Here is a 140446-nt window from a genome sequence, read left to right as displayed (position 1 = left end):
GCTGACGGTCCGCCGCTCGTGCGCTGCTTGCCATGCTGCCCGTCCGCCACCGTGTGAAGACAGGAGGGATTGGGAGAGAGGCGAGAGGGAGATTGGAGGGCCGGAGGGACGGAGGGTAGAGCGCGAGATGGAGAGGCGCACTGGCGTGCTGGCCACGGTGGCTAAGGAGTGAGGAGGGTGAGTCTGAACTTGGGGGAGTGGGGGTGGGGTGTATTAGGGTTAGGGTTTTCACCAAGTTGAGTTGGGCTTAATGGGCTATATTTAGAGTTGGCACTATATTTAGAAGTCTAATATACCTCCTCTGGCCCAATTGCGGCCCTGGCCCTCACTCCCGCCAGGGTGGAAACTACACCCGACCCCGACCCTACGGGGGAAATTGCCATCCCTGGACCCAAGAGTCCAAGTTATCAGCAAAGTCAGCGCTCGGCAACCTTGTGTGGCCGCCCAAGCTCGACACGTTAGAGGTATTCAGCAACCTACAAAGAGTCCAAGTTAAAAATCTAGCTGAAATACATATGAGTTCAACTGACCCAAGCCTACAAAACATAGGCAAATCTAGGGATGGTCCTGGGAAAAAAAATCCTAGCCCGATTCATATATATACATATGTGAAAAGAAGCTTTTGAAAACAAAAAAGCTTGTTTTTAATATATTATGATGCACATTTGATCCGTTCATACTTTTAACTTGAAGATAAGAGATAAGCATAAGCATACCCAATCTGAAGCCACAGAGATCAACAAGATGGATCTATCGCCATATCTGATCTCGCCGCGTTCATATTCGAGGAAGAAGACTACCCTGTCGTTGACTATGTGGGGTGTTCCATGCCTCCAAGTCGATGATAACTAGACAGATTATCCTAAATATTGTATTTGTGTGATTCTGATGAATAAGAACAACACCGGCTTCGGCTAATAGGAGCAGGGCTATTACAAATAAAGGGCCTGAACCAGCATAAAAATCTTTGTCTCCGTATCGATTACCTCAATCTCGCGTAGACCCTGGCACCAACAATCCTTATATACTCTACAAATATTGTAGCCATGATCTACTTCGTCGACAACGCCTTTTACCATAATAAAGGACTAGAGTTTTCTCTCCGTTGGTGCACTTGAGGAGTTGAGGAATTTAGTCCACTCACTGTCATCCCGCCAATCTGGCATCCGCTTAAGCGTTGGGCCAAGCGGACATTCGACGTCCAGATTAAGCCCCACATGTGAGATCAACTGATCCATCCGTCCATGTGAGGTAGGACATGCGTGTCATTTTTAAAGTAAGAGAAAAGGCTATCTTGTGCAATTTGGCTAATGTGGCATGTGAGATTCTTAGCAAGCTTGTAGGGTTCAATATATACTTGGAAGTTGGGACACACTCCCTTAAACTACACACATAACAACATCGAAATCTTTTATCCTTTCAACTATTAAAAAAAGTACTTATGTACTCCACACAGTTTAAATAAAACAACATGATATCAATATAGCAATTTTTTTGCCTGCCTTAATACAACGAAATGATAATAGTGAAAACAATATAGGGCCTCACCGGTTGCCCAAAAACTTATTATAAGCCGTAGCAGCTTATTAGAAAAAAATATAATTTGTGTGTAAAACTAAAATTTATGTGTTTCCAGTGACTTAAAAGTCAATGCTGAAAAAAATACGTTAAAAATATTTTCAAATCAACTTTAAAATTAAAATTTTAAATTTAACTTTGGCTCAATCTTTTTGGGGACATCCGAGGCTAATTGTAATTTGCAATATCTGAATCATCCGGCCCAAATCTAGTACACACAACACAACACACAACGAGCGGCAGCAGCGTTGGGACGGCCGGCCGATTGTTAGGGTTAGGGTTTTAGAAAAACCCCCCGCGCGTGGACAGGCCCACGGGGGGATCATCCGACGGCCCACCCCACCTCCAAATCGGCTCAAACCCTGCGCCGGCGCGAATCTCAGCGCCGCCCGCTATATAAGCCCCCCGCTTCTCCCCCCCCTCTCCGCTCTCCTCCAGCTCCGCCTCCGACGCGCGCACGCCTCTCCCTCCCCTCCTCCTCCGCCTCGCCTCGCAGTGTGGAAGAAAGGAAGGAAGGCTAAAACCCTAGCGAGCGCGCGAGCGAGCGAGGGCTCTCTGCTTCCTTGCGATGACGGCGCCGGCGGACAAGGGGAAGAAGGCCAAGACCGACGCCGACGGCGGCGCCGCCGAGGAGAACGAGCAGATCGACGGCGCCCTCGTCCTCTCCATCGAGAAGCTCCAGGAGATCCAGGACGAGCTCGAGAAGGTGAGCCACCGCCCCCTCCTTCGCGTTTAGGAGCTAATCTTTTTTTTTTTTTGGGTGACATGGATGTGTCCTGTGGATTAGGCTGCGGGCGGGATGCGAGGGGGGGGGGGGGGGTTGGGAACCTGGGGCCGTGTCGAATTCGGGTGGAATTTAGCCTTTGGGGGTCTGTGATTGTGGTTGGGTGGAATTCTTCGCTCTCGCTACCGACCGTGTTGCGGAGGGTGCGGAACATTGGGGTATTAGGGCTGACAGAAAAAGGTTTGGGTGTTTGGCGAAAGGCGAATTCTGCTAGGAAGTTACAGGGATTGGGGTCGAAATTTAAGTGGTAGCATTAGAACACGATTGTGTGTTAATAGTGTTATTTTAGAGATATGCATGAAAGCTCTGCACGCAATCAATTTTACTAAGTAATGTAGAGTATCATGAGAACTTTGCATTGGTAAGTACACTGTGCTGTAGTATACTTGTAGAAGGTGTTATCATCAATACATGGGAGCAAATATTTCTAGATGGTCTCATACCGAATAAGATAGTGTGGTGCTATCATCAATACATGGGAGCAAATATTTTTAGATGGTCTCATACCGGATAAGATAGTGTTTTATATGTTGGTAACATGCTCCTAAGAGACAATATGCATATATATTTTTTTTTGTCGAATAGCGCCCGTCTTGTTTGACATCATAAAAACCCAACTTTTGGTTCCTTGTCCTACTTGTCGATTGCCATACCCTCGGATAGCACCGAGCTTGTTGATTAGTTCACAATCTGAATTGTTGGACAGCTCAATAGTATCAAGTTTGTAGTCATGTAGCTCACTACAGCTTCACCATTGAATCAGAATTATTTTGAATCCTGAGGGGTTTTATAGTTAGCACTGTATAATGTCCCAAACTGACCTTTTTTTTTTTTTGGTTACCGCCACCTAATATGGAGCTTCCGTGTATTTGTGTCTATTTGCCGTATCCTTTTCTCCTTTGTATTGTTGTCTAAGTTTAGTGACTGTCCATTCATTCTTGTGGCGTGTTGGCTGTCTAGAATATAGGAAGAGAAGATAGCGCGGTATGCTTATGTTAGTTTTATGTATTGTTTACAGGTCAATGAGGAAGCTAGTGACAAGGTTTTGGAGGTCGAGCAGAAATACAGTGAGATTCGCAGACCTGTCTATCTCCGAAGGAGTGACGTTATCCAAACAATCCCCGACTTCTGGCTGACAGCGGTTTGTGAACACCTCATTCCATAATAACGGGCCCCCCTGTTTTTTTGAAACCTAACATTCTTATAATCTTACCTATTTTTGTTATGTGCTGATTACAGTTTCTGAGTCATCCTCTACTTAGTGAGCTTTTGACCGAAGAGGATCAAAAGGTACCTTTGTTCTTTGTTGTTAATAAAATTAACTTTAGTATACTTGTACGTTTGTATGACCACAGAATGCAATTGGACAATACTTGCACATTTTTTAGATGCATTTAACTTATAAGTTTTTCTTTTGCCTTAATCGCAGATGTTCAAGTACCTGGAGTCTGTCGACGTGGATGATTCTAAAGATGTCAAGTCAGGCTACTCCATAACTCTTGTAAGTATCATTGCACACATGTATAGTTTTATGTTTCATGTTTTAGTTGTGCTTATGAACGTAATATGAACTGGCAGACCTTCTCCGAGAACCCGTACTTTGAAGACAAAGAGCTCACGAAGACATATGCCTTCGCTGATGACGGAACAACCACAATAAATGCTACTAGCATTAAGTGGAAAGAAGGAATGGTATTGTGCTCTTTTAAAAGCTGCTTCTAAGTGCTTGTATAGAAATGGCAAATCTAATATCTTTAATAATAATATACAGGAAATTGCAAATGGGAATGCCAAGAAGAAAGGGAGCAAGCGACCATTGGTTGAGGAAAGGTGAGTTTCTTCTGCCCATCTCTTGCCTCCAGCAGTATCATGTCTAATTGTTCCTCCAGTAATTCAAAACAATTTCTTGTCTTCACTTTACTTATTTCCAACTACATGCTGATGTTGAAGTATTTGATGCTTGTTTCCTATTTTGTAGTTAGTAGCTCTGCCATTATTCTGTTGGGTGGTTGTTTCAGGGTTAAAATAACTGTAAACGATTAGTGCTTTTACTTCCATATAGCTATTACTATATAAACAATTAAACACACAGTTATATTGTGTGCATCCTCTAGTAATTTGTGAAAAGATAAAGGGACTCTTTGAGCAGCGTTCTCTGCTACTGAACTCTTTCGCATTTGCTCAAGATTTGCACCAACCTTTCCATAGGTGTCATATCACTTAAGCGGGTGTTGATGCTTCAATTATACATGGTTACAAAATTGGGTTGGCATGATAACTATTAGAAGACTCTGCACTTCTGGATTTTGTATTCTGTTCTTCAAACTGTTTATTACTGCATGCTTATATTTATCTTTTAGTTAGTACAATTTTTCTTGTTGATTCACACTTAGTGCCCTGTTTCTGCGATTCTGTTATGATCCAAAATAATGTCGTGTAGATTACTTGTCACAGCATCACTATTGCTATAGGGATCAGAATTTAGTTTCTCTTTACATATTTCCTCTTAAGTTAATTGCTGTTCTTTGGATTTCCTTTAATTATTAGTTTTTATCCTTTGGGATCTACCGCTTCTATATATGGAGGCCATTGTTACCATTATTGTTAAGAAAGATCAATCTAGCTGCCCGCCTGACCATCTTCCTGGCTGTGTTTTCACCCTATTATCTAGGTTGATAACAATTCACTTGAAACATTGCTTATTCCTAGTACGAGCAAACTTCATTGTGGGCAATGATACCTTTCAAGTTATCACATTATTATTCATTCAGCTTTGTTAATGATGGATTGCAGAGACTATGTTCTCGACAAGTACTTTCTGATATTCTTATTTTTCCTATGTAATATATGACTTTTTTGGCATTAATTTTAAATCTTGTCCTGTGGTCATGGGTGGTGCCCTGCCAAAACAACGTTTTCTGTTGGACTCCTTGTTGCATGCTTGATGTATTTTTTTATATATACAAAATCGTAAATCAGAAAAAATATGTGAAAATCTTCTGTTCTGCCTTTCTTGCAGTTTCTTCACCTGGTTTACTGATACAGAGCACAAGAGTCTTGCTGATGGTGTGCAAGATGAGGTAACCAATTTGTGTCTAACCTGTCCTTCTGTTAAGAAAAAGCTTTCTTGATGTTCTTTTATTCCTCGAGCATGTTTTCTTAGCTTTTAATCTTGCAGGTGGCTGAGATCATCAAGGAAGACCTGTGGCCCAATCCATTGAAGTATTTCAATAATGTTGGTGACTATTTTTTATGAATCATTTTATTTCATATCCTGTGTTTGGGGCTTTGGACCTTATAGATCTGTCATTGCAGGAGGCTGAAGAGTTAGGAGAGGATGACGACGAAGAGGTAATAATTTCTTAATGCAACATGATGGTGTTCTTATGATTCTAGGAAAGAGAGAATCATATGCTTGGCTTAATTTGGGTACACATGTTGTAGCACTACATTTCCATGCAAAAATCTAAATACTGGCTACTAGAGTAGCAATTAACTAGTCACATGCAAGACCATTTTGTACTTTGAATTGAAAGCAGGAATGCAAGTGCTTTTTTTTTTTGTTCTTTTTATCTGCTTCACCTTCGATGTTGACTTATTTCTACCTTTTTACCTGGTTGTTTGCAGGGGTCTGATGCTGATGAGGGTGAAGAGGATGAGGAGGAGGAGAACTGAGTCTAGGATGTCAGATTGCGATGGTGCCGATCGTCTGCATTTTGTGGATGCTGTCACTCTGAAGGGCGAAGTTGCGTGACCCTCGGTTGCTTCTTTCTTTTTTCTTTTTGATGACTTAGCTGGAACCCTTAGGAACTGTTTAATGCCTTATGGAGTCCGTCGTATTTTCGACTCAAAGGAGACACCTCTATATCATAATCTGCGTATAACCATGGAAGACATTTTAACCTGCTGATGTGTGGTTCATTGCGCTGCCTCTGGTGCTGTAGGGTGTTCGTTCCTTTGTGCTCTCTGTCTTTTTTTTTTTTTTTTGTGTGTGTGTGGTCGCGCTGGCATTGTTGCCAGTCTGATGGGCTGTTATTTCTCCCCCTAGAAAGAGTGAAAAACCTGGCTTGTGATCATTGTTTACGAAACCGTGCGGGTATCTCATGGTTATCTCGGTTATTACATACTGTAATTTTCTCAATTTTTGAAACCATGATATATCTCGCGATAACCGCGTGGTTTTCGTGGTAACCGTCAAACCACACGGTGGTAACCACCCCAAACAGTTTGGTAAAACCTGACTTGTGATTGACTTCCTGCATGTGAACTGATGAACCTTTGTAGGGTTCAGAGTTGGGATTTTCAGTCGCCGATCGTAGTAGGGTTGGTGAATGTTCCATCCAAAGGTGGAGGTCCCGATCGCTTATCTTCCGGCACTGTAGCATAGCTTTAACTCATCACTCTTGTGTCACTCTCATACAGATCACTCATCCCGCTTTTGCCAATGCCATACAGGGAAGGTAACGTGCCTATTTTTTTATTTATTTTTACACTGGAGAGACGTTAATGGGGGCATGTAATTTGGTACTACTACCATACGTAGAAAATAGGACGAGGATGATCCGCTGGAGAGCCTGGATGGTGATGAAGGCCTAACGTTCCAGTAATAAATGCTATTGTGTGCTAACCTACTCTTTAGCTCCAAGCCTCCAACCGATAGTTTTGGCACGATATTTGTGGTTTCTAAAGTTAACTAATACTACAATGTAAGTAATTTTTTTTAGATAAAAAGATATTGTCAAACTAATTTTGGAAAGCATGAAGCACAAAATTAGAATGTGAGCTTAAAAAGGTACTCCTATAATGAGAAATATAGATGGTAAACCTGCCACTCAATAGCAAATACAACAAAAAAAAAGTGGAGAAATATCCAGTTTTACATCTTCACCGTAATATGCGCAAATCTCGCTTGCTAGTTGATATGAATACGTATGTGAAAAACCTCACTCGTGTAAATACGTCTATACCAACATGAATACATCCGTACAGATATCATATAATCAATACTACTTGATATGAACAAATCCGTATATATATATATATATATATATATATATATATATATATATATATATATATATGTACACCACCAATTAATACCAGTACATCTAATAGCCGAGTAGTAAATGCCACATTCAACCCCATCCAAAAATTCACCCCATGCTTACCTGGCAGCAAAATAAAGGGATAGGATCAAGCCAAACTTCAAGCCACAATTCCCCAAACCGATAAAACCATCTCCCACTGTCATACGAATTGATTAAAAAAAAAAAACCATCTCCCGCTGTCTTACGAACAGATTAAAAACAAAAAAAAAACATCTCCCGCTGTCATACGAACAGATTAAAAACAAAAAAGGATTAAAAAAAACATCTCCCGCTGTCATACGAACAGATTAAAAACAAAAAAGGATTAAAAAAAACATCCCTGTGCCTCTGCCGGTGGGCCAGCCACACGCCTTCAACCTCTGAACCACCACCATCACCCCTCCTCGCCCTCTTTAAAACCCCACAACTTTCCCTCTCCAAAATCTTCATCTCCTCCTCCTCTGCAAATCCGCGCGCGTGCTCGTCTTCTTCCTCTTCCTTCTCTCGCTCTCTCTCTCCCTCCTCGAGGCCGCGACGCGTACGACGGCAATGGAGGAAGGCCGCCGTGGCGACCGCGAGGGGAAGAGCGCGGCCGGGTGGACCGCCCTGTCGACGACGAAGACGACGCTGGAGGAGAAGCGGCGGCTGCAGGCCAACGGGAGCGTCGGCGGCGACGCCGGGACGAGTGGCTTCCGGAGGATCGTGCGGCTGTTCTTCGCCTGCATGGTGGCCGGCGGCATCCAGTACGGCTGGGCGCTGCAGCTGTCCCTCCTCTCGCCCTACTCTCAGGTTAGCTACTCTCCCACATGCCTCTCTCTCTTCCTCTTCGTTTACCTTGGCTTTGCTCTCCATTGGAGCGTCCATGTTTTGTAACATTTAGCTCGTGTTCTTGGCGGTTAATAATTTCTTGGTGCTGTGTTCCTATCTTGTTTTTGCTTATTATTAATCTTTGTTTGACTGCAGACTCTCGGGATTTCCCACTCGTACGTTTCCCTGACATGGATCTGCGGACCAATCGCTGGATTTGTGGTGCGTGATTTCCACACGAGTTCATCATGCAAAAACAAAACAAAAGAAAAACAAATCCTGTTTTTAAGGGAATTGTCATAAAAGGGTCAAACGAAGAACCGTTTCATATCGAGTATATATGTTATTTCTTCAATATCCAAATCTACAATAAATGCATGGGATTCACTGCGTATTTTTTTCCACTCCAAGTCATAAAATAAATGCAAAATTTGATGAAAAATAGGTAAGTAGTATATGAGATAAATGTGCTCATTTATTTCTACCGTCAGGTGCAACCCATCGTCGGTTACTACAGTGACAGATGCACCATGAAGATGGGCCGCAGGAGGCCTTTCATCCTTGTTGGCTGCCTCATCATCTGCATCTCCGTAAGCTCATACCAAACACAACGAACTCACTTCATGCTATTGTTTTTCTCTTCCATCTAGATCTTACCTATATGATTATATCAGACAAAGATATCATGTTTCATCATGGTTTTTTTTTTCTCTTTGTTGATTGATCAGGTCATGATCATCGGTTTCTCGGCGGACATTGGACGTCACCTCGGTGACACCAAAGAGCACTGCAGGTCTGATCTTATCTCCCTTGTGTAGCGATGTTTGTATTTGAGCATGTTTATTTGTGATACGAAATGTTCCATGTTTTGTTGCACACAGCACGTACACGGGTCCTCGCTGGTCGGCCGCCATGGTGTACATTGTTGGCTTCTGGTTCCTTGACTTCGCTAACAACACTGTCCAGGTAGTAGCATACAATATCTATCATCCATCACGCACTCAGATTGATCAATGTTTCTGAAATTTTAAGCAAACACGAATGCGCACGAACTTCTGAATTCTGATCATAATTTTGCTGATTCTCAGGGGCCGGCTCGTGCCATGATGGCTGATCTGTCAGGTGAGCTATTTATCCATCCATGTACCATGTTACGGTCTTGCGATATTCATCAAACTTGTAATGGTACAACTAATTTGATCCATTGATCGATTGTATGATTGCTTAATTTGCAGCTGGACACCATGGCCCCAACGTCGGCCAGTCGATCTTCTCCCTGTGGATGGCTATCGGCAGCGTCCTCGGCTACTTGTCCGGCGCCAACGGGAAATGGCACGAGTGAGTCATCTACAAAAATCATCTTTCATTTTTTGTCCTCTTTACTTCTCAAGCATTTGTGCCGTGTTGGCTAACTATGGTGTTCGTTCGATCGCGCCATTCGTCAGATGGTTCCCATGGCTGAAAACCGCGGCGTGCTGCGACGCCTGCGCGAACCTCAAGGGCGCCTTCTTCACCGCCGTGGTGAGCACTAAACTACTACTCCGTACTCCCTCCATCCCATAAAAACCAACTACTGAATGTGACAGTTTCGTAGTCCGATTTATTTTTTGTGGGATGGGGAAGTATACGATATATTTTGTGATACTGAATTGTTCTATGGTTGGTTTAATGATGCTTAACGTTGCTTTCTTTTGCTTAATCACTAGCTACTCATCGTCGTCAGCATGACGGTGACGATGTACCTCGCCGACGAGATGCCGCTGGACAAGCAGGACGTCGACACCTCCGGCGGCGGCGGGTGCGCCGTGTTCGTCGACCTCTTCAAGAGCCTCAGGAACCTGCCCCCCGCCATGTTCAAAGTGCTCGCCGTCACGGCCGTCACCTGGGTACGTACCGTACCGTTGCACAAATATCGTGCCTCCGTGTCGTCATCAAGTTAATTTAGATCTCTCCTATATACGTCGTTCTTCCGCGTTTGGTTACCGATGCACTCGCTCACCGATTCGATCATACGAAAAAGTCGCTGATCTGCACGTAAAATTTTCTCTTTTTTTTTTTTTTTTTTTTTGCAGCTGTCGTGGTTCCCCTTCATCCAGTACAACACCGACTGGATGGGACGGGAGATCTACCACGGCGAGCCGCAGGGCACGGCGGCCAAGGCCGACGTGTACGACGCCGGCGTCAGGGAGGGCGCCATGGGCCTGCTCTTCTGCTCCGTCGCGCTCGGCGTCACCTCCTTCGTGATCCCCAAGCTCTGCCGCAGGCTGACGTCCAAGGTGGTCTGGTCCATCAGCAACTTCCTCGTGTTCGCGCTCATGGCGGTGATGGTCGCCGTCGGCATGGTGTCCATGAGAGGGTACCGGCCGTCGCTCGCCGCCGGACTCACCGGGCCGGACCCGACGCTCAAGGCCGTCGCGCTCGTCGTCTTCGCGCTCATCGGCATCCCCCAGGCCGTATGTGTTGTGTTTTTCATGTCCATTTCTTTCTCTGAATTTTAGTTGCTCCTTGTGGTTGCTTGCATTGCTTATTACTGTTTGCTGCAATGATCTTTGCAGGTGTTGTTCAGTGTTCCATGGGCCGTCGCTTCTGAGGTTACTGCTGAGGAGGGTGGCGGCCAAGGTATATCTCTTCATCTAATTCCTTTGAAATTTTTTACACTTTTGCCTCCATATTTGCTGGAGTGATAAAATCCTGGTTTCTTGGATTGATTGCTCAGGTCTTGCCATTGGTGTCCTCAACATTGCCATTGTTGTCCCACAGGTAAGATTAAGAGCTGTGTCATCATCTAGAAATTTGTTTTTCAAATATGACTTTTTTTTCTTTCAGGCACTAATTCTCATTTCGTTGTTGCTCTTGTCATCAGCTGGTGATCGCGCTCACCGCCGGCCCGATCGACGGCGCCTTCAACAAGGGGAACACGCCGGCGTTCGGCATCGGCGGCGCCTTCGCCTTCATCTGTGGAGTCCTTGCGCTCATCTGGCTACCAAAGACAAGGGGTGTGTCCAACGCCGCCGTCGTCGCCGGCGGTCACTAGTGCGAAACTCCATCAAAGGCACCACCCGGCCGGCCTATCGCCGATCGATGTGCCATGAATTGGGAGTGCATGAGACTCTGAAAATTTTCGCTACAAACTCAATGTTGATTCGTTCGCTGTGTTGTCCTTAGTTTTTTTTTTCCCTACTCGTTCATGTCCATGTGAGAGTGTTAAGCCGTAGAGGACAAACAGGAATTTTCCTGGCTGCCTTGTTTATTGGCAGATCTCAGGAAACCCAAATATTTTAAGATGAAGAATTGTTCTCTCTGCTTTAGAGTGGTAGCAGCTTCTGAACAACGAGAAAAAAAAAAGAAGACATTTGCATGACAGTTTGTTACTTTGTCTGGTCCACTGATTTGGATATTATTATTGACATCTTATAATAATTTCCTCTACTAATAGGATATACTATATAGCAGAGCAATAAGTAGTTTCAACTTTCAACTGAAACAAACAGTTATGATCTTTAGTGAATTTAGGTAAGTTTTATCCATGTTGGAATTTGAGTGTTTGGCCATGCTAGCCATCTGCATCTACACATGGATATGCCAACTAATGGTCGGCAGTGCATTGGTAATTCAGGCCCATCAGGCTCACATGTGAATCTTTATCTGTGCAACTGACGAACTTCTAAAACCACACGTTTAATTTTTAGCCTTACTACATTCAGAACAACGGGCAGGTCGAAATCAAAAGTAGAAGCCCCTTCTGACATTGATCACGTGATGGCACCCGTCTATCTTGCAAGGCTTTGCATGCTTCATATATTGATTCACTGTAAATTTTACTGTCCTTTGAGGGACCTGGAGATACCATTTTTTAGTATAAATTTTGGGAAGCTCTAAATTCATATTTCAAATGATTTTAAATGGATGCTAGACGGAAGAGATCGGCTACTTGGATACATATTAAGTCTTCCTTTAGCTAGAACAGTCAACATTCGTTTTGCTAGAGCTTTTATCAGGTTCATTATGGTAGGACCTGCCCTGGTTCAACACAATATGGATGCTCGTGTATATAGCTAATTATTATTTTAGTGATATACACGCAATTTAAAGAATTCATTGATAACAAGATGACTATGATAAACTTCGTTAATTTCAAGATATACTTGCCCAGTTTTTCAAAGGCTCTTGTAGGGGTATGTGTATATGCATTTATAGGGAACGTTTATGTTTATACCGTGTTTTTTTTTAAAAAAAGCACTTTCTGAAAATTGGCTTGAAGAAGGTAGTATAGATTTTGTTATTCATGCATGCGTAATACACATATGGACTTGGAAGGGGCAACAATTGGGGATATTTTTTTTTGAAAGGAAGACGGCAAGAGAATTGCCGGCTATATTAGAAGGAAAGAGTAGAGTCTTACAACAGAGTTACAGATGGTAAAGAAAAGTACAACAAACAGCTAGAATAATACAAGAAAAGAGAATTAGGGCGGTTTAAATGCAAATTCTCTGCCCAAACAATTGGGGATATATCACAACTATTAACTCCCTGATAAAATGCTTGATCTATCCTGCTGCAAAATTTACCCTTTTTAATTATGTGCCATCCTGGTTTACTTCATTCTTAGCACACTTTAATACGTTCTGTTTCATTGACAAATGAGTAACCTCCGATTTTGGTTAGTTGACATATTTGAAATCTCTGCTTTGATATGAAAACGTACGGGGGCCTATATAAAGTTGTATACCATGAGCGTGATCGATCGACAGTTCATCAACACCTACAAAAGCAAAGCAAGCAGAAAAGTCATGGCGCCGATGACTTCCAAGATCGCTGGTGCCCTCACGTTGGTGCTGCTCCTGGTGCTCACCGCCGTGACGGAAGGCCAAGTCCTGCCGACTCCCTGCTGCCGCATCGACTGCTGCGACGGCAAGCCCGAGTGCTGCGATCCCGGCTTCGCCGCCACCGTCGTCGCCATGGCTGTCACCACGCCTGCGGCGGCTGTGACGACCTCCAAAGCACGACCAGCGGCAACGACTGCCGGCACCACCATGGCTCGTAAGGTTTCTGCCGGAAATTAGCTAGTGAGGTGCAAATGAGAGCCTTATTAGCTCACTCTTTGGAATATGTGTGTTGTGTGGATGTTTATCTTGGGACTTGCGCAGGTTTGCTGAAGTGCTAATAACAACAAACTTTGCTCTTGCAATTGTTGGCGATTCATTCAGCGATGCAAACTGAATCCCAATCTTTGCTCTTGCACCATTGCTCAAACTCGTGCCATGTTTTTTTTTTTACTAAAAGGAGTTTCAATCGGTGGTGGTTGGTTGACACCAAATTGTGCTGTATGTGTTTGTCAGTCACTTGTGATTTTTTTTTTTTACAGATTACCTTTGTTGCACTTTTATGAAAAACTGCTGAAGATTAAGGTATCTGTTACTGCTTGCTGGTTCTCGTGCTACTGTTCTCTACTGTTTTTTCTAAATTCTACAGCTGGTGCTGCTGCTGATGTGCTGTATTGTCGAGGCCACAATCAGGAGTCTGCGAGCGTGATCTCGCAGAGGGATAGGCGGAAACAAATTTCAGTTGGTGATTTTGTAGAGGGCCCACCTTTTAGTTTTAGCAAGTCAATTTTAGGCAATCTTTTGGAGGGATCTATATTTTAGCACCTCAAATTTTATTTAGGATTCACATAAGAATAATTTTGGGAATGAAATTTTGAGATACTCTTAGTGATGCTCTGAATCCAAGTGTACTTAGGGCATCTTCAATGTATCTTACCGAAGTCAGCAATAGCGTGGGCCATAGTAACAGGGTAGTAGTAGTTATTCACAACATCCACAATGTTTATGTAGGGGATGGGGAAGTAAGGTGGGGCCCGCTTTAGAAAAATTTGCAAGCTTTCTGCAGACATTGGCTTGATGTGTCAGAAGGAAACATTGTTTATTTGCTTATACCTGGTAGTAGCGCTACGATCCGGTATTAGTTCTTCACCACCTCCACAGTGTTTATTACCATGTAATAAGGTAATATTTAATGCTTACTACCTGCTATTTTGCTACATTGTGGATGCCCTTACGACGCAGACTTGCAGCTATGGGCAACGTTAGCTGGCCTAACAAACTACCGGGGTTTCTGGCTCGGTCCGTGGTGACAAGTCCATAACCCCAACAGGTGGGGTTGAGCTTGGAGCTGCACTTCATACTTGATATTCTACCTTGGCAGCATGATGGAGGCCTACCAGACTAATTAAAGTACTCATGATGCATTTGTGTGATGAGTGATTTTAAGGCCCTCGAGGAGGTAGCAGGTATTATATCGTGATCTCTCTCGGTACCTTAGTATCAGTAACAAATTTATATCAAAAAATTTCAGCCATCAAAAAATTTCCCTACTCTATATATATGACACCATAAACCATGTTCGATGCATCAACAAGAAGAATGTGGAATTAATTTTGTATATCATTGCAAGTAAAACAATAAAAAAGCAACTAATTCATCCATGAGGAAAACATATATTCATTAATTTCTAGTTGAAAATTATAAATGTACATAAACTAACGCTATTCAACCGTGATAATAAAATGACAAAAAAAGGACAGTTGTTAAAAATCTTTGGCGAATAATATCACTAAACAAAATCGACAAAATAAGCATAATCCTAGCTATATGCTATCCTTCAAAGAAAAACAACCACGTATGTATCATTTGTGGTTTTTTTCTCTTCAACAAATCAGATGCTTCTGTTGCCACTAGGATAGTGAGATAACAATAGCTAATGTATGTTTTTTTTGCGTGGAAAATCGACCAACGGTTCCCTCTTAAAGAAGCTGATAATTAATGTGCAATCTAATGTTGTGTCGTATTATAAATGGTTACAAAATCTCTTGTAGGGGATACGACTATACGAACCAATACACGGTTTCCTTTGTAAAGAAACGACAATATAGATATTTATGCAAACTTCGACGCAAACGACAACATATATCTTTCTGGGACAAACGACAAAAATACGATCTAAAATGGATATGATTCTTCAAAGGAAAATAACAAGGCATGTAACGGTGTTTACCATATCTTCTTGAGCGCCACATCATAAACCATGCGATTTATATATATAGTGTGAGAGTAATCTTATATATTCACCGCAGGTAGTATATTCTCAGTTGAAAAAAAAAATCCACGGAAGCATTATAATTTGCTCTCACATTTCGTGCACTACATCTTCTCGGTGGTCCCCCACTTCTCTCCAAAACAGAAATCCAAACGAACCGCACGGCAGTGATCAGCTATAGCTTTAACAGAAGTTGCCGCTGGGGTTCAGCATCGAGAGAAGAGAGATCGAACAAAATAAAAGCATGCCATGCCAACGCACTATGCCTGGTATCCTTAGCCATCCAGGTAGGAGAGAATGTCACACACACTGACACATACACACCAGCCGATGGATGGAGAGCTAGGCAACCGTTGTGGCTGTGTACTCTTTTGCTGCATCATCGATCGATCGCTCATCCATCGTCCATCCCGGCCCGGCACTGCACACACGCGCGTAGTACCATGCACCGTCCACTACGCTGGACCCCACACACTACCCCTCCCTAGTTCGCCTTCCACGTACGCACTTGGCGTCGTATCTGCAGATCGATCCTAGCTGCTAACACTAGCGGGCGCGGGGCGGGGTTAGCAGTGCACGTCACGCTACGGGGGTGCCGGGGCGCGTGAGCTAGCACGGGGCCTCCCTCCTCTCTGTGGTCACGTCTCCTGCTGCTCGGGCCGCTTACAAAAGGGGCCCCCCACCCCGTCTCCTCGCTACAGCTACACCACCACAAGCCTAGCGAGCTTGGTTGATTTTTCGTGTGCGTGCGGTTGTGTAGGCGAAATCCTCCGGTTTTTTCTCGTAGTTTGGGATCGATCGATGGCGTCGTTGGGTGGTGGTGGTGGTGGGCAGGGGCCGCCCAACGGCAGCGGCGTCCCAACCAACCGGCCGGTGTTCACCATCGAGGGCCGTGTCGTGGAGCCGCCCACCCTTACCGCGGCGCAGCTGGACATGATTAGGGTATATATACCGCAACTTTAGTTAACTGATCGTTCTAGCTATATGTATAGCTATAGTTCATTAGTCCCGTAGTACGTGCGTGATGATGTTGATTAATTTCTACTCAGTATAGTATATGCTTATCAGTGTTTTTATGATAGAATATTTCTCATTTAGTTATTTCATCATACTCCTTGTTAAATGAAAAAAAAATAATTTTGTATATATGTATCCATTTATTTTGTTTTGGGTCGTGAAAAAGTCGATGAATTAGTCCATCAATCGATCTGACTCTTATTTCGGTCATCTGCATGCAGTCAATGTATCTCTCGTCGCTTGGTGTGCCACCTGTCAACGGATTCTATCCGGTATATATACTACTGCTCCTCGCCATGAAAATGATGTACTATCCGTCAAGTTAATTAGCTTTGATTTATTTTTGGTAAACAAACATTAATTCCTATATATATAATATACATCGACTGGGTTATTCATGAACAATCATTTCTATCTGATATACTATATGTTTTTCTGATTGGCATGCATGCAAAAAAAATTTCCCACATGCAGGGCGCAGTACAGTACCCGAGAGGAGTGTTCGTCCCTTCAAACGAGTACGAGGCGGCAGGGGCAACTCGGGCTGCCAAAAGGGCCAAGCAGACTGACATTTCCGCTGAGAACGAGCTGGCCGCGAAGACCACCGGCACCACCCCACCACCAGCCGCGCCGAAGAAGTGATGCCCGCGAGATGGATACATGGCGCGCGCGGCCGGCCGGCGTCGAGCTCCATCGATTCCTCCGGCGACCGGCCGGCGTGCGTGCAGGCGACCGACCCAGCGAGCGAACGAATAAAATCAGGGGCGCCTCCAGCCGGGCGGCCTCTGAGCGTTACTATCTACTACTATTAGCTGTAGTTTTGCTATTTTCAGCGTGAAGACTGCGTGATAATTAAATAAGTGAGACCCGGCAGAAACCATGCGTTTGTGTGTGGTGTGTGGCATGGTGGACAACTCATATGCCGGTTGATTTACCTGTATGTACTCTGTGTGAATGTGTGATCGATAGATATGCTCGCCTGCAGTGTGTTGTGGTTTTTAATAATTTGGTGTGTTCGCGTGTGTGATCTTGTTTGTTTCCGCTCACTTGTTTCTTGAAATGTTTCATCTCGCCATGCATGCGTTTCTCTGTTGTTATTTTTGTTTTAACTGTTGGAAACAGGTGGTGCAACGTGCAGAGCGAGGAGCTAGCTAGGTTGCAACACAAGCATTGGGTTGCGCCAAATCAGACAATGATCGGCTGTTGTGAAGTTTTGCAGGTGGTGATTCTAGGCGCATCGACCTGAAGATCCTCGGAAGCTCGATCGCTTGAGGTTAGGCCTCAATTCCTCATCGATCGGGCTCATCGCGCCATCGAAGCCCGAAGTTCTTTCTTTGTGTATATCTTCGCATGTGTAGCCTGCAGGAACGTTAATTAATTTGTATATATCGTTCGTACTGCAATATCATCTCTTTGTAGTTCAGGTTTGTCTCATGAAAATTGTTAATATATTTTTACCAGCCATATTGGATCAAGATGTACATCATGTACTACCCATCTATATACAATACACGTGATTACTCACGAAGATGAGAGGCCTAACCTTGAACTGTTGACCAAAGTCAAGGAGTAATATTACACCCTCAGCCGAGAAACCAAAATATGTCGACGTATAGCAAAGTCGCAAGGAGGAAAAAGCGTTCGACGGCACGTCATAGCAATAAATTAATTCACTCAAATTCATCATTTATTTTTCTAGCTTGTTCTCATTGGTCTGAGCTAAAATCTGCAGAATATGCTAGCTTGATGTTATTTTACTCTATGTACTATAAATTAAAATTTGATTTTATTGCATCAACCATTATGGAAAACTGAAAAAAAGTTATAAATTAATTGGATGTGCATTCATGCATGTATATCTGGACTTGATAGACACAAATTAGAGAGAGATTGCAACTAGTACTACCTCCTTGAGTAAATGCAAGCTTTGTTTATATCTGAGTAAAGTCTATCACCGGTCCCTAAACTTGTACTGCTGTGTCATACCGGTCCCTAAACTCGCAAATCGACCGTTCAGGTTCTCAAACTTGTTTGACTGTGTCATCTCGATTCCTAAACTTGCAGATCACTCGTTTAGGTCCTCCAATTTGTTCAGTTGTGTCACCCCGGTCCCTAAAAACTTTATATCAAAAAATAATTCATATTTTTTTCATGTGAACTCTAATAAAGACAAACTTTATATCAAAATTATAGCCCTCGACACGACCTACAACTTTGTAGTTGAAAAGTTTTTGAATTAGAACTGTTTAGGGTCCCAAAATATTGTTGCATGTTTATAGATTTTGAAATTTTAATTTTAAAATTACATTTTGAGACAAAAAAAATGACTTAAAATAAAAAAATCAACTACAAAGTTGTAGGTCGCGTCGAGGGCTACAAGTTTGATATAAAGTTTGTCTTCATTAGAGTTCACATGAAAAAGTTATGAATTATTTTTAAATATAAAGTCTTTAGACCGTCCTATTTGACCCAGATGATATTCAAATCCAAGCTTAGGGGCCGGGGTAACACAACTGAACAAGTTGGAGGACCTAAACGAGTGATCTGCAAGTTTAGGGACCGGGATGACACAGTCGAACAAGTTTGAGGACCTGAACGGTCAATTTGCGAGTTTAAGGACCGGGATGACACAGCGGTACAAGTTTAGAGACCGATGATGGACTTTACTCTTTATATCTTCTATATCCTGCAACGTGTGGTTGAAATTCTGTCTAGTGGCATTCGATCACAGAAGCCGTTGACAACAGCATAAATCACAACAATTTGTTTTTCAATTGGAAGTGGTTCATATTGTAGTTGTTTGGGCACTTCTGTAAGCCTTGCACCTCTATTGAGTAATGTCTGAGTCGCAGCATCAAAGTCTGACCCAAATTGAGCGAAGGCGGTCACTTCGCATATCCAACTGTTGCTAGCTTTAATCTATAGTGTCATTTTCTTATTATTATGTGCTATCCCGATTTGGTTCATTCTTGCCACATTAATTTTAATACATTTTGATTTGCTACTAACTAAGTAATCTAAAAGAGATACAGTAATTTGACTATGTGGGTGTATTTATGGTCCAAAAGGTTGCCACATGCATGAGAAATTTTGCCACATCAGCATTATACATGAGAGATGCTCTCCAATATCAGCCACCAATCATGACGGCAACCAAAGAGGGTATGGCAACAATTAGAAAGAGGGTGATAGCCGAAGAATATATATGCACAACCCAATGAATAATCGACACCAAATAATGAATGTAGAACCGAGTAAAAGAAAGGAGACAAAGAAAATATGAAAACAATTAGTAATGTGTCCATAAACTGCAACGAGAAGATATTATTTGTTTGAAAAAACCACTGAGGTATATATAAAATTAATAAATGTCAATAAACCGTGATAAGGAAGATACAAAGTAACAATGGTCAAATAATCTTCGACCATAAATACCCTCTTGAGGAAATCGACAAATTAAGTATGAATGTACGGAAGCGCCCTCTTTCACGAAGACGAAAAAGTAAAATCCGATACCTTGTTCTTTTTGAAGGAAAGCGACAAAGCATGAATAGTTTGTGGAGTTTACTCTTGAACGAACAATTCTTATCGCCATAAGGATTGCAACACGACAATAACTGCTAACACGTACTCTTTCCTATGCAAAAAATTAATCAACGGTTTCCTCCTAAAGGAGCTGACAAAAAAAACTAATACAACACATATCGGAGTAAAAGACGTTATCGCGTAAGAAAATCAATGCATGGTTTCTACATAAGGAAACGATATTATAGGCCTTTCTACAAACTTTGGCGTAAACAACAAAATATGACCTGTAATGTATATGATTCTTTGTGGAAAATAATAAAGCATGTAATGCCGATTGCTATGTCTTATAAAATGGCCACAACAATATATGCCATGCATCCTGCAAATTATCTATCGTGCAAGAGTCATCTTATTCACTATGCCCAATGTTTTTCTAAAACAAATCACGGTAGTTAACATTACATTCTCATATTTTTCATGCACTGCATCGTTTTCCCCAACGCCAGTGATTATCCACTTCCCTCTATAGAACAAATGCACATGAATCATACATCACCGCTAGCTTTTAGGGGGGGGGGGGGGGGGGGGGGGAGCTAGAAAGGGAGATTGGCCGGCCGTCCGGGTTCAGGATTGAGAAAAACCGCACGCTGGTAGGAACGGAAACCAAAAGTAAGCACGCGATATAGCTAGTGTCACGTACGTACGCCAGCCGAAAGGTTAACCTGCCGTTATGGCCGGATGCCTGCAATACATATCCCTGCATGCTGCAGCGTGCATTGCATCCGGCGCCGCTCCTACGCACACGCGCACCACACTCCTCTACCATTAGTACGCGTAGTATATATACCACAGGAGACCACACCGTTCACCCTCCACGTATACGCACTCCCTAACAATCTCCACACGAGCAACCGCAGTTGGTGGCGTACGTATGTGTCGCACGTCACGCAGCTGTACGTGCGTGCGTTACGCCGATTTTACAGCTTGGCTGCAGGCTGATGCTGATGCTGCGTGCGTGGGTGGATTGGTACGTTTTTGCTCCTGCTCTCTCGCGCTTACAAAAGGGCCGGGGTCCCCACCGCACCACACTCAGTCCAGCACCAACACCACGACAAGTAGTCCACACTCCACATTCCACAAGCCTATCAAACTAGAGCGCGGTGTAGGTGAATTTTGGAGTCGAGCTGAACTGATCGTGAGATATATGGCGTTCTCCGGTGGTGGTAGGCAGCAGGGCGACGGCCCGTCCGACGGCGACGACGGCGTCCCCCGGTCGTTGATCGGAGGCCGCCCCCGCCCCATCCTGGAGCAGATCAAACTTAATGCCACACAGATGCACAATCTTAGGGTACGACGGCATATTTATGTGTGCAAATTTCTGTTTATGGAGTGAATTCTAAACTCAAATGATTGTGATCTTTTTTAAAAAAAAAATAAGATAGATTAATATATATGATAAATCGCTCCATATAAACATGTAAGTTAAAATTTAACTCCTACAGATTGCAACGAAAAAAAATCAAACTATAGCTAATGTATATATTCGCAGTCTAATTTGTTTCTTCGTTGTAACTTATACTCCCTCCATCCCATAATATAAGGGCATCCACAATGTTAGGAAAAAGCAGGTATTAGGCAATATAGTATTCCTATGACGTAGTAATAAGCATTGTAGAAGTGGGTAATAACAATGATAGGTAGTAAGCTTATGACTAGTTATAAGAATAAAAAAAACATTAAAATCTCTCTCACTCTCCTTCCAACACAAGAATGTACTACTACTGCATGCTGAGTTAGACAAAAAGCAATATTTTTTTCTCATGGGACCCACTTTACAAAGGCCTTCTTAGCTTAGCCTTACTAATTATTATCTAGATAGGCAAAATACATTGCTGTTGACTTAAAGGATTTTGAAGGGATGTGACATTTTCTAGGACTACGAATCTAGATGGGCTAAGCTAGATTCGTAGTCCTAGCAAGTGTCACTTCCCTCCAAAATCCCTTTATATTATTGGACGGAGGGAGTAGAAGTTAAATTTTATACAAATATATATTTGATCATTTGCCTCGTACAAAACTTTTATATAAATAAAAAAAAATAAATCTCATTTAAAGTATATTTAATAATAAAATAAATAAAAATTTTACTTATATAACATTTTAAATAAAATCAATGATCAAACATAATCTAAAAGTTAACAATTAAATAGAGCGAGTACCAATTAAATAACTCAACAGAATCAGTCGATCTGACTCTTATTCGATCGGCCACTGCAAGCAGATGCAGGTAGAGTACCTCGTGGCAGTCACCAAGACGCGGCAGCGTGCCAACGGAAGCGAGGTATAATTCGCGCTGCCACGCAATCCAAACATTCCATCCCCTTTAATTACTGTGTTCAATTTGTTGATTTTCATGCCCTTTTTTTTTTTCACAGGGCACAAATTCCCCTGCAGTTGGCACGCCTGGAATGTCGTTGGCCGCGGCGGCGGAGGTGGCAGTGGCCGCAGTGTTGGCAGCAGCGGCAGCGAGAGCGGCATCAGCAGCAGCAGATAATGCGAACGAAGCTGAAGGTTCCGGTGGAAACAAGCAGGAGGCGGCGGTGACCACCGCGCCTACTTCACCGGAGAACTGATGCATGTAAAGCAACAGCGTCTCCGTCCGTCTCGAGCTTTCCTCCTAGCTAGCCTACTGCTCAGCGTTAAGACTGGGCGCTAAATAAAGGCATGTTTAGTTCACAATAAACTTTTCTCCAACTCCCAATTTTCCATCAAATCCAAAACTTTCCTATATACATCAACTCTTAACTTTTTTTTTTCAAATTACCAACTTTCATTAAACTTCTCCCCAATTTCAGATACTATAAACACGGCCTAAGTGAGCTCCGGTAGAAGAACCATGCATGCATGATTGCCTCTGAGTGTGATCGATGATCTCGCGTGCCGGTCGACCTGTGTGCTGTGGTTTTCAGTAATTTGGTGTGTTTTCGCGTGGCATACACACCATGCATGCTAGACTGTGGGTGGTCTTGTTTGCTTTAGCCTTTAGGACATATGTTTGCGATTGTCTTTCGCTAATTTCGCGTGTTTCTCATAATTAATATTGCATCGCATTGGAGGTTTTTCGAAACCGACGCACCCAATCCACTCCAATATATCCAAAACTCATGTTTGGATGCTTTTTGACCTTTTCGTTCCGATAAAAAATATGGCACCCACGTGTACTAATATCAGCAAAATGACAAAAGTTCGCCGCATGAGTAACGAGAGATCTTTCGAAACGAACGCACCTATTCCACACCATTATGTTCAAAACTCATGTTTCGGTGTTTTTTTTTTTTGAACGTTTTCGACTCGGTGTAAAACATCACACCTACCTGTGTCAATATACGACATTAATTGACAAAAGTTCGTCGCGCGAGTCATTGGGAGAGTTTTCAAAAACGACGCGCCCAATCCACTCCAATATATCTAAAACTCATGTTTTTGTGCTTTTTGAAATTTTTCGTTCCGGTGAAAAACATCGCATCCACCTGTACTAATATATGACAATATTGACATTAATTTATAAAAGTTTACCGCACAAGTCACGGGGAGATTTTTCGAAACCGACACCAAATAAAAATTTACCAAGGTGTTTGACACGACTCAAAGTGATTTGGAGGGGGAGAGAGTTGATTCGCTTGGCCTGCACGGCACACGGAAGGAACACAAGGAAACAACCTATCTAATCGATTCAATCTACTATTTCTTTCCAAAACCAAATTTCACTACTTCCAAATAAAATAGATCTGATAATCTTCTTCCCCTGTCTGCACGACACCAATGCACGGGCAAAAACAGAACCACGGCTAGGTCTACATAAACCCTAATGCAACTCAACAACCTGATCCACAAAAACTTCTAAAAATTATAAAAATCAAACCCTGACGGCGAGACAATTCCGTTTCCAAAGTTCCCAACGACAACAAAGACATGGCAACGACAACGATAGTAGTACTTAACGTGACCAGAACTCAAAACTCTAAACAGACAAACGCTAAGACCAGCAACTCAGCACGACGATGTAACGCAAAACTCAACAAGGTAAAAACTGAAAAGAACAAAGAAGTGGCACAAAGATGGCAAGGTGATGGATGCAATATTTTTTATGGCTATTTTCTGGTTATAGGTAGAAAGAAAACTCACTGAGCAACAAAAGTTCTAATACCACTTGATAAACCCTGAGCTCCACTCGAGACACCGAAGGCTGTTGTTGGCCTGATCTTTCGGTGAGTTGATGATAACTACGATTTGGGAGAAGCATTGACAACCCAACTACAACCGTGCGAGATGTTGTTGTGTTACACCTTAGCAATCGATACACCTCTCCGTGGGTTGTTGATATTGCCAATGCATATCAACCTTATTCCTGTAAGCAAATCGAAGAAACAAGCAAGAACAAGATAAAAGCAATCTGAATTGTAGATAGGAATTGAATACAAATGATAAGTTGGGATTCCGTAACGAGCAAACCGGCGATCTAACCGATCACGGGATTACACAGCAAAGTAGCGAAGCTAAACTTTACTCTAAACAAAACCCAAGAAACCCTGAAGGGGAACCTAGCTATTTATAAAGGTGGGAGGACAACCTAGGGGTCCTTAGGGTCATGCTCCACCTGGTTGGGACGCACCCCACATGGGCTCCACTTGGGTTGATGTCTCAAATGAAGTTACAAGCCTATATGCCTATTACAGGTGACGCATCTCCTTGTTTATGTGATTGCGGCCAAACGAGATGGAATTTGGAGATAAGGCTGGATCCATTGGAAAGATGACTCTGAGAGCTTTCCATCAAATACTCATGGACCCAAAACGGAGCCCGTATGCATATTTGGCGGCCGTTCGAAGTCAACAATATAGCAGGTGGCCGAATAGGATTCTAGCACTTGGGCATTTTGATCTTGATGTGAACAACAGTTGTATCAATGGTAGCCTTGGTGTTGACAGAAAACACGAGGCCTGGGAGATCTGCTTAACTCCAGTGCAGGTCCAAAGCTCGCCTTCGGGTGTGCTAGCGTGCCAGTTGATTTGATCCTGTATCCAACAAGAAGTAGAAGCAAAGAAATCGAGGTTAAATCTATAAATGATAGCCGATCGGCTAGGTGCCGATGACATATCATTTATCTTTGAGCCGATGTCATATATGCATCGATCGATAGCCATTAATAAATAAGAAGGGACTAAATCTACTCGATCGGCTGCAGATATTACCAATATATAATCTTTATATTGATATATACTTAAATCAAGTGATTGGGATAGATCGGTCGCTATGCCGAGACAGTATAAATCACTTAGATTGAAACATATATTAATAATGAGACTATGTACGTTCATAGCATAGCCGATCAGATAGATCTAGCATGTATCGGCTAATACTCCGATACCACCTTATATTAAGATATTAAAGCAAGTAGAATATACTAAACAATAGCCTAATATACTTAAATGCAGCAAGATCTTAACGTAAAGGGCAGATTTAACATGTCAATCAAGCATATAGGATAAAAAGTAGTCAAATCAGGTAAGATCGGCTGAAACTCCGATGCTACCCTAATCAGCAACCGAGAAGCAAGCTAGAGATTGAGATTCTAATCACGACTCATAAGATCAAACTTAACTGATGCAGCTATAAGTATGAAAAGAAGGAAAATATCTAGACAATCAAGCCATTGGATGTGTCATAGAGTGGTAGATATCCTATATAATCTAAGTTAACATCGGTATTTAACTTAATCGGCTGCCTTCTATTGACGGATGTTTAGCCGATTGTAGGTTAGATATCAATATTGCCAGGGATTATGTAGGATATATGATAACTCGACGAATTACATAAACAAGATTAGAGTGTCATAAAGATGGAAGCACTAATCCCGAGAACGCAAGCCGTCATAACAAGTTTTACCTCTTGTTAAAGATCGAAACCGATGCAGCTCAACCCGAAAGCAAGAACTCGTCGAAATAAAACTAAAGCAAAAAAAGGGTGGCGATGCGCTGAGATTGTATTGAACGTGTGTTCTTTTTTGTTACATAGGGCTTGGGGTCTATTTATACCCGATAATTATAAGATATGTCCATACCGGACACGACTATTATCTCTAACAAACTCTAAGATATCATAATTTTTTGCGACAGACTTTTGCACTAAGCATATCTCTAAGGAAATTACGTAAAACATCCTAATTAATATATACAATTGCCTTCTCAGGACTCTATCCATGTGTGGCAATCATTTTGAAGCATATCGACTCAACTCGATGTTGTACACCAAGTCGTATTGTCGGAATCGACTGTATCACCAAACCCAGTCTGATTTAGATTTAGCCGATTCTAGTCGTAGCCGATCTGGACTCTAGCCGATTCTTACTCTGTTCCCGCAACAATCCTTATCTCTGACTCCGCTTCGATCCCATCCTCACCTCCGATGCTGATATTACCAAATTCGGTTGTTAACACATGCCCCCCAAGTCCGGGATATTTGGTAATGTTCCGGATTTGCCGTGTACCGACTCTGAGCAAATTTCGCACTTCGCCGTTTTCCGACCGTTATTGCCGTGCTTGAAATACTAACCGTCACCCTCGAGAAATCTCACAACGTGACTTCCGTTTTCACCACTCAAGCAAACTTTATCCTCTCTCTCTCTCCGGCGATTCCTCCGATGCAAAAGCGACTCCCGGGCGACTTCATCTCCGGCGAGACCTCCGCCTGCAGCGATGTCGTCTTCCACCAATCCATCTGATGCGTCATCAGCCGAGTATGCTGAGGTAAGTCCCCACCGGCTAGATCCCCTTTTCTTAGCAGCAGATCGATTTTCTCCTATCTTACATCGCTCTCTTTCTCTCGGTTGTCTTGGATTTGTAGCATCTCTCCAACCGAATCGCGATTCCAGGCTTATCACACGAAAACTACTACTTTCTCGGCCTAGTCGGCAATCCTGATCCCACTGAGTTTATCATTGGTGAAACCAATAGGATTCCCTTCAGATTAACCAACCCAGATCTAGGTCATTGGAAGAACACCTTTAAATCTTGGCCATCTCTAGAGAAAGTTCCACCCGAGAAAAGTTGGACCACATGGTTCAAACGTGTGTCAACAAGCAAAAGGATTCACTGGGACGAAATTGGAATCGGCTAAGCACTTGACCTCACTATAGCAAATTCGGCCAAAGATGAACCCCTGATGGCAACTGCTTCTTACTTCTGGTTAAACACCATCAATGCCTTTTTGTTTAATCAAGGACCGATGACCCCAACTCTCATAGATATCAGCATGATCACGGGTCTGGATGTCACCTCATCGGCCAACCCTATGAGTTTAAATACAAAGAATCAATATGACTTCAAGACCAAGAGCATAGGCGGCTGGTCAGGCTATGTAGCAGCATATATGGGCCAGGGTCCAGTTACCCCTCGAGAACATGTGGCTTTCCTGTTAATGTGGTTAGAAAAGTTTCTCTTTTGTGGGTCTAGCTGCGGTCTTACAAATAAATTGGCAGTTCGTAGCCGAAGCCTTGGAGACAAAAAGACAATTTCCTTTAGGCAAAATCCTCCTCGGCTACTTGTACCAAATGCTAAATAATGCATCGGCTAAGCTAATTGTCGGCTCAGTAGTCGGAGCGGGTGGACCATGGTGGCTGCTGCAATCCTGGCTAAACTTGGTAGTCATGAGGTTTGTCAATCGGCCATCTGTAACAGAAACTGAATTCCCAAGATTAGAGCCGACTGTTAACGATGATGGAGAGGAACTCACTCATCGGAGATGCACATCATATGGAGAGTACGCCTCTACACCAACTGATGCAAGAGCAAAACTATCGGCCGAGCTACTCAAAGATTGGTTTTGTAGCTTTTATGAGGGGTTCCAAAAGGATGCTCGAGTTTGGTTTCTCTATGGAGACTCAACACTTCTGGAAAATCCATGGGACTTCAGATTCGAAGACATCAACAATGACATATATCAAAAGCCCAGAGAAATCTTCTTATCTGCAATCACCCCATGCATCCTTCCAGTCGGCATTCATCAAGGGAGAAACACCCAAGTTTCCTATGAGTTTTATCATCCAATGAGTTCTGCTAGACAATTTGGAATGGGCCAACTCTCAATCGGCTTATTCTTTGCCGATAAGATCCAATGCCGAGGAGAAATCTCATCATCTTTAATGATGGATCGGCTGCTCAATCTCCAAGGACCTCCTCTAGGCAGCATTGACACCATAAAGCTGGCAACCTTTAGGAGCAAAGTATTTGACAGATGGTGGGGTGAATGGAAGCTACACTTATTCCATCAATCGGCTTCCATGTATATGACAGATCTCTTTCTAGATATTGTCCCTCAAGTAAGTTCTAACTCACTTGATTTTATCTGAATAATTACTTGGTTGATTAGTCCTTAGCTAACTTTCCTCCTGATTTGCAGACAACAGAATCTTCTCCCCCTCACCAAAGCAATAGCGGCAGGGATATCGAGTATGCCCCAGGACTGATCCCCAACGGAGGTGGGCCATCTCCCCCCGTCATCGGCTATAATGCCCCCAAGTCTTCAGCTCTTCTCCAAGGGCTTATCAGAGAACCAGCCGATGCCGACAAGAAAAGAAAGACCAGATCATCGGCTGTAAATATTTCTGCCCCAGCTCCAAAGAAGAAGACTAAGACAAAGAAGACCACACCAGCTGATGATCTGCCTGCTCTAGATCCATCCATTGAACAAGCTCTGGATGAATAAATAATTGAAGATGACATTGACGAGGCCGCAGCCGAAGTAAGCGATACAGAACGAACACCATCGGCTTCACCCAAACAAACCCCTCCAACTCCTTCTGCTCCAGTCCACTTTTCAAGAGTAAATAGCTCCCTTTAATCCCTTTTATAATCATTTTATCTTATGGCCGATTACTTAAAGATTTAATGATTGCAGAAAAAGAAGACTGCTGTGAAAAAGAAATCGGCTGCGACAACATCTAAACCAGCTCCACCAGTAAGATAATCTCAATTTTTCATTAATTAACTCTCAGCCGATTTTGCCTAACACTTGTTTCTTTTTAAGCCTCCTCCTCCTCCTTCTCCTTCTGTACAGCAATCAACAAGTGACCAGACTCCATCAGCTGTAGGAAGTCACCATATAGAAGAAGAAATTCAACCAACTGTTCCTACTATCCCAGTAGGTTTTCTTTTGGCAAAAAACATTCAGATCGGCTATGCCTATTTGACCCCTAACTCTCTTTAAATCGTCGCTGCAGGTCTTAGCCGATCTTTTTCCTTTTGACATCAAAGATTATCTTGATGAGGGAGAAGAAGACACCACAAGCAAAGCCTTAGCCCCTTTATCCGATGACGTGAAGAAAACTCTGGAAAATATTTCTCATTGGCTAGAGGCATCATCACTAGATAGCTTGGTAGTTGATTGCGGCTCAATTAGGACTCAGCTACATGAAATTCAAGCTCTGATCCCAGATGAGTTAGCCGATATCCTTACTCCAGCCGTTTATCCTGAGCAACATCAATTCAAATTGGAGAAAGCCAAGTTAAGACTGGCCGAACGGCGAGAACGTAAAGACATTGAAGCTACAATCCAAGCTAATCGACAACTTGTGCATGAGGAAAAATCCAAACATGATCAGCTTTCAGAAGGTCCGATCAATCCAACATTGATCGGCTCGAGGCTCGCAAGATTGAGCTCCTGGCACAACTTCAGGAATGCAATGCCGAATTAGATCTGGAGCACAAGAAACTAGCCGATCTTCCGCGGTCTGTAGAAGAACAAAAAGCAAGACTTAAATCGGCTATCAAGAATGTTGCTGATCTGACTAAGTCTTTGAAGATCATTCCTGGAACTGACGCTCAAGATGCCCAAGCTATTTCTGCTATCCAGCAATACTTGTCTCAATAACTGTTATGTAATAGGACTTAGAAATCTTTGTAATCGGCTAAGATGATCTAGTACTTTACTGTCTTGACAATCCTTTGTGCCGATTAATATGACTTCGAAATTCGCTCAAAAAATTTCATTTTGATATATATGTGCCCCCTAATTTTACAATGTCAAAAACATTGATAAAATTATAGAAACCACAACCGATTACACCATGAAAAAAACAACTAAGGGCGATATAACCATATCGGCCATTGTACATCGGCAAACCACAACCGATTACACCATGAAAAAACAACTAAGGGCGATATAACCATATCGGCCATCTCAAGGCGATGTAAACACATCGGCTGTCATGCATCGGCAATACTAGCCGATCATGCATTAACCCAAACACTTGGGTAATATTTCTTCAAATACTTGCCATTGAGCGCTCGCCCATAGACTTAACCATCAAGCCCTTGCAACATATACGCTCCTTTAGACACAACCTTATAAATTTGGAACGGTCCTTCCCAATTCGGCGACCACTTGCCAAATTTACCATCACGAGTACCAACCGGCAAAATCAACTTCCATACAAGTTCTCCTTCCGAAAAATCTTTAGGTACCACTTTCTTATTATAGTGCCGAGCAACACGTTCCTTATCCTTGGTAACCTTTGCAAGGGCACGCAATCGTGACTGAACCAGATCCTCCCTCTCATCGGCCATAAGGTTGTAATACTCATCGGCCGTTAAATTGTTTTGTAATTCCGTTCTTCGAGAGCCGATTCTAACCTCCCACGGCAAAACAGCCTCATGTCCATAAACAAGTTTGTAAGGAGGGACTTGGATCGATCCATGACAAGCCATCCTATAAGACCACAACGCTTGGCCAACCGAGTGTGCCATTTCCGCGGATAATTAGAAATTTTCCGCTTAATCAATTTTATCAAACTTTTATTAGATGCCTCGGCTTGCCCGTTAGCTTGTGCATAATAAGGTGAAGAATGCAACAACTTGATACCCATGCTATCGGCAAACTGAACAAACTCATCAGACACGAAGATTGAACCCTGGTCGGTAATAATAGTTTGAGGAATACCAAATCGGTAGATTATATATGCCTGAACGAATTGAATGGCATCCCCAGAATCAACTTTCTTCAAAGGAATCGTCTCCACCCACTTAGTGAAATAATCAGTTGCCACCAATATAAACTTATGTCCTTTACTCGATGGTGGGTTTATCATACCGATCATATCAATGCCCCATCCTCTAAACGGCCATGGCTTAATAATAGGATTCATAGCCGACGCCGGTGCTCGCTGAATTGCTCCAAACTTCTGACAATCTTGACACCCCTTATAATATCTGAAACAATCTTCCAGCATTGTCGGCCAAAAGTACCCTGCACGCCGAAGCAACCACTTCATCTTATGAGCCTATTGATGAGTACAACAAATTCTTTCATGAACCTCGCCGATTGCAACCTTAGCCTGATCGGCACTCAAGCACTTAAGTAATACTCCATCAATCATCCGATAATAAAGCTCATCATCCAACAGAGTATACTTTAATGCCTTATATCTTAATTTCCTAGAAGCCGATTGAGACGGATTACTCAAATATCGATGTACATCATACCTCCAATCATTGGTTGTCATTGCTGCAATTTCAACTTTAACATCTTTGATCATCGGCTTATATCCCGATGCCCCTTGAGCTAAATCATTAGCTTCAATATTTTGCTCTCGAGAAACATGCTTTAAAGTAACCAGCCGAAACTCTTTCATTAGTTCTTGGCACTTCTCATTATAAACCATCAATGTATCATTCTTGCATTCATATTCTCCTGCCAATTGACTGATTACTAACAGAGAATCCCCCATGATTTCAATGGTATCGGCTTCAACTTCCTTGAATAGTTGCAACCCTTTGAGCACTGCCTCATACTCAACTTGATTATTAGTCGCATACGGCTTAATAGTATTAAGCATAAGCAAACTCGAAACATGCCCCCCTAGGGGAGATTATGACTAAGCCGATACCACAGCCATGAGTACACACCGATCCATCAAAGAATAAAGTCCACGGTACTATTTCAACCGAGCCGATTGAATCATCACGATGTTCCACAATAAAATCGGCTGTAGCTTATCCCTTAATCGCCTTCGGCGACTCATACCAAAGATCAAACTCGGTTAAGGAAAATATCCACTTTCCAACCCTTCCTTTCAATATTGGAGCCGATAGCATGTATTTGACTACGTCAGCTTTACATATAACAGTACACTCGTTATATAGTAGATAATGCCTCAACCTTGTACACGAAAAATACAGACACAAGCATAACTTCTCCACAGGGGAGTACCGAGTTTCAGCATCCAAGAGCCGACGACTAAGATAAAATACGACTCGTTCTTTTCCTTCCAACTCCTGAATCAAAACTGAGCCGATTGACTTCTCACCGGCCGATAAATATAACCTAAACGGTATTCCTTTCTGTGGAGGAATCAAAACAGGAGGAGGGCTAAGATACTCCTTAATATCATCCAAAGCCTTTTGCTGCTCTGCCCCCCAAGTAATCTGCTAGTCGGCTTTCAATCTCAACAATGGTGTAAAAGGTTCTAATCTTCCAGACAAATTAGAAATAAACCTCCTAACAAAATTTATCTTGCCGATCATCTCCTGTAATTCTGTCTTATTCTCCGGAGGCTGAATCTTCTTGATCGCATTAACACTCCTTTGAGTTACCTCAATCCCCCTTTCATGCACAAGAAATCTCAAAAACTGGCCAGCCGATACACCAAAAGCACATTTTGTCGGATTCATCTTTAGGCCATATTTTCTGGTTCTCTTAAAAACCTTCCTCAAATCGGCTATGTGGTCCTCTATTTCTTTAGACTTAACAACCACATCATCGATGTAGACTTCAACCAACCAGCCGATTAGATCATGATATATGTAATTCATGGCTCTTTGATATGTAGCTCCAGCACTCTTCAAGCCGAAAGTCATGACAACCCATTCAAATAAGCCGATTGCACTAGGACACCTAAAAGCTGTCTTATGAATGTCTTCTTCAGCCATAAAGATTTGATTATATCCTGCGTTCCCATCCATAAAACTCAAAATTTTGTTCCCTGATGCAGCATCAACCAGCTGATCGGCTACTGGCATTGGGTCTTCATCCTTCGGTGTAGCTTTATTCAGATCTCGGAAATCAATGCACACCCTGACCTTGCCATTCTTCTTGATAACTAGAACTATGCTAGAACCCATTCAGCGTATCGGCAAGGACGAATAAAACCAGCATCATACAATCGTTTAATCTCAGCTTTGACAGGTTCAAGCATATCGGCTTTACATCTCCTCGGAGGTTGCTGGCGTGGCCTAACCCCTGGTTTGATAGGTAACCGATGTTCAACAATCGATCGGCTGAGTCCAGGCATCTCATAATACTTCCAGGCGAAGCAATCTCTAAACACTTTTAAGAGCTCTATCAACTTGGTTCTAAACTCCGGAGATAAGTTCTTACTAATAAATGTCGGCCTTGGCCGATCGCCTGGACCTATGTCTATTTCTTCCAAATCATCGGCCGACATGAAACCTTGACCTTGCTTGTCAACGAGATCATCTACTGCATCCTTAGGGTAGACACTTGAACCCTCCACGACGCCCTCAAAATAATAGCTTGGGTTCTCCATCTTCAATGGGCTGTATATTAGAATCGGATACTTTTAGAAAATCCCCATCCCAGACTTTTCCAGATAAACAATCAAGGTCATCCATCTCCCAAAGAGCTAAATCGGCACTGGCAATATTAACTGACCTGTCGGCTGGCACGATCTCTATCTTGTCGCCTTGCCATTGAATCAAACATTGATGCATAGTTGAAGGAATGCAACAATTAGCATGAATCCAATCCCTTCCAAGCAACAAGTTGTAAGAACCCTTCCCATCGATGACAAAAAACGTAGTAGGAATAGTTTTAGTGCCGACTGTCAGCTCCACATTCAGAACATCTTTGGTTTCTGATGGATTACCACTGAAGTCTTTGAGCACCATGTTTGTCTTGATGAGATCCTCGGCATTTCTACCCAACTTCCTGAACGTAGCATAAAGCATCAAATTTACCGCAGCCCCACCATCAACCATCATTTTAAACATCGGCTTCCCATTGACGTAGCCATTTATATACAATGGTTTAAGATGCCGATTCTCTGTCCCCTCGGGTTTCTCAAACACTGCCTGTTCTGGTGACAGAACCAACTTAGCCGATTCCTCTTCCACCTCGTCGACATCGGCTTGATCAATCCCGAATTCGGCTGGCAAGGTAAAGACCATATTAATCAGTGCCGTCACAATACTCTTCCCTTTTGCCAACCTCTTTGCCTCATTGACTGCAACATCATCGGCTACATGAACCTGATTCTTAACACGCCACTCCTGCCTTGGCTTTGCTTTCCTTAGCCGATGATTAATCTCTTGTTCAACCTCCTGAAGGCGTTCTCTGTTCCTCAATCTTTGAACCCTTCTCTTCTGATTCTTTGTGAAAATACCAGAAGGACACCATTGATTCTTCCTGACCACACTGTCTTCTTGGCCATGATCTTCATTCACAGGACCCAATCTTTGATGAACAGAAACTCTTGTCTGCCTCAGCCGATTACCCCTATTATATGATCGGCTTGAGCTCTCGACAATATCACTGCACCTAGGGCAGTTTTCGGTAGATGGCAACCTCATACCTTCATTCCAGCAGAATCTAAAGAACTCACAACCCCAATGAGGATCAAAACCATCATCGTATTCTTCATAATGCTTCTCCTGCTGCTTGTCATACTTCCTCTGATATTTGTTGATAATCTTAGCCGAATTCACCTGAAAACCCCTTGCGCGGGCCCTATCGGTTGTTTGGCCAGCTGTATGCACCATATTAACAGGAAAAGGATTATCATCGACCTTCATCAGCTTTTTGGAATCATCAAACCTAATCTTGCCCCCCTCAATGGCCACCTGAATCTGCTGTCTAAAAACCTTGCAATCATTAGTAGAATGAGACCCAGAATTATGCCATTTGCAATACCTCTTTTTGCCTAACTCCTCAGCCGATGGGATTGTATGACCAGCAGGAAGTTGAATTTGCTTCTCTCGAAGTAGCAGATCGAAGATCTTGTTAGCTTTAGTAATATCAAAATCATACTTCTCCTCTTTTCCAGAACTTTTCACCCATTAGCATGGTATGACTTTTTTACTCCTTACCTATTCGGCTGCAGCTATTTCAGGATCATCCTCATCATCATCCGATCCATATATGTATGGACAAACATGATTAACTCTCTTAGAGCTCTTCCTAACTTCCGCAGACCTATGCTCATGCAGGGTTACTTTCTGTATCAGATGTGACAAGCTATCAAAGTCTTCAGACGAGAACTTCTCCCTAATCGGAGCAATCATACCCTGAAAGGCCAAATCGGCTAACTGGGCATCAGTTAAACTCAAGCTGAAGCATTTGTTCCTCATCTCCCTGAATCTCTGAATATACTCGTGCACAGGTTCATCATGCCGCTGCTTAATCGCTGTCAAGTCAGATAATTTCATTTCATGAACCCCACTGTAGAAATAGCTGTGGAATTGCTTCTCCAAATCGGCCCAACTGTTGATCGAACCATATGGCAAGGAGGAAAACCAAGTAAAAGCCGATCCAGACAGAGATAACCGGAATAACCTAACTTTCAGAGCGTCTACCGCCGATGCATGACCTGTTGCTGGATTGGTTGTGCTGGTTGCATGACCTGTTGCTGGATTGGTTGCACAACCTGCTGAATTTGGGGTGTCTGCTGAATCGGCTGTTGCTGAATCGGCCGCTGCTGTATTAGATCAACTGCATGTTGAGGCGGCAAAAACATAGCAGCAACCTGATCTTAGGTTGGCCGATTCGCAACCTGCCCACTATGCTGTGGATGCTCTCTCATTAACAGCCGAGGGTTCATTGGCTGGCCTAGCGCCATAGCTGATGTAGCAGGTACGGGAGTTGCTGCCGGTGCCATCGGCTGAGTTGTGGGTGTAACGGAGGGAACTGCCTGAGTAGATGACTGAACGTCGGTAATCAAAGAACGATAATTTGGAAAACACCTCCTTGCAAATAGACCGGGTATTGACTAACACCCCAGACTGATTGATCAAAGCATGATGTACAACGTAATCAACCCGATCTTGGAAGTTATTGAAAAAGTCTTCTGCCACATCACTATTAAGATTTCCTCCCTGCAGCCCCTGAGCACCGTCACCTTGAACTCCATGCACCCCGTCACCTTGTCCTCCATGGACCCCTTGAGAATTGTCTCCTTGATTTCCTAGAGAGCCACCGGTAGCACCTTTGATACTCGGCTGAGCCGAGCCGTCTGGAGCTTGTTTCCCATCTCCATCCTTAGAAGAACTGGTCGCAGGATCATCAGCAACAACTTTTATTTTGTACTTCTAAACAAGTGTCCCCTTGCTGGTCTGCATGAATGAGTTCAAGAACTGATCCCGTGCTTGCTGCAACATTGCTTCAAACTCTTTCTTCTGCTCAGGTGTGAATTTTTCTGGATTAACCGGCACGACGTTTCCTTCATTGACATCAGTCAATCCCAACTTCAGCATCTTTTCCTTAACAGAGCCTGGGCTAGATGGTGGTGGTGGTTTTTCGGCCATGAGGGAGGATTGTTGGCTGATTTCTTAGTGGTCCCACCAGGCGTGCCAAAAGCGTGTTGATAGAAAACACGAGGCCTGGGAGATCTGCTTAACTCTAGTGTAGGTCCAAAGCTCGCCTTCGGGTGTGCTAGCGTGCCAGTTGATTTGATCCTGTAACCAACAAGAAGTAGAAGCAAAGAAATCGCGGTTAAATCTATAAATGATAGCCGATCGGCTAGGTGCCGATGACATATCATTTATCTTTGAGTCGATGTCATACATACATCGATCGGCAGCCATTAATAAATAAGAAGGGACTAAATCTACTCGATCGACTGCAGATATTAACAATATATAATCTTTATATTGATATATACTTAAATCAAGTGATTGGGATAGATCGGTCGCTATGCCGAGACAGTATAAATCACTTAGATCGAAATATATATTAATAATGAGACTATATACGTTCATAGCATAGCCGATCAGATAGATCTAGCATGTATCGGCTAATACTTCGATACCACCTTATATTAAGATATTAAAGCAAGTAGAATATACTAAACAACAGCCTAATATACTTAAATGCAGCAAGATCTTAACGTAAAGGGCAGATTTAACATGTCAATCAAGCATATAGGATAAAAAGTAGTTAAATCATGTAAGATCGGCTGAAACTCCCATGCTACCCTAATCAGCAACCTAGAAGCAGGCTAGAGATTGAGATTCTAATCATGACTCATAAGATCAAACTTAACTGATGCAGCTATAAGTATGAAAAGAAGGACAATATCTAGACAATCAAGCCGTTGGATGTGTCATAGAGTGGTAGATATCCTATAAAATCTAAGTCAACATCGGTATTTAACTTAATCGGCTGCCTTCTATTGACGGATGTTTAGCCGATTGTAGGTTAGATATCAATATTGCCAGGGATTATGTAGGATATATGATAACTCAACGAATTACATAAACAAGATTAGAGTGTCATAAAGATGGAAGCACTAATCCCGAGAATGCAAGCCATCATAACAAGTTTTACCTCCTGTTGAAGATCGAAACCGATGCAGCTCAACCCGAAAGTAAGAACTCGTCGAAATAAGACTAAAGCAAAAAAAAGGGTGGCGATGCGCCGAGATTGTATTGAACGTGTGTTCTTTTTTGTTACATAGGGCTCGGCGTCTATTTATACCCCGAGAATTACAAGATATGTCCATACCGGACACGACTATTATCTGTAACAAACTCTAAGATACCATAAGTCTTTGCGGCGGACTTTTGCCCTAAGCATATCTCTAAGGAAATTACGTAAAACATCCTAATTAATAGATACAATTGCCTTCTCAGGACTCTATCCATGTGCGGCAATCATCTTGAAGCATATCGACTCAACCCGATGTTGTACACCAAGTCGTTTTGTCGGAATCGGCTGTATCACCTAACCCAGTCTGATTTAGATTTAGCCGATTCTGGTCTTAGCCGATCTGGACTCCAACCGATTCTTACTCTGTTCCCGCAACAATCCTTATCTCCGACTCCGCTTCGATCCCATCCTCACCTCCGATGCTGATATTACCAAATTCGGTTGTTAACACTTGGTCACATCAGCAGAATAAAACCGAACCAAAAAGTCCAAGACCGAGACCTAGAAATTCGGTCTCAACTAACGAAAGAACAAAATTTATTCGGTTAATTTGGTTAGTGGCTTTGATTAAGCGAATTGACCGATATAACTGAATTGTGATTTGTGATGTACTGCATGTTATATGAAGTTGAGAACTGAGTATATGATTCTCGTGATTTATTCTTGCTAGTTGATCCTAACTTGTGATATATTGTTTGGTTTTTTATGTTGCCTATTATCTTGTATTTTTGTGGTATATAACTATCAAATGTTGTCTAAAAATAGGTTAAGTGCTCCCAAAATTTATCATTGTAAAATTTATCTCCTGAAATTGACACAGTTAGGTCAGGACAGATACCGAGAACCGAATTCGTTGGTCGTGACACAATTTTGCGTTTTTATTTAGTCTGCACTTTTCAATCAATGACTGAACTGACCGAAGGACGAAAGACCGACATGACTTTTTCAGTTTAACCGAATGCCCACCCATAGCAAGCTTAGCGTGCGCGGTTGGCTCAGCCCACACTTGTCCATAAACATGATGGGCCAACATGACTATTGGAGCATTAGGCCGATCGCGTGGAAATTTCACGATGGGAATTTTTAGAATGTGGATTGAGTGAGTCTGTTGATCCATGATTCAACGGGATCGATCCATTATGAGTCCATTATATTAATCGTTAATCCATAGATATCCAAATGGATAAGCTATATTAGTAGTAGACCAAGAAACTCCTATAACATCAGTGTAAAACTCGGGCTCAAAAATTTTTTAAACTCATGTTCACACTATAAAAACTTGTCAAATTCATTCAAATTTTGTTGGAATGATTTATTGCACAAAGAAGCAACTTCGTGTAAATTTTGTGCCATTTATACATGTGGGGCCCACAATGCACGACTAATAGAATAAGAAATTTCCATTATATGTGTGAAACTTGGACCCAAAAATTTTAAACTCATGTTCACGTTATAAAAACTTGTTAAATTCACTTGAATTTTGTAGGAATGTATACAGAGAAGCAACTTTGTATATTTAGACATGCGAGACCCACGATGCATTACTGAGACCAAAAATTATAGTTACATAAGTGTACCACTTGGACCCAAAAATTTTAAACTCATGTTCACACTACGAAAATTTGTTAAATTCAATTGAAATTTGTAGGATAATTTATTATATAGAAAAGCAACTTTGTATAAATTTTCGAGACCTTCATACATGTGAAGTTATTTTGGGTTGAACCCTAGAACTTAGGTTCTAATGGTTTGATTCGTTTGATCCACTTATCTTTTAAGCAATTCTAAAGGTCAGCTGGAGCAAATCTACGGATAGATTTAGGCCCTATTTAGTTCCCAAAACAAAAATTTTCACGCTATCATATCGAATGTTTGGACGCATGCATGGAGTATTAAATGTAGGGGAAAAAATCAATTACACGGATTGTGTGTAAATTGCGAGACGAATCTTTTAAGCCTAATTGCGCTATGATTTGACAATGTGATGCTACAGTAAATATTTGCTAATGACAGATTAATTAGGCTTAATAAATTCGTCTCGCAGTTTCCTAGCGGAATCTATAATTTATTTTGTTATTTTACTACGTTTGATACTTTAAATATGTGTCCGTATATTCGATGTGACAACTAAACCCAAAAATTTTTCCCAGCTAAACAAAGCCTTAGGGGAGAAATGGATTGACCCTGACTATTTCCATCTTGACGTGGAATGATATTTGTCACAGGTAGTTATGCGCGTTCACGAGAGATCCAGAAGGTCCCAGTTTCCCGCACTAGAAAAACTATCGCTGCGGCACCATTCTCCACGCGTCATTAAACTATATGGCAATTTGGACCAATCGGCTGACGGCAAAACCGCCAGCTTTAGGGTCATACGGGATCTTCATTTTTTAAAAAGAGTGTCAAATGAGTAAGTTAAGGGAATATGATCTAACATTAAGAATGAGGTCAAACGTGCAATTGTCCTAAAAGACACCAACACCAAAAAAAAACTATGACCGCTCGATCAATGGTTTTTCTTATTTTGGGGCTATTCACTTTGATGCCATTTCAAACCATACCATTTTTTTGGATAAAGTTGTGAAAAATATACATATGTTTGGTTTCTTACCAAACTTTGGTAAATATACCAGAAATTTGGCAACTGCACAGTAATGACCAAAATTGGGTAGCATGTATGTTGGCAACAAAGTGAACACATCCAAAATAGCTATCTTGCTAAAATAACTATCTTGCTAAAATAGCTATCTTACTAAGCTTTGTACAAGGTTTATTTTGGCATCAAAATGAACAACCCCTTTATTTCAAACTATAAACAATTAAATTGACTCCATAATTAAAGACACTTATATTTGTTCTGTACCTCCATACAACTTGAAATTCAAAATTAAATAGAACTAAAGGATCCAGCCTAAGTAAGAAGCCATATTGACATCACAGACAACGGTGGACCAGATAACACAGGTAGCAACGAACATCTGATTGCTGAGCCAAGCAGTGAAAAGGAAAGCTGAATTTTAGATTGCGCAAGCAAACTCGTCGATATTGTTGATCACTGAAATCTGCTTCATCCACGATATCGGACAAATGTGTATTACTGTATTATGTGATCTTTATGCCTTCAGGCTTCAGCCCTCAAACATTTCTAGAAGTTGTGACTCCAGCTGCTCCACACTGTACCTCGCTGACATTTGTTTCTTCTCTGATTGGTTTCCCATCTGCATTTGATAAACTGGGATAAGTTTCTGGATGATTGCCTCACGCAACTTCAGGCGGACATTAGGATTAGTCACCTTCCAAGTCTTTTGTACACTGTAGATCCTCTCGAAAGAAGAATTAAACTTGTCAAACAATTGATGTGGCCACAAAATTATCGCGACTTGAGTTCGCTTTTCGAACGATGAAATAACTGGATCCCAAGAAGCTTCTATATAAGCTGTGATTAATTGATCAAGCTGGTCCTCGCGTTGAACAAGACAACTTTCTCCAAGAATGAGTCCCGAATCTATACATCTCTTTACTTGCTCAATCATGAAATGAAGATTGTTCAGAAGGAATACCTGTTTCTGCCCTTGAAGTACCAAACTTCTAGAGTTCATCTCCAACATAGACTCCAAAGACGAGACCAATCCCATAACTAGTTCACCAAATGCATTTGGCTTACTATCCAACATTTGATAGATTGTGCTCTTCTTTTCAAATAGCACCCGCATATATTCTGTGATATGCCGAGTAATATGATGAACACCAATATCAACCATGACCAGTCGTTGAGATTTTATCAAGTTGTTTAGCTCCATGAACAACTGGAGCACCGTAGATGATGATCGATCGATTAGACCACGAAACTCTGCAAGAACGATCTGCTCAGTTCGCCCCGAGAACAATGCCAAGAGTTCTGGCATGGCGTAATTCAGTGCTCTGTACATCATGACTAAATTCAGTATCATCTGTGTAGTATGTTTTGTTGATTCACGGGCAGCACAGCTTTGCGTGGAGGGATCGTCTTGTGAGTTTTGCTGCCAACTGCACATTGAACTACCACAAGCAACCAATTTTTTTATGGATTGCGTTGCAATCACCATAAAGTAGTCATGCTTGAATGAATTGAATGCGCCGAAGTTTTGTTTGTGTAACTGCCGTCGCATCTCAGTAAGAACATTGAGAGTGATTCTCATCGCCCGTACCCATGCGTTCACTAAGATTTCCACCGAGTCCTTCATATGACTCCCCAAAATATTTTCTATGTCAAGAATTTCAAAATATCTGCTTGGTATTGGAGTATTGGACATGTATAAAAATGAAAAAAAAAAGTCTGGTCATTAGTAGACGCCGAGAAACTTTCATCTCTGATAAACCAACTAAAATTAAAGCTGCAAATTAAGTGCACAAGTGAGAAATTAAGGGATGCTAGCCAGGCCATGTGCAGTTCTATTATATAGACATATATAAAGTTCAAGGAGATATCCGCATTATTGCAAATAATCCAATCCTCCAAACCTTCATATTTGAATAAATATCAAGTCTACTTTCCAAGAATACAAACGATATGATATGAAGCTTTGTACATGAAGTTATGGCAATTTGAATGCATCTTCAGACAAACTGACTCAAATAATATTAGTAGCCTACTCCCTCTGGTTCCATAACCGGAGGGAGTAAATGAACAGTCCTAACCAAAAATTTTCCATGCAAGGAGTTTTTTTTTTACTGAAATTTTCCATGCAAGGAGTTGAAGCATAATTTGAAAAAAATCCATAATTAGCCCAACATAAGGCCATAATCTATGTGGATGTGCTGCATAATGCATAAATATTCAGGTAACATGATTCATCAACAAGAGTCCAAGTTAATTTATTTGTTGTTAGAGTAATAATATTTAGGTAACAAGATTCATCAAGCGCATCAGTGTCGGTTTATGCGACGAATCGACAATAATATATTCTTGGGACAAACTGATTGTGATACTCAATAGTTCATCGGCTGAATTGACAGTTTTGTATACGTGCACTACATATATTGGACCTATGGCTTGATTTTCTGGGTATCGAGATGGACCGGACCGCCAGGACCATTTCAATGAACAAAGGAAAGAGGCCCCCGCATCGTCCTCCCTCACGGGTGACACGGGAGGCGGACACCGCCGCCGCCGTCCTCCGCTCCCCCTCCTACCTCTGCCGCCTCGCCGCCGCCCGAGCGGCCGCCGGCAAAGCCACGCAGCCACAAGGACGGCGGCGGCGGGGCTTCGTCTCTCCCTCCCGTCGGCGGTGGGGGCACCGACGTGGCCTGGGGCGCGAAGACGGCGGCGCCGGCCTGCCCGGCCGGCTGGCGAGGTGAAGAAGGCGGCAGGGTGGAGGAGGTGGCAGCAGGGTGAAGGAGGTGGCAGCGGGGTGAAGGAGGCGGCGGGGTGGCAGAGGATGCAGTGGCGGCGAGGGCGTTGGAGGCAAAGTTGGCGGCGGGGTAGAGGCCGCGACGGCGGGCTCGCCGGCGTGCGGCGACGCCGGATCTGGATCCCCTAGCGCCGGATCCGGCGCTCCCCCACCTGGATCTGGTCTCCCCTACGCTCCCCGCGCGGCGGAGGCGTCCGGCGACGGGGAAGGAGGAGCGGCCGGCTTCAGTGGCGACGGCGTAGGCGGCGCCCGGTGGTGCGGCGGCGGGCGAGGCCGACTACGCAGCCGACGGAGACGCGCAGAACCCGTTCGACGGCGGCGGCTTCGGCTGGCGCAGCACTGGCGGAGCGGCTCGGCCAGCGACGGCACAACCCGGCACGGCACGGTGGCAGCGGTGCGTGGCCGGCAGAGGCTGGCATGGTGGCGGCGGTGCACGGCAGGCGGAGGCCGGCACAGTGGCGCTGGTGGCGGCGGGGTTTGCTGGCTACTTGTGGCGGAGGGCGACGGCGCAGCGGCTTCTTTAGCGATGGCGGCGGTTTGCGGAGACGGCGGTTGGTGTCGGCGGCTGGTGACAGCGGCAGCGGTGACGGCGGCCGGCTTGCGGCGGTCGTGTCTGTGAGGTGGTGGCGAGGTCGCCGGATGCGGCAGCGGCTGGCGACGTCGTGCAGACGATCGCCGGCGACAGCTAGTGGAGGCGGGGAAGGAGTCGGGTGCGAGGTGTGGATGGCGACGGGCGTTCGGCAGCAGCGGCTGCGGTGGTGGTGACCGTGTCTGCGGTCACCGGAGGCATGATGGCTTCGGTTGGCTAGCCGAGGGCGTGGCAGACGGCTACTTCTGGCTGGCGCGGCATTGTTTGGAGGAGGGGTCGGAGACCGGCTTGGCACAGAGAGGCGCAGCCGATGGAAGCGGAGGCCGGCTCGGCGCGAGAGGTGCGGGCGGCGGAGAGGGAGGCCGGCGTGGCGCAAGAGGCGCGGCCGATGGAGGGAGGCCGGACTGGCGCGAGAGGCGCGTCTGGTGGACGAGGCCGGCTTGGCGCGAGAGGCGCGGCCGGCGGTGAAGGAGGCGACCTCGGTGTGAGGGAGAGCTACCGGTGGGTGTGGCGCGGTCTTCGGCACACGAAGGCTGGCCGACGGGGGGCGCCGGTGCTGGGGTCCCACATGTCGGCAGAGCTTGAATGGTGGTGGAGCATCGGGGCACCAGCCGTGGATTCGCAAGAGGGTGGTTGCCGGGCGAAAGCCCAGTCTTGGCTCCTATGAGCCCCGACGGACGGTGGCGGCGGTCTTTCCGTCGCTTCTCTTCTTGAAGACGTCGTTTTGGCATCCCCTAGGGGGCGATCTCGTCTGGGTTCTTTGTTGGTCTAGCGGCGGTCGGTCACGCTTAGTGGCGGCCGGTCTGGTGCTTGCCCTCTCCTGGGCTTGTGTGTTAGCGCTGTCGATGTGTGGGTGGTGGTATATTTTTTTCCTTTTTCCTGGTTATGACCCTCCAGGGTTGTAATCTTGTAATTTTTTTCTGCTCTATCAATAGAACTTCGCACCGTCTCGTGCGAGTCGTTCAAAAAAAAATTTCAATGACCAAACGGTCCAACTAGCATTCTGGACTATGACTTATCTTTGTTGCCCGAAGAAGTGATCACTTCAGTTCACGTATTGAACCGGCAGTGGTAATCCGAATGACGGTTAGAGTATGTATGATACACTACTTTTTTAACACAGCAGGTCTTTGTTGGTTCAAAGACCGGCAGTGATGCAGGTTATGAACCATCAATGATAGCCTTCTCTGCACTAGTGTCAACCCAATATCCCGGTTGTGCTACTGTTAAGAAATATCACTAAAGTGATTATTTTGACGGATGTATACAGTAAATGTGTTACCTTGCAAGTTCGGAGTAGTGTCGATCGAAAGCTCCTCGGAGGAGTTGCTGATATCCGCCCTCAGTGATGATGCTTGCAATGTCATCTAAGACAGAAACGGATTGGATGTTAATAAAACCAGTGCATGCCAATCTTTTGTCTGGTCCATCTTCAAGAGATGCTTGATTATTATCACTGCTACCGTTGGTGCTACCACTGCAGGTGAAGGAACTAGAGGAGCTCGACGACACCGTTGCTGAGATTGACTCATTAAAGGTAGATCTGACGGAGGACTCCCAGATGGGTCCTGGCAAGTAGCCCAGACGCCTTAGTGGACTAACCCTCCAGACTTTGAGGTAGCAAAACTCCGTGATAATGGAAGAGATGGTGGTGCCGTGGAGTGATCTTGCACGGTCACGGAGATGTCCAGTTTCGGTTAGGACAGGGTGCTCCAAGTTCAGTATTCGTGTAAGGTTCTTGGCGGCGACGAGGTATTTGTCCACCTTGTCTGGGTTACCAGAGGTGTCCATCTCTTGGCATCTTGGAATGACAATAGATTTCTCTATGTCATCAAGATTTAAGTCTAGCTTAACCTCCATATTGTGCTTCAATTCCAGCCAAGACACCGGTGGAGGGCATATGGAGGCGAAATGAACGTTCCCGTGGACGCGGTCTTCCTGGTCCTCGTACCGTTGCCTCCTGCGAGCTTGATGACTTCTTTTGATCCGGGCACTAATCTTTCGGTCATTTTCTGTCCTCTGTCTTGGTATCTCTGATTCCTTTGTATCCACCTCCATCCTTCATGTACGTACGCCGCAGTGTGCAGTTCATTTCAAGTGAGGAAAAAAATAGGTATATGGTTAGAAAACTGTATCGATATACGGCAGCGTTTGAAAATTTAACTTAAGCTATTTAAACCCACAATTTTTTTAAGAAAAACAAAACAGCTTCAAATTCATCTTCCTTTTTTGGATCTTGCTATTAGGGACAGAATTTGTAGAGAGGCTGGGGTATGGCTGCGTGGAGGCGGCAGAGAGGCCGGCTCCCGAGTCACCGATGGCGACTACGTGGAGGTGGCAGCGCGGAGGGCCGGAGTGGGCTGCATCGGCAGCTATGGATGGCCATCGCGACGGCATTGGGAGGTTGATGCGGGCAACGGCAAGTAGACGGCTCGGTCGACAGCGCAGGAGGCCAATGCGGCGACGACATGGCCAGGCCAACGCGGCGGTGGTTGGGAGGCTGGTGACGGCGGAGTGTGCCTCATTGCATGCCGAGGCTGACTAGGGGGGTGGGGGGTGGGTGGGGGCGTTGGTACAGCAGTGGCCGCGTGCCGACGGAGGTTGGCCGGTGGTGGAGGTTTGGAACTATGTCCACGGATCGGCAGGGGGTGGGCAACAGGTGTAAAAACTAGCTCGGTCTAGCCGAGCCGGCAGCGGTGGCGTCTTTGGACGTCGTTTTCCCTACTGTGGGCGCTGTCAAGCCGCCCCTCTCCATCGGGTGGATTTCCGGTGAAAGCCTTGTCTTGGTCCTTCGTGACATCGATGGATGACGGCGCTAGTGTTCATCGTCTCTTCTCTTCCTGGAGACATCGTCTTGGAGACCCCGCCAAAATCTCTCTCAGGCAGTTTGTGTGTGCTCGCTCTAGACATTTGTCCACTTGTGGTGACGCCCTAGTCTATGCATGTTGACCATGTTGGTGGGCCTTGTCGGGAAGAGTGGTTCCATCTTCTCTCTCACTCTCTCCTCTCCAATCCCATGGGCATGGATAGAGTCGAGTGTGATGCTCGATGTTAGGTTTGGTTTTGGGCGATTTGGCGGTAGCTCCTTTGTTGGTCTAGCGGCGGTTGGTCCAGTGCTAATCTTTTTCTGGGTTATGTAAAGGCGCTATCGGTGAGTGGTGTGTGGTGGTTGTGGTTTTTTTCTTTCCTGACTAGTGCCTTTTAGATACTAATCTTGTAATTTTTTTCTGGCTCTATTCAATAAAGTACTATCTGGTGTTGGTCCTTAAAATGAAAACAATATGCAGAGAGGATAATGATTTTTTTTTCTTGGAGAGAGGATAACGAATTTGAAGGTACCACTTCTGAATATTGATACTCCCTCCATCCTAAAATAAGTGTAGTTTTGCAATATTCATGGCCAACATTTGATCGTTCGTCTTATTTGATTTTTTAAAAGATTGGTATTTTTATTGTTATTAGATGATAAAACATGAATAGTACGTTATGTGTGACTATTTTTTTATTTTTTTCATAAATTTTTTAAATAAGACGAATGGTCAAATGTTGGACATGGATACCCACGGCTGTACTTATTTTGGGATGGATGTAGTACTGTTTACCACTTAGTACTTTGAATCCATGACTGTTTTGGGAAAAAAATTAAATAGTCTCCTTGCTTAAGAGCAGGTATAATAGCAGACTATTAGCCCGCTATAAACATATTTTAATGAGATAAACGATAAGAGAGAAGAGCAGCGGGCTACAGATCTTTGTAGCACGGACTCCAAAACGCAAGGTGTGTATGACAGGTTTAACCAGATATTAATAGTATAGTAAGCAACTATTATATAAATTGGCTATAGATGAAATGGAGCTAGTAGTGGGCTATACTATTAAACTTGCTCTAATAATTTGAAGAGTTGAAGACGTTGGTTCAACTCCCCCCTAATTAAGCATACGAAGACTCTAGTTGCAACTCTATAATGGTAGCAGGTAAAATTTACAAAGGGGAATACGTACCTATCGTGCAGCGGGCGATTGGGGGAAGAGGAAGAAGAACCATGCGTGAAGGACGAAGGAGTAGTTTCGTAAAACAGGCAGCCGCCGTGAGCGCGATCCGAACCTCCGTCCCCGAGCCACCTTTTGCGGCTGGGAAGAAGCATGTCCGCCGGGGTATCCACCGGCTTCTTCCCTCGGTCCCCTCCCATCGTCGTCGCGATGAGAGGGAAGGCGGCCTCGGTGATCCACCGCGCGAGATCAACAGATCGCTTCAACGCGGCGCCGCGCAAACGAGCCAACAGGTAGACATAGTCCTGATCAGTAAACCACCCCCAAAGTTTGATTGGTCGCTCGTTGAGCTAATTGCCAACCTCAACGTCATGCATGTCTGCCATTGGTCGCCTATCGAGAGTTGTCAACCGTACAGGCCTCACAAGTCTTTGTTGCTTGCAACTTTGACAGTAGAATTCTTCACTCTCGGAGTCACGGTCGACACCAGTGGCATCGACGATATATATCTTACTTTTCACAAACAGACAAACCAGCCTCAGGCCTCAGCGTAGCGTAACAATGGGCCCGTACAGGCGTCAGGCTAAACAATGGAGTGTTCAGTTCGTGCAAGTAAACAAGACGAATATTAGCTACAGGCGGGAACACCCGGCGGGACTTCGCCGCGGCGACCAGCAGGCGTCCCTGTGCCGTGGGCTCGTTCCTCTTCCTCGACGACCTCGACAGATCCCAGCCGGAAAGCCGACGCCAGGTAGTTCAGTTCTTCCCGGACCACACGCGGCGCCGGCTCGATGACAATACATTTTTTATTCACCAGAAAAAATACCTGTTGCAACCACGGCTAAATGTTATTTTAATCTTATTATAGAATAAAATTCACTTTGAAAATTCGCTTAGATTTTTTTTAAGAAAATCATGAGCTTCAATTAGAAGTCTGACTTTCATCTCAAGTTAACATTCGAGTTTTTTAAAGAGATTTTTATACGACTCCTTCTGTATTTCCAAAAGCGAACAAACTTAAAAATCGACTCAAATAAGGATATGCATTTTCAAAAGCTAACGAACTTAAAACCAACTTATACATAGATGACGTACCAAAATACTGGCAAAAACATCTTCAATTTCAAAAGCGAACGAACTTAAAAATAACTCAAATACGAATGACGTACCAAAATACCGACAAAAACATCTTTAATTTTTATAATAATAGAGATATGATCAGATTAGGAAAAGTAAATCTATCTATCTATCTATTATCTATCTTCTATTATTATATACTAAAAGTCCATTAAACTTCCTACAAACGCTCCTAATCCGCCACGTGGCACTCCTACAAACGCTCATATGCTGCCATGTGGCGCTCTAACAAAATAAAAAAATTGTTAGAAATTCTAAAAAAAAGATTTAGTTAGATCTATCTTCGAAAAAAGTAGTCCGAAACCTTCCTCTCTGTTCGGTGTGCGCACGCATGTTAGCCATCCCTCCCTCCCTTCTGTTGTTTTTTTCTCTCTCCTATGGTAGTTAAGTTAGTTAAGGTAAAAGACATCCAATGTTTTTATGGCCATGCATGCATATTAATTTATTGGTTTCGGTAGTTCTATAAATAGATAAACAATCTTTTAAATAGTTGTAACTTTTAAATTATATTTCAATTTATGACCTATTTGTACCATTGTATTTTTTAATTAAATCAATAATTAAGATCCAAATAGACTATGATGTAACGCTACAAAATTATTACTGCTGAACTCACATTCATCTTGAGGCCTCTAAGAAAATAAAATCAAAATATGCCACCCTAATTTTTTACTCATACACTGTTAGATATCTAACAACTTTGTGTAGACTTAAGTAACTTCTGTCAACATCTACATGAATTGGTCGATAAATAAGATGATCGATCATAGCATCTAACTTATAGATATGATCTAATAAATTAAGAAATTCGACCATCAAATTTCATTAAATCAGTGGACCCATTGTTTTAGCCTGTTAGACCTATTTTATCAAAACAAAAAGAACACATTCAGATCAATTTTTATCTAAGTCGGTGGACCCATTAATTGCTTTATATCATTAGATCTCTGTAAAATAACCACATCCGGAACCTCCACGTCCAGTGCGAACATACGTACGTAAATCAAAATTATCTTTACAGGTTAAAAGAACACACAATAGACCTCCACGTACTAGGTCTAGCGGCTCTCAAACTGTCACTTAGAATATCCTACGGTGCTATTAAATTAGAGAAAATACTATTAAATTAGGGAAAATAATAGAAAAACAGACAAAGAAAAGAAAGCATCTGAATATAGGTTTCTATTTAAATTAATGGGTACATTGTTTCTGGTTGCAGAATTTTTTCATAAAAAACATCTCAAACCTCTCTCCTCCCTACCCTCCCTGTGCAGTGTTAATGCCCATTAACATCGCATAAACGCTTCTAAGCCATTAAACGACATTCTTAAATTAGAGAAAATCATAGAAATTTTGAAAAAAGGACACATCTAACCATTGGTTTTGACTTAAATCGTTGGACACATTATTTTGAATCGATTGACACACTATTTTTGGTCATTGGATCTATTTTTATAAAAGAAACACCCCAAACATCCTTCCCTCCCTCCCGCTCCTTTGCGGCATGCGGTGCTAAAAGTCCATTATACATCTTATAAACACTCTTTAAGCTGTTACATTGCTCTTTTAAGTGAGACAGTATCCTCCAAATTCTGACAAGAAAAGAAAACTTCCAACCATCGATTTCGACTTAAACATATGACAAATCATTTAGGTCGTTAGATTAATCATTTAGAAAAACATGCCAAACCTTCCTCCCTCCCTGCCCGTGTGTGGCATGCACCATTCCTTTACTCTCTGTTTTTTTATCTCCCTGACAATTAAAATTGAAATTATCTATATGTCAAAGAAAAACCACAAATGGATCTCCACCTATTACTTATATCCTGTTAGACATCTAACGACTTTCTACCAACTTAATTAATTTCTCTTAACATTGTCCATGTTTTTCTTTTTGGTAAAACTTGCTATAGTACATTGTAAATTCTTGACATTTAACGTAGAACAATCTAGAAATTTCTATTTGTTATAAGAGACTTCAGTTTAGTGAGAATTCACTAAAAATACTATGAATCTATGATCATTACTTCAATACACGAGAGAAAATTTAAACATATGCCTTTACCCTGTGCAAGGTTATATGCACTTCTATTTTCATCCCAATTTGCAAGATCAAAGCTTGATGATTCATAAAACATAAATCTCAAAAAAAAATGGACATGAAATAAATTGAAAAAATGTTGTTGGATTTAAAACTCATTCTAAATAGAAAAATTCAAACATTTTAGGAGGATTGTTAGAATGAAAATAGATATAAAAATTAACTACAGTAATAAATGACATTATTGGACTATTTTGGAGGGTGTGGGCGGGAGGGGGTGCAAGATATCTTTCAGGGCAGTCAAAATATATAAAAAAATTTCTCATGGGAACCACATACATTGTTTCGACACAACTGCACGATCTCAAGTAATTTTATTTTAGAATTTATATGTAGCGATGGTGCCAACGTTCAAAGCAAAATAAGTAAATTTAATTTAGTTTAGAATATAATAAAAGCATTATTATTAAAAGTCACCCATACATAAATATTCATAAGAAAATTTCACCACATTAAGTAAGGTGCCCGCGCATGTGCGCGGGCTACCTTCCTAGTTTGACTAAAGGCTAAAGGGAAAAATATGGTCCATAATTAATGGATGCGACTACACAGCGCGTGGTCGCGCGATAGTCTAAATGAGCGACCCATTTCTTTCCGTAATTAGTATCGTTCGGCCGCGCATCTCTTTCTAAAAATAACACACCGCTGTCTAGCGCGTCTTTCGGATAAGAAACAACATGTGTTTACGTTCTTCCCATTGAGTCAACTTGCGGCCCAAAACAAATCCAACGACTCCTTTGCTTGGGCCCGCCTGTAGGTCTAAAATAATCCCCAATCTATCAATCTCGGTGGATATGGTGCCCCCAATCTATCCATCCCGCGCGCTTCGCATCGCCGTCGTGACCGGAGAGGCGCCAGGCCGTCGGGCTCGCCGCGAGTGGGGAGGGCACCGGGCGGCCACCGCACAAGGCGCCCGCGCTTGCCTCGCCCGCGTCCAGCCATCGCCGCGGGCCAGCTAGGAGGCTCGCCGCCGCCGTGACCGGAGGGGACTGGGCGACCGCCGCGCGAGGCCGGGGCCGAGGCCCTGCCATGCGTCGACGTCGTTGTCATACATGGTCATCAACCGAGTGAGGCATCTCTGGCCATCGACGGGGAGGTTGAAGTCGAAGCCGCTGATGAGAATGCTAGGTCCCGATCTTCCGATAGATATTGATAACTCTTGATTTGATGGAAACTTGACACACACGATCCGGCTTCCGATCAACATGATCCGAACCCAGCAATCGTAGCAGCACGTCTCCTCTGGTTATCAACCGTGCACTGCCCGGTTGACCTCGCCGAGAAGGCTAATCCCTGCATGCGAATCGAAGAACACAAGCAAGAACAAGATATATTGCAACACAGTTGCATATGAATGATTAAACACTCGAATTTGGGGTTCTACAAACCGATCTAGCGGCGAAATTGCAATGGCAAAAATAATATAAGCAAAACCCGACTCAAAACAATGACGACTATTGAATAAATATGACTAGGGTCTAGGGACGTCATAGGGTTTCCCTAGGATGTACACCCCCTTGGTTGACCTTGGAAGATTAGATAGAGAGGCCATTGTTGTTGCGAAGAAGATGATTGTGATCCGATAATAATGTGCCATATGTAAAGCTTAATCTATTTTCTGTGGTTTGGCGCCTTAATTTTTATTTGGTGCCTTCTATTTAGCGCTTTTGTTTCCTTGGAGGTCCACGCTAATTAGAGTAATCGCTAACTATGTAATTTGGTGACAGACGGAGAGAATAATCTTGTAAGTTGTAATCTCCGTTTATAGTGGGGCCCCACAAAAAAGAATCGACAAACCGATGGTCTCTACGTAACACGGAAGGAAACACAACAACGAAACAGTGAAGCCGCAGCCTTGGAGACAAGCTGAGATTCTTTTGAGACTTTTTTTTTTGGAACTTTCGAGACAACTAATTGTACTGTAATTATTGTATCGTATAATTTTAGTGAAACAATATGTTGGTGAATATAAGATTTTTGAGGAATCTTAAGATTCTAAGAAGCAATTGGTTGATAACCAGCTTATAAAAATTTAAAGATATTTTTTAGTTTTTAGTCTAACTACATTTTCTCAGTTGTCACGATGTGAACGAAAATCTGGGTTATTTGGAAGAGGTTGTGATTAAAGAACTGCAACAAACTCCCCACACAGCTAGCAGTTCCGACTTCCGATACTGAAGTCACCGTCGACCCTTCACTGGTTGACCAAAGTCATGGATGGAGCAAAGCAACAAGCGCACGCCATTATTCCTTTTCAGTACAGGACTACAGGTCTCAACGTGACAGTACACATCCGACCAGCCGCACGCATGCACGGATCGGATGCTGCTACGTACGGTCCGCCCAAGTGCGCACTAGAAGGTGAACTTGAACACCATGTTGTGCTCGTACACCTGCCCCGGCCGGACGATCTGCGACGGGAAGCTCGGGTGGTTCACGGCGTCGGGGAACCCCTGCGTCTCCAAGCACAGCGCGCCGTACCGGCCGTACACCCTCCCGCCCTTGCCGCGCACGCCGGCGAGCCCGTTGCTCGTGTAGAACTGCACCCCCGGCTGGTCCGCCCACACCTCCATCGCCCGCCCCGTCGCGCCGTCGCGGACCTCCGCCACCGGCCGGAGCCGCCGCCGCTCGCCGTCGGCTGCGGCGCCGTCCACGGCGTAATTGGTGTCGTACCCGGAGACGGCGCCGCCGGGAACGGCGGCGCCGACGATGCGCGCGCCCACCGGGGCGCCGGCGAGGAAGTCGTAGGGCGTGCCGGCCACGGGCGCGACCCGCCCCGTCGGGATGAGCGTCGCGGCGTCCACGGGCGTGTACCGCGACGCGTGGATCCGCACCGTCTCGGCGAGGACGCTGGCGGCGCCGCTGCCCTCGCCGGCGAGGTTCCAGTAGGCGTGGTGGGCGAGGTTCACCGGCGTGGCCTTGCCCCGCGCCGTCGCGTTCATGCGCACGGCCAGCACGTAGGGGCGGGGCAGCTCGTACGTCACGAACACGTCCAGGTCGCCCGGAAAACCTGGTTAACCAAAAAAGATACTAAAAAAGGGAGACGATGTTGGATAACATTTCATAGCAGCAGTTCATCGCAATCTTGGACAAATTTCAGCATATGCTTTTGGGTTTATAGATTAATTCTCTCGCATTCGTACTGCTATGGTTCGAGTTAAAATGTGCAGAATGTTTGATGACATTGTGCTCTACACTGCTAGTACTAATATTTCAAGATTTTTGTCGATAGAGCACTTGATAGGTTCTCTCAATAAAAATGAGTTGCATGCATATGCACTATATGCAAATTGCAGTAGTGCTCTGCTGCTTTTTTGCCTTCCCTTTTCTTTTTTATCCTCCTGAAATGTTTGCCATAATGTCTTTAGTAGTATAGTGTGCGCATGAGGCTCGCTGTGCTGCAACACATCGTGGAAGTACAGCAAGCTTTTCCATGATGAGAAAGGATGAGAAGAGCACATTGCATATGCAGGAAAAACGCCCACTTCCCCCTCAAAATGTGAATATATATGTGATAGAAGTGGACCGCAGGATGCCGTTGGAAGTGCTTGCTACTTTGCTAGTGCCAAAGTTAAATATGCATCCAGTTTGCTCAGGTGTTTCTTAAAGCAAAAAATGTTATCGCAGGAAGAAACAGAACATAATATATGCAATTCATCATTAGCCAATTAGGCTAGCACGAGATCATCGATCAGTTACTACCTTGCTCCCCGTCGAAGCTGTGGTAGTACAGCGTGATGCGCGGCGAGTCGCCGCCGGCGACGTGCTCCTTCACCGTCCATATGACCTTGCTGAATCCACGGTGACCACCTAAGCAAAGCAAGAGCAAGAGCAAAGACGATGAAGCATGAACAATGAGTTAGTGACAGCTAGACTGACAGATCACTGAAAGAGTTTAGCCAGCCGGCGATCCGGCACAGGGGATGAGATCACACTGTACACATGCGGCCTGTGTTACCGTGGAGCGAGTTGTTGCCGTCGTTGCGGAACAGCCGGTAGGTCTTCCCGTCCAGCGTGAACCGCGCGTTGGCGATCCTGTTGGCTACGCGGCCGATCAGTCCTCCGAAGTAGGCCGTCCCGTTCTGAATTAATGTGCACGCCACATTCATTCACAAGCCAACTTTGATTCAGAAAAGAAAATTTATTTGGGCCACTTAATTTGAGAGTGAACAATTTGTTTGAGATCTGTTTATCTATATATACTGTAGTAATACATCACTGATCAGCAAGAAGGGAAGAGGATGAAGAAACAGAGGGGATTATGTATGATCTTACAACGTATTCAGCAACTGTATCGTAGCCAAGGACTACATCAGCCAAATTCCCTACAGGGAAAAGAAAACCAAAACGTATGAATTCACAAATGCTCTGAAGGTACAAAAAACAAGGATTATGCACCACAAAACGTATGAAGTCGCAATGTGCTAAATAAAAGCACCTATAAAAACAAAGAGGATATGCACCACAATTCCACAAACTCAACTGCAAAATTCAGAAGAACCATATACCTTTGGAGTCGGGAAGAATCACAGACATGATAGTAGCTCCCCAGTTGGTGACCCTGATGGAGAAATCCCCCTTCTTCAGCTCATACACCCCAACCATCTTCCTCCCCGCCGTTGCATTGGCATTGGCTCTGCCGGACAAGCCGAGGGCCACAAGGCACAAGAAGGCAAGAACAGTCAGTGTAAGCACAGCTCTTGCCATGTTGACAACAAAGCCTAGCTTCTTCTCGCTATGCAGCCTGCACAGTGGCCACCTGCTGCTTTATATGCAGATGCAAAGGCAATGGTGATGTCTAGTGGATTTAAAGCGATCTCCATCTTGGTTTGTGTGAGACCTTCCGTTCTCGAGGTTTTCAGTGAGAGGATACGGTGGTCCAGCGCCTCATGCTGTGCCGCATTTTCGCCGTCTGCTTTGCTTCCATCTCCTGTGCATAATCAGCTAAAATGGCTGCACTTTTGCCTGATCTGCTGTAGTGCTTTGCGCTGTTGCGCATCTGTGTAGTTGTGTCGTGAAGATTTCTGGCTACGGCTTGTGCACTTATTGCTACCAACCAACACCTGTTGCTAGTTGCTACTACTACGTGCAACAGAGTTGGATGCTGCATTGCTGCAATTGCAATGTATGGGCGTAGTTGTTTCAACATTACAACGCAATTCGGCTGTGCAAAAATAGTGATTCGACGAACATTATATTGCAACTCTGATCAGCGACAAAGCCACCGTCGTAGAGAAGCATAGGGAAAGCTATTTAAGCTCTCAAGGGCATGCAAACTACCCTACGTCCCACTCATTTATTACGGGTGTGTTTGGTTACCGGCCATACTGTACTACAACTAACGTTAGGTAAGTTGTGACAGCCACAAAAGTGTGGTGGACAAATTGCTAGCCACAAAGTGTGGTAAAGTTGACAAAAAAAATTGAGCCTATAACATATAGAACATGCTATTAAAAAAGTGTGGCAAGCCACAACTGTGGCAGTGAACCAAACACATGTCTAACAAACTGTGGCAGCCAAAAGTGTGGTGTGACAAAGTGTGGCCATGAACCAAACACCCCCTACATGTCAATCAAATTATTATATTTAAAATAACTGATAAAAAAGATTAATATGTAATAGATCACTCTACAAACATACGAGTTCAAATTTAACTTCTACAAATTATAACAAAATTAACAAATTAAACTTTTACTTGTATGCTTATATTCACAACCAAATTTGTAGTTGTAACAAAAATAGCAAATTAAACTCTATATATTCACAGATAAATTTGTTTTTTACAACTTGTAAAATTCGTATGTTTGCAGAGTGATATATTATGTATTAATCTATCTTATTATTATTTTGAAAAAAAATCATAATCATTTAGTTAATATGTGGTAATAAACGAGTGGACATATATCCACACGAGTGATTAAAAGAGTTTCTCATTTTCACCGTGCGGTTAGATCAAATGTAGCTTTGTATGTTTATATAAGGATATGTAATACAACAACATGTGTTGTCTAATTGTTTAAGAATTTTTCACAACTATTCAGGCAGCGTTTAAGAAACGATAACACATTTAGGGCTTGTTTGGTCCGTGACAAATTTACCCAAGCCAAAAAATGGTAATGTCAATATATTTGTCATGCATTTGGCGTTTGTAGCTTAAAAAAAAGCATGCTAAATTATTTGGTTTAGTTGAATTGGGCCAAAATAAAACTTTGGTAGCAAACCGAACAAAATGCCAGCCAATTTTTGCCAAAATATTTGGCAGTGATCAATTTTTGTCATTGGCAAAATGGTGGCAAGGTTGGCAAGGTCAGAAATGTCAAAGAACCAAATATTCGTCTTGAATTTCTGAGAATCATCGACTAGATGATTCTGCATATTGTAGCAGAAAGAAATGTCTGATTATTACATATACATTTCATTCACAAGAACCGCAGCTTAATGCCTTTTCCACCCGAAAAACCCCCTGACAAGTTCATGTCGACGTCGAAACTTATGAAATCCCCTGACAAGTTCATGTCTACTACATTTTATTCACAACGAACTCAAAACATTTGAAATCCCCTGACAAGTTCATGCCCTGAGACTTGAATCTTGACACGATAATAACATCAAAACAATCTATGAAGTTTCGTACCAACCTAACATCTATATGAGCTATAGAATCTCTTTCTTTTTTTCTCTTCGTTTTTTTTCCTCCGTTTTTTGAGATGCAGAAACTGACACTGATTTTCTCACACGAGCGCTGCTGCTTCAGAGCTCGTCGACGTCGACGTTCCTGAAGCTCCCGCCGAGCAACGACAGGAGGCCGCCACCGTGCACCCTCCCCTCGGGGACGACGAACCCTCCTCCCTCTCTGCCCCTGCCCATCGACGGCGGCGGCGCCGACGAGCACGACGACTTCATGGAGTTCGGGACCAGCACCTGAGGAGGTATCAGCTCTTGCCTCCTCGCCGCGCCGTCGCAGGCGTCGGAGTACTCCGACGCCGTGCTGACGCCGGAGGACGAGTAGCCGTTGTTCATGGCGCCGACGAGGCCGTGGAAGAGCCCTGGACCGATCATGCTCCCGCCGCCGCCGGCGCGACGCTGCTGTGAGGCCATGAGCGTGCCGTGCGCGGCGCAGAGGCCGCTCCGCCCGCGGGCGAACTTCTCGCAGCCGGTGGCCCAGGTGCAGCGCTTGCCGCCGCCGTGGGCCTTGCAGAACTCCGTGCTCCCCTGCGCGCTCTTGGCGCAGCCGTCGACCCTGCACCGCTTGCCGCCGCCGTGCTTGACGCAGCAGTCCGTGCGGCCGCGGGCGCTCTTGCCGCACCCGGGCACCGTGCACCGCTTCCCGCCGCCGTGCGCCACGCAGAAGCTGGTGCCGCCGTGGACGCTCTTGGGGCAGAGCCCGCCGCCCTCGAACATGCACCGCTTCCCGCCGCCGTGCGCCTTGCACAGCGGCGTGCTCCCCTCCGCGCCCTTGAGGCACCCGTCGAACACGCACCGCTTGCCGCCGCCGTGCGCCTTGCAGTACAGCGTGCTCCCCTGCGCGCCCTTTCGGCAGTCCGGGTACTGGCACCGCCGCCCGCCGCCGTGGGAGATGCAGAGCCCGACCCTCCCCTCCGCGCTCCGGATGCAGCCCTCGACCGAACACCTCTTCCCTCCGCCATGCTTGATGCACCGCCCGGACTTCCCCCGCGCGGCCTTCGGGCAGCCCTGGTGCCCGCACCGGCGGCCGCCGCCGTGGGCGATGCAGTGATCCGTCTTCCCCTCGGCGCTCTTGGTGCAGCCGAGCTGCATGCACCGGCGGCCACCGCCATGCGCCTTGCAGTAGGCCGTGCGGCTCTCGGCGCCCTTGTGGCACCCGGGCTTCTGGCACCTCTGCCCGCCGCCATGGGCGATGCACAGCCCCGACGCGCCTCGCGCTCCTTTGGAGCACCCCTTGAACCTGCACTTCTTCGGATGCCGGCGTTGCGACTGCGCCGCCGCCGCCGCCGGCTGCGTCGTCACAGGATTGGTCACCGTCGTGACCACGTCGGAGCTCACACCGAACGAGGTCTCCGTCATGGTCGCCGAAGGCTCAGGCTCAGGCTCAGGGCTGAGCTGACGAACGACGCGACGCCGCGCATGGCCATGGCGCGCGCCACCACCACTCACGGTGTTGTCCGTGTGATCCGCCACGACATCATGACGAGCCTCTTCAGGAGCCGACGCGTTGGGCCGAGGCGCGAAGAGCAGCGACGGCATGTACCCACCGGAGCTCCTCCTCGCCGACGTCGAGCCCTCATCGACGGCGGCGGCGAAGGAGATGATGTTCCCAGCAGGCGCTTCTTCCAGATGCTGAATCGTCGCGCCACCATGATCTCCCCGATGAAGCCCAAGGCTGAGCACCCCTGGCTCAGTGAAGGAGAAGCTCCTCTGGCTGAACAATGTCGCCGGCGCCGGCGCTTTCGACCTGCGCGCCGCGGAGGAGCCCATCTCCGGCGATGGACCCAATCCAAGAACCAACCCGCAGCCGTCATCTTGCGCAGACACACCATGACCCGACCTCCGGTTGTTACCTCTCTTGCCATGGATACTACTGTTCTCCATTGATGAACCCAGGTGGTCTAGGCAAGAAGAGCTCCGTCCATGGCTGTCCATGGTGTAGCTTGCCACAGAGTGTCCCATTATCACAACTGCGGAATTATCCATCAGATGCGGGTTTCCGCGGCGAATGATTTCCGGAAAACCGTTATTCATCTAGGCTAAGTAATCCTGCAATGTACAGAAGGTGGAAGAAACAACGAGACAAAGATAGATCAGGTGCTTCTTGATCTTGTTCTATATGTGCACTGGAGAGTAGACGAAGTGGAAGAAAATCAGCAGCAGCGAAGTACCGATGAGTCCACCACTGACAAAACCCGATGTGTCCGCCCTGTCCATGAACTTACTGTCTGGATTTCAGGAAAATTTTGATCCAGACTGTACTTCAACTCTGACGGGCTAGACCATCTGAGATAGTGATGTTAATTCTCTGGTAGTTGAGCATCAAGAAGCAGCAGGTTGTAGCCAGATAATTTCTGTCTGATGGAAAAAATTTACCAGACTGAAAAGTCCTGCAATAGGATGGAAATGGTAAGTCAGCTCAAGATCATGCCACAAACGACTGTAGGATTGGTAGTATCATCAAATGCATAATTAGAAAAGGACAGTCTAGACTTCTTTGCACAGGGATCTTCAGGAAGAACAAACAATCAAGTCTTGGGAATGACTTTGAATTGCTGAAACTGAAGACTTTTAGGAGCTACAGGTTTTTTGTGCTTCTAATTTCATTTTCTGTAACAGTGCTCGTACAATCTCTGTTTCTCTGACTGATTACATGGTTCCACTAAAATTTTAATTGCTGTCTTCCCAACAGGAGTTCAAGATCAAGCTTAATTGCAGTGAGGAAGTCAGCTAGTCCTGACCATTAATTCATTGATCACAACAGCTACAACACACCACGAAACTATCATCGAAGGAAATTTTATCTCGGTAGAATGACTAATGTTTCGGTAGAGTGAATGTTTACAAGAAATACATTTTAATATTTTGCACGTTATAAAATTTTAAATTTTGTTTTCGTAGGCAAACTAGTTATTCCATTTATCAAGAGGGGAGTTAAACAGAATTAGTCAGATACAGGAATTCAAGCTAAACCCAAGGTCTCACCTAATAAATAATCACGAAATGTTTATTAGACCAAATTTTAGTTTGAACTCATAATTACATATACCTTCTAAATATTTAAGAAATATAAAGGCGTGTCCAGTACATAATAAAAGTCAAAACTTCCGCACATCCACATATCAACAGAGTCCCCCCATCATTTTTTCTTGACAAAAATGGGTTGGCTAGCAACTTGACTGAAATTTTTAGCAATTCTAATTAGAACCCCAGCACGTCATGCTAACTATGTTGACAATTAAGCAGATGAACTGAATCACATAAATCTCATGCTGCATAACTAAGAACGGATCAGTGCAATTAATCGCCACTTTCTCATAGAATTACTGCTTAATTTAGCATGTTCATGTCGTACCTAACAGAGCAAACATGCCAGATCGTTTCTTCACCGTACAAACCGCATATTCAGCTTAATAGCCATGAACATACACATATTTTTTTAGGACAATTGGAATCTCTGATTCAGTTGACTAGACGATCGGTAACCGACGAAAAGAGAACATCACAAGCATGAGATGCTACCTGTGCATGTGATGTTCTATTGGATTCAAAACAAGATTCATACGTATGACCAAGCGAACAGCTAACTAAACAACCCTGACCACAAACATAGGTGTCACCTTGAGCCTTGGCTTGCATGAGACAAGCTGAATAGCTTGGTGGTATTCTAGTAGGACCCATGGCTGTGAAAACCATTTCAGATTTACGTGGGAAAAATACCTGAAACTACCTAAACCGCAGCAACTCCGATACAAATCCGTACCATACTAAGAGAGTATATTCATGTCCTGGACTAAAAGAATTAACTACGTTTATAGGGTGTGGCTGTTTGCTAAGGTGTTCTATGAGGAACAAATCAAGCGAAATTCTTCCGTTTTTTATATGGAAAACTGTTTCAGTTTATGCAGCAAGCTTCAAGGTGGAAGAGAAAATAATCACATATATGAGCTTCCCTACAACTTTGTCCAATATCTGTCACAATTTGTAAACAGTACCTCGATATCTGGTTTTGAAGAGAAAAGCTAAATCTAAAGAGAAAATATCAGCAAATTCGCTCACACTTCCTACCGCACAAGCTTCGAGAAACCCAGCAAAACAAACAAAAAATCTTGTGAATTCCCACAAACCAACCAAACAAACAAAGCAGGGCACACGCGACAGATCTAACTAAAACCGCGCAAACAATTCCCTAACCGAAGCCCATCCATGGACATCAACCTGAAGAGAGAGACTCGAATCGCTACAGGGAAATCAAGAACTCACCCGCAGAAGAAATTTTTTTAAAAAAAATAACTAACACACATGCAGGCCTAACCGAATATTCTTGCGACTCTACTACCCATACATACCAGGAAGCAGACATAGATCGATCAGAGCAAAGGTAGAAACAACCAAAAGATTAATTTCGCCCAGGGAATTGAAGAAGAGGGCGTGGATTTGGGAGGAGAGGAAAAAACCAGAGGGAATCACCTATAGCTAGTAGAATCTCGGAATCTCAAACGGAGGAGACGAGACGAGACGAAACGACTCCGGTGGCTGGCTGAGAGAGAGAGAGAGAGAGAGAGAGAGATTTGATTAGAGTGAGAAGAGAGCGTATTTATGGCCGTCAAGCTGATGGTGGCGTCTTCCGGTGGCTCGGCTCGTTGGCGGCTCGCTGCCGCGCCGACGTCAAGATGACGCGGCTGCTGCCGCTGCGCGCACGAGCACTGTATCGGCTCGGCTCAAGCCGACGAGAGCCGCGGCGTGTGTGGTGCAGGTTTGGTTTTCCTCTCGCTCTCGTTTGGTTGTGTGGTGGTCTACATTTTCGGATGGTGGACTTTTCTTCCTCTGCTGCGAGTGGTCACCTTGGTTACTTTTGTTCAACCGTGACAGCATTATTTCCGAACGGAATTTCGATGGTGATGTTTTCAGCACCTCGCTGTTGTCACAAATTTGCAGAGTAAAAAAAGGATTAGTCTTACTTTCTATATCATCTATCGACGATGTAAATATGGTATATATAGAAAGAATCGTGTGGGTCAAGAGGTTTGTGGTATGAAACTTACGTGTTTACGTAAAAGAAAAAGGACAAAAAAAAAAAGTGGTTCCGCGAGGAAAGTATTACTGCTATTTGGTTGCTTGAGATATCAATTCTTCATGACAACAATGGAGTATTGCACCAACTCGAAAGAGTTCGATCGCCATGTCTCTTAGAGCTTTAAAACAACAGTTATTCGAGACACGGCTCCTGTCAAACAAATGTGCTGAATGTGTTAGGAGGACAAATACTAGTATGATCTTATTTTTTTTTCCTTCTACATACCACATATCAAAGCAAGTACAATAATGGGCTAATAGCTTGCGTGCATAAGATTTTAACATATTTGGCGGAGAGATAAAAGCTGAGAGAGAAAAGCGAACGACTAAATTGTCGCCGGCTCAAGCGCCGATGCCTAGATACTTTTTCTGACACAGCCTTGTGCAAGTGAGGAGGCAGCCGTGAAAAGTCAATAGAAAAATAGAACATGAACTTACTCTCTCTATTCTTAAAAAAAAAGACAACCTAGTACTATGACAACGAATCTAGATATAGAGTATATAGATTTGTTGTACTATGATGTGTCACATCCTAATACTAGTTTGCTTTTTTTTTAGGACAGAGTAAAACACAGCCAAGGTCATAAAATGAATGCATTAGGTAAAGCAAGACTATAGCCAGTTACTGTATTTAGTGTGATTTAGTACTATTAGATGATGTGGTAGATTTTAGAACTAACAGTTGATGGTACTATTAAACTTGCTCTCAATGGTACATGTTTGAATAAACAGCCAAAGGAAGATAAACGGCACAAGCTATGCAGGGCAAATTCAGGTGAGAATGCTGGGAAAAAGAACCCCACATGAGGTATCTGGACCTCAGGCACAGGCAGTCACTCGTTCTTGCCGTCTCTTTCAGCAAAAAGTAGATCGGGGCCACGGCGAAAAGTCCTCTGCAGCGACGCGACGATGCGCGATTGGCCGTGCCATTACGTGCACAGGCTGCATCTCCCAGGGCCTCTCATTGGGTTTTGGATCTTTTCTACAACAGACCAAGGAGAGAGAAGCCGATCGATCAGTGAATTGGTCCGGTTGGTAGCCCGGATTCTTGCTTGAGTAGTGGACCATCCCCAATTATTGTTGCCCGGTGTGTGTGACCACTTGCATTTATATTGTTGGTGTTTAGATGTGTTCGAGTCCCTTCGTTGCAAAATATAAGGAATTTTAGTTAGATGGGATACATCCTGTTGTGAAACAAATCTTTAGGAGATAAGTTTCTTGTGGGTCAATCTGAACCGGAGTAGAGATAAGGTCTATCTCCTCCTAAGACCCCTATATATATAGGAGCAGGGTGTGACATCTATGGCTAATGGCTAACTTGTATTACAGATGAGATCTATAATGAAGAGAGAGAGCTCTACCCTATATTTGTGTTCATTGTCTACTTCTGCAATTGAGGGCAAAGGGAAGGGTGCGGGTGTTCTACATCATCTCACGCCTCTACTGCTGTGGGAGGGACAGGGAACGGATCCGGTGATCCGCTAATAGGCGCGTTGGTTTACAACACATCCTAATTCTACGAATCTAGATGGATGTGTCCCATCCAACCAAAACTCATTATATTTTGGGACGAAAGGAGTAGGAGTTATACTACTACTATTGTGTTATGTTATGTGACTGCTACTAATTTTATGTATACACCCCCGCAAAAGAAAATTTTATGTATTCACATTTGGACCATTGCATGCTTATTATAGTTGAATGTTGATTTTAAATGGGATGTGAATTGCAGTTGGCTTGGATCAATCTGCTATATATGATATGTGAATGAGCTAGGTTGGTGGATGCATCATGGATGTGAATTTTAGTACATGCATGATTTGGATTCACTAGGTTGCTGGATGGTATGTGATCATATATATTCTTCCATGACCACGACATCTAGCGAAATTTGTTAACTAGTGGGTTAAATTTTAAAGTTATTTTAATGACAACAAATCTATCCAATCGTATCAAAGGCAAAGTCCAACTAAACAACGAGAACATTGGCCTTTGTGATTTCCCATAATGTTCCCTTTCCTCAGTGCTTTTAATAGTTTATTTGTATTAGCTAGGGTAGCCATTTGTTTTAAGAGAGTCGAGTACGAGGGACTAGATTGTCCTCTCTTAAAATAGAGAAGAGAAGGAAAGTATCGTGTGCAAACCCTGTTAATAAGACTAGCCATCAACCCATATGTTACATGGATTATTAATATTGATATTATAAATATTAAAGTCTAATCATATGCTAGATATATCGGTTAGTCCTCGAACTATAGAATCTTAGATATAAAGAAGAGTACACACTAGATACAACTTTCTATAGTTAATTTTAAGTTTAAATAAATGAAAATACTGTTTTTGAGACCAAGATAGTTACAACTTCATATTTATTACTAGCTCCCAAAATAACTTCAATTTTCATTTAGCACACATACACCAATACAAAAGCACAAATAATACAATATCCTACACTTTATTAAATTCCACTACAGATTTCCCCACTTTATCTTTTCTATATCTCTCACTTTCATATACTCCAGTGCGATGATTGCTGAAACATTAAGTTACTTTGGGATAATAAGATGCTGCAAAATGAAATTATCTTGCGAAGGAGGAGTATTTCTAAATTTCACAATTACTAAATCTTGGAAAAGCTAAAACTAAAGTCTATGGTATTTCCAATTGTAGGTTTAATCTAATATGAAATATTGTTATAATCTATGGTCACGATAATACGATCTACGTAAGTAGCAAATATATTTTTTTTCTAGTTAACACGGAGCTTCCTTAGAATGGCCAATTAGTATAGTTATATATATATATATATATATATATATATATATATATATATATATATATATATATATATATATATATATATATATATATATATATATATATATATATATATATATATATATATATATATATTCTTTTGCAAGGTTACAAATAAGAACTTAAAGCTTTGTTTAGTAATATGGTGAATTATGATAATATTTTTTAGTGTGACATTTCTATTTCTTTTTTCCTAATCATAGTTTGATTCCTCAAAGCCAAAATTTTATCATTCATGTGTTTCCAAAGCAATTTAAAGTGACTAAGTGAGAATAGCTCAACTATTTATGTTCTTTTTAGTGAAACATGTTCACTTGGTTTAAGTTCTAAACTTGATACGGGTGTTTGGATATACGTCTAACTATTATTTTAGTGATAAGCATCTATAATGACTTTATCAATATCAACATATACTGATGGTGCTCATAGAAGTATGGTGTATATGCGTGCACGTTTGTAGGGATAATTATGTGTTCAGAGCGTATCCGTTTGTACTGTGCGTGTTTTGAAAAAAGAACTGCTAAGGTGAGTTGAGCATAATAATCCCAAATTTGTATTGGATGATTGCAGGAAGATAAAATATCCATCCAAACTAAATAAAAAGGAGCATAATAGATTCTCTTCATGCCATGATCCCTTAGGACCCTTACAAAAGCTACTTTTCCTAGGATTAACTCCATTTATGTCCAAACATGCACCGTTTCTCTCAAAGATGTCTAAGACATTTCAACACAAAAATTTGTTTATGCTTCCATCCCATTTATATATCGAATAGAATCCTGATTGGTGACTACTGACATAGTGTCGCCCACTGCCCCCCATAATTTCTCCCAAATCATGGTGGTGCCGCAAATAATTGCCTTGCGTCGCTTCTTCTTTCCACTGATGGATTGATGTGCTCCTGGCAAGATGAGCCGCGGCTCATCGGCTGTACGGCTCGGCTCAGTGTGGGGGAGCGGCTCGGCTCGGCTCCGGCCCCACCGGCTCTGGACGTGCCGTTCACGCGCCCGAGGCGCGCGCCCCGTTAAAAAGAAAAACATAGGGACTCCCCACCCACCGGAGCACCCCTACCACCACACGCGCGGCCCACCGACAGGGGTGGCCCACGCCGTGCCATGCCCCACTTGTCAGTGACCGTATAGGAATCTCTTGCACTAGGATTCCAAGGTGACGCCCCTGTGGGCCCCACGCCCACCACAACTGGGCGGAAGGCGACGAAAGCGGGCCTCTCGCCGGCCGCCGCGTGGAGCGCCGCCACTCGCCGCCGGTGGGGCCCACCCACGGCGGCCTCTCGCGCGCTCTTGACTCGATCGACCGGTGGATCCCGGCCATGCCGGGCAGTACGGCCGTGGAGAGGGGGGTGGGGTTGGTGGTGGAGGTGACGTTAGCGGTGGCGGGACTCGTCGTCGTCGTCGCCGGCGGCCGGTGGGACGGGCGGAGACGCGGCCGCCGCCGGTCGCTTTCGGGGGCTCTCTCCCTCCCTCGCCGGAAAAATGCAAGTAAGATAGGTTTTCTTTTTCCCTTCCCTTTTCACCACCAAATTAAAATGTTTTTGGAATGTTTTTTTCTAAAATTTTTTGCCCTTAATTTCAAGGGTTAGCAGTTCTTGTCGTCTACTCCTTCTGTCCCAAAAAGAACTAATTTTTTTCTATGAATATGGACATGCAAAATTGATTTTTTTTGGGACGGAGGGAGTAGCTTGATGCTCTTCTCGATCTGACCGTACGTCCAATCGGAGCGAGGTAAGTTGCTCGGGTCAACACGTAATTAGGCCCGGAAAAAAAAATGAAAAATACAAGGGCTAAATGCTGCTAAATTAAACCGGCGCTAATGATTGGTTCTTGCTTGTCAGGGTTCAGCGAGGTTTGGTGATCGATAACGAAGCCGTTTACTTGTGCGAGAGAGCAGCAACGAATTCAAAGGTCACCGATCGAAGCTGCATTGCACATCAGGTGAAAATTAATCTTTTAATTTCACGTGTTTTTGTGGTTTTTACCAGCGTGAAAAGTGGAAAACCCTCGGCCAATGAGATCAAGATCCGGTACGCATACGGAAGGTTGACGGAGTATTGTTCTTTCTTTACGATAGTTATTATTGACATCGTCTATTTTGCTATAATGTTTGTCACGTAATCACGTTTGACGTTTCATGTTAAAAAAAATTCACCAGGATTTTCACTCTGTTTGTAATGATGTTTGTAATGAAAGCTCCTGTAGGCGAGAAGGCGAGAGCTCGAATGGATGAAGAAAGAAGCATAATCGTCTTGTGAGGTAAAATGTTTGAATACAGCATATCTGTAAATTGTCACTGCCTTTATATATAATCTTAAAAACACCTACTCCCTCCATCCCCAAAAAGTGAATCTAGGACTAGATGTGACATATTCTATTACAACTAATTTAGACAAATGTATGTCTAAATTCATTGTAATAGGTTATGTCACATCCAGCACTATGTTGGTTTTTTATGAGACAGAAGAAGTATCTTTTATTTCACATTTGAGTACACCACTTAACTATCTATGACAGGAACCGTTGTGCGTTAGCATGAGCATCCGTTTTCTTACTCATTGCGCATTAGCACATCATTCAACAGTAAAAAGGAGCTGAGAGCTGAACTATTCGGCAAAAAAAATACAAAAGTTAGCAGCATCTCTTTTTCTGACGTAACATAGTATCATTGAGAGAAGAAGAGGTAAATAAGGAAATATAAGAGGTAGAAAGAATTTACCAAATAGGGCACTACTAGCAATTTCACTAGCAGCCATGAAAATAGTGTGGTAGCCTGTTAGGTATTGGTTGCTGATTGTAGCCACTAATCCAGATTAAAATGCTGGTGCTTTACCAATAAATACCTGTAACTGACGTGATGCCACTAGGCCACAGGGTGCAAAAGCCAAAAGGTATGCCATTTTCTGATGCACTGAACCCTGATCTAGACCCTGCCGGACTTCCATCATCCTAGATCCTTTCCTTAATTTACTACTAGTAGTGTTGGCTGTACGCCTACCAGATGTCTGCACCAAAAGAAACCCGCTTGTGCAAAGTGGACACTTGATTCAGAGTATTATTGTTTACACCTGCTTGATCTGCTTGTTTCACAGTTGTATAGATGCAGAGCTACCCTGTTGATTTTCTATAATGCCAAGTGTTCAACTTGAGTTGCCAATAACTGAAAATGCCAAATTTTAAATTAAGTTCTTGACAAACAAAGAAATTTGAGTTCAGGAAAACATACTAACTCCGTCAAAAAAAGACTTTATTTCTGGATACTTACATCTAGACAAGTACTTGTTGATGTACATAACTATAGATCAAACCATAATAGAATTGTGCAATTTCCTCCATATTTTCTACAGTACAAAAGCTCAGTGCCAGACACTCAATCAGGGGGTACCATTTTTCCTCGAAGCGTCAATAGAAGCTAGAGACATGATGCTAAATGGGTTGTTAAGGCGACGACAATATGTAATAAATTAATTAGTTACTGTAATTAATTAGTTAGTGCTACTCCGATTAAGGAACGGATGCAGTGTCATCATGATCTTTTGGACTGCACCATTGGGAGCTAGGAAGGATTCTTCCATCCAGATTCAAAAGGACAAGTTTGCTTCTCCACATATGCCTTTTAAAAAAACCCCGGGAGCAATTAAGAATAAACCACCCTACTTGCGAGTCTGTGACGCAAGCAACAGCCATTGGCCCGGCACAAAGGTTTCTCTGAATATATAAGCTCCTTGCTCAACTATCAACGCCTGCAACTGCATCTCTAATAATTAAGCATCCAAAATGCTCCACGTACATCAAGCACAAGCTCATACAAGTTAGCTAGCTGCCAAAGTTAATTAGCATCACCGGCATAGTGACATGTTAGGTGTAACAGATTCCGTATATCCCTGTGGCCCACATGTCAGAAGAGTACTTAAGCTCTTGTTCGGAAGGCTTGAGATTCTGGGGTGGGTAGCCACTGGTAAGCATCAGGAAAAAAAATAGATTTTCAGCTTCCGGCTTTAATTTATTTTCTAAACTTTATAACTTCAATTCTTAGGATCTTCATAAAAATCTAAACTGTTAAGGAGGGCTGAAAACTCTTTAGAAAAAAGTTGCAGTTGTCAAAAGCTTCTAAACAGGACCTAAGATTGATTAGATGACACATTACAACTTAACTTGTAAGCATGGCAATTAGCATGGAGCTACTACAATATAATGTACTACTTCCTCCATCTACTTTTGATAGTCATATTTTATCTTGACACACAGACCAAGGATAAGTAATTCTACTTATCATTCTATTAAACATGCTAGTAGTCATTCCTCGTAAACAAACGATTCATTAATATTTATATTTATTAATACCCATATAGCCAATCATGTGTGGAAGCATAGAGAGTCATGCATTAAATCCGTGAAAATCATTAAGATGATAGGTTGTTGGATTAAAATATGCCTATCAAAAATAAATTTTTCAGATTTGGAAATATAACTATCAAAAGTTGGAGGGAGTAGTATATAACAACAGTAGCTACGGCCCAAGATGTTTGCATTTGGGGGGGGGGGGGTGGGGTGCAGCGAGATGTGCGATTACACGCACACCTAGATTAATTAGCTGCCTAAATCCTAATCATACATGGGGCATGTTACCCAGCGGGAAACCATCGGAATCGGCGGTTTCGGTGGCGAGAGATAAACAATTCATCGGCGAGTGGAGTGACGTAGGGTTGGTAGTACTAGTACATATTGTGACTAATTAATCGCCATTGTAATTTGTACAACTAAACAAGTTGCCGTCCACGTAATTAACAGGTCATGCATGCATTGCTCGAGGAAAACGGGAGACGATTAAAGCTCCAGCTAGACTGCACGTAATGAAGCTATTTAATTAAGTTGGCGATTAATTAATTAGTATGTAATCTCTCCTTTCGGATGAACGATTAGTGTATAATTAATCTCTCATTACGTAAGTTTGATTAAACCAGTAAGGTTTATTTTGTGTGTACATCGCCGGGGACGGCGGAAAGGCGCGGCGAGCGCCAGATTTTTTGCCTTTTGGTGATAAGCAAAAGGGTAGAAACGGTGCGCTGCGTATGAGAGCTTTTGCTTGGATTTGGTCTGGTTTGATTAGCCCAATTTTTATTTTGGGAGAGAGTGGCTTATCACAGTGCTTATGAGACAACACGTTATATTTTCCTAGTCGATTAAATCGTGCAACAGCAGGGTGCTATAGCGACATCCAATCATGGAGATTAATTTAGGATTTTTGTGTGTCCTTTCTTAACTTATTTAGGCGAAACTTTGCGAGCTGACGGTGACAAATTTCTCATCTGGCCATTACTTAGGGTGAGCAAATTGTTATTTACGATTCTGTGGGCAAAATAACTCTTCAAGTTTCGGAAAGAGTAGTTTCGCCCGGTTGTTTTTCTGCGGAGAGTTGGTTCGAAAGCTCTGTATAATTTTTGGTGCGTAGCGTGTGCATTGTTCAACTAATTGTTTTATTATTATCTTGAAAACGAGAGATTAGTTTCTGTTTGGCATAGGTTGAACTTCTCGTCGGAAACAAAAAAAAATAAACAAAGGTAGGTGAAGTAATCAATCTCGTCCTAATTAAAGAAAACAATACAGGCATTGTATTTTTTTTCACACCGGTGAAACTCTATATCACCATATCCTATCTTAATGTAAAGTTACAATCCACTGAATACTAAACCTTAACATGCAAAAATATCATATCATCATTCACTAACAATTGCTATATCTTAAAGATCATGCAAACATGCTATATTATATATAATTCTCTAATTTATCAAATTTTAAAGCTTTAAAATACAAGTATGTTAAATCATCATCCCACATAATTCACATTATAAAGTTATAACCCACTAAATTTTAAAGCTCAACATGCAAAGATGCCACATAATTATCTACTAACAATTATGACATCTTAAAACATCATGCAAGCACGCTATATTATCTATAATTCTATAATTTATTAAATTTTACAGCTTTAGAATACAAGTATGTTATAAATCATCATCCCATATAATTTACATAATATTTCAATATCCCTCCCCATCATTTTTTATGATATCCTATATACCTATATAATTTATCCTCACTTAGGGAATGTTATTTCTCTCTTAAATCATTAAACCATATCACATCAATTATTTGTAACCCTTATATGATTAATCTATTGTTCAAATTATCTCCCTTCTTCTCTTCTCTCATTAAGTCATATCATCTTAATTATTTTTAACCCTTACATAATTAATCTATGGACTAAATTATCTCACTCATTTTCTTCTCTCATAAAGCCACATCACTTTACTTTTACATTTGAATCATCAATATATATACTATTTAAATTATTGTAGACCACATCAACTTATGCTATCTAGCTATCTTACATATTATTTTTACTTATTGTTATCACATGAAACTCCTGGAGCAATACGTGGGGAAACTGAGGGTTTCACCTAAGTATATAGCAGGTTCATGACCTTGATATATTTTTTAAAGAGTTAATGATCTTGCATAGCACATAAATATTTACCAGAAATTTTGGTGGTTTTTACTCATAATATTTTATGACCCGAATTATTACTAGAAACGTTCTTTACCAATATTTTCTGAGTTTTACTATTAATAGAAAAATGATTCTACTATGGTTGTTGATGCAGAAATATAGATATAGATATGATAGATGAGAAAAAAAGTCTATTGATTTTACCACTAGTAGAATTGAAGCCACTATAGAATTTGTCTTACCCAAAAAAGTTCATTTGCCTCGTACAGTACAAAGACAGGTCATTACCCAAAAATGTTGATCTGGTTGTGTAATAATCTAGATTGGCTTCTTTTGTTTTGTTGGTTGTGATCTCTGGGCTCCAATAGTTGAAGATACATGTTGACTTGCCGTTAAAACGATAAGATCAACAGCTACACAAAACTTGCTCTAGATGTGCAGCACACAGAAGAGCATGGTACAAGTAACCATGAAACACGGTGCATGGGCAGGAAACAAACCTACTACGTCACCTGCCGTAGTTTGCTGCAATAAAAAATATGTCCAAGATCACAGGTGCATGTATCGGTATGAATTGATTAATATTGGAAGTAGCCAATAATAGTGAACACCGGGTCAAATCTAGTTTAGTATAGAGCTGAAGATTCCTCCCCGTCGACTAGAATCCAGCTCCTCTAATTAACTATTCTTGCAACCGAGACTCCTCCCCTTTTTTTTCAGGACATCACATCATTAACTCAGGAAATGCGATTAAAGCTAGCTAGCTAAGCTAGCATTTTTAGTTCAGGTTGCAGCATCTGATTATGAGAGCAGAAACAAATGACTTTGGGCCGGAACGAACGTGCCTCATTTGGGCTTGGGCCACAAATTTGATGTGTGAAATTCAATAGAGGACATGTACGGGTCAATTTTGTTTGAAGTCGATCAAATTGTGCCCTTATTACTGACACTTTGAATAGTACTTTTGATAATGTTTGATTTGCTATCGGAATATACCGATAACATACACAATCAGACAAGATGTTAGCACTACAAAAACTTGTTTAGGTTTTGACATCACTAACATTTTGACATGGTAGCAAACCAAACAAACCCGTATTGCATTGCATCTATTACTTCCTCTAGTCCATTCATCTCATTTCATCTGAGAGATTTAAGATTGAATTGCAACCACAAAAGCACCTTAACACCTCAGTGAATGTCTATTGTACACTATGTACATTTTCATCTATTCACCGCATCTACATATACAGTTATCGTACACCGATGGCTATGCTACAACGTGTAGGGGATCTAAAATTTGGACAGAAAGAAACAAAAAACGGGGAAGATATATAGCCGCTGTGGATGACACCAAAAAAATCACGGGTCAGCTCTCACCAGTTTATGCCCGGACTCAAGCAGTGCCGGTTATCAGTCTCTCCTGTTGATCCAACTTCTTGACCTTCAAAAGGCCGACAAGGACTTGTAGGCCGAAGAACGCGCAGAGAGAGTATGCTATGGTCGCTGGCAACTGCAGTGGATGATTGAAGGTGCAGTGAAACAGCTGTGCAAGAGTAATCTGATGAAAAAGATGAACATGGCTTGTTTGGAAACTTGGTAACTTACCCGGATTGAATTGAGGTAGAGAACGGTGGCGAGGTTTACCAAACTACCTGCGGCAACTCCCTGCGTGATGCGCAAGCAGATTTCACCATTTCAAAACAAACCATAAGACGGTGATGTGCATTACTCAAAACACTTAAGACAGTTTTATTCAAGAAACTAGGATCCTCTTAATAGATAAGGCAGAGCTCATGACAACTTTTTTGAGTTTTTTTATACGAAAAACGTAACAAGGATTGACACTCATTTATTGGAAGTGAGTACTTGTAAATGGTATTTCTTGGATTTTCTCATAATTTAAAGGCTGTTCTACCCAACCAAACATTTTTCCCCTTTAAACAGAAGCACCCTAGGTTAATCTCTAAAGATGTTTCGGCACAAAATTTATTATCTGCACCAGTTCCAACTAACTCGGTCCAAGAAAAACCTTGCATTTTTTTCCTGTACTAGCATAGTGAAATACAAAAAGTAAACCATTCATCAACAATTCTGAACTCACATATCCAATTGTTTTCTGTACAGCTGCAACTCTTTGGAATGCTCTTTCTGACTCCAATGTTCTGACACGAAGCTTGAGATCACCTTGCTCCTGCAAAAGCCAAAAAAAAAAGAGAAAAAAAGAAAAAGAAAGAGGCAATTATCTACGACAGTTCTACAAACAAAACCAGCAAACTGCAGAAAATAATGGAGAAAAGGTGTTTTTTACCAAACGCTCAATGATTTGCGCAAGCTTTTCAACTCTGTCGGGCTGGCGAAATAAATTGTAGAATGCACGGGACTGCCTTTCCCATCTCTTCCTCGCATCCTGAGGTAAAATAAAACCAAGAGCGCTTAAAACTCTCAAGTCTGAACATGCATAGTCATATTAGAAGATGTGCCATCAAATAAGGTATTAAATCTATGGACCAAAGATGAAAACTTGCCTTTACAATAACTTCAACTCCAGCTTCATTAAATCTAAGCAACTCCATAGCATATCTAGCAATTCATTGGATGTATCAAGTCAGAACCCAAATTGCAACTTGAAACTTAAATAAGAAAACAAAATTCTTGAAGGAGAAAAATACTCACGGTTTAGCAATCTCTGTGATATCAAATCTAGGATCAAGGCCCTTCCCGATACCATCTAGTACTGCACACAGAATGGAGAATGAGGAACCATGGCATTATGTCACAACCACGTTTCTTGTACACAAATTATTGCATATCATACCTGAGAATGCTCTGACCACAAAAGTAAAGGTGGCAGGAAATCGAAATGGTTGATCAGCAGCAATTGACAAAAGATCCTCTCCTGCAAAATTTTGTTTCAAGTAAACAGAAAGCAACCGGTCGAAATACATACACCTTGACACATTTACTTTTATCATGTTCTCTAATAGGCTGCAGAATCTATTGACTCATTACCGATAGCAGCAAGCCTTTGCTTCTTCTTTTCAAACTTCTCCTCCTTAGTTAATTGCTTCTTAAATCCAAGTTCCTCAGTCGCCATCTCTCTTTCTTTCCTTTGTGCTGCTAAACGCTCTTCGAAGCTATACACACAACAAAGTGAAGCCAAGTGTTACAGTAGTTCACCTCACTCAAGAAACTCGAGGTATATAGGTAATTACGAAGAATATCCTCTCAGAACAAAATTATTACCTATCAAGGAAAAATTGAGCTGTTCTTCTGACAGCCGTCATATCTCCAGTAGGAACAAGGACACCCATTTGAATCATTGATTGAAGCACCTGCAGGAATTTATTATTGGATGTTTTGCAGAACTTAAGGTATTTAAGTTATACTTTTGAAGGTCATGCCCAGACAAACATACTTTATCAGGATCTTTTTCATAAACTCCATAGAATGCTTCGAGCAACCCTTCCCGGATATTTGGACTAATGCTGAAAGTAAGAAGAGTGAAGGTCAGATTAAACGTTCTGCAACCCTGTAACTACTCAAGGAAAAACATACTATTGCACAACTTTTAACTGAATGGAAGTTTATGGAAACAAACAAAGATATCAGATGTAACCTTCCCATCATTCCAAAGTCGTAGAAGATAAGCCTCCCACCGTTGACATCATCAACAGCAATATTTCCTGGATGCTGTAAAGAAATCTATATTAGATTTTTTAAAAGTTGTTTATTTTTAAAAAGGTAGCTTCTTAAAAGGAGCATCACAGCTGCATTGAATTGAGAAATTAAAAAGGAGGAAAAGGACAAAAGAATGATTATGTGCCATGAAATTTGTAATGCCGGAGGCAATAGCATATTGCTCATTAAGCCTATGAGATTTGCTCCGGTCCAACAAAAAGTACCTCGAGATACCGGTACCTCACGGTACCGAATTGTTTCCGATAGTTGGATCTAGCTGGGCAGGATGGGAATTGTTAGATCCAACGATTGTAAACGATTTAGTACTGTGAGGTACCGGTACCTCGAGGTACTTTTTATTGGACCGGAACAAATCTCTAAGCCTATAGTTCATGCGCATGTAGCTGAAGCATGTACAGCTGAGGTTACAGACTTACAGGGTTACACAACTTTTAACAAATTAAGCATATACCACCTTGCAAAAGGCCCAGTAGCAGGGATAGATCTCAGAACTACAATGATATACACCGAACTAACTCTATTCATAAATATTTGACGTTTAGGACTATTTGGTCAAACTTTTAAAATTCCGACCATCAATTTCGTATTAGCATGAGTTTATAAAATCCAACAACTTAATCATATTATATAGTACTCTTCAAGGTAAGTCTATGTATTACCATTTCTATTTTTTAAAACTAAACATCGAATAAAATATTGCTACTCGAAAATTTGAGTTTGACCAGATCTTGTCTTAAACGCCAAATATTTACGACCGGAGAGAGTAGTTTCTCCCTACGTCAAAAGATGATATAGCTTCTCTCAGTGCAGAATCATCTTCATGATTCATTTGCACAGTCTAGTGCAAGAATAGAATAATGTAAAAGTAAGAAATAACCATAACAGGACAAACAACTACAGCATTGCTTTTGAAAAATATACAGTACAACTGACCGGATCTGCATGGAAAAATCCATGAGATAAGATCTGCTCCAGGTACGACTCAACAGCATACCGACCTAACCTGAGAGGGGTTCAAGGAGGGATAATAAGCAACCAATGTCAATTGGTAAAGCAAACTGAAGCTATGGCTCACCAGCATACAGCACACATACCTTTTCCGATCAACTCCTAACTTATCTAGCTGCTTTATCCTATTTATCTTGATTCCTGGGACGTATTCCATTGTTAAGACCTGCATAGAGGACAGAAATATATAGTGTTATATTCTATTCTATGCTACTCGATATTCTATTTTACAAGTCTCTGGATAGTAGGAACCTGAGGTGTAGTATACTCCCACAAAATCTCTGGAACCTTCACATAATCCATATTTTTGAAGTTTTCAGAAAATTTTTCAGCATTAAATGCTTCCTTTGTATAGTCTATTTCCTGAAAACCACAATTCCATGGGCTGATTAGAACATATGACTTCTTTACCAGCAGAAATACCAAAGGTCAAATGGCTGACTTACAAGAATTTATCTAACATAATCTGACATATATGACGATGTGAATAACTCAGAGTAAGAGAGAGCATGATAAAATGCATTGCCGTACAAAATAATGCCAAATTCAAGAAATCCATATTCTAAGTTCATGCCTGAGCCTCACACTAATATATTGCCAATGGCAGCGGATTAGCAATACACTTTTTTTTTGGTTTTTGAATAATTCATAATTTGCTAAAAAGAGAATCATATTGTAGAGAAAGTGGAATAGATGCCTCAGTCCAAGCGGGGAGGTGATCTCTCATATAAATAGTTGAGTTACAATCAAAGCTAGTGAGTTACACAAGACCAAAGGTCATAGGAGATTAACTATCTAGGAGGTTAAAGGTCTAGGATATAAACAACCTATAGATTAATAAAAAAATCCTAGTACATATGATTAGTACCTGATACAAAACAGATGCGCACTCATCATAGATAGCAACCCAGTCTCTCTTGGCACCATCTGACTTAGGGTCCACTTTCTGAAGGTATTCTGCTATTACCTAGAACAGAACAGTTGACTCATCAACAAATGGTATTGAAATAATCATATTTTAATTAAGAATAATAGTATCCCCAGTTTTGCATGTAATTAACAGCAATAGAGTGTTACAAAGTTGGAGAAATATGCACGCATTTAAATTACATACCCTTAAGTTTTTCAGATCAATATCAAATAGCTCCTTCAGACCAGGCCTTTGCACTTTGATGACAACTTCTTTGCCATTCAAGCATGCCCGATGAACCTGGCCTGCCAAAAATGGATATATTGTAGTATCAAGTCGCTTACGAAAAATGTTCTAGTTTTAGTTAAATACTCATTATATCATGTTAGCTTATTACCGAGGCTAGCAGCAGCTATTGGTTCAAAGTCAAATCGATCAAAAATCTTATTCACAGATGCCCCTAGCTCTTCCTCAATAATTGACACCGCTGTCTCTGAAGGAAATGGAGGAACTTGGTCCTGCAGAAGAGAAAACGGTTCCAGTATTCCACCAGAAAAAGAGTATAAACATAGATCTGTTGAGAGGCAGGTCTCTATCAAGAAATTGTCTAAGCACATCTACAAGGTTCAACATACAGACCTGTAATTCAGATAACTGGTCGACATATTCCTGTGGAAGAATGTCCACTCTGGTGGAGAACTGCTGCCCAATTTTGATAAATGTGGGACCTAGTCTCAAAATACTCTCCTTAAGCCACTTGGCAAGAACTTTCCTCCTCATTACCCTTTTCTCCTCCGTCATCCCTCCTGAAGAAATTATTCTAAATGTTAATGAAGATACACAATATTGTCATAAACATGTAGGTAATAATTCCATGAGATCAGAGTAATGTACCGTGCACACAATTTTACACTGCACATATAGAAGAATTCAGGACTTCACTGAACATCATTGGGTGAAAAATACATGTTCGGTGCATTGACTAATATGCAACATACACTGATTTATGGGTTGATGAATTTTACTAAACTACATTATGTCTGTGAATTTTCTCAAAATGTCTTATGCTATGATCATAGTAACTAAAGTAAATGCGATTACACTGCACCATGAAAACATTGAGTCGCCTGTTCTTTTCCACAAGTACATAAATACATTCTCTCTTTTCTTTTTCATGAGGAACAAAAACATTATAAACCTTCATCTCTTTAATTTCTTCCCCGAGCACATATTATACTAACATAGAAATCAGGAACCTCAGTTTGGTTATATATAACCATACTATAGGAGTTCATTTTTGTTGTTTTGACAAGTCACTGACCTCGATAAGTGAACTTCTGATTATTGAGCCAAGATCTGAATATAAATTTAAAAACAAAGCCCCATATTTCCAACGTCCTTTGAATCGTCGAATAGGTTTTAAACCGATTCCAGCGACCTCCAGGAGCGACAGACACCTGCACGATTTAGATGTTCAACGCCAAAAGGAAAAGCAATAATAATGACGCAGAGTAACTTTTATTTGCTAAAAAAAGGCGACCAAAGTAGGGAAACTATTTTGATCCCTCGAGGGGATGTCCTCTCGTTGTTTATGCCACTCAAATGGTTATGAAAAAATTTGAGAAGATATATTAACATGTGATATATCACTCCACAAACATGAAAGTTCAAATTCAACTTCTACATCTCGCAACGAAAAAATAAATTAAACTACAGCAAGTTAACCTACATTCGCAGTCAAATTTGTTTTTTTCGTTGCGAGATATAGAAGATGAATTTAAACTTGTATGTTTGTAGAGTGATATATCATATGTTAATACATCTTCTCAATTTTTTCCATAACTATTTGAGTGACATGCAAACAACGAGAGGACATCTCCTCGAGGGACCAAAATCCACTCCCACCAAAGTAACTGTTATTTGCTTCATCTGATTGAAATGAACAGTTGTATTTCTGTCAGAAGATGAAAAAGTACCAATACTAACACAAACAATGGGGGATAACTGGGGGAAAAACTGCAACGAAAGTCTCAAAAGCCAAAAGCAAACAAGTTCCAAAATCTTTTCAATATGGCACAATACACTACCAAGTCGCAAACACCCTTTACCTTTTCTCCTACTAAACATCAACTCTGCCACGCTGCTCAATGTTTTTTGTTTCCTGAAGAAATATAAGGCATTGCCTGCCTTGCTCGTCCCTACAGGCTACAGCTACATTTAACTACATCCAAACTTGAACAAAACCACAAACAAACGACTAAAGTCAATCTGAACTCTTGCTTTAGTCAAGGCAACATCCAACTCCAGCTAATTTTAGTAGGTACTTCACATTTGCCTTGTGCTAAAAATGGCACGAATGCGTGATCATACTCCCTCCTCTTATTCGATCAGGAGCAGCTAAACATTTGCATATCTCAAACACGGCACAGCCCTCTGATCGAACACTAGCTTGGAACTGGAGCTGGCCAACACATGTAGCTGCAAAGCTAAAAGGCAAGAAAACAATAAGAATAGTTCACCTCGGGCTTGGAATCCCCGCCGCTCTGCTTGAACCAGGCGTCCTCCCTGCCGATCTCCTCCACCCGCTCCTTCCTCCTCCTCTCATCATCCCCCGGCCCAGGCCCCGCGGACACCAAGGCGGCGCTGCTCCGTGACTCCGCGGCGGGCTTCACCACCGCCGCCGCACCGTTCCCCCTCCCGTTGCCGTTGGTCCCGAGGTAGGCCTCCACGGCGGCATCGTCGTACCCGACCCCGCTGCTCGGGGCGCTCCCGTTGAGCCCGTACCTCCTCGCCTCCTCATCCGGCGCGGAGGGGGACCGGTCCTCCTGCAGCACGGCGAGCACGAAGCGGCGGCGCTGCCGGAGGGAGCGGGACCGGAGCTGGGGATGCGGCGGCGGCGGGCGCGGGTGGAGGTGGAGGCGGAAGCGGCGGAGGCGGAGGTGGTCGGGCACGGAGAGCGAGGCGGAGGAGGCGACGAGGGTGGCCGCCCCGGCCGCGGCCGACATCGCGAGGGCGGCGGCGAGGGAGGGACTAGGGTTTGGGCGCGCCGCGTGTGCGCGGCGGCGGCGGCGAGAAGCGAGACTGCGAGAGGAGGAAGCGGAGGAGGGAGGGAGTGGTGGAGAGGAGAGGCGAAGCCGACGAGGCGAGGAAGCGGGAAGAGGCCAAAGCGAGGGGGAGAGAGGTGGTGGGAGAGGAGACACGTGGGAGGGGCACGGAGGATGAGGCGATCCGACGTGGCTGGTAGGCATTGGGTGCTTAAGAGGTGGGTGGGGCCCACGTGGCGGGGAAAGCTTCTGAGAGCCTCAAGTTTTTTTTGTTTTGTTTTTGTTTGATTTATTCGGATTATTTGTTTAGTGTTTCGTTTTCGTCGCTTTTTTGTGAGCTTTTGGTTGGGATTCGTGTTGGCGATGGATTGGGACGGCGTGTTTAGTATTTACTCGTGTGCTGCCCAAGTGCCAAGTGGGGGCTGTGTTGTATTGGCACTATTTGGGTAGTACCGGACGAGTCTATAAGTTGGAGTGCTCGGTTTGCACTTTCGCATATACTTCCTCCGTCCTAAAATATAAGCATTTTTTAAATTGACACGGGTATTAAGAAAGTAGATAAGAATGATTGAAAAAGGTGTGTGATTGGTTGAAAAGAGAAAGTAGGTGAAAAAGAATATTTGTGATTGGTTGAGAGGAGAAGGTAGGTAGAAAAATAGCTTCATTTTGAGACAAAGTACTGTGTTAGAAATAGCTACATTTTTGGGACGGAGGTAGTACTAAAAAATGTTGATTCGTTACCAGTGAGCACGACCGGATCCGTGGCGCAATGGTAGCGCGTCTGACTCCAGATCAGAAGGTTGCGTGTTCGATTCACGTCGGGTTCAAATCCCCGATCCATTATCCGGATTCCTTTTTTTTTTTCCTCTACCATTTTTTTTTCTAAAGTCGCTTGCGATTTGATTTTTCTTTTCGCTCCTGTCTAAGATAATCAGCATTTCGTTTTGATAACGCGGACAAAATTATATTACCTTCTTTTTAAATTCTTAATATAAGATGTTGTTAATCTTTATTTTAACTAGAGCTCGAGGCCCCCTTTTCATTAATGGAACGGAATTACGAAGTCATTATAAACAAATAGAAAAAGGAAGAAAAAAATGGAGCTAACAGAGATGTGCCCAACAAAGCTGAGCATCCTACTCTCACAAAAGCCAGCAGGAAGAGCTGGAGAGAAGACTGAGTAAAATTTTATCACTGTCCTAACAGAAACTAGAACGCAGAGAAAACGAGAGTAGTGAGACTGGGAGAGCAGCCCAAGAGGCAACAGATTTTTCAGGCAAAAGCACACAACCAGCAGCTTCATTCCAATCTTCTAGCACAAGGTCGCCAACCATATCTTGAGCTGAAAACATGGCTTGCCACTTGCTTTACCACCCTGCCCCCAGCTCCAACTTTCTCCGGTTTGCCTCCAATTTTGCAAAATAGCCCAAGATTCGATCAGGTTATAGATCATGAAAATCACCTCAATAGATTCTTTAGGAAGGATATTATCAAAAGCTTTATTTCTAGTCTTTCAAATAGCTTAGATGACAGCCATAACTGCCATCATCAACTTTAAAATGAAGAGAATACTATTACAATAGTGATAAACCAGTGTTGTGAGAAAAAAATAGGTCCATTTTTCTTTTCGTTCCAGTGCCTATTATTTCTCCTGGCCCTGTTTTTCTTTTTCGCTGTTGTTAAGTAGCTTGTCATTTTGTTGTTATGTTAAGGAAGAGCGTACGTTGTTTCGATACGGCAGCAAGAAAGAGGAAAGGATACGCGAGGGGGCAAACACGGCGGACGTTCACTCGCCGTGCCTCCACTTTTAAGCCGAGATTGTTTGACATCCACAAATCTTTACCCCTTAAGGCTCCGTTTGGCCCAGCTCCAGCTCCCAACTCCAATTTATATAGAGCTGGAGCTATACTAAACGGTACAAATTCTTTATTTTTTGAACAGAGTTGGTAGAGCAGTTCCACAATTTTGTACTGGGGGTGGAGTTTGGTTTTTCTGCTCCACAGCTCCACTTCACCCCCAAAAGACCCACTACCCTTAAAAATGTTGATATATTTATACAAAAATACCACTAAATTACCCCTAAACTCCTCCTCCTCCTATTCTATCTCCTCCCATCCGGCGAGATCCGGCGGCAACGGCAGCGTGCGGGCTGGGTGGCAGCGCGCGGCCGGTGGCGGGTGGCGTGCACAGAGGGGCGGCGCGCGGTAGGCGGCACGGCCGGTGGCAGACGGCGCGTGTAGGGGCGGCGCACGGCCGGCAGCGGGGATTCCTTTTTTTCTTTTTTTTCAGATCTGAAGCTAAAAGATTGCCAAACACTTTTGATGGGTCTGCAACTCCAATAGGAGCTAGCTCCAACTGGAGTAGGAGTTTAGAGCTGGGAGTTCAAATTTGGAGCCCTACCAAACAGGGCCTAAGTATTTACAACTGTGCAACTTAGGTCCCAAGGCAGTATAGATCCCGGCAAAAAAAAAAGGGCAGTATAGATCCTACTTTTTCATGTTTTGCTGAGGTGGCAGATGTCTAGGCCCACTAGTCAGTCACGGTTCCCCCTAACGTGACCCCACCTCGCCTCCACCATGGTGGCCACGCACCACCACTGTCGGAACACCCCCTTCGCCCCGCATTGCCACCGTCGCCGCTTCGCCCTTCGCACCACAGCCATCGTCGCCACTTCGCAGGAGTTGAGTAGAGGCGCATTCATGGAGATTATGGCGGCCGGGGTCCCTGCACAGGGTCGGGGCGGAAGTGGGAAGAGGACACCGATGAAGGAGGGCTTGGCGGCGCGCAAAGGCGGGCAACGGAGGCGGCGTAGGCAGCCTCAAATCCCGCCGGCCGGTTCGTCACGGGAGGCCCCTGATGCCCGGTCAGACATATAGCCACATCGGCAGCCTCGGCAGGACGGGAGGCGGAAGTGGAAGGAGGACGCAGGCGAAGGTGGGCTTGGCGTCATCGGCGGTGGAGGCGGTCTCAAATTCGGCCGACCGGTTCATCCGGGTCAGACTTACAGCCGCCTTGGCAACCTCGGCGGGGCCGCTGCGGCACGCCATCTCCGCCGCCGGTGCCACCAGCTGCGGCGGCGGGTCTCTACAAAGGGGGACGCCGGCGAAGGGGGAGCTTGGCAGGCTACCACGGCGAAGTGGGAGCCAAGCTCCGACGGCCGTGCGTCGCCTGCGACGAACCAGGCAAGAGGACTAATGTAGATGGGGGAGAGAGAAGTAGGAAGGAGGTGGGGCGCGTGCGAGGATGCGAAGCAGCGGATGGGAGGAGCCTGACGGCGGCGGCTCCACGTCACGTCAATGGCGGCAGCTTCCTCATCATCGCTCTGATGTCTCTTCCCGTCCACGCCTCGAGCACGACGGTGCCTTCTCACCAGCGGCGTGCATGCGAGGAGGCAAAGCGGGGGATACTCCCTGTGTCATATCCCATCCCGTCTACGTCACGAGCGCACGATCGGCCTGCTCGCTGGCGGCGCTCGTGCGAGGAGGCGCACCCGGCATCGTTCGCCTGGCACCCGGTGCCTCTGCTGTACGTCATGCCGCAGATCATCGCGCGCCCATTGCCTAGGTCGGTGTACCGCCTATGTTGCCTCCGTTACCCGTCTACGCCGCCGCCGCATCCTCTCCACCGGCACGCCCCCTCGTGGATTCTAGGCTGCCACCTCCACAGGCGCCATTGATCCGTCGCCTTCGCGTGGTTGAGGATAAAAATTGAGAGAAGAGGAAGAAGTGGGCGCTGATATGTCAACCCCACATACTCAAAATTTCATCTCACTTACAGTTACATGTGGGCTTGTATGTATTTTATTTTTATTTTTGCTGACTAGGGTTCCACGTCAGCGAAACCAGTGGCTCATACTGCTCTAGGACTGAAGTTGTACGGTTTTGAAAATTTTTGAGGTAAATGTTTCTGATATTAAGGATAAGGGATGTCAACCAAACTCGGTGTAAAATTGAGGGATGGCGAGTGAACTTATTCCGAGGAAGGAGACACATAGAATTGGCCCAGCCAAGCATAAGGGAAACCATGTTTCTATACTCGGATAAGTCTACAGTCTTACCGTGTGAAAACGGTCGGAATGGATAGCATCTCTTCGAAAATAACACTAGATCGACCTATAATTGGTCATATTTATCATTTAAACTACTCGGTGTCAATATTAATACGATAAAAAATATTTATATATAACAAAAATATAACGGTTGAAAACGGTATCCTTTGTATGAAAACGATGTTTGATCGATCAGGAATCATGATCCATTTCGTCCCTTCTACCCAAGCTGATCCAGCCCGCAATCCAGGGCATCCATAAAGTCCGTACGTCCAGCCTTCCAGCATCCAGCCGAGTCTCCCGCCTCCCGGAGGTTTGGAAAGGTCGCCTGCACAGCTGCACTGCACACGTAGGTAGGCCAACGTATGCCTGCCTGGGGAAGTATTCGGTGCAATCATCTAATCCGGTGTAATAATATAACTTTTATCCTACACCGTTGGATCGAGAAATGGACGTCCGAGATTCGTACATGTCACCATGAGTTAAAATTTAACTTCCAGTAAATTTAAATTCATGAGTGAATCCGCGAGTTAAATTTTAACTCATGGTGACGTGGACGAATCTCGAACGTCCATTTCTCGATCCAACGGTGTAGGATGAGAGTTGTATTATTACACCGAATTAGGTGATTGCACCATATACTTCCCCTGCCTGGCAATCACCCAACTGATTAATTGGCGCGTACTCTACAGTACACTGAACGCCATCTGAGGGCATCAACCGCAGCGGCAGCGCAGCACGCCGGCACCACACGACATTCTAGAATCTCAACAGGTATACGTACACATAACTGATCATGTTAAACTTTAATTTGCTTTCATGCGTCCTCTGCGATCATCCCAACTAATCAGGTGCGAAAAAAAAATCCAGGTGCGATTTTGTGAGAGTTTCAACGGAGACAAAAAAAAATTCCATCCCTAACCTTAGTTAATTCGTAATGCTAAGTGGAAGGGGTAACTACCCCCTATATATTCAAAAATAAATAAAATCTTAATTATAGATCAAATCATATGCTTATATAGATTTAGGTAGAATTTGATTTATTTTTTTTAATTATTAGACGCAGGCAGTAACTAGCAGGCGCCGCGCAGCACCGGTGGTAAATAAACACCGACGTGCCGCAGCGGCAGGCAGGCAAGGCAGCCGGAGGCAATCCCGATTCGTATCCCGTATCCTAATCTTACGATACTACGATCCTAACAAACTGAAACGATACCGATCCACCTAGTATCCTAATTTTCATAGTATCTCGATCCTACTATTCATTACTACACGATCCTACGAAATATTAGGTGGTATCCCGACTCTACTATTCCTACTATACTACAAAATATTATTTAAAATAACATGGTTTGAAAATAATGTAACTAAATATGCTCAAATTTATATGAAAATCAATTAAATATATTAAAACCAATATGGTTTCTCTTGATAAATGTCTCTATTTGCATGACATATATCATTACTATATTTTTTATATATATAATGGCTATATATAATTAATATAAATATTAATTAAACTTAAAAAAAATCTCATGGTATCCCGATACTATGATACGATCTTACGATACGATATTACTTTGAGCAAAAAATCAATCCTGAGTTTAAATCTAGATAAACCCAGTGTCCAGATTCAAACACAGAATTAGGGTTTTTTTTTTTTAAGAAGGGAGCACTACCTAGTATCTCAATCATGACAAGCTTGGCCGCGTAAGCGCCTGCACGACGCGTGTGCGCCGCCTGATCGGACCCACACGGCGATTCTGGGCTACTCTTCCTCTCCTCACCTGACGTGCCAGATTCAAGTGAGCATGCACCAAACGGCATTACCCCATGCGAGCAACCCAACTAGAAACGCAGGCGCATGATGACGGATATCATGCACATTTGCAGCCCCACTATTTAAGCTTATACTTAAATTTATAAGTTCAAATTTTAATTTTTAAACTTAATTTTAAATTTTGTTTTGTAGTATTTTATTTCAAATCATTTATTTTTAGTCGTTAAAGACATGTATATTAAAGTTTTACTTACAAATTGTTTTTATTTTATAATAAGTGATACTTTTTCCAGTTTTTAATATTTGATGTCATTGACTTTTCGGTATACGTTTTGTCATTCGTCTTATTAAAAAAATTTATACAATTATCATTAATTTTGTTGTGAGTTGTTTTATCACTAGAAATATTTTAAGCACGATTTATATCTTATGTATTTGTATAAAATTTTTAAATAAGATGAATAGTGAAACGTATATTAAAAGTCAACGACATGATTTTAAAAAAAAGTCAACGACATCATCTGTTAAAAAAACAGAGGAAGTACTCCCTTCGTCTAGAAATAAACGCAGCCATGAGTTTCCGTGTACAACTTTGATCGTCCGTTTTATTTAAATTTTTTTTATGATTAATATTTTTATTGTTATTAGATTATAAAACATGAATGGTACTTTAAGCGTGACTTAAGTTTTTCAGTTTTTTTTTTAAAAAATAAATAAGACAAATGATTAAGGTTGGATACATGAACTCATGGCTGAGGGAGTACGAAATAAGTATATCCATAAGCGAAATGACGGGGCTATTAGAGTGGCAATACTAGCATAGCAATCTGGCAAATCCAAACGCAACGTACAAAAAAAGGATGCGTCGATTAAATGGCCCCTTTGACCCTACCCCTAAAAGTTCTTCCCGGTAGGGCAGGCCAGTAGCGGAAGCTATGCATGCATGCACGCACGCGATGGCGATCGACTAACCATCGACCCCCTTTCTGACCTTTTCTTCTGTTAACGAGAAATTGTGGGGGAGTTAATGGAGGAGGCATTGGAGTAGTTGAGCTCGATCGATGAGGAAGAAGACTAGAAGAGGAGGAGGGACGGCGGTGGTGAGTGACAAGCGCCAACCGCGATTAATGGCGACGAGGACGTGCGCCGTAATGGCGGCAGTGACCGATCGGAGAGGCTCCAGGTTCTTGGCGGTTGAGGCTGGAGGCGTCGAGGCCAGCCGCGTCATCCACCCCCTTTAAATGCTTCCCGCCCCTTCGTTCTGCTCAATCACTCGCATCCATCCATCCATCGATCGATCGATCGGCGATGGTCGCCGCCGAGGAGAACCCGGAGTCCTTCTTCGCGGCGGCGCCGCCGCTGCGGGACGCCGACGCCGTGGCCGCGAGGCTGGGGGAATTCATCGCCCGCAACTCCTCCGCAGGTACGGGGCTCCCCGCCTCCCCGCGCCACCTCTTATCCTGACCACGCACGTTAGGTGCTCGGCGAAATGACTACCGGCCCGCGTGTGTGCGACTGTGCGTGCAGCGGGCGCGGGCGGCGGCGGCAGGCGGATCGTGTGCGTGACGTCGGGCGGGACGACGGTGCCGCTGGAGCAGCGCTGCGTGCGGTACATCGACAACTTCAGCTCCGGCCACCGCGGCGCCGCCTCCACCGAGTAATCAATCGAAACGCCCTTATACTACTGTTCTATCACCTGTATATGCTTCTATTTTCTGCTGCGGATCGTCGCGAGGACCAGAGAGGCAGAGAACATTTCCATCCTGTACATTCCAGCCGTACAAAAGTTTTTCCCTTAGATCACAAGTGCTACATGCATTAATTTGTATAAGTACTCACTACTCAACTGGTTCCATCAAAATGTACGTACGCTAGGGCCATTCATGCAGGCATGCAGCATGTTTCGACATTGTTTAATGATCTTTTTAGAACAGTGAATAGTTGTTTCTGACCTGACATAGGACTAAGGTGCTCTTGTGATGACGCAGGTATTTTTTGAAGGCTGGCTATGCAGTTATCTTCCTCCATCGACGGTAATCGATTAGGAAAATTTCCCACAAATAAACTGAACCTGTTTTTATCCCCCTTTCAGTTTTGTCAATTGTTCTGTTCTACATAGGGTGAAAAGATTGTTAATTCTCAATAAACAGATTGGGGCTATGCCCTCACTGTGAAATAACCTGTATTTTACATTTTACTGCTTCTACATGTGTGCAGAGGAAGCTGCCAGCCTTATTGTAGGTTCCTCCCCGATGATTCATTCCTCAAATTCTTTGATGTCGATGCAGAATCGAAGGTTCAAGGTTGGTAACCCACAATCCTAGTGCACGTAGGAAAGGAAATGCTTCTTTCGTGAAATTTTAACTTGTGTATGTTTATACAGTGGCGGAGTGCCACGCGCCAGTGGTCAAGAAAGCAATTGGAGATTATTGCAAGGTATGGAATGAGCTTCTCAACAGCAGTGACATGCTGCTTGTGCAAAATTTAGCTGACAAGTGACTTTCTTGCAGGCAATTGAAGGCGGCTATCTGTTGAAACTCCCATTCACTACAATATTTGAATACCTTCAGGTCTTTTTAAATTTGACGTTTTAACCAGAATTACATGTAAGTCAAAACAAATTTGAAAAGCATGACACTGTATTTGATTACAGCTATTGAAGATGGTTGCTACATCTATAAGTTCGGCTGGGCCACTCGGAATGTTCTATCTTGCTGCGGCTGTGTCTGATTTCTATGTCCCTTGGGATAGCATGGTATGATTTTAAGAGAAGCATGTTATGATTGAGAAATTCATGTGTACTCTTTGTATTAAATGTGAAACATTGGGTAAAGAAACCACTGATCACAATACTGATGCTTTGATGGAAATGCCCTACATGACAAACGGGAACTTCTTTTTACTGTTCTGCAGGCCAAACATAAGATTCAGTCAGGTGGAGGCCCTCTGGATATGAGGCTCAGTCAAGTTCCGAAAATGCTTTCAGTGTTGCGAAACCAATGGGCCCCCTTGGCGTTCTGTATATCATTTAAGGTAAGCTAATTTCCAGGACCACGGAAGAATGAAAGCATTCAACACTCAATAATGCTGCCTTTGTGCACACTCTTGTCACTTTTGTTTAACTACTTGTAAAATAATGGCGGCAGTTGGAGACGGATTCGGACATCCTTATTCAGAAAGCAGATATGGCTCTGAACAAGTACAAGATGAACATCGTTGTGGCCAATTTGCTTGCAACGTACAAAGAGGAAGTCATTATTGTAACAGACAAAGAAAGGAGTACTATCCGAAAGATGAACAAGGATGAGGATCTGGAAATGCAGATAATCAAAATCCTATCACAGAATCACTCGAAGTACATATGCGGAAGCACAAACGGGTGCGTCCAGAGCCCATATTGAATTGCGGGAATCTGTACTGTACCGTTTCACATTAGAGGTTTTACTTAAATTACTCTACTAAAGAGTTTGATTTGCTTTCTGGGCGTTGAAATGAAAAGAAAGCCCAACTGAATCTGGAATGAGAATTCAGTATACGGTGTAATCCGTGATGATGCCGATAGGTACACAAACAGCATCACTTTTTTTTCTCTCTTTCAGAATTACAAAAAAGAGAGTGAAGTTAACAGCGACAGCCCCAAATATAAATGGCTTATTTTATTTTAATCAAAATTAATATTCCATGTTAATGTATTCATTCTTTAAGTTCAGAAGTTCTTCATGGACGTTGCTTCTATATCAGAGAAGAACTTCTCTTGGACTGTATCTCTCTCTCTCTCTCTGGGATTTATGCAGTCCAGGATAACAACGAAAAACCCAAGAAAATGACAGAGCTCTAAGCAACTTTACATGTCTTCAGCCCAAATTCACGAAAAGTTGAACCTGGATATATGGGGGTACAAAGTAGCCAAGTGGCCAACCAAAACTAGTTCAATAGCTGCTGGATCCCAAAAATTTCACAATTTGGCCCTTTTTGAAAACTTATTTCAAATTTGGTCCCTGCTGAAAACTATCACCAGATCTGGACTCCGAACTCAGCGCCAACCGCATCGGCGCTGAGGTCCTGACGGCTGTCTCCAAACGGCGGAGCGAGACGGCCCACGTGGTAAATGTCAGCGCCAACCGCATCGGCGCTGACCTTCGCGACCTTAGCGCCAACGGGACTGGCGCTGAGGTCGCGCCTTATCCCTCGGGGCCGAGCCGGCCCCAGGCCACTCCTTCTTCCTCCTCGCTCCTCTCGGCTGAGAAGGGGCGGCGCCCTCCCCTCTCTCTCCTCCCCTCCAAAAATCGAGTAAATATCCACAAAATCTTCGTATTTTGGAGGGGAAATCGTTGGGGGACATAGTGCCAAGGTATTCTCCTCCGAATCCTCTCGTTATTTGTCCATTTTTTACTTGGATTTGCTCATTGAGTGATGAACCCTAGAAACACGATTTGGGGTTGATTTTCTCTAATTAGTTTGTTCTCTACGTTGTGGTTATAGTAGTTGTTGGCAATGCAATGATTAGATGCGCATAGAACCGTTATATGTAGTACTATGGTGTACTTAACACTCTAGGTAGCGTTAGACTTATATCGAACTCTAGATGATGGTTGATGGATGTGATAAACTCTAAATACTGTGATGGTTGATGGATGTTCTGTGATGTGCTAAATACTGTGTGCTATATGCTGTGATGAACTCTATATGCTGTGAATTTATGTGTAGCTGGCTGTGCTTTGCTAGCCATTGCCAGACATCAGCGCCAAATAGAGTGGCGCTGAGATTGTACAGGTCAGCGCCAGAACCATTGGCGCTGAGATGCACAACATCAGCGCCAAGCTGTTTGGCGCTGAGATGCAGCCCCCCGGGGACTCAGCATCCCATCGGGAGGCAATCTGAGCATGGCCGACCTCAGCGCCAAGGTGTTTGGCACGGAGATGCAGCCCCCCCTCCCACCCGCGCCACTTACCATCTCTCAGGGGGGGTGCGCCAATCAAACTGGCGCTGGAATGGCCCACCTCAGCGCCAATGCATCTGGCGCTAAGGTTGCCCATGTCAGCAGACGCCGGTACACCGAAAGAAACGGCCGTTAGGACCTCAGCGCCGACGTGGTTGGCGCTGAGGCGTTTTATCTCAGCGCCATCGCACCTGGTGCTGAGCCCGGGGTCCAGATCTGGTGATAGTTTTCGGCTGGAACCAAATTTGAAATAAGTTTTCAAAAAGCGCCAAATTGTGAAATTTGGACTGCTGGATCTATCCTGCTCTACTAGTAGTACATCTGTTGGCTGTTGCCGAATGGTAGCGATCATCATCAGCAACAACGAAACTCGTTGTTTTTCCTTCTCACTTTTCAACTGCACGAACGCGCTGATGCACACATCTACTAACCGTGCTATGACCGATCGATTGATGCGGTTCATGATGCAGCAGCTTGTATGAGCTCTGCATCGGAAGCCACTCGTCGATCCATCACACACACGCACGTTTACTTCGTTTGATCACACGCTTTATCAACCTACTCCACATCTTCCTCAGCATTTCCACCGCTCTTCCACGCACCCTACTCCAAACCCACCAGAACCACCTGCAAATCTGAAAAGCCATCGGAAGGACGCCCAGCCGCCACGTGCACAGCTCATAGCCACAGATCAACGTGTGCACCGCCTCTCCTACCGAGTCAAACCCCCCGCAGTGGTGAAAAGGTCGTTCTACTTATAAACGATTAATTAGAAAGTTACAGTTTAACTCTTGAATGATAATTACAGTACGGCATAAAAGTTTTTTTTTAAAAAAAATTTACAGCCCATGCTACTTTCGCAAAAGCGATGTTCTATCTATCGAAAATTTCCGTGACCGTTTTCACGGCCATAGCCATCGCCGTCAAAGACAGCCACCGGGCGCAAACGCAAACGCAGCAGAGTCACGTACGTCACCCGTGGCGCGGTGACATGGCCAAGCTTCCGTGAGAGCCAAGTAGAGTAGTAGAGCGCTCGAGCCGAGCTTGAGCCCCATCTCCTTCCCTTGTCATCTTCCAGGACGTCACCTTCACTTCGCTTCGCCTCTGCTTGCGTGCCAAGTCTAAGACGAGCCTTATAAATAGGGGGCCAATCCTCTCAAACTAGCTTAATTACCAGCTAAAGCAAACCAAGAGACGAGGTATATATCTCGACGACGAGACGAAGCAAAGCAAGCAAGGTGTGATCTGATCCAAGTTTTTGGAGAATGGCGTCCATGATGGGAGGAGACTTCGTGGAGGCGTACGTGCTCAAGAACGCCTACAAGGAGAAGCTCAGGCGCATGGAGGCCGCGGAGGCGGCTGCGGCGGCGGCGGTGGCCGGGAAGAAGGACGTCGCCGCCGCCGCCGATGGCTCTGCGGGGCAGAAGAAGGCGGCTGCGGGCGGCGGGATGTTTGGGTTCATGAAGAAGAAGGTGCACCCCAGAGCGGCGGAGACGGCGCCGGCGCCGGCCATGGAAACCAGTAGCGCTTGATCGATCAAGAGCTGGCCTTCTTCCTCCCCTCCTCCTGTTGATTCCGCTCTTTTGCTACTAGTTGAGCTTGTTCCTGGGTTTAATTATATTATTACTAGTAGTAATCTCCAGCTGGCTGTTCGATAGGATGATGAAGATTGTGTAGTGTGTTCTTTACTTGTTTCTCTTCTTTTGAAGAGGTGTGTGTAACTCACTCCATGTAAATGTTGGTTCATTTGTTGCTTTCTTTACTTGAAATGGGAGTAAAAGAAAAGTAATTAAGTAAAAGAGGACTCATCTGTTCTCCATCAATTTTTGTGTCTGCTCAAATCACCATCAGTTTTACACTTTTACTCCATTCTTATGGGGACAGATGGCCTGTATGTCATTCGGTTCCTCGCATTCTTTTTTTTTCTAAGTTACTCCTTTGGCTATAAAAATTTGATGTTTAGGATAAAATCTTGGTCAAACCCTTTTTAAAGTTTAGACTTTAATTATTAATTTATATTGGAATAAACTTAGAAAATATAAAAAGTTTATAATAGTATGGTAGTATTTTTAAGACAAATCTAGGCATAACATTTTTTCGCTTTTAAATTACACATTAAGAAAATACAAATGGTCGAAGTTTTAAAAGTTTGATCAAATCATATCATAAACGTCAAAATATAGTTTATTATTTATCAGAGCTGGTATTTCACTTCAGCCAGAAGTTGGTTCACTATCTGAATTGCTATATGCGGCTATGCCCTTGCTGTTGGAATAAAGTCATATAAATGACCAAAAGCTCTACAGCAAATTTTATCAAGCAAACCAGGAAAAATAACCATATGTACAGTTCCCATTTGGAATGAACGGATCTTTAATCTATCCATGATGAGTTGATGACAGCGGCGTTAATATAAACATAGACAAAATAATGCTGTTGTCAGTTGGGGCTTATCAGTTCTGCTCCATAAAAATATAGGACTACGTACTGTTATATCATTGTCAGATTACAACTAAAGTCTTCTCTAAATAAAAGAAGAATCACCTGAAGTCAGCTGAAGATTAAAGAAAATTAAGCATTCACAGTTATATTTTTGGGGTTTGACAAACATGCAAATGATGCCAAAGTTGTGGATTACATTGATCTTCTTTCATTTTTTATTATAAACCAAAGTCATCTCCCGCACGCATTCCATCTCGAACGATCGTCATGCATGACATTTGACACTGCGCGATCCAATAAAAAAAAGTTGACGATTGAGAGTTTGAGACATCTGTTTCAACCCATAAAATGTGATCAATGAGGGAATATCTCCTGTTCCGCCACATCAACAAACTATGTAGTGCACCGTGTACGTGTGGACATCAATTGGAATGCAGTAGCAGTAGCAGTAGCTAATAAGTATATTGCATTTTAAGCAGGCAAGCTAACAAGTATAATTAGCACATGTCAATATATGATTCTTTCTTTGAGAGAGACGCTGATGGAGAAGAAAGAAAGCATGGGGACAAAACCCGGACCTGTACGCCATGCCTCCATGCCTGCCTACTTCCTTGACCTTTCCCTGAACATTGCATTGCCCATTGACATCACTGGAGTTTGGTAGTTGCAAACCAATTGTAAGGCCACACAGGAGGATGCTTGTCTCACATGCTTAAGATGTGGGTCCTCATATAGATTCATCACAGAAAAAAAAAGGCTCAAGCAGACAGGAATAAAATCCATCACTGTTCATATCCGGCTTCGTTTATGGCAGGGCAGAGCCGCAAGGGATACGGCTCCTCTTTGCACGGCGATGCCAGTCAGCATAATGGGAATGAGCTGTTCCTTTCCTTCATCACCATCTCCAGAGTTTCAGCATCAAACAACTGATGGGAGCATGAGCATCTATTTGCCACCAAATATGTGGGACAAGAGGCATCAGAATCATGCAGAGAAGATCAAAAGGATCACAACAAATTCATGGTGTACAGTTGATAGCAGAATGGATAAGGTTCAACAGCTGGAAATCTCTCCATGTGTACAAGAACACTAACTATACAGTAATCATGTATACTTATGGCCTATATAACAGTGTTTGGGCAAGAATCAACTTATACAAATCTAAATACCTGTAATCTATATATCTATCTCTCCCCTTGTCAAATTATAGATCCAATCAGTCAAAAAGATAGTTGAACCACGGGATGCCAACATCAGTAACTGAATTTATCCCACATTTAAACATCAAGAACTTGACAACTAACAAGCTCAGCAGACCCAAAGTTCTTTGAAGCCAGTATGTTCCATATGATGTTTTCTTCAGATGGACTGTTCTCAATGTTATTCTGCAATACAGCTTGCATAACTTGAAGATTGTTGTTTGCCTCTTTTGTAATAACGTGGACCTTTCCATGAAGGCCAGCAAGTAAAAAAGGAGCCTCTGCATCGGTGAAATCATGAACAGGAACCTGTGGTACAATAGTTTTCCAGGTGTCTTGTTCAGAATCATACCTTTTTATCTGGCCACTGTCCAAGGAGCTAGAAGGCTCCAACGTATAAAGTTCCTCATTCACCACAATACCTAATTTTGTGCCTGCCTGCCTTGCTGGCCATCCATCACCAAGACCATCTGCCATTGTTTCCCAAGAATTCAATTCCGGGTCATAAATTTCACCTCCAATGTCAAAAAAGAATGGCCATGAGTACAAACTTTGAGGAACATACAGCTTTCCCTTGTAGGACGCCATTCCAGTGGCGATAGGCTTCAGAACATCAGCCAAGAAAGCTGTTGGTAATACCTGTGCTTTCATGAAAGGCATTTCAGGCAACTCACTCCATATACCAGTTTTGGGATCAAAAACTTCACCTGACCGTAGAGGAAGCAAGCCATTCCGACCCCTGCTAACTCCACCGACAACATATAGCTTACTCTGCAGTAATGCTGCCTTAGAAAAAGCTCGACCTGATATCATCGGGCTCACTTCCTGCCACACATTGAGGCAAGGGTTATATCTAAATACACAGTTGAGGGCAACAGCTCTGGAAAATCCTCCAAAGACATACAAGCAACCATCAGCAACTCCAACGGAGCAACCACAAAATGGCATCTGGTCCAAACCATATCGGCGACGAAACCATCCCTTTATAAAGTCAGCAATCCTTATACTTGAGCCCACAACATTCCACGTCTGGAACCAAGAAGACTGCGTCCTCCCAGTGGATTCCTCCTCACTGACAAAAGATGGCATCGGTGGCAACCTTTGCCATTTGCGGAACAATGGATCAAGAGCATAACAATCGAGTTTGTTTGGCTCAAGTTTGGTCAGTACATACAACCACTCTTCAGTTAAGCCAAGCTCTCTTCTCAGCTGGGAAAGCTCACTGCTGGTGATTGCCGCCTTCCAAGCTTGGCTGACCAACTTCAACTTTAGGTAATACAACCGTGGTAACCTGGCTAGAATTTGAAACGAGAGTTCATCGGGAAGAGTTGGAATTATCCTCTGAAACGAATCGCACTCATATGTGGAGATCTTGACCCTCTTATTAGAACCAAATCCAGATTTTTCATGCCGGTCCATAGATCGGGCATTAATGTTTGCAGAACTTACAACAGAGCCCATCAGATCCTCCTTATCTTCAGACTCAACAAGAAATATACAGTTTCACGCCTCTAATTCCATCAGATGGCACCAAATCTGGTTTGAGAAATAGTAATTGTATGATATTCACACCAAGTTGAAACAGATACTTGCAGTGAAAAAATCCGACACTATGATTAACATGCCGTATGAATTTTTAATTAAACACTACCAGGATCAATCCAACTATATTATGAGTGTCTCTAAGAAGAACACAGCGGTCAATTTAATTCGAGAATCGTCGCCAAATTTTAAGCCTAGGACAACAACAATACAGTCGCATAAACCCCAAATACGACCCAAATTTCGTCTATGATCCAAAATAGCAAGCACACGGGTCACACCTCGACCAAATATCATTACCCTGCAGTCAGCAGTCAGTTCTCTAGAGCCTTAAATTCCACCCAAATCCAAACAGACAGACCGAAACCTAAACCCGACGGGGGCAATCCATGAACCAATTCCCACCAGACGCGCCCCCCCCCCCCCCCACAACCCCACCCCCACCCAACTGGGGAAGCCCTCGCAGGATGAGGAGGCCCCACTGACCGCAGAGACGAGCTACCCCCCGGGATCGGGGGCGAGTTCGCGTGAATCAGGCAAAGGGAATCGGGATACCAAGGCGGTCGAGGCTTACCGCGGGAGACGACGGGGAGATCCCGCGTCCGAAGTCCGGACGAGCTCGGGGGCAGTGGCCGGCGGCGGCCGGTGGGGCTCCGGCGGAGGCGCCGCCGGGAAGGGATGGAATCAGGCGGTGGGGGTGAGGCGGGGACAGGTGTGCGCGCGCCTTTGCGTGCGAATCCGGGCGCCCCTCCTCACTGCGGGGGATCTGACGGTGCCACGACTTTGTGCGGCCCGCACAGTTCCGGACTAGGTCTGGACGGACTCGTCTCGTGTGGTGGGCTACGGAAGCTGCCGGCGACCAAGTCCAATACTGTACTGCACCGCACTGGGCTATCCGCTAGCTCTGCTCGACTACTCTACTCTCCCAATATACTCCCTTCCGTTTCAAAAATAGTTGACACCGTTGACTTTTTATTACGTGTTTGACCATTCATCTTATTTAAAAATTTAAATAATTATTTATTCTTTTCATATTATTTATTCTTTTTACATATTTCACAAATTATTTTAAATAAGACGAACGGTCAAGCATGTGCTAAAAAGTCAACGGTGTCAAACATTTTGAAACAGAGTAACTTTTTTCTTAAGCAGAGACACCCACAACACATGCACACACGCATCTCTATAAACACACACGTAAACCCTATCATTATTAATACGTCCGAAGGATTGGATCAACATATCCTGAGATAATCAATTGAGTTACGCTCACTTCGTCCCCCGAAATATATTTTAGATTTGTGATGAATATTTAGAATCCTAAACAATCTTAAATTAAAAAAAATGTTAACTACAAAGTTGTAAATCTTCTTGAACTCTACAATTTTGATAAAAAAACAATTTTATTTCATCTAGATTAATATGATATTAACAACCTTGCCGTCCTCTGGAACGGATATTTTTTTAAAAAAATTATACTCCTACTTTTGCAAATATTCGTAGGAGGTTGTTGACCGGAATTTCTCTCAAGTATTTTTACAAGCGCGTATTCATTAAATCCAACGAAAAAAAAGTGGTTCTATGAAAAATGGTTTTTTTTATAGTGATATACCATAAGAGCTTCAATATGGGCACTGCTCCGCAAGTGTGAAGCAATGTGAGTGTTCCAACTTTGAGTGATCACATCGTTTTCTTCTATGCATGACTATCAGTCCATTAGTCGATAAATTTTCTATCAAATATAAATACAATATATTCGTAATGTATTTATATTGTAACTTGTGTATAGATAAATACAATTTGTATGTAAGTTTCAAAGGTCCCACGGTAACTAGTTATTTTCATGAAGTGAAGGTCGCGAGATCCCATGCGCACACTATGGATTTTTTCCCAACTTATACAAATCTTAAAGTAAATCTAATGGTTTAAAATTATGTGGAAGTTACATGTAAGATAAAATATAATTACAATATAATTATATGTACTTATAGGGTGTGTTTGGATAATGGGAAATGGGGGTGGGATTGGGATTGGGAAATGAATGAAGGGTTAGGATTAAATGAAAGAGGGAGAATGAATGGTTAGGATTTAAAGATGCTTTTTGGTGGGTGGGAAATCATTTCTATTTCTCATTAGCCAAACATTGCCATATTTGTCAAACTCTTTAAAAAAGATCGATAAATATATAGCACAATCGATTATATTTACACAAATATCTTTTCCGCATCGATGATTGTGCCAAATTTAGAGTACATTGCCCACAGTGAGCGCGCACAGGAATGTAATCGTCTGGGTACGCGTCCATCCGGGCGAATAGCACCATCACCAGACACCAGGACAGGATGGTCCGGGCACGGGGCACCCGGGCTGGCCGTGACCACGAGGCTCTCCGGTAAGGCATTTCGTCGAACACCCTGCGCGCGGACAGGGATTCGGGAGGGAAACAGCCTCGCGTACGCGTTGAGGAAGTGGTTGGAGAGCCGCGCGCGTCCGCATCGCATCGTGTCCAGATCCGACGGCGGCGCGTGGACAACCAGGATCTGATGGCGTCACGGTGGAGAGTCACACCACTCACCAGCCTACGAGGTGCCATGGTGGTGCCACGAGGCACAACACGAGATGGTCACTCCCAAATCTTCGGCAACCTTTTTGACTTCAAAAGCTTCCTCTCCAACACAAATTCTCAAGCTCACCCAAACAAGCAAATCATTATGGTTTCACATTCACGATTCACAACAAATTTCCCTGGGAGGCGAAACACACGTAACAAATCCCATAATGCTTATGCTATTTTGTTTTACCGTCGGCGGCATCCACACGCCTCGATTCGTGGCGTCGTCTCTATCATGCGACTCTCCTCTGTCAAGTCTAAAACCTCTAAACAATACTTTTACCCAGCTTACAAACTCCGTTATCCACCTTTCTCTCCTCCATAACCACAGAACCAACAAATAGAGAACGAATTTAGCAACACAGCAGCAGCACATGCTTAATTAACTTAGTTTAACCAGTACTACTAGCTAGTAGCAGCACTAGAGCGCCAGCAAATGCAGCATCAACCTGACTATAGCTTCTCCCGCCCAAACCCGGACAATCGCGCGGCGACACGTGGTGGGGCCCAAGGGCGCCACGTCGTCACTCGTCCATGAAGTGCAACACGTCGTCCACTTCCGGATAGCTCCCGATGAGGTCGAACAGGACGTCCTGCGCCACCTCATCCACGCCGGCCAGCACCTCCGGCGGAACGGCCAGCGCCGCCGCCGCCACGTCGCACCCCTCGCCGCCCGCCTCGCCGCCGTCGGCCGCCCCCTCCTCCTGCTGCAGGCAGCTGTAGTACAGCTTCATCAGCTCGTTGATCGGGCTCCGCCCTTCCTGATCCGCCGCCGCCGCGAGCTCCGGTAGCATGACGGCCAGCTGATGATGATCGGCGCCGCCGCTCCCCCCACGGGGGAACTTCCCGCCGCCGGAGTTGCCGCTGCTGCTCCCGCTACCGCTTCTGGTGTACTCGCGCTTGCGCTTGTCCTGCGCCGCGGCGCCGCGCACCACGTCCTCCAGGCCGTCGCTGTCGTCCTCCTCGCCGCCGTCGGCGTCGAGCAGGGTGATGTGCAGCGAGGTCTTGAGGCGGCGGTCGAGGGCCTCCTCCTGGCGGATGACCTTGGACCACGTGTCGGACTCCTTGGCGCTCATCTTCTGCTGCAGCCGCTTGGACTGCCACACGAGCTTGCGCATCTGGTCGAAGCGGGGGCTCATGTGCTTGATGACGGCGCTGAGGAGGGAGACCTTCCACGCCTTCTTGAGGTCGTGCGGCTTCCGGTACGGCGGCGCGCCCTGGTGCGCCTGCGTCTCGCCCTGGGTGCCCCACCACGGCTCCTCCCCGGTCGGCCACCACGGCGGCGCCAGCCCGCGCTCCAGCGGGAAGCTGCGCTGCGGCGGCTCGCAGTGCTGGATCAGCGCCGAGAGCACGGACCCCAGCGTGCTGTCCTGGATGTCCTGCAGCCGGTGGAGGCCGCCGCCGCCCGCCTGGGGGCTGTCGCCGGCGGCGGCGGGGCCGATGAGCGCCATGGGGCCCGCGCGGTCGAAGCTGACGTTGTCCTTCCACCACCCGCGGAGGCTGTCGGAGGAGCCGGACATGGGCTGGCCGGCCTCGTCGATCACGCCGTACACGAACCCGCGCGCGTTGCAGGCCTCCATCATCTTGAGCATGTGCCGGAGGACGCCGTCCTGCGCCCGGAGCATCGCCTTCCGCCGGCACCGCGCCTCCGGCGTCTCCTCCTCCAGCTGGCCCTCCGACGACGTCCCGGCCCCCGCCGCCGCCAACCCTCCGCCGCCCCTGCCGCCGCCGCCGCCGGGGCGACCACCCTCGAGCTTCATCAGCAGCATCTGGTCCTTCCACATCCGCTTCTTGAGGTCGGAGATCTCGATCGACTCGGCGCCCGACTCGGAGTCGCTCAGCTCCTCCTGCTCCAGCTCCGGCTGCTCCGCCTCGGGCTCCGCCGCGTCGTCGCGCTCGCCGCCGCCACGGCCATGCTCGTGCTCCTCCGCGTGCTCCATGCTCCACTCGTCGGAGGAATGATGGTGCCTCTTGCCGCGAGCACCACGTACGCGATCTTCCGAGCTGATCTGTTTGTTGGTCGGCGACCGCGAGGCCATGGAAGTTTGTACATGACGGGAGGCAGAATGCATTGCACCGGCGAGAGATTTTATAGGGCGCTTTTTGTGCAGGAGATTTGGGGAGACATTTTGGTCAGTGGACTCGGGTCGCCGTCGCCGTCGCCGGCCGGGATGGTGATTGCGTGGCTAGGTCTGGGGCCCCATGGGTGTAGCCAGAGGTCATCTGGGAAGTCGAGCGTGTGTGTATTGCAGCTCAATACTACTATCGTGACCGTATACTATCTACTAAGCTAGCTAGGCAGCCGGCTATCTCTAGCTTTCCTGTAGAAGTGCAGAATTGGATGGTTTGCACTATGCATATTGCGGATGGCAGCCCTGACGATATGAGAGTGACCAGTGATAATCTATAAATCTAGTTACACCTTAGACTATGTTTAGTTCACACTGAGACTATGTTTACACACTGAAGTTTAGAAGTTTGGTTGAAATTAGAATGATGTGACTGAAAAGTTGTGTGTATGAAAGGTTTGATGTGATGAAAAGTTGGAAGTTTGGAAAAAAATTTTGGAACCTTAATTTGTTACATCTTCTATCTCATAAAATCCATAGGCGATCTTTTACATTTTGTTAGTTATAAGATCAAACTAATTGACACGATCTGAACCTAATTTTAGGATCTACATTAGAGTTAAAAATATTTCTCGGAACTTTGTGTGTTGCATCAAATTTTGATTCAACTATCATATATATGCTACTACTCTTTTTTGTTTGTGTAAGCTAGAATAAGAATGTAATCCCAATTAGTTGCGTTTGTGGATGAGCATGTGTCTAATGTGACTTAGCACACAAAGCGCATAGTAAGTTTCATGCTCGATGCCATGCCGTTGCTTTGCCCCTTTCAAGTAGATCCTCGTTAACTTCAACTCACCGGCGGACAAATCACGATGACCACAGATGGGTACAGAATAGTAGTAGAATGTATCGGATGTATACCAAGGGTTAAAAGCATACTGTTGGGAGAGGCATCGTGACATGTCTATATACTGCTATATGATAGGGAAAAATCGGTAGAGACGGAGTGCAACCATGCAATCTCCTCAACTCTGCCCCGGCTGAATCTGTGTGGACAACCTAGGGATTCAACGGCTTGCTTGGCTCGACTCTGGGCACACAGACATGAGTGTGCCTTCCAGGCCTCCCCTCGAGGATTCTACGTATACGATCCCCGATTTAATAACACAAATAGGGATGGCAATTTGTCGAGTCGGTACAGAAAAACAGAAACATATGACTTGAGACTTAGACATCTCTTGTTTAGCTCACGCCCAATAGTACGTCTTGACGAGTAGAAATTAGTATTCACCTTAATATAACTCATGGATATTACAATTTATTCGTTTAGAATATATAAATATTGTACATGTTATTTTATCATATTACTTTTCTAGTATATGCATGTGAGATGGAAAAAAAAGAATCAAGCGACGGTAATTACGGTGGTATTTGTGATATTTCTATTTTGAGAAATCTAATAAATGTTTATTTTTTTATAAACATATTAAACTAAGATTAACATAATTTGGACAATGATTTTAATGCCTATTTTTAATCACTAAAGCAATAGAAACTTAGTTGTACATGTCAAGCAACTAAGCAAGCATACATCATACTAGCTATTGGAGCCCCATCTTACATAGCTGATCTATTCTTATATTATGATCGATAACATAATTAAAGTTAAGAAAAGAATTAGATCTAAAAAATAAAAGCAATAGAAATTTTGCACGTAATTGGCATGCCAGCTTGTATAAACCATATTTATAGTAATTGCACGTAATATTTATTATTTATTTGTAAAATATTTATATTTTCAATAGATCTTTAAAATATGCTATATTTATTATTTTTTATGCAAAGAATAATCTTAACTATATATATAAACTTTAAGGCTAATTATATGGAAGAAATTAATTGAATCAAATATTTTTCGTTATATTAATTAAGCCAAAGGGCTAAAATGAAAAAAAGATGAACCCTTATCCTCTCAACCCATCACCCTATGATTTGATTCTATCCACTTAGCTCACTCAACGTGATGGAGAACAACAGCGATGGAGGCGACGCTCGAGGGCGGGGACGTGGTCCTTGGCGTTGGCGGGGAGGCAGAGGCGAGAAAGAGGCGGTGGGGGTAGGAGCTGGAGAGCGGTTGGCAAGGGAGGACGTGCTGCCCCGTCGGCCTAGAGGAGGCGCAGTGCGCGCGGTCATCTCATGCTCCTCCTATGCACGCCTAGCTTCGGGAGGCGGCAAGCTGGAGGGGAGGCACCTGCTGCTGTCCGGCCTCGTGTCTTCCTTCGCACTTGTCCTCCTGGTTTCAAGTGAGTGGAATCAATGAGCTGTTCATGTGCCTTTGGTCTTTCCTTTTGGCTATCGACCGTGAGTAAAATTGTGGGCAGGTTTAATCTCGGCTAATTTGTACATGATTGATCTGTCAAAGTATGGAAATTGTAAGATTTGTCATTTCCAGTTTTTCAGAGTGATATTGTGGGTTGTATTTTTGTTTTGAAAGAAAAATTGTGAGTTGTATTATCCTTTTCTAAAACTGAACTTTTTAGAATACTCTCTCCCATTGCACATATCCAGTGAGGCGAGCTGGGAGACAAGGGCTGGAAAAGTGGGAGCGGCGGGAGGGCGCGGAAGATGGACATCACCGATGCCGGCGTGGACGGCGTGGAGCGCGATGACGGGGTCGTCGGGTGGGGCCGGAAGTGGAGAGGAAGGGAAGCGGAGGCCGCGGCGCAACGAGTTGATTTTTCTTTTTGATTGGCGCAAAGAACAATCTTGAGGTTGCTAGCCTTTTTTTTCATTTTCTTTTCGTCCGAAGGATGTGTTTGAGGTTTGCTGGATATGTGGCGTGATTTCACTAGATGCAAACTTGCTCCAGGTTTAGCCACGTGGTCCAATGAGCTATTAAGGTTTGTACCTTGAATTCGTATATTAAGACATCCATGTCGGGCCAACATTGGTCATAACCTGATAGGTACCAAGTGAACTTTTTTTCTAAACATAAGTAATATCTTCATATATAAATAAATAATTTAACAAAGAGCAACACAAGTAACAGGCTAGCAATCCAATTAGACAAATGTCTGTCCCCATCGGACTCATGAGTACCCACAGGTACCCATATCCATGGGTAGGATTGCGATCCAACATGTTCACCTAAACCTGAAGTCATCTGAGATGACCTACAACTTAGAGTAAGACTAATAGCAAAGCCAAGTATTGACTAGCTATTATCATATCATTTATAGCAATCTAATAGCATACCTATACGATAGTTACCTATCCTACATATTACACCATTAATGTTTGGTCCTGTCTTACTAAAACAAAGCAACACATTTTCTTATAATTAATTAAATATTTACTAATTTGTTTTGAAAAATATATTAATATGATTTTTAAAACAACTTTTGTATATATATTTTTTTAAAATACACACCGGCCATTTAACAGTTTGAAAAGCTTGCGTGTAAAAAAGAGGGAAGTGAGTTGGGAAAATTGGGGGGGGGGGGGGAAACTCAGCCAATGTTATCTCACAATGCTTCTTGGAGTACAGGTTGTAGCTCCTTTCTTCTCTGCTTTAACTAAATACAAATCTGAGGTATCAATTAGCCTACTTACACCATATTGTTGTACCTGAACGTTCTTATTACAGACAGTACGTACCTAATCACATCAATTGTTTCTTTTTAGTTTAGAACTGGCTGTAGTGATAACAACAAGGACCAGTAATATCACACTGCATTTTGGATTTCCGCCGTAGACGACGTTGCATTATGGTGTGATTTGGTTTGACGCCTACCATCATCTCATTTGTGCCAAAATTCATTACTTAGTACATGCCTGTTGCTTCACTTCTTTGTGCTTCCTTGTTAGCCTTCTTTCATAATTGAAAAATCACATTATGCCGTTGTAGTCTTACATTTACGCTACCTTGTTAATGGCCTTTTCAAATACTTCATTTTCCGTTTGTCTCCACTTCGTCAATATCCTTTTCAAACATACCATTTTCCAGCTGGCAGTATTCTGTTAACAGCCTTTTCGAATAGGTCATTTTCATTACCCATTTAACTATTAGGAATTGGAAAAAAGAAACAAAAAAGTAAGACAACTCTAAAAATATCCATTCATTTGGCAAAAAGTTTTTATGTGGGGATATCTGTCAAAAAATGCTAGGAAAATTTATAAAATAACAAACCATGAAAATTTATAAATAATATAAATAACTGTAGGAACAAATATAACTGTAGAAAGTTTCCCTTCTTTATGTTTTTTTCGCCCTTTTTTAGGGTTTTTAACGGACTTTTTTTTCCTTAGATCACATTAATAAATTTATGTTTTTTTCTTTCTCGCAGTTTTTTGAAGGGCTTTTTTTGGTTGCGTACAATCGTACGTTTCTTCGTCTTTTTTACGGGCACGTCTTTCTGTTTTTGCTGGCTTTTTTATTACGGACTGTATTTTTTTCCCCGTGGTGTAGAAATCGGATGTTTTTTTTTCGCATTTTTTGGGCTCTTTTTTTTTCTTTTTTTTATTGTTTTGCATTGCCTACCATTGAGACTTTTTTTAGCTGTTTTTTATTTTCCGGCATTGTTTTATTTTTTGTTTGCTTTTTTGTCGCCATTTTTTTTGCATTGATTAGGAATCAGACTTCTTTTTCGCTATTTTTTATGGCATTTTTATCGGCCTTTTTTTTCAGATGGCGTATTCTTCTGGATTTTTCACATTTTGGTCTTTTTGAAAAACTTATTTCGCAAATAGACCCCTAGAAAAACTTATCCCAAAAATGGTCCTTTTTGGGACGTCAGAGTGGCTGGCGCCATCGTCCAGGACGGTGCCAGCCTCTCTGGCGCCGTCCCCCAGCCGACGTGGCGGGGCGATGCTGAGGTGGCTAGGGGGAGTGCGCCAGAGTGGCTGGCGCCCCCCCCGGAAATTTTTTATTTTTGTTTTATTTGTTTGATATTTTTTTCACGCTTAGGGACACACAAGAACCAACCATAGAAAAATTGAACTCAAATGGACGTAATATGTAACCTGTAGAATTTTTCCTCTCCTCTCCTCTCCTCTCCCTCCGAACTAGTGCAGAGGAAAGAGATGTGCAACTTTTTTATTTTTATTTTATTTTTTTGATATTTTTTTCACACTTAGGAACTCACAGGAACCAACCAGGTAAAAAATAAACTCAAACGGACGAAATATGTGGCATGTGGAATTTTCCAAAGCTCCACCGAAAAACTTCTCTCCTCGAAAACACAATCTTGCAAGCGGAATTTGGAGGTTTTAATATTGCCGAACCCGGAGAATCGGATGTAACTTTTTCTGTAGATGTCCGTGCATATATTATTTGCCTGATTCCGAGTCCGTAAGATAAAGTTACGCCTGTTTTAATAGATGACATATTTTGTCAGTTTCGATAGAGTTTTGGAAAATTCTACATGTCACATATTTTGTCTGTTTGAGTTTATTTTTTATACGGTTAGTTTCTATGTTCTCCTAAGTGTGAAAAAATATCAAAAAAATGAAATAAAAATAAAAAAATTGCATCTCTATGTACTGTTTAACTTATATATGTCATTTCATGTGGTTATATTTTGAATTAGATTAAGTAATTTCATATAGTGGTAGAGTGTATTATGTTTAACATGCTGATCAAAGGGTTTTACTAAATGAGTTATGGTCTAATTTTAGTGAAGGTGCAAAGTAGACTAAGTGGTATGCTAGCTATTTTCAGATTTAGCTAAGTGATAGTTCGAGTTTAATTTTTTTTTGTGGTTGGTTGTATCGTGATCCTGAGTGTGAAAAAACATCCGACAAAATAAAATAAAAATGACACCGTTGCAACTCCATACAGAAAAACAGGAATGGAGGCGGTGGCGCCAGCCATGCTGGCGCCCTCCTCCCTGGGGCAGCGCTAGCCATGCTGGCGCCCTCCTCCTGCCACGTCGGTTCGCGTGCGCCACGGTGGCAGGAGGACGGCGCCAGAGAGGCTGGCGCCGTCCCGTTGATGACGGCGCTAGCCACTCTGGCGCCCCAAAAAGGACTATTTCTGGGATAAGTTTTTTTAGGGGTCTATTTACGAAATAAGTTTTTCAAAAGGACCAAAATGTGAAAAATCTAGGTGTATTCTTCCTCGCTTGACTTTTTTTCCGCACGAATTGGACTTCTTTTTCGCTATTATTTTTGGGCGGAGTTTTTTCTGGGCTTTTTTTGGCCTTTTTTTTTCAGATGCCGTCTTTTTTTCGCGTGACTTTTTTTTCGCACGGACAACGGAAATATTTTAGACTTAGAAGAGACTAACGTCAGTACATAAATAAAGGAGGGACATAGGGAGTATATCTATATCTCGGGTCTCCTTATTTTGCTGGGACTTAATTAAAGAGATAATCTTGATGTATATCCTCCTGGGTAGTTTAGCTCAAGTTTGAGTAGGTCTATGCAGTAGATACCGTGAAGTCAGTCATGATTCATATTGATATATGCTGTAATTTCTAACGTATTATTTCCCCCTATTATTATAACCAGAATGCACCATCGTCAGCGCTCTCCCCTACCTACGGGCGACCAACAAGTTAAGAAATTTTTTTGCTGGCAATTGCTTTAGTTTGGCCACTAATATCTTCAAGATTGTTTGATTACGATGAGCATATTGATATATTTATATTTATCATATAACATACTCCAATAATATGAATAAATATATGATGGAAACTCACTTCGATAAAAACTCGTGTAAACCATGACAAAAATGTTGCGTAAAATCACACAAAAAAAATCTCACATGTAGATGAGATGACGGTGCACAACCATGTAAATTAAAAGAACTTGTCCAAATTCAACTTTGTTTGTGAGATTTACTTGAATTTTGTTATTTTCATGCCTCACAAATGAAGTTAAATTTGGATAAGATTTTCTACGTGGTGTTCATTACACTCTCATCTACGCGTGAGATTTTTTTTTGACGATTTTTTTATCATGGTTTATACGAGTTCTCATCTAAGTGAGGGTTTCTATGGTATATTCAATAATATGGTACTTTTTTAATACTTATAAGTTTTATTTATAAAACATAAATCGTCAAATAAAATAATGCCAAATTGTATGGACCAAGTAATATGAAACAGAAGAAGAGTGAGTATAAAATTGAGATAATGTATTCTATACCTTACTCTTACTCTAGTTCAATGATTTATTATCAGCTTTCTCTCTCTATACAATATGCCATCAACCTTATTAATATGTCACTGGGGTGAATACTTAAAAAAATACCTTAAATGCCCTTCAAGCCGTACAATGGTTGCCAATTGATTGACTCATTAGAAGTTTTGAATACATATGAAAGTTTTTCTTAGCCTTACATAATATAGAAGTTTAGAGACAATCCATTCTATGTCATTTACAAAGCATGATTTCTATAATGTACCATCGAGAAAACTCAGTTCAAATTTATCCTAGTTGTGAAATAGCAATTTTTCCTCTCTTAGTGGCGTTTGATTAACGACGATGGCATATAAGGAAGAAAATGAGTTGTTCGATGGTATATTCTAAATTGAGTTTTGTCAGTGGGAACACATGCATTGCCGATGGCATAGAATGAATTGGCTCTATATTTTAATATTTTTCTTCTATGTTTTTGTTAAAAGAACTATTTTTATGTGGCATATGAAAGAGGAATCTCTCACACACAAAAGATAGTAGGATCAGAAAAATAAAGATGATTTACATAAAAGAACATCCAACACAAGAATATTCTATTAGCATATGAAACATAAATTATATTTTCAAAAAAAATTAATGCACGCAAATTGAAAATCTTGAAATACACACTTATATTTATATATGGGGGCTATGTTAATTTGTTATATTTTTCGATACTTCTAGTGGTCAATCATTTATCAACCCTTTGATATATAACCAGCTATACACATAATCTAAATGAGAAACTTGATAGGGTCATTTCATGGTCTGATAGTTAGATTTGAAGGACAAAAATTAAAGCTCCGCTTTTTCTTGATTGTAGATTTTGGTTTTTGTTTGCACAAATTTTAAGCTTTGAACGATATGCTTCATGTACAAAAGAATCTTGAAATACTTTTTAAAGCAATTTTTCTAGTAGTTAACTTCGTTTATACTCTCAAATAACTAAAAAAATCAAATTGTCTATCCATCCATCAATTAGCTATCTCAAATGGTGACTAAATCACATGAGAGCATCTCTATCGTGAATGCAAAATCAATTTAAGGCAGAAAAAAAAAGAACCATGCACGCAGATGACACATAATGTCAGACAAAAAGAAAAATCAAACTCTAAGTTGAGATAGAACTCAGGGAGTATTAAAAAAAATTGTTTTGCATGCATGCATGCATAGAAGGCAGACACTGATTGGTTGGTTGATTCTTTCTATGGACCTCATAAATTGATTTTATACTGTATATATCGAGTTCATGTTTTATTCAGCTTTCATCGGCACAATGGTCGAACCAAATACTTAGAGTTTTTCTTAATAAGTGTTGTTTCAATTGTTCCTTTCAGATCTCTGACTACACCCACATCCCCTGTTTGCTCCTACGCTCGGGAGATTCCGTACCCGTGCAACGTGAACGACAAAGAGATGATGCAAATCTGGACCATTTTGCTTCTTTTTTTTTTTCTGTAGGATAAAGTGTTGGTTGAGCAAGTAGAGGCTTGAGTAAAACCACAAAGCATTTGCTGCGCAGACTTGGCTTAAAAACGAGCAGGCCACATGCTAGCCGTCGCAAAATGTCCTGGCTGTAAGCAACCGCTGTCAGTCACTCTGCTCTGCGTGCACATGTGCGATCGATCTACTCCTCCTCTTATACATACAACTATACAAGTTGCACTCGTGTCGTGCATGCTTGGTTTAATGGTTTCGCATAGCTTAGCTGGGCTTTGGATAGAATGGTTAGAGCAGGTTACAGTAGCATACTATAAGTCAGCTATAAATATTTTTCAAGAAAATAAAAGAGGAGAGAGAATATTAACACGCTATAGATTTATAGCCAGCTACAGTACAGATTTCAAGATATATGTATATATGACATGTAGGACCAAGTATGAATTGCGTAGTATATATTAGAGCAAGGCTAATAATACAAACAACTGCTTGCTGTAGAGATCTTTATATCCTATCTCTCACTTCACTCATATAGTGGTTAACTCTTCACTATAAATATATGGTCCACCTGTCTGTCTCACATATTTTCTTGGTTCCTGTGTCTAAGCCAGCTGTAAACTTACAATCCACTTATCATCTCTTAACTCTCCACTTTCATCCATCTCAGCATTTAACCATTTTATAGTCTTGTATTATACTTGCTCTTATAGGTATCTATTATATGATATTATATGAGTTGGTTACTAAATTGATTATAGATAATTTAGATATAGTAGGTAGCTATACTATTAAACTTTTCTTAGAAACACTTCATGATCTGAAGTTCTCAACTAAACTAGTGGAGTACTGGAGTAGTAAAGAAAACATCTCACGGTGGAACGGGATGGATCAGCGGTGCGCGCTGACTACTGGGGCCCACATGTCATCGTGACTATAGAGGCTAGAGCCATCATCTTCTTCGCCGGTTTGTTTCTTCCTCTTCTTTTTCCTCGACAAGATTTTCATGTGGCGTGGAGCGACAGAGATGAACTGGACCTAATCAACCAGTAATCACTGGACAGAAAAGAGAACCAAGCACGTGGGCCCCAGTTGTCAGTAATAATCAAGAAAACATAATTAATCACCGAAGAAAAATTCATGACGTCAATCGAATCACCTCCTGATAGAATTCCAACTTGATACTATCACCCCACGCGCGGCGACCCTGGCTAACCTCACTGCCACGCGTGCCCCACCCCAGTGGGACACACCTGTCAGTCGCAGCGAGCTACTAGACGCTCGAGCACCTGCGAAAACTTTGTACAAATTGTCCTGTAAAAATAAACAAGATTAAAGCATGCAGGAGGGCGCCTATTAAAATGGACGGTGGGTGGCCACGCCGAGGCCGCAAGGGCGCAACCGCATTTCAAAACTTGAAACGAGGGAGACGAAGTGAGAGAGAGATGGAGAGGGCGGTGCCGGTGCGGAAGACGCACGCCTCGACGGCCGGCCTGCTCAGCTGGTCGGAGTCGCCGGGCCCCGACAATGCCGCGGCGGCGGCGGGCGCCGCCGCGCCGCCTTCCTCGCGGCCCAGCCTCAAGGTAGAACAAATCGATCGCTAGCTCGCTCGTCCCCAAAGTCGTACTCGTAGCTGAGTACTAGCTGACATTGATATCGCCTTCACTTTGCTGTTTGTTGTGTTGCTTTTAGCCGGCCGGTGGGATCACGCCGGCGATGTTCGGAGCGCCGGTGACCGACCTGGAGGCCGAGGATCTGACCAAGAGGTGAGGGATTATTCGCGCCCTGATCCGCTCGATCCGCGCCTTTGCCCGTTGCCGTGCCGTGTATGCTCGTGCACTCTGCGCGCGCCGGGTGATTGATTTCCTGCACAGATTGTAGTAGTAGTATTTGGTCACTGTGATTCCAAATGATATACTGTTACAGGTAGTGTAGATTTTATGAATCTCTATCGAGAATGAGTACAGAAGGAAAGATGAATTAACTGAGAAGCGTTTGACTTAACAAATTTTTTTAATTCTGTTCTCTTGGTTTAGTAGTTAATACCTTCACATGCTAGTAGCTGGAGACTGATTTGTTTTTTTTTTCTTTTTACGCTGTTATTGCACACTCGTGCTAGTATGGACAGAGTAGAAATGTTACTTGCTACTAGGTTCCAAGTGTGCAGTGCTGTACGCATGGCATTCCATGCGCAAAACGCCGTGATTTTTCGTACTGGGAAATGATGTGCCGAAGGGTCTCGGGGGTTGCAAACGTCCATCTTAAACATTTGGGTGGTTGTGGGTTTCGTCGTCCTTGATGTGCCTGCCAACTTGTACTCACGAGATGCCATGGGTGCTACCTCTTTGTGACCCTGATGTTCTAAGGGGTAACTAGATGTTGTACTGCTTTGTTATTTTCAGATTTTATCTTTACTTGCTTTGTTGCTGGAGTCTGGACTCTGGAGAATGTTGCTGACATTGGGGGAAATATTTGACAGAGGTGTACGAGCCTGTTAAAATGATTTTCAAGCAGGAAATATGATTTTCAAATGTAAAAGATTGTAGTTTACTAGTTCTTACCAAAGCAACTTGCTACATGTTGGTCATGCTAGTAATCCTGTATTTGTCAGAAAAGATTACAAGAGAGTTTGAGCATGGAAAGTATATACAGATTGTCCATGTTTTCTGTCCGAGCTTTAGCTTTCACGCTTTTCTAGCATAAAAGAAGAATCCTGCACAATGCATACGATTAACATTTATGAAGGTGTTAAGATTGTTGTATTTTTAAATATTTATTGGCATCTTCTTATTTATCTCTGGTGGCAGGAAAATGTGCTCGGGCTCAAAGATGAAGGAAATGACCGGGAGTGGAATATTTTCTGCACAGGGTGCAAATGGAGATTCTGAAACTGGCTCCGGTGACTCTAATCCTCCCAGCAAGACATCATTAAGGATGTATCAGGTATCTTAATTCTTGATTCCTTGCTTACTACAAATAATTAGTACATGTACATGTGTCACTCTTTTGGTGCTTTTGGTATGTGTACATTTGTCTGTAATCTGAACCGAGTACTTTGTTTGAGATACAACTATCCTCTAGTTATGAGTACCAAATGTCCAAACCATCAGCCCTGTCTAAACTCTAAATGAAGTGTATTTTGCCAGTTTTTCTTGATCTTTTTCCTTATAGAGTAATATTGTGTTGTTGGTGGATCTCATTGAGAAAGTTTGATATTTTTAAACGTTTTTTGTGCATCTTTGTGCCTTTTTTTTCATGGCAGCAAACTGTAACTGGCATAAGTCAGATATCATTTAGTGCTGAGGGGAGCGTGTCTCCGAAGAAGCCTTCCTCATTGCCTGAGGTGGCGAAGCAGCGAGAGTTGAGTGGTACACTGGAGAGTGAAGCTGATGCTAAATTGAAGAAGCAGAACTCGGAAGCAAAAAGCAAGGAGCTCAGCGGGAGTGATATATTTGGCCCACCTCCTGAGATTCCTTCTAGACCCTTAGCTGCTCGTAACCTGGAGCTGCAGGGAAATTTAGATTTTGCGCTTCCACAACCAAGAAGCATTCACACTTCAGTTAAAGTATCCAATGTAAGTGAAATGAAATATATTTTGCCACTCAATGCAATATCTTTGCTAAGATTAAAAAATGTTATATTAATTTGAAATTGAGAGTAATCTTCAAGTAATAGTGATTGTCAACTGAATTTTAGTCTCTTTGCTTAGGAGAGTGCTCATTTCAGGCTTAATGTTTCCTAAATAATAAACCACATGTTAATGTTATAGTTGTTCAGATGAGATTGTTGTTAGTATTTTTTTAAAAAAAACTAAAATGCATTAACTGCTATGGAACATAAGGTGCTGTAGTGCTTTTTTATAATAGCAAATAGCCAAATGCAGTTCTGCATCTGGTGTATATTAACCTCATAATTCAATTTGATAATTGATACATGTGTAGCCTGCCGGAGGTCCGAGCAATATCATGTTTGGGGAGGAGCCGGCGGTCAAGACCGCCAAGAAAATCCATAACCAGAAGTTCCATGAGTTGACGGGCAACAACATCTTCAAGGAAGAAGCTCCCCCAGGCTCGGCCGAGAAGTCCCTGAGCACGGCGAAGCTCAAGGAGATGAGTGGCAGCAACATCTTCGCCGATGGGAAGGTGGCCTCCCGGGACTACTTCGGAGGCGTCAGGAAGCCTCCTGGCGGCGGGAGCAGCATCGCGCTGGTCTGACGACTCGCCGGAAGAGTTCTGAATATGTAGTTTGTGGCCAGTCTGTGTTTGTTGGCTGTTGTTTATCCATCATTCGAGCGAGATTTGTTAGTTGTTGCATACTCACCTAAAGGGCTGGTCATTGTTCATCTCCGAACTTCAAATACCATTCACTTCTCATCATCTTCTGCTCTGACTCGCTGATGTTGCCGTCGTTAAGAGGGAAATCAAGCGAACTTGCGTGTGCCTATCTAGTTAGTAGATTTGTTTACGTCCGGTAGTTGTTGTTGGGTTTGAACAAAGTTCGTGTTAGCAGTAAAGCCATACGGTCGATTTCTTCAATCTGAGTCTATCTTAATGGAATAGATATTCTTCACTCCCACTTCCAAAAAGAATCTTCTCAACTTGAGCTTGAGCTGGTATGTCACGTTGTTTGATTGGCATTTCCATCCACCTTTACTAGTGCTATTGATTTTGCCGAACTGAAATAGGGACGTGTATGCTATTTAGCGGGCTTGGCCCCAACAAAATCAATTCAAGCCCATCCCTTAACATCGCCGAGGCAGCCGTAGTTGCTGACTTGCTGCCTTTCCCATGGCTGCAGTGGCACCCTTGATTGAGGAGCTTTAGCCGGTGAGAATATAAAATGTTAATTTTCAGCTTACTATCCCAAAAGTAAAGCAAGCGAGGTTCACATTTTCAATTTAGTGCCGGATCTCAACTCTCGGTTTGTATGGTTTTCGCAACATTTTAATTTAGTGTTATCAGATTTATCTTCTTAAATTCAAATTCTCAAAAACCATTCGAAATTTCACTCGGAATCTACTCTTGTATTGCATTAAAACCTTAAAATTTCAATATTTCCAATCAACATTTTTTTTCTTGCCGAAAACGTGAACCATTAGCAACTTTTTAGTACTACTACTACTCCATCCATTCTAAAATATAGGGCATAACTATTTTTTAAAGGTGTTTCATAATATAAGACGTGCATGTATGCATGACAATTAATAGCACCTCATCTCTCCTAAAACTATTATTATTTAAATCCTATAATCACAAGATGTTTAATTCTATTGGGTGCATGTGTTGTATCAGTTGGGATGATTCAAACAAAGAGGTGGTAATAATTATTTCTTAGTGTTTGGGTTAAGGGTAGTTATGCCTTATATTTTGGAATGGAGGGAGTACTTTTTAAGAGCAAGTTTAATAGTATAACCAACTACTAGCTCCAATTCATCTATAGTCAATCTAATAGCTCATTCATACAATAGTTGCATACTACACTATTAATATCTGGTCCCACCTGTCATACACACACTGCGTCTTGGAGTCCGTGCTACAGCTGGCTACAGATCTTTAGTCCGTTACTCTTCTTTCTCTTTATTTATCTTCTTAAAATATGTTTGCAGCTGGTTTATAGCATGCTATTGTACATGCTCTAAGACCTCCCCTGCTCCTCCTTATTCTTGGGATCATATGAGAATGAAGGATATTCCCATAGAGACGGGCCACACAGGGATTCGGCGCAGCCAGATACCGCCACGCACGCCGAGTCGCAAATTCCCAATGCGTTTGGACACCCCGGCCGACGGAGTCCCCCCGTCCCGGATGCATGGGGGCGCCAGTAACGCCCACTGCCTGCACAGCCCTGCACCGGCGCCGGTGCTCCACTCTGCTCCGCGGGGGGCGCAGGCTTTTTTTGCCTGCGCTGCCTGCGTGCACATGTCCGCGCCATGTCAGGTTGTTCGCTGGTCGCCGTCGTCGTGGCGGCCAGCGCGGTGGCCTCCCGCGGCCACGTATCAGTGTATCACGTACTCCCCCGCGCGCGCGCCCATCGAAACCCCCCACCCCCGCGCGCGCGTCCACTTGCTGCTAGCTGAGATAGGTAGCGCGCGGTAGCTGCCAACCCGGCTCACATCACACTCGTCGCTCAGCTCAGCTCACACTCACACCGTCACACACATCGCGCTCGAACCGCCCCTGTTTCTGTTTGAGTACCCGGTTCTCCCACTAGAATACTCGTCAAAACGGGACTCCTCTTTGCCCCATTCGGTGCGCGATAACTACTGCGCGACTCGTATCCTTTCTCGCTCTCTCTGTCTCTGTCTCACTCTCTCTGTCTCGCGGTTCTCGCCTCCTCCTCCTCTCTTTCCTTTTTCCTCTCTCTGCTCCTCGTTGTTGCAGTCACCTCTCCTCTCCTTGTTCTTGCAGTCAGCTCAGCTCCGGACGCAGCACCAGGTGATTGTGTGTGTGCATCATTTCTCTTTTATCATCATCCATCTCTTCTTCTTCTTCTTCTTCGATTCTCTCGGGCTCTCGGCTGAAGCGAGTGTTTTGTCTGACAGTTTTCTCGGAGTGCCATCAGCTCGCGGGAGAGTTGCCGGAAGAGAAGCTCGCCGCCGGCGTACGACGGTGAAGGGGGAACGTACGAGCGCGAGTGCGGGGGTGTGGTGCGCCGCCGCTGTCGAGGTAGCTGACGCGGCCTCTGGAAGGCTCTCAGCCTCTCAGGCAGGTTAGAAGCTGATCTGATCCCCTTGCCTAGCTTTTTGCTCGCTTTGTTTATGCTTGGACTAATTAAATGAGGTTTGGTACGTGACGTCATGGTTCAAACGCAACTACTAGTACTACTCTTTTAACCACAAGCATTTCTTCTGGTTTTCTAGAGGGAGAATGGCCAAATGGGGGTATCGTCTAGATTACCATTCTTCTTTACATTTTAAAAAGGCCCCAAATGCACAAAAGAGAGAGAGAGAAAATTTGAGGTCAGTATTATTCTGATTCTCTACGATCATGCATGTACTCTCGAGAAGCTTTTGGTTCCATGAGCCGCGTGTCACGCAGTGGAAATTTCAGATGGCAATCGAAATGGTGTCCTTTGTGCCAAATGGCACGTTTGGATCTTCGCCGCTAATCATTTCTTTTTTTTGAGAGAAAGTATATATTTTATTAGTCGTCGCGTGCTCGATCAGGTCGCTGGCTTGACGCTGTAGCCACCCATACCGTCGTAGAACAAACCGTATGGTGCACATCTACCCCTGTCCATCACTTTCATGAACGCTGCCTAGCTTATCCTCCAAACTTTTTGGAAAAAAAAAGGATTGGAAACAAAATTGGATTATTTTTTTATAACAAAATGGTCGTGGAAGACGATTCAAGTATTCAACCCTAGAAAGGGTACAAGTGTTTGGCCCATGGAATCTTGAGCTATGTGGCTCTTGTTGCTCTGGTTCTGCAGCAAGGGGACACGCACTGTACTCCTCGGTGCAGCTCGGCCTCAAGTTTGGATGATTGGATCTCCCTTTAGATTCAGGGAAGAGTCACGTGGGAGTTCTGTGCGTAGGGGCCCACATTCAGTGGCCTGTGTTCATAAAAATATCTTCTACTATCATGCCACTGATCCTTTATAATTGTAATAATGCCATCTTCCAATCTTTTCTTGATCTACTAGTGGTCCTAGTTGCTGTTACCAAATCATGTCGCAACCCAAGGTTCTCTTGTGAAATTTCTTCTCCCCAAATGTTCAGAAATGTGTAGTAGTTAGCTAGCTATGAGGTTCTGATAGAAAATTCTGTAACAAGACTTGCACCAAGACTGAATTCATCGCTGAGGATGCGACTCCTTGCCGAAACAGCCGACGAGACAAAAACCTGAACTGAGCATTAGTAGTTTAAAACAGAGGAGACTATGATTTCCATTTAGATTGATAGATTTTCTACTCTTCAGAAAATTTATGCCTTTCTCTTGCTACATCAGGCACAATAGTTTGTAGGGAGTACAAGTAGCAGAACTGGTGTGTTTGGGATCCAATCATACGCGATGGCCTTCTTCCCTAACATTCCCGAGGCAAAGCAGGAGATTCAGTCCTTGTACAGAAATTATGCACATTTGTTTGACATGTCATCGGATAATGCCGGTGTAGACTCCCGCATAATGCGGCGCCAGCCTGCCATGTTGATAGATCGTTCTGTTTTCCTCACTGGAAGCGCGATTTGGACTATTGCCCTCCACTACAAGGCTCACATTTACAGATGGTTACTGCAGAAGTTTTCTGCCATCCAGGTTAGTATCTAAATATTGTTCAAGAGATCCTTAATTCACTTCCAGCACTACTTCTTTCTGTTCATCCTAACGCCCTAACCCAATGTGTTTCTAACTTGACAATGTGACAGGGCGCACCAATTTATTGTGCCATGATATTGCGATCCTTATGTCGACGTAGCTCCTTGCCTTTCTTTGTTGGCATTAGTGTTCTGACAGCCAGGATATATAACTACGTTACGATTCACAATCATATTTATTCCCCACAACTCTGCGCTGGCCATGACGCTAACCTTCGGAGGGATTTGTTCATTCAAGACACTGAATTGTGCAATAAGCAAACCCTCGATTCAGGTTTCCTTGGCAGCAAGCATGATTGTATCCGTCTAGCACTTCATTTTATTTGCAGCACTGCCAATTTAAAGGTTTATACAACACCAAAACAGATCGGTTTCGATGGGAAGTGCAAACAAAAGAATACCGAGAGAGGCCGATTTTGGAGGATCTTATCAACAAATGAGCAATATCTGACTTATATTGGGGCACTAGTGACACTACAACTGTTTTTACAACTGAGCAGAGCGAACATTACCACTCTGCTCCTGCCAATGCTATATCAGACAACAAGCTCCCAGCGCAATGCTGCAGTTGTCGGTAACATCGTGATTGTTTTGGTGAACTCCTTTGGCATTCTTGGGTCTGACTTCACAACAAAGCACCACGGACGGGAGGTCACATTCACCGTGAGCGCCATTCTGATGGTGTTTTGCCAGGTAACTAACTGACCAGGAAAAAAATCTCCAATATTTTCTCATCAGTTCTATGTTTCTGTGCGTACTAAACATAAAAAAATTGCTGTTCATGGTTGAAATTATAATTTGCAAGATCACAATCCCATTGCTTGTGGAAGCGCAAATCGGGCTGGGCGGTGGAACTCGGATACTGACGGGCTACACCACGGCGACATTCCTGCTCACATGCGTCGTCTCCTATGGTCTCAGCTGGTCATGGGGCTCATTGTTCTGCACTATTCCTGGTATGAAGATTCAGTCAGCTGGGCAGGTTATCGGCATGGGTCTCTGTTTCGGGCTCTGCTTCGTGCAAATGCAGTACTTCCTGCTGATGCTGTGCCGGCTGAAGAACGCCATCCTTGCATACTACGCAATGTGGATTTGGTCTTGATTTAAACTAGGATCTCAAGAGAAGAGATGGGACAGATGGCTAGATGTCTGCCCGTTTTACTGCTAGCGTTTGATGGATGTAAATATGCTCATTTTCTTTGCCTGTTCTGTACAGTTTTTGTATTGGTTGCTATCTCAGTGTAGATTCTCCCAAGCAGTTTCTGCGACTATGAGGCAATTAACAAATGTTATGCTAGTTCTTGTTGCCCTTTTTCTAAGGTTTTTGAAAGTGGCACTAGTTCGTCTTGACTGACCAATCCTGGAGGATTTAGGCTTTTCATTGGCTTTGTTAATTAATGCGAATCTTGCTTCAATCTGTCTGTGCTGAAAACTCAGCAGATTAGTGGCAATGAAAGCTGAGTAGCTGACAGACATACTCCCTTCGTCCAAAAAAAGACAAACCTTGTGTTTTCGTGTTCAACTTTGACTGTCCGTCTTATATGAAATTTTTTTATAATTCGTATTTTTATTGTTGTTAGATGATAAAACATGATTAATATTTTATGAATGACTTGTCTTTTTAATTTTTTCCATAATTTTTTCAAATAAGACGGACGGTCAAATGTTAGGCATGGAAACTAGGGTTTATCTTTTTTTGGACGGAGGGAGTAGACATCAATCATTCAGTGCATCGACCAAATACGGTGACGTTGAACTAAGTGTAATTTTAACATTCTTTGAGAAGGTTCAACATATTTTTTTCTACTCTCTCTCCTAAAATATAAAGAGTTTTAGAGGGACTAGCCAATCTGGTTATATTCGTAGCACTAGAGTGTGTCACATTCTTTTAAAATCACTTATAATATAAAATGGAGGAAGTATTATAAAACTTCATAGGTTTACCATGTTTTTTCTACTAGAAAACTTGATATCCCAAGCTGTAAAGTTTTGGTATCTACATATATTTTCTCAAGAACCGTAAAATTACACCATATTTTACGACACATTTGTTGTGCTCAATGTTGTCAATGTTAAGCCAGTGTTCTTTTCTTCTCTCTTTTTTTTAACTTCTACTTCATTTTTCGTGTGTGCAGTGATGGTTTTTTTTCAATATTTTCTATAGAAAAGTAGTTTTCAACAGCCATAATAATTTTTCGTGTTTTTTAAACTAATACTTGATTAGTCATATGTTAATCATGCAAGCACCACATGTCACTTGTGTTCAGATCTCCCACAACAACAGTCACCTCCAAATGTTCAAAGCCGAATAAACTCCACAACTTAGCATGACACAGAGTAAGGTTTAGTCACATATCTTCCTTATAAGATGTCCACGAAACACATGCACTTTTTTTGCAAAAAGTTTCTATACGAAAGTGGCTTTTAAAAAAAATTAAATTAATCTATTTTAAAAAAAAGCTAATACTTAATTAATCACGCGCTAATGGATCGCTTCGTTTTCTGTGTGAAGGGTTCCTATTGGGATCCATGGATAGCGAACACACCCTAAACAATTTGAAACTCCCATGCATAGAAATTAAGGAAGTGGAACAACCAAAAGTTATATTTTGAGTTTTAGTTCAACAACAAAAGGTGAGATTTGGAAGTGTGATAACCTGCTCTTGCTCATGTCAAGCCATAAATGATTTTGAGTTCCGGAACCAAACCGACAGGGAAAGGAAAACCGCACTCGTGGCCCCATATACAGACTATATTAGAAACTGGGGTAGCAAAAGGATACGATTAGTCGATTACACTGAGCACGGCCGCTTATTTAGTTAAAACAACGATTACTTCATCCCATGTATAAATTCCCCTTTAGCTTCTAAAAATAGCAACAAGCACTTATAGATTGGTCACTAGTCTAATATGTATATGTACTTATTATAAAAACTAGGAAGGTAGCCCGCGCGTATGCGCGGGCATGTTGTTTAATCTTGTTTGAACTTTTATTGCGAATGTTTATGTGTGGATCATATTTTTGAAATATTTGTTGACTCTATTTTAAACGTATTTTCGTTAATACCTGGTTTGGGCGTATTACTTGAAAATGTATATCCTCAAATTTATTAGAAAAAATATGTCACAATAATAGAGTTAGTTAATATCTATTTGTATTATGTGTGATTTTTTCTTTTAAATTTTTGGAGTTTCCCAACTTTATATAACATTTTTTATTGTGTATGTTATTGATGACTTTAAGTAACATTTTAATTTTACTATATATTAATGAAAGATATTTTCTATTAAAAATATAGCTAATGATACTACTTTATCTAATCAAACATAGACTTATATTACTTATATTACCTCCGTCACATAAATCGAAGGAGTTAACTTTTATCCCAAAATAATAGAAGAATTTATATGTAACTGAGAGAAAGTGATTTTTTTTAAATACTACCACGATAATCAAAGTACGGTATCATACTTTGACAAATATCTATAGGGTAGTGCATGTTAGTTCAGTGTCCGGTTTGTTTTCAACACCTATTGTTCTAATCACATGAGACACCTTTAGTAATTTGGATAATACATCTATACACTTAAATTAGCGTTATATATTCGTCAAGTGGTTTCTTACCCTAAAATGTGATGTGAAATTATTATCATTGAACGCGGTGATGAAGCCTAGAGGGGGGGGGGTGAATAGGCTGTCCCTGAAAACTTAGAAACAAATCGCAGCGGTAAAATTCAAACAGACCCGGAACTTCCTGGTAAGGAACTCCGGAACTTCCGGCTTTCCAGGCCCGAAACTTCCGGTGTTCTAGGACAGGAACTTCCGGGTAACAGAACAAAGGTGAAATTCAAATTTCGAAACAGGAGACTAAGCCAATCTTCACAAGATGGTGCACATGTATTCTAAGCAGAGGATATATCACAGAATCATCCATAGAAACATCACAGAAAGAGACAAGAGCAATTTTTTCCCGAAGTTCGGATCTTTCGATCCTACTCTCCGTTGAGGAGCTCCAAAGAGCTGGGTCTCGATTAACCCCTTGCCTCACTTGTGCAAAAACCCCAGAAGAAATCCACAGCCTTCAACCCCAAACACTCCTAGGCAAATTTCTAGAATTGAGTGAGCACCAAGATTCAACTCAACCTACTTCTAGAAATCCACCACAAGTGTAGGTTGCTCTACTTGGAAAACCTCTAGAATCTCAGCACAAGAACTTCATTAACTTACCTCGTTCCCTTTCGGAGGAGAGGAGATCCTTCACAAACTTACCCGGGACATCCACAATATGCAATGGATTCTCGCGGGCGACACCTAACCGTCTAGGAGATCATCTCCAAGAGTAATAAGCACCGAGATGACAGCCCACGAGATATTCCAAGTGCTCACACAAGTTCCTAGTCTTCACACCTCTCCAAATCTTCTTCTCTCCCTCTCAATCTCTCTTTCTCACAAGAATTAGGCTCTAGATTGAGTGGAGAAGGCAAGAAACACTTGGGAAAGGCTAGCAACAGCTCTAGGTTCGAAAAGTGAAAGTGGAATAGCCAAGGAACGACCTGGAAACGAGCTGTATATGTATAACGGCTAGGTGACGTCATCTAGCCGTTACTCACAATTTTGAACTGGAAACTAGACAGGAAGTTCCGGTCTTGGAAGACAGGAAGTTCCGAACTTCCGGATAACACTTAGGAAAAGTTCATTCACAAGACCGGAACTTCCGGACCTGGAAGACAGGAAGTTCTGGACCTGCACTTTTGGACAGATGGAGTATAAGCAAAAATGACTCCTAGGGAAACTTGACACTTGGTTCACACTAAGAGCACTTGACATATCTCAGAGCATCACCTGGAACCCCTCTTAATAGTACGGTTTTTCCTAAAAACTCGATTTCAAGAGATAAACTATCCTATGCACTTCTCGAGTTCCGGTCCGCTTTGATTTTGTACTTTTGGGGGGTCTCCAAGCATCCATCTTCCACACATTTAGACTAATGCACCTGAAAGTTACTCAATGAACTCATTAGTCCCTCAACCACATTTGTCATTAATCACCAAAATCCACTAGGGGGATTAATGCACTTTCAATCTCCCCCTTTTTGGTGATTGATGACAACATGGTTAAAGCTTACAAAAGATTGATAAGAATTTTGTTTTGAATGGTTAGAGGTGAATGAAACTCCCCCTTAATGTATGCATATGGAAGATATGAGTGAAGCTCATATGCATATATTAATGGGAGCAACCGAAGAGAGTTTCCTTCATCTGGGATGCAAATAAGCAGTAAGAATAGATATGATATGCAAAAGATACGACATGGTGAGCACTCAAAAGGATAAAATCAACATCACATCACAAAGAACAAATAAGACACTCATAACATAAAAGAAGTGTAGTATAAATAAAGAGCTGCTAAGAGTATCTAACAGTCATTACATCCACACAAATAGAGAATTATTACATGTCCATAAGATCTTAAGAGTAGAGGCCAAAGGACTGCCAGGACCGGAACTTCCGGATAAGCTGACATGAATATAAAGCGAGGGAGCTGCCAGGTCCGGAACTTCCGGATAAGAGGATCCAGAACTTCCGGATTAAACAGACAGAGCAGGCAGCAAGCATCAAAAACAAAATTTTGACCCCCTTCGATTGCAATTTTCTCCCCCTTTGGCATCAAGGCACCAAAAGGAGACAAAATCACAAGGAAAGAAGAGGATCAAGCCTCATCATCATCGCCATAAGAAGGAATGATCTCGGTGTCGCCGGAGTGAGTAGAGTCGATGTCTTGCCCGGCGGCATCCACTACCTCATCTGGATCTGTTGGTACATTCTCAGTAGGTGCATCAGACTCCTCATCATCGCTGCTCTCCTCGGAGTGAGAGGACTCCTCATTGAAGAAATGAGAAATGCCAGAGGGACCCTCACCACTAGCAATGTCTCGAGCAGTCTCATAAGCAGCAAAAGGATCAACAAACTCCTCATCATCAGAAATGTTAGAGACATCCTTGCCTGCTGCAATCCAATTTTCCTTCTGATGCCTCTCTATTTCCTTTACCTTCTTAGCAGTCTTGGCACACATACAAAAGATAGCCCTGACAGCCTTCTTTATCGGAGAAGAAGACTCAGAACGCTGTGGTGCAGCAGAGGAAGAAGGAGCAGCTGAGGTGGAAGCACGAGTTACCCTGGTAGAAGGAGTAGCTGAAGTAGTGGGAGCATGAGGACGGAAAGGCTTGTGTTGATTGTCCTTGAAATAACAAATCCCAGTCTTTGCCTCAATCATCTTCATGATATAAGGAGCATAGATGCAACCCCTCTTTGGCTCACACACTGTCTCATAGATCTCAATCCAGATAAGCTTCATGATGCTGAAATCAGGCTTGTTGTAGCGCATGCGACTAAGGAGGAGCGCATGCTTACCTGGAAGAGTTGTAGCATCTCCCACTTTGGGGAGCAAAGACCACCTGAAGATAGAGTACAACACTCTATAGTATGGACGCAACCCACGAGTAGTCCCCAAACAATCCTTGGGAGCATCCTTCTCATACATTAAGGTAGTGCTAGTCGGTGACAGAGCATCCTCTATAAAGATATGTGGACGACTCAGGTCATCATCATCTAACCCCAAAGCTGCAGCAAACTGTGCCATAGAGACCTTATACTGCTGCCCCTGAATGGTCCACTTCACAAAATCAAGTCCCTTCTTGGTGGTGCCAAAGAAAACAGTGGAGTAGAATTGTCCAATCACTTCCTCATTCCCGGAATACTGCAAGGCCAACAAATCTGCCACGTGCTTGCGCTCACACACCTTGCGTACCTCATTGAAAACTATGTTGTTCTTTGAGGACATGTACTGCTAGTCTAGCCACTTCATCTCTTCCACTGGATGAGATCTTCCCATGATCACAGAGTTATACCAATCAACCTGCACCAAGGTCCTGAATCTGTCATCCTGAGAGTCAGCAGACAGAGTATCAGGACTCACCATTCTGTCCTTTCCATACTTGAGCAGATTCTTCAAATAGTTCACTCTTGGCCATCTTGGATCAGGATCAACAGCCCTTGTCTTGTACAGCCTCAAAGGATTGCTTTCAGAACCAGGCTCATCCTCATTGCCACCATCATCTGACTCTGATGCAGCTGGAGAGGGAGAGCAGGGAGCATCACGAATGACAATGCTACCAGCCCTCCTAGAATGGATCGGAATATGACTCCCACTGTAAAAATCTCCAACTTTTTCTTTGCCCAATCTCCCCCTAGGACCACGAACCGGGGGGCTCGAGTCAGCAGGAACATCTTGCGAAAGCTTCTGTCTCTTCTCACGAGGCATACTGACCACTGCAACAAGAATCAACAAGGTTGGAGTGCAATGGTTAAAAGAAACAGTAGAGGAATCAAGGTTGCTGGCTGGCTGGACAGAGACCGGAAGTTCCGGGCCAAGAACACCGGAACTTCCGGCCTGCAAAACTGAAGAATAGAGGATTCAAACAGGCTAGTGCATGTGACAAAATCCTATAGATCGGCAATCTACAAGGTAGCAGGAACAATTCTATCCAAAAGGTTTTCTCCCTAGGTTCACATATTTAGAGATCGGGGCAAAAACATGATGAACCAAAAGAGAAGATTAAAAGTGCTACCTTGAGAGAGGAAGTTGCAAATCGATCGCGGGATGATCCTCCTAGCCACCAATGTGGTTGATTCCATGGAGAGGAATCAAATTTCCACAGTTGAAAGTGAAAATCGCCAAGATGAGTACTGTAGCGGCGGCTAGGGTTTGGGAATCGGGGAGGAGAAGAAGTGAGGAGAGAGATGGCAGGCTCGGGCTCCCCCTGGGTATTTATACCCCCGACCCCTGGAAGTTCCGGACTGGGATGACCGGAACTTCCGGCCTGACAGAACAGAGGGCAGTCAGGCCCAAGTTCAAAGGAATAGATGAGAATTCAATGAAAAGAAATAGAAACCTATGGACATATAGAGACTTATGATGCATATGACCAGCCAACAATCAACATTACATAACAATGGTCAATATACATCACAAGAAAGGGATAAAAACCAAATTTTCACAATAAAAACACACAAAAAAAATTTCGCAAATTTTCACAAAAGGGGTTTTTGGATAAGAGAGGGAATGTTTGAGCTTTATTCCTGGTATCAAGACCATCTTCTACACAAGAAGTGATCTCAAGACACAAAAGCTCAATTTTTTTTTATTTTTTTTAATTTACATTTTAGTGATACGTGTTTGGTTATGAAGTAGCCAACCACCCATCACCTAATGTTACGAGAGTCTAAGATATTGAGCTCACTCCAAAGCTCACAAAATCTTTTCTCATCTAAAGGCTTGGTGAAAATGTTGGCTAATTGGGTTTTGGTTCTCACATGGGTAAGGCATGTGTCTCCTTTAGTCTCATGATCTCTCAAAAAGTGATGGCGAATATCTATGTGCTTGGTTCTTGAGTGTTGGATGGGATTGTTGGCTATTTTGATGGCACTCTCATTGTCACATAGGAGTGGGATCTTGGTGAAGTTGTAGCCAAAGTCTTTTAGGGTTTGTTTCATCCAAAGGAGTTGGGCACAACAAGAACCGGCGGCGACATATTTGGCTTCGGCGGTGGATAAAGCAATGGAATTTTGCTTCTTGGAGGACCAAGAAACAAGGGACCGCCCAAGAAATTGACAAGTCCCGGCTGTGCTTTTTCTATCAACCTTACACCCGGCATAATCCGAATCAGAATAGCCCAAAAGCTCACAACCCTTAGGATACCACAAGCCAAGATTAGGAGTTTGAACTAAATATTTTAGAATTCTCTTGACGGCAATCAAATGGCACTCTTTAGGCTCCGCTTGAAAACGGGCACACATACAAACACTAAGCATGATGTCGGGACGAGATGCACATAAATAAAGTAAAGATCCTACCATGGAGCGATATACCTTTTGGTCCACACATTTACCATTATCGTCGAGGTCTAGGTGGCCATTAGTAGGCATGGGCGTCTTGATAGGTTTGGCATCCTCCATCCCAAACTTCTTGAGTATGTCTTTCACGTACTTGGTTTGAGAGATGAAGGTGCCCTCTTGTGCTTGCTTCACTTGTAGCCCGAGGAAGAAGGTCAACTCGCCCATCATAGACATCTCAAACCTTTTAGTCATGATACTACTAAATTCTTCACAAAAAGAGGCATTAGTAGAACCAAATATTATGTCATCGACATAAATTTGGCATATGAATAAATCACTCTTAAATTTTTTAGTGAAGAGAGTAGTATCCGCCTTTCCAATTTCAAAACCATTCTTCAAAAGAAAATCTCGGAGACATTCATACCAAACTCTAGGGGCTTGCTTGAGCCCGTAGAGCGCCTTGTGGAGCTTGTACACATGGTTTGGCAACTTTGGATCCTCGAACCCCAGTGGTTGCTCCACATAGACCAACTCCAAGATAGGTCCATTGAGAAAGGCACTCTTGACATCCATTTGGAATAACCTGAAATCATGGTGAGCGGCATAGGCTAAAAGAATTCTAATTGACTCAAGGCGAGCGACAAGTGCGAAAGTTTCACCAAAATCGAGACCCTCGACTTGGGTGAACCCTTGCGAAACTAACCGGGCTTTGTTCCTTACAACCACACCATGTTTATCTTGCTTGTTGCGAAAGATCCAGTTGGTACCGATGACATTTTGCTTGGGTCTCTCCACCAAAGTCCATACTTGGTTGCGAGTGAAGTTATTTAACTCCTCTTGTATGGCCATCACCCAATCCGGATCACCAAGCGCATCTTCCACCCTGGTTGGTTCCAAAGAAGAGACAAACGAGAAGTGTTGACAAAAACTTGCGACACGAGAGCGAGTAGTTACCTCTTTTCTTATGTCACCAAGTATGTTGTCGACGGGATGATCTCTTTGGACACTGTCATGTATCCTTGGATGGTGCATTGGGGGGACCTGAGCCTGATCAGTATGCTCTAAAGTGCCCGCAGCATTGATCCCATCCACTTGTGCCGTTGGCACGTCTTCACTGCCACTGGTCCGGAGGTTCCGGATTGTAGAACCCGGAACTTCTGGGCCTGGAGATGTCCGGAGGTTCTGGTCAATAGGACCCAGAACTTCCGGCTCAGCAGACACAGCACTTGTAAGGCTATTGGATGTCAATGACGGAGGTTGATCCCTATCTTCTTGGTCATCCTGCGTCTCGACTGGTCGTATGTCTCCAATAGCCTTAGTACCTATAGCTTGACTTGGATCCACATCACCTACAACATGTACAACAACTTGCTCTCCTTGGGAGCCATTAGATTCATCAAATGTCACATCCCTAGTGACTTCAACAATACCGGAGGTTTTGTTGAAGACACGATAGGCATGTGCATTTGATTCATAGCCAAGTAAGAATCCCTCATCCACCTTAGGTGAGAACTTAGATGAGCGAGGCCTCTTACTTAAAATAAAACATTTGCTCCCAAAGACATGAAAATATGAAACATTAGGCTTCTTACCACTCAAGAGCTCATATGAAGTTTTCTTTAGGATTTTGTGGAGGTACAAGCGGTTGATGGCATGACATGCGGTACTCACGGCCTCCACCCAAAAGACATCCGAAATCTTGTACTCATCAAGCATTGCCCTTGCGGCTTCAATAAGGGTTCGGTTCTTCCTCTCAACAATGCCGTTTTGGGGAGGATCATAGGGGGCGGAGAACTCGTGCTTGATTCCTTCTTCATCAAGAAATTCCTCCACTTGAGTGTTCTTGAATTCTCCTCCATTGTCGGTTCGCACCCTCTTGATAGTGAGAACATAGAGGTTTTGGGCCTTCTTTACGAAGCGCTTGAAGACATCTTGAGCTTTGCTTTTGTCATGGAGAAAGTACACCCAAGTGAAGCGTGAAAAATCATCAACAATAACAAAACCATACTTATTACCTCCAATGCTTACGTAGGCCACGGGCCCAAATAAATCCATATGAAGAAGCTCGAGTGGTCTTGTTGTAGTCATGATGTTTTTTATAGGATGTGGACTCCCAACTTGCTTCCCGGCTTGGCAAGCACTACACACACGATCTTTCTCAAAAGAAACATTAGATAGACCAAGAATGTATTCCCCTTTTAGAAGAGATGCCAAATTCTTCATTCCAACATGGGCTAGCCTACGGTGCCATAGTCAACCCATAGAGGATTTAGCAATCAAGCATGCCTCCGGATTCACTCTATCCACGTTGAAATTAACGAGATAGAGATCACCCTTTAACACACCCTTGAATGCTATGGAAGAGTCATCTCGCCTAAAAACAATCACATCCACATCGGTAAACATGCAATTAAATCCTAACTTACACAATTGAGACACGGATAATTGAGACACGGAAATGGCAATCTTACCGAGACCCATTACCTTTCCTTTACCATCATCTCCAAAGACAATATTTGCACGACTTCCACCCTCCTCATCAAGACTTGTAAACATACTCCTCTCTCCCGTCATATGATTGGTGCAACCACTGTCCACAACCCATCTTGAGCCACCGGAGGAGTATGCCTACAAAAGAAATCAAGCTTGGGATTTAGGAACCCAAACTTGTCTAAGTTTGGGTCCCTTGATGTTAGTCACCAAAGCCTTTGGCACCCACACACAAGTGCGGTACTCATCATTGTAATTCCCATTAAAATAAGCAACCACTTTGCCTTCTGAATTTTTAGAAATTACATATGAATCATAGTAAAGACCCTCTGGCTGGAACTTCCTGGCATTATACCCGGAACTTCCGGTCAGCCCCTTCGGCTTATCAGAAGCCCGGAACTTCCTGACAAAATGTCTGGAACTTCCTGTCTTACAGGGCAGGAACTTCCGGTCATTTTTCCTGGAACTTTCAGGTGTCTGACTAGTGAAGGGGCAAGTCACCTCACTTGCTTGTGGAGCTTTACCTTCTCTCACAAACATCAAGCATTCTTTCCCATTTACCATCACACGCTTAGACACAGGACTTCCACCAGAAAGCCCGAGCCCGTGTCCATCCTTGTTAGGATGAGCGGTGATGGTCTTGTAAAGGGCATCTTTTGAATGGTATGTCTTCATGCATCCATATTTCACCAATGTGCCCAACCTCTCATTCTCTTTCTTAAGAGCTTGCATAGCATCAACATTAGTAGCATAAGAGTTCAAATCAACATTGTAACACCTAGCACAACCATTGCTAGTAGATGGGTTGGAAGAATTAGAAACCACATTTGGTTTATAAGTGCTATTCCAAAGAATGTCAAATTGAACTTCAAGATATTTATGACTTTTGTCTAAATTAGCAAATTTATCTTGAAGAGTTTCATTGACATCCGTAAGGCTAGCTAGAGAACCATTTGCCAAATTAAGCTCATTAGCTAATTGTTCATTTTTAGCACATTCTTTAGCTAGGCTCTCCTCTAAGGTAAGGTTTCTTTTCTTCTCAAGAATAAGCAATTCTTCTTGCCTTTCGAGTGATTGTTCTTTACTATCCAAAGCTCTCATTAACTTAGCCAAATGTTGCATAGCGGGTTTGCTAAAGCTCTTAAGCACATCATCTAATTCATTATCACTTTCCTCATCACTAGAATCAACATCAAGAGAAGTGTGAGAGGGCTTTTGAGTCATCACCTTGCGGCCTTGGGCCATGAAGCATGAGTAGTGGTAGGAGTCGTCGTCGTCATCACTCAAGTTGTTGAAGAGACGCTCCTTGCTTGAAGAGGATGACTTGAAGGCGACGGTAGCAACACCACCTTCTCCTTCAACCTTGTCTTTTGGCTCGGGCTTGGGCTTGACCTCAGGATCTTCTTCATCTCCGGAGTACCACACCTCCGCCATGTGTGCCTCCGCCACATGAGCACGCTCCGGCTTCTTCTTGCCTCCCTTAGCCTTAGCTTCATTTGACTTGGGACAATTGGCAATGAAGTGGCCATATTCGCCACAATTGAAGCAAGCTCTCTTTGATTGCCTCTTTCCCTTATCATCATCCTTCCTCCCTTTGCCATAGCCACTCTTGCGAAGAAAGTGCTTGAATCTCTTGACAATAAAAGCCATCTCTTCATCTTCACTTTCTTCACAACTTGACTCTTCTTCTTGTTTTGCCTTCAAAGCAACTTCTTGATTTTTGATCATGGCGGCATTCTTCACCATTTGCCTCACTTCACGAGCTTCCTCTTCTTGCATCTCATGAGACACAATTCTTCCAAGAATGTCACTTGGGGTGAGTCTCTTGAAGTCTTTCCTTTCCCGTATCATTGATACAAGAGTGGGATTTCTTGGACCAAATGCACAGAGAAGTCTCTTGACCACAAAGTGATTTGTCATGTCCTCACTCCCAAGTCCTTTAATCTTGTTGACAAGGATCATCATCCTATCATACATCTCTTGTGGTGTCTCCTTGTCATCCATCACAAATCTTCCAAGCCTTCCTTCCAATAATTCAATCTTGGCCTCACGAACGGCGGGTGATCCCTCATGAGCCAATTGCAAAGTATCCCATATCTCCTTGGCCTCCTCAAGTCCATCAACCTTGTTGAACTCCTCTGGACTCAAGGCAGAGAGAATTGCATTAGAAGCTTGAGCATTGCGGTGGATGAGTTGTTCTTGCTCCGAAGTGAGCTCCATGTCATCATGGGGTACATCAACACTTGTACAAACAACTTTCCAAATACTTGGATGCAAAGAGATTAGATGCAACTTCATCTTGTGCTTCCAAGCGGCGTAATGTGTCCCATCAAATTGAGGAGCACGCCCGGAAGGCACAGAGACGAAGTTGTGTGGGGGAATGGTAAGTTTGCTGTAATCAAAAGGTATAGTAGCTCCCTTGGGTGATGGAGTTCCCTTGCTGCTCGCTCCATCTTCATTTCCATTTTCCCCGTTCTTTCCCCCTAAGTCCGACATCATGGATCACTCAAAGCGGTGAAGCTTGAATCAAGAGCACCTCGCTCTGATATCAATTAAACGTGCTAATGAAGCCTAGAGGGGGGTGAATAGGCTGTCCCTAAAAACTTAAAAACAAATTGCAGCGGTAAAATTCAAACAGACCTGGAACAAATTGCAGCGGTAAAATTCAAACAGACCTGGAACTTCCTGGTAAGGAACTCCGGAACTTCCGACCTTCCAGGCCCGGAACTTCCGGTGTTCTAGGACAGGAACTTCCGGGTAACAGAACAGAGGTGAAATTCAAATTTCGAAACAGGAGACTAAGCCAATCTTCACAAGATGGTGCACAGGTATTTTAAGCATAGGATATATCATAGAATCATCCACAGAAACATTACAGAAAGAGACAAGAGTAATTTTTTCCCAAAGTTCGGATCTTGCGATCCTACTCTCCGTTGAGGAGCTCCAAAGAGCTGGGTCTCGATTAACCCCTTGCCTCACTTGTGCAAAAACCCCAGAGGAAATCTACAGCCTTCAACCCCAAACACTCCTAGGCAAATTTCTAGAATTGAGTGAGCACCAAGATCCAACTCAACCTACTTCTAGAAATAAACCACAAGTGTAGGTTGTTCTACTTGGAAAACCTCTAGAATCTCAGCACAAGAACTTCATTAACTTACCTCGTTCCCTTTCGGAGGAGAGGAGATCCTTCATAAACTTACCCAGGACATCCACAATATGCAATGGATTCTCGCGGGCGACATCTAACCGTCTAGGAGATCATCTCCAAGAGTAATAAGCACCGAGATGACAGCCCACGAGATATTCCAAGTGCTCACACAAGTTCCTAGTCTTCACACCTCTCCAAATCTTCTTCTCTCCCTCTCAATCTCTGTTTCTCACAAGAATTAGGCTCTAGATTGAGTGGAGAAGGCAAAAAACACTTGGGAGAGGCTAGCAACAGCTCTAGGTTCGAAAAGTGAAAGTGGAATAGCCAAGGAACGAGCTGGAAACGAGCTGTATATGTATAATGGCTAGGTGACGTCATCTAGCCGTTACTCACAATTTTGAACTGGGAACTAGACAGGAAGTTCCGGACCTGGAAGACAGGAACTTCCGGATAACACTTAGGGAAAGTTCATTCACAAGACCGGAACTTCCGGACCTGGAAGACAGGAAGTTCCGGACCTGCACTTTTGGACAGATGGAGTATAAGCAAAAATGACTCCTAGGGAAACTTGACACTTGGTTCACACTAAGAGCACTTGACATATCTCAGAGCATCACCTGGAACCCCTCTTAATAGTACGGTTTTTCCTAAAAACTCGATTTCAAGAGATAAACTATCCTATGCACTTCTCGAGTTCCGGTCCGCTTTGATTTTGTACTTTTAGGGGGTCTCCAAGCATCCATCTTCCACACATTTAGACTAATGCACCTGAAAGTTACTCAATGAACTCATTAGTCCATTAACCACATTTGTCATTAATCACCAAACCCCACTAGGGGGATTAATGCACTTTCAATCATAACATTAATTATAACATGTTGGCTCCATATTTGTGATGTATTTAGTGCTATAGATATTAATAGTTTATTTATTTAAAGGAATACAACTGAATCACAAATTGGATATATAATTTTAAAATTATTTAAAAGATAGAACGCTTAAAATCATTGATTGGATATTTTATATTTTCATTTGTGTAAATTTGAAATTATTATATTTTATCCTTAAATTGTTTTTTAGGGTTATTATCCTTAAAATGTAGAAAAATCTTTTTTAAAGACTTCCGATTGTTTTACTTTATCACAAGTACTTTTTTGTCCTTCCCTCAGACAATATGTAAGCATTATTGTTTTTGTTTCAATCATCTGTATGTACGGAGTAATTTTTCGAGTCAACAGTTATATATTTTTCATGTATCCGTATATAGGAGAATTGCATTAGTTGTCAATAATAAATATAATCTAATGGTGTAAAATGAAACAACTAAATTGTGTTGTTTTCATTTTTACAAATGTAGATTTAAATTAGCGTTGTATATTCGTCAAGTGATATTTGACACCTAAAATATGATATGAAATAAAAAAAATCATAGCATTAATTATTATATATATTAGTCTTGTATGTTAAGAGATAGAACTTGATGGGATATTTCATATTTATAATATAAATTTAGTTTAACTACGTATATTTACATAAATTTGTAGAGTAATATATTTATCTTCAAATAGTAGATAATACTATTTCAAAAGACCATCGATCTTTTTCCAATGATACACATTTTTTTATGGTTTTTATAGTAAGTGATTTTGAAAATACTATTTCAGAAAACCACCGTGAGTAGATTTTTCTTGGTTCCGAAGGACAGTGGGTAAACTTCGTTTCTTTTTCCAGGTTGTATGCACGTACTGACTACTTATGTTTCCCGTATACGTACATATAGTAATAGAGTAATAGGGTGTTTTTAAAATAAAATACATCTAATCTAATGGTCTAAAATACTAGGTTCACCAATTTAAGTGAAAATCGACGGTGATATTTGCTTAAATTTATATTTATAGAGTAATAGGTTTTATATTTAAATAGTAGAAAACTCCAATTTTAAAGATAATTGATTTTTTAATGGTACTACGTGTGTATATTTTTTTAGCTTTATTGTTTTCTATAGTAAGTCTGCGCATAGTTTTTTTTTATAAACGGTAGGTAAGATTTATTGTTTTTTAGTCTTACGTATGTACGTACCAATATGGAGTGTATAATTTTGTTTTTGTTTTCTTTTTCTGGTGAACAGTAAGGTATTAGTTTATTTTTAAATAAAATATATCTAATCTAACCGAATAGTCTAAATTATCGGGTCCACTTATTTAAGTGAAAAACGACGATGAGATTATGTGTTTTCTTTCTTTTTCCAAGCCTAACAGTTATATATTTCTCCCGTTTACGTACACAGCGTAATAAGGTATTAGTTTTTAAAATAAAATACATCTAATCTAATGGTTTAAAATATTAGATTCACCAATTTAAGTCAAAATCGATAGTCATATTTGCTTAAATTTATAGAGATTAGGTTTTATCTTTAAATAGTAAAAAAATCTATTTTAAAAATAATCGATTTTTTTAATGGTAGTACGTACGTTTTTTTTTTGGCTTTATTGTTTTTTTTATAGTAAGTCTGTGCGTAGTTTTTTTTTTCCTTACGATGAACAGTAGGTAAGATTATTGATTGTTTTTTAGTCTTTATTGTTTTTTAGTCTTTACGTACTACGTACGTACCTATATATGGATATATGCAGTACTTGTGCTTTTGTTTTCTTTTTCTGGTGAACAGTAAGGTATTTGTTTCTTTTTAAATATATAATACATCTAATCTAATCTAATGGTCTAAATTATTGGGTCCACCGATTTAAGTGAAAATCGATGGTGAGATTAAACATTGCCACGTGGCGGTCTAGGAGCGTTTGTAGAAGTGCCACGTGGCGGCTTGAGAACGTTTATAGGAAGTTTAATGGACTTTTAGTATATAATAGATAGATAGATAGATAGATAGATTGAAGATGTTTTTGTCAGTATTTTGGTACGTCATTCATGTTTGAGTCGGTTTTTAAATCCAGTCATCCATGTTTGAGTCAGTTTTTAAATCCATTCGCTTTTGGAAATAGCGATCCGTATTTGAGTCGGTTTTTAAGTTCTCGCTTTTAGAAATACAGAAAGAGTTGTATAAGAAATCTCTTTGACCAACCTCTCGTATGCTAATTTGAGATGATCAGACTCCTAATTATAGCTTATGATTTTGTAAAAAAAAATATCCTTCACCCGTTGCAGCGCACGGACATTTTCTCTAGTATATTCTAGTATATTCAATATTAGACTTATTTTTTCACATATTTTAAGTAGAATATGATGGTTTAAATGGATATTAAAAACAATATGCGATCTATATTTAATATAGGTCATCAAAGATTCTATATAAAAAAAGAAAATATACTAGTGAATTGACATATAGCTGGCATATAGTATGTGATCCTCTTTTTCCGGCCTTGTTTCTACCTCTTGGTCAGTACAACATTCACATGTTCGTATGCTATCCATCACCAACTAAAACACGAATATTAGAGAATGATCTAACATCAAATAAATAAAAGGAACGGAGTTTTGAATTCGGACCGGCTAGCCCACCACCTCATAGAACTAGCCAAATCATTTCTCCATCTCCATCATCAACTGATCAGATGGTTTACGAAAGGGCCGCTAGATAAGACCAAATGGTACGGGCGCACTAGATAGATTTTACCACGGCCCACGGGGCGCGCAACAGCTCGGTTTCAGTCCAGAGATGGCATTTTTGCATGACGAACAGCTCCAGATCGATCTAGCCATGCTGCAACCAACAACTATACATATTCCTAACTTAATTTAAACTTGCAGCAAATTAATAGCTACTCCGGCTCGCTTTGTAAAGAGATCGAGCTCGCACACATGACATTGATCGATCAGGATATGTAGAAAAGATCAACAGCACACAGACTTACATGGTAATTAGTAAAAGAAAGGAACTTGCATTATATTGCAACCAAATGTTTGTGTGGATCGCCGCCTTACCGCAGTCCAACTCCGACATGATCTCCTGAATACGATCGATTGAGATGGAATTAACGGATCAGCAGGACGAGATCTCCATACGAGGGGGCAAATTGGAGCTGGTGGGCCATCAGATCCTCGTGGGCCTGTCGACACGAGGGTTTTCTAAAGAAAAATGTCTATTTTGAGCCCCTCCCTCAACATTGTCCAAATTTCAGCCGTAACCGTAAAACTGAGTCCTGCGTCTTCGACAACACCGGCTGCTTCCCCTAGTAGAAGGGTTGAGAGAAACACCCATAGGTCTTCCGGCTAGCTCCACAAGGTGGTGGGCTAGAAGACCTGTGTTCGAAGCCTCACTCCTTCTAATTATTTGATATTAGATCATTCTCTAATATTCGCGTTTTTTGAAGTAAGGGTCGAGGAGAGCTATGTCGCTAATGGTCGCGTCGCCGTGCAGCCCCCTCCCTGCCGGTGTGCATCACTTTGTTGTGCACGATGTCTCCATAAGGGTTGTCCTAGACGAGGAACAAACCTCACTGGTACATCGGCGAAGAGACCAACTCTATGGTGAACGCACCACTGTGGTAGAACACCACGATCAGCAACTTGTTGCCACTGCGCTTCCCTGCCGTGAGGTTGGCGAGGTTCAACAAGTAGTCCTTGGATGGCATGCGAGGTTCAACAAGTAGTCCTTGGATGGCATGCTGGTGGCCGGGTCCAGGGATGCTGTCATGATGTACGTGCTAATGAACTGTACCAAGCGACCGCACTTGTAGAGGACCAGGAAGGGGAAGAAGAAGAAGTCGACGTCCTCTCTATCCCTGGTGCCAGTTGAGGCAAATGGAGCCAGAGGAGGAGGGCACGGCGCAAGCAATGCTCTCGCCATGTTGAACAGGAGCAACAAGCGTAGACAAGATGGTCGGCACCATGAGCAAGGCTAGCACGTATAGTGGAGTGGTGCCAATGCAGCTCCTAGATTTCCTTCCATAGTCGCTCCTCCGCCTCCAGCAGCCTCCATGTCGCCGTCTCCAATGCCAACGCTACCTGTTGCGAGGTCAGTTACAAGTAGTAATTAAGCGGGATCAATCGATCATCAGGAGGAGGATGGGGAGAGCGCGGGTTGATGGTGGGCTTGGCGTCGACAGAGAGGTCGAACGACAGCGTCGAGACGAAGGCATGGCCGTCATGGTGGAGATTTGACGGCCACCGACGCTGCTAAGGCAAACAAAGAAAGGGAGAAGGAGAGAATGTACTGTCACTTACATATATATCTGCTCCATCAATTTTTGATTTTTTATTTAGACTGAATTGCCTTAATATGTGGGTCTTACGATGACTCAGCCATTACCTCAACCGAAACCAGGGCACTATATTACCTCTGAACCTCGAGTATACCGATTTTACAACATGTGAAACGTGTTATACTGGTATTGCAGTTCAGAGACGAACTTTAAAATCGGCATCAAGACGAGGGATTTAAGATGAACTTATTCCTATATTTATGGGTCCAAATCTATTATATCTATAAATTAATAGAAAAAAGAGCCTCCACGTTCGCTCTCACAGCTTAGAAATTCTCACATTAATAAAAAAAATAAAAAAAAAGAAAAATAGAACTAGACTAGAATTAGGATTAGTTAAAAACTGAAGAAAGGGAAAAAAAAGGCATACTAAGCCACTCGAATCGGACAACAGTCAAAAAGGAAAACCAAATCATACTATACACTGAAACGGACAGGAATCCGTGTGTTCACACTGCTTTTAGAAATCCTAATCAAACTCTGCCGATTGTCATGTCAATAAATACAAATAACCAAAGCAAACCAGAAATCTTCAACAAGCCAACAAAAAACACTATCTATCTATCTATCTATCTATCTTATTATTAAAACAGCTTTGAAAGTAGGCACCACGTTCACTGTGGGAGCTAGAAATTCTCATATTAATCGGAGAAAAAGAAAAAAAAAAGAAAAGGAGAGTCCAAGTAGAAATACAATATAAAAATAGCTGAAATTTAGAATTAAAAATAAGCAATATTGAAAGAAGTTTCCATATAAGTACCCAATACGAGAATAATCAAAATTCGAAATAAAAATAAAATAAAATCCAAAATTAGAAAAAGAAAAGGATAATCCATATAGGAATACAATTTTAAAATAGCTGAAATTTGGAATTAAAAATAAGGAGTATTAAAAGAAGAGTCCACATAAGAACCCAATACGAGATTAATCAAAATTCAGAATAAAAATAAAGTAAAATCTAAAATTACAAAAGAAAATGAGAGTTCAAGTAGAAATACACTTTAAAAATAGCTGAAATTCGGAATTAAAAATAAGCAATATTGAAAGAAGTTTCCATACAAGAACCCAATACGAGATTAATCAAAAGTCGAAATAAAAATAAAATAAATCTAAAATTAGAAAAATAAAATGATAGTCCAAGTAGGAATACAATTTTAAAATAGCTGAAATTCGAAATTAAAAATTAAAAATATTAAAAGAAGAGTCCATATAAGAACCCAATACGAGATTAATTAAAATTCAGAATATAAATAAAAATAAAGTCCGAAATTAGAAAAAAAAGAAGAGTTCAAGTAGGAATACAATTTAAAATTAGCTAAAATTCGGAATTGAAAATAAGCAATATTGAAAGAAGAATTCATATAAGAATCCAATACGAGATTAATTAAAATTAAGAATAAAAAAAATAATATTCAAAATTAGAAAAAATTAAAAGAGAGTTCAAGTAGGAATAAAATTTTGAAACAACTAAAATTGAAAATAAAAAATAAAAATATTAAAAGAACACAATACGGTATTAATTAAAATTTGGAAAAAAAATTCTGAAATTATAAAAAGAAAAATAAGATTTCAATTAGGAATATAATTTATAAATAACTCAAATTTTTGATAAAAAATAACGACTATTGAGAGAAAAGAACATCTAAAACACATGACCAGATAAATTGAGTAACAGGCTTATAAAGGAGTAGAGTGGTATGAGTTGATACGACATATAAAAACTGTTAATAAAACACCAAATAGAATTCTAATGACAATTAAAAGGAGGGATGACAGACAGGCCGTGAAACAAACAAGCAAGACAGTTGCCGGGACTTCTATAAAGTTAAAAAAAACCATTTATAATCAATGACAATAAAAAGAAGAAGGAGCGGGCGGGGTGTATAGGAGTATAGTTGCAGAGCCGCCGATGGTTGACGGGTCTTCCAGAAAATAAAAAATGAATTTCAACGATAGTTATGTTCGATTTTTAGAATCACAATGCCAATAAAGAGTAGGCGGCAAACAGGCCATAGAGGAGCATAGTGATATCGTTTGACGGGACTTCTAAAAATTATAAAAAATGGAACCCAACAAGACAATAAACTCTAAAAACTAAAAGGTCTAATTTTTAAAGGTTCGAAACTTCTAAAAAGTAAAAAAAAAGGAGGGAGCGGGCGAGCCGTAGAGGAGTATAATGGCAAAGCCGCTGACGGTTTGGCGAGACATCTTGAAAAGTAGGAAGTAAAAATGAACCCAAACAATAATTATGTTCGAATTTTAAATCTCAATGACAATAGAGAGAAGAGACGGTGGACGGGCCGTAGAGGAGTATAATGGCAACGTTTGACGAGACATCTAGAAATTATAAAAACGAAACCCAACGTGGCTATAAACTTTAAAGCCTATAAACTTTAAAAACTATAATATCTAATTTTTAAAGGTTACAAGAAGAATGAATAGAAATAACGGTAGATAAAGAAAGTAAATAAAGAAGGAGATGACATAAGGGGTAGTAGCTGGTGTGACTTTTAAAAACTATATAATTAGAAACACAGAAATGATAAGGTT

The 140446-nt window shown here is 42.8% G+C and overlaps 15 protein-coding genes, 1 long non-coding RNA gene and 1 other non-coding gene across 22 annotated transcripts in view; 10 read left to right on the top strand and 7 right to left on the bottom strand.

Moving 5' to 3' along the window:
- The first annotated feature begins 2002 nt into the window (after window positions 1-2002).
- On the top strand, window positions 2003-6518 carry LOC4329757 (NAP1-related protein 2-like). The gene is made up of 10 exons (NM_001416693.1): window positions 2003-2284; window positions 3381-3503; window positions 3602-3652; window positions 3792-3863; window positions 3941-4054; window positions 4134-4192; window positions 5382-5442; window positions 5541-5597; window positions 5678-5713; window positions 5990-6518. Exons 1-10 carry the CDS (start codon window positions 2147-2149, stop codon window positions 6035-6037), a joined length of 759 nt encoding a protein of 252 aa, NP_001403622.1. The 5' UTR covers window positions 2003-2146; the 3' UTR covers window positions 6038-6518.
- A 1379-nt stretch (window positions 6519-7897) lies between these two features.
- LOC4329756 (sucrose transport protein SUT5-like) lies at window positions 7898-11619 on the top strand. The gene is made up of 13 exons (NM_001401884.1): window positions 7898-8238; window positions 8413-8478; window positions 8748-8846; window positions 8985-9049; window positions 9138-9222; window positions 9345-9378; window positions 9492-9594; window positions 9702-9777; window positions 9963-10142; window positions 10329-10709; window positions 10812-10875; window positions 10973-11016; window positions 11120-11619. Exons 1-13 carry the CDS (start codon window positions 7999-8001, stop codon window positions 11288-11290), a joined length of 1608 nt encoding a protein of 535 aa, NP_001388813.1. The 5' UTR covers window positions 7898-7998; the 3' UTR covers window positions 11291-11619.
- Window positions 11620-16024: 4405 nt separating this feature from the next.
- On the top strand, window positions 16025-17373 carry LOC4329755 (uncharacterized). Its single transcript, XM_015768789.3, has 3 exons — window positions 16025-16293; window positions 16590-16640; window positions 16843-17373. Exons 1-3 carry the CDS (start codon window positions 16153-16155, stop codon window positions 17008-17010), a joined length of 360 nt encoding a protein of 119 aa, XP_015624275.1. The 5' UTR covers window positions 16025-16152; the 3' UTR covers window positions 17011-17373.
- Window positions 17374-20965: 3592 nt separating this feature from the next.
- LOC107276894 (uncharacterized) lies at window positions 20966-22716 on the top strand. The gene is made up of 3 exons (XM_015769585.3): window positions 20966-21244; window positions 22178-22237; window positions 22332-22716. The coding sequence occupies exons 1-3, from the start codon at window positions 21101-21103 to the stop codon at window positions 22527-22529; spliced, it is 402 nt and encodes a 133-aa protein (XP_015625071.1). The 5' UTR covers window positions 20966-21100; the 3' UTR covers window positions 22530-22716.
- A 17587-nt stretch (window positions 22717-40303) lies between these two features.
- Window positions 40304-47881, bottom strand: LOC4329754 (exocyst complex component EXO70A1). The gene is made up of 3 exons (XM_015767723.3): window positions 47593-47881; window positions 44873-45649; window positions 40304-41877 (listed from the first exon to the last, which is right to left on the bottom strand). The coding sequence occupies exons 1-3, from the start codon at window positions 47778-47780 to the stop codon at window positions 40740-40742; spliced, it is 2103 nt and encodes a 700-aa protein (XP_015623209.1). The 5' UTR covers window positions 47781-47881; the 3' UTR covers window positions 40304-40739.
- A 5155-nt stretch (window positions 47882-53036) lies between these two features.
- On the bottom strand, window positions 53037-55559 carry LOC4329753 (uncharacterized). Its single transcript, XM_015771196.3, has 5 exons — window positions 55327-55559; window positions 55094-55143; window positions 54777-54900; window positions 54521-54628; window positions 53037-53828 (listed from the first exon to the last, which is right to left on the bottom strand). The coding sequence occupies exons 1-5, from the start codon at window positions 55523-55525 to the stop codon at window positions 53173-53175; spliced, it is 1137 nt and encodes a 378-aa protein (XP_015626682.1). The 5' UTR covers window positions 55526-55559; the 3' UTR covers window positions 53037-53172.
- Window positions 55560-57132: 1573 nt separating this feature from the next.
- LOC4329752 (uncharacterized) lies at window positions 57133-62100 on the bottom strand. Of its 3 annotated transcripts, none has more exons than XM_015771193.3 (3): window positions 61973-62100; window positions 59674-59892; window positions 57133-59551 (listed from the first exon to the last, which is right to left on the bottom strand). In XM_015771193.3, the coding sequence occupies exon 3, from the start codon at window positions 59534-59536 to the stop codon at window positions 57569-57571; it is 1968 nt and encodes a 655-aa protein (XP_015626679.1). In that variant the 5' UTR covers window positions 59537-59551; window positions 59674-59892; window positions 61973-62100; the 3' UTR covers window positions 57133-57568. The 3 variants fall into 3 exon arrangements, with proteins under 3 accessions (XP_015626679.1, XP_015626681.1, XP_015626678.1); XM_015771195.3 differs by having other exon boundaries at window positions 61852-62059; XM_015771192.3 differs by having other exon boundaries at window positions 57133-59892.
- Window positions 62101-66456: 4356 nt separating this feature from the next.
- LOC107280096 (uncharacterized) lies at window positions 66457-67733 on the top strand. Of its 2 annotated transcripts, none has more exons than XR_010739753.1 (4): window positions 66457-66894; window positions 66999-67137; window positions 67248-67347; window positions 67612-67733. It is a non-coding gene; the product is annotated as an uncharacterized lncRNA (long non-coding RNA). The 2 variants fall into 2 exon arrangements; XR_003241004.2 differs by having other exon boundaries at window positions 66990-67137.
- Window positions 67734-72990: 5257 nt separating this feature from the next.
- Window positions 72991-80686, bottom strand: LOC4329751 (protein ACTIVITY OF BC1 COMPLEX KINASE 8, chloroplastic). Its single transcript, XM_015768992.3, has 20 exons — window positions 80057-80686; window positions 78859-78994; window positions 78177-78343; window positions 77935-78055; window positions 77742-77842; window positions 77496-77594; window positions 76880-76990; window positions 76714-76793; window positions 76553-76622; window positions 75537-75610; window positions 75336-75405; window positions 75164-75252; window positions 74930-75054; window positions 74736-74816; window positions 74594-74654; window positions 74446-74500; window positions 74229-74327; window positions 74022-74111; window positions 73526-73585; window positions 72991-73430 (listed from the first exon to the last, which is right to left on the bottom strand). The coding sequence occupies exons 1-20, from the start codon at window positions 80540-80542 to the stop codon at window positions 73314-73316; spliced, it is 2292 nt and encodes a 763-aa protein (XP_015624478.2). The 5' UTR covers window positions 80543-80686; the 3' UTR covers window positions 72991-73313.
- A 650-nt stretch (window positions 80687-81336) lies between these two features.
- TRNAW-CCA (transfer RNA tryptophan (anticodon CCA)) lies at window positions 81337-81408 on the top strand. Its single transcript has one exon. It is a non-coding gene; the product is annotated as a tRNA-Trp (tRNA).
- A 6017-nt stretch (window positions 81409-87425) lies between these two features.
- Window positions 87426-90095, top strand: LOC4329749 (phosphopantothenate--cysteine ligase 1-like). The gene is made up of 9 exons (NM_001416691.1): window positions 87426-87832; window positions 87937-88066; window positions 88398-88442; window positions 88627-88712; window positions 88793-88845; window positions 88920-88979; window positions 89063-89164; window positions 89323-89442; window positions 89556-90095. Exons 1-9 carry the CDS (start codon window positions 87718-87720, stop codon window positions 89808-89810), a joined length of 966 nt encoding a protein of 321 aa, NP_001403620.1. The 5' UTR covers window positions 87426-87717; the 3' UTR covers window positions 89811-90095.
- A 2421-nt stretch (window positions 90096-92516) lies between these two features.
- On the top strand, window positions 92517-93168 carry LOC4329748 (uncharacterized). The gene has a single exon (NM_001416692.1). It carries the CDS (start codon window positions 92614-92616, stop codon window positions 92878-92880), a length of 267 nt encoding a protein of 88 aa, NP_001403621.1. The 5' UTR covers window positions 92517-92613; the 3' UTR covers window positions 92881-93168.
- Window positions 93169-94795: 1627 nt separating this feature from the next.
- LOC4329747 (F-box/kelch-repeat protein At1g22040) lies at window positions 94796-97285 on the bottom strand. 2 transcript variants are annotated; one of them, XM_015771928.3, is made up of 3 exons: window positions 97106-97285; window positions 95555-96525; window positions 94796-95459 (listed from the first exon to the last, which is right to left on the bottom strand). In XM_015771928.3, exons 2-3 carry the CDS (start codon window positions 96448-96450, stop codon window positions 95447-95449), a joined length of 909 nt encoding a protein of 302 aa, XP_015627414.1. In that variant the 5' UTR covers window positions 96451-96525; window positions 97106-97285; the 3' UTR covers window positions 94796-95446. The 2 variants fall into 2 exon arrangements, with proteins under 2 accessions (XP_015627414.1, XP_015627413.1); XM_015771927.3 differs by having other exon boundaries at window positions 94796-96525.
- Window positions 97286-99220: 1935 nt separating this feature from the next.
- LOC4329746 (putative ETHYLENE INSENSITIVE 3-like 4 protein) lies at window positions 99221-101205 on the bottom strand. The gene has a single exon (XM_015769605.3). The coding sequence runs from the start codon at window positions 101179-101181 to the stop codon at window positions 99667-99669; it is 1515 nt and encodes a 504-aa protein (XP_015625091.2). The 5' UTR covers window positions 101182-101205; the 3' UTR covers window positions 99221-99666.
- Window positions 101206-111222: 10017 nt separating this feature from the next.
- LOC4329745 (uncharacterized) lies at window positions 111223-114209 on the top strand. The gene is made up of 5 exons (XM_015768557.3): window positions 111223-111416; window positions 111526-111599; window positions 112641-112776; window positions 113096-113407; window positions 113775-114209. Exons 1-5 carry the CDS (start codon window positions 111279-111281, stop codon window positions 114045-114047), a joined length of 933 nt encoding a protein of 310 aa, XP_015624043.1. The 5' UTR covers window positions 111223-111278; the 3' UTR covers window positions 114048-114209.
- Window positions 114210-116083: 1874 nt separating this feature from the next.
- Window positions 116084-119444, top strand: LOC4329744 (sugar transport protein MST1-like). Of its 2 annotated transcripts, none has more exons than XM_015767277.3 (5): window positions 116084-116267; window positions 116375-116541; window positions 117783-118088; window positions 118199-118840; window positions 118953-119444. In XM_015767277.3, the coding sequence occupies exons 3-5, from the start codon at window positions 117846-117848 to the stop codon at window positions 119247-119249; spliced, it is 1182 nt and encodes a 393-aa protein (XP_015622763.1). In that variant the 5' UTR covers window positions 116084-116267; window positions 116375-116541; window positions 117783-117845; the 3' UTR covers window positions 119250-119444. The 2 variants fall into 2 exon arrangements, with proteins under 2 accessions (XP_015622763.1, XP_066164153.1); XM_066308056.1 differs by having other exon boundaries at window positions 116693-118088.
- Window positions 119445-140384: 20940 nt separating this feature from the next.
- The window catches only part of LOC4329743 (sugar transport protein MST1-like), a 4606-nt gene continuing 4544 nt past the window's right edge, over window positions 140385-140446 (bottom strand). Inside the window, exon 3 of the mRNA XM_015771001.3 lies at window positions 140385-140446. This exon is cut by the window's right edge and continues 1345 nt beyond it. The gene's annotated coding sequence lies outside the window, so the exon portion shown is untranslated.

Source organism: Oryza sativa, chromosome 2 (assembly GCF_034140825.1).
Source record: "Oryza sativa Japonica Group chromosome 2, ASM3414082v1".
Lineage (NCBI taxonomy): Eukaryota > Viridiplantae > Streptophyta > Magnoliopsida > Poales > Poaceae > Oryza > Oryza sativa.
Note: the sequence above shows the minus strand (reverse complement) of the source record. Positions and strands in the feature narration are given on the sequence as shown.

Excerpts from the sequence above, each read along its gene's own strand:
- LOC4329744 (XM_015767277.3), top strand. The coding sequence starts at position 117,846 with ATGGCCTTCTTCCCTAACATTCCCGAGGCAAAGCAGGAGATTCAGTCC. Across the intron at positions 118,089-118,198 it reads AGAAGTTTTCTGCCATCCAG|GGCGCACCAATTTATTGTGC; the intron begins GTTAGTATCTAA and ends ACAATGTGACAG. Across the intron at positions 118,841-118,952 it reads TTCTGATGGTGTTTTGCCAG|ATCACAATCCCATTGCTTGT; the intron begins GTAACTAACTGA and ends ATAATTTGCAAG.
- LOC4329752 (XM_015771192.3), bottom strand. The coding sequence starts at position 59,536 with ATGAATAACGGTTTTCCGGAAATCATTCGCCGCGGAAACCCGCATCTG.
- LOC4329755 (XM_015768789.3), top strand. The coding sequence starts at position 16,153 with ATGGCGTCGTTGGGTGGTGGTGGTGGTGGGCAGGGGCCGCCCAACGGC. Across the intron at positions 16,294-16,589 it reads CGCAGCTGGACATGATTAGG|TCAATGTATCTCTCGTCGCT; the intron begins GTATATATACCG and ends ATCTGCATGCAG. Across the intron at positions 16,641-16,842 it reads CTGTCAACGGATTCTATCCG|GGCGCAGTACAGTACCCGAG; the intron begins GTATATATACTA and ends TCCCACATGCAG.
- LOC4329751 (XM_015768992.3), bottom strand. The coding sequence starts at position 80,542 with ATGTCGGCCGCGGCCGGGGCGGCCACCCTCGTCGCCTCCTCCGCCTCG. Across the intron at positions 78,995-80,056 it reads GCGGGGATTCCAAGCCCGAG|GTGTCTGTCGCTCCTGGAGG; the intron begins GTGAACTATTCT and ends TAAATCGTGCAG. Across the intron at positions 74,655-74,735 it reads TGTGGTCAGAGCATTCTCAG|TACTAGATGGTATCGGGAAG; the intron begins GTATGATATGCA and ends TTCTGTGTGCAG.
- LOC4329747 (XM_015771927.3), bottom strand. The coding sequence starts at position 96,450 with ATGGGCTCTGTTGTAAGTTCTGCAAACATTAATGCCCGATCTATGGAC.
- LOC4329757 (NM_001416693.1), top strand. The coding sequence starts at position 2,147 with ATGACGGCGCCGGCGGACAAGGGGAAGAAGGCCAAGACCGACGCCGAC. Across the intron at positions 5,443-5,540 it reads CTGATGGTGTGCAAGATGAG|GTGGCTGAGATCATCAAGGA; the intron begins GTAACCAATTTG and ends TTAATCTTGCAG. Across the intron at positions 5,714-5,989 it reads GAGAGGATGACGACGAAGAG|GGGTCTGATGCTGATGAGGG; the intron begins GTAATAATTTCT and ends GGTTGTTTGCAG.
- LOC4329753 (XM_015771196.3), bottom strand. The coding sequence starts at position 55,525 with ATGGCAAGAGCTGTGCTTACACTGACTGTTCTTGCCTTCTTGTGCCTT. Across the intron at positions 55,144-55,326 it reads GATTCTTCCCGACTCCAAAG|GGAATTTGGCTGATGTAGTC; the intron begins GTATATGGTTCT and ends TTTTCCCTGTAG. Across the intron at positions 54,901-55,093 it reads ATACAGTTGCTGAATACGTT|AACGGGACGGCCTACTTCGG; the intron begins GTAAGATCATAC and ends ACATTAATTCAG.
- LOC4329749 (NM_001416691.1), top strand. The coding sequence starts at position 87,718 with ATGGTCGCCGCCGAGGAGAACCCGGAGTCCTTCTTCGCGGCGGCGCCG. Across the intron at positions 88,713-88,792 it reads TGCAGAATCGAAGGTTCAAG|TGGCGGAGTGCCACGCGCCA; the intron begins GTTGGTAACCCA and ends ATGTTTATACAG. Across the intron at positions 88,980-89,062 it reads CAATATTTGAATACCTTCAG|CTATTGAAGATGGTTGCTAC; the intron begins GTCTTTTTAAAT and ends ATTTGATTACAG.
- LOC4329746 (XM_015769605.3), bottom strand. The coding sequence starts at position 101,181 with ATGGCCTCGCGGTCGCCGACCAACAAACAGATCAGCTCGGAAGATCGC.
- LOC4329745 (XM_015768557.3), top strand. The coding sequence starts at position 111,279 with ATGGAGAGGGCGGTGCCGGTGCGGAAGACGCACGCCTCGACGGCCGGC. Across the intron at positions 112,777-113,095 it reads CATCATTAAGGATGTATCAG|CAAACTGTAACTGGCATAAG; the intron begins GTATCTTAATTC and ends TTTTCATGGCAG. Across the intron at positions 113,408-113,774 it reads CTTCAGTTAAAGTATCCAAT|CCTGCCGGAGGTCCGAGCAA; the intron begins GTAAGTGAAATG and ends ATACATGTGTAG.
- LOC4329756 (NM_001401884.1), top strand. The coding sequence starts at position 7,999 with ATGGAGGAAGGCCGCCGTGGCGACCGCGAGGGGAAGAGCGCGGCCGGG. Across the intron at positions 9,595-9,701 it reads GCCAACGGGAAATGGCACGA|ATGGTTCCCATGGCTGAAAA; the intron begins GTGAGTCATCTA and ends GCCATTCGTCAG. Across the intron at positions 10,143-10,328 it reads CCGTCACGGCCGTCACCTGG|CTGTCGTGGTTCCCCTTCAT; the intron begins GTACGTACCGTA and ends TTTTTTTTGCAG.
- LOC107276894 (XM_015769585.3), top strand. The coding sequence starts at position 21,101 with ATGGCGTTCTCCGGTGGTGGTAGGCAGCAGGGCGACGGCCCGTCCGAC. Across the intron at positions 21,245-22,177 it reads CACAGATGCACAATCTTAGG|ATGCAGGTAGAGTACCTCGT; the intron begins GTACGACGGCAT and ends CACTGCAAGCAG. Across the intron at positions 22,238-22,331 it reads AGCGTGCCAACGGAAGCGAG|GGCACAAATTCCCCTGCAGT; the intron begins GTATAATTCGCG and ends TTTTTTTCACAG.
- LOC4329748 (NM_001416692.1), top strand. The coding sequence starts at position 92,614 with ATGGCGTCCATGATGGGAGGAGACTTCGTGGAGGCGTACGTGCTCAAG.
- LOC4329754 (XM_015767723.3), bottom strand. The coding sequence starts at position 47,780 with ATGGGAGGGGACCGAGGGAAGAAGCCGGTGGATACCCCGGCGGACATG. Across the intron at positions 45,650-47,592 it reads AATCGCCCGCTGCACGATAG|GATGGAGGTGGATACAAAGG; the intron begins GTACGTATTCCC and ends ACGTACATGAAG. Across the intron at positions 41,878-44,872 it reads CACTACTCCGAACTTGCAAG|ATATTTTGAAATTCTTGACA; the intron begins GTAACACATTTA and ends AATACCAAGCAG.